This window comes from Ochotona princeps, chromosome 26 (genome assembly GCF_030435755.1).
Source record: "Ochotona princeps isolate mOchPri1 chromosome 26, mOchPri1.hap1, whole genome shotgun sequence".
NCBI classification, from domain to species: domain Eukaryota; kingdom Metazoa; phylum Chordata; class Mammalia; order Lagomorpha; family Ochotonidae; genus Ochotona; species Ochotona princeps.
Genome location: NC_080857.1, coordinates 16,270,887 through 16,413,002, shown reverse-complemented (window position 1 = coordinate 16,413,002; position 142,116 = coordinate 16,270,887). Strand labels below are relative to the sequence as shown.

Sequence of the window (142,116 nt, the reverse complement as noted above, 5' to 3'; positions counted from 1 at the left end):
CAGCTCTGTTTCCAGCTGTTTGTTTGTTTTCCTCTGGTGACATGAAATATCTATTTTGAAGATTTTTCACTGTGCTTTTAATTTGCTCCACTGTATTCTTAATTTCTGATATATCATCTTTCATTTGATTCATTTCCTGTGTGACATATTCCTTAAATTCCTTTAATTCTTGTATTATGTGCTTCTTGTTGTTGATAAGAAGCTTTATAACAAGTGTTTTGAATTCTGTATCCCCCATTTTCTCGATGTATTCCTCAGTTAACTTGGAGCTTGGCAAAGGCTTTTGCTGCTTTGCAGGGGAGTCTTCAGTAATATTCATTGTGCCTCTGTTTCTTCTTTTGTTCTTGGTCATTGTCCTTCTAGTTATCAGAGTATTGTCTTTGGGGCAGGTTTCTAAGCTGCATCACCCACAGGTCTACAGTTCGATTTTGCTTATCGTGGTTGGTACACAGCTCTTTATTTGCAGTCGCTTATGCCACTCCCTGCAGCGAGTTCCAGGTCTGGGTTCTTACGTTAGGCTTCCAACATGGTCTCCGTGGCCCCAGCTCCTGGCTCACCACTCTCTACCTCCTGTGATACCGTGCTGAGGCCGCACTGTTGTCTGTACAACCTTTCTTCTGCTTCCAGTTGGAGCAGTTCTCAGGATTAGAGAGACACCAGGAGTCCTATATAACTAGGTTGTTGGTGGTGGTAATCTTGCCAGAATCTGTTGGCTGTTAGGTTTGGGGGCCACACAGACCTATTTTGACCCATACAATGCCAAAGTCGGTATTATTTTCTACGTGGGACCAGTGCAATGCACTGAGCTCAGTGAGTTTGCTCCCAGCTGAGGGCATGCACAGCTCACTGTTGTATCTGCAGGTTTAAAGATTTTGCCACACTGTACAAAATGGCACCTGATGTGTGACTACTAGAGTTCTTGATCTGCTGGCTGTCAGGTCTGAGGGCTATCTGGATCTATCTTAGGTGGAACCTGTAGGATGCCACGTTGTTGCAGTTCACTGAGCCAGAAATAAGTTCCCTCCCAGCTCAGTGCATGTGCAGTCATGTTCCATAGCCTTTCTCTCCCTATACAAAACGGTGTCTGATTCAGTTTTAGGGTCAGACTGGGTTGTGAAAACCACCCTGTTCCTGCACCATCCGTCTGGGACCTGCCACTTTGTGTCTGCTCCTGGTCAAATCAAACAGACCAGCAGGATAAGAAGTTCTTTGTCTGGGTTCATCTCCTGAGCCCCTGGTGAACGTCCCTTCTCACCTTGTTGCTGATGGAGTTCTGGCTGCCGCTGCAATTCAGATCACCACTGGCTGAATGCCGCTGGGCTATCGATCAACATTGCAACACCACACCGTTGTGTCCGCTACTTTCTTGAGTCTGTCAGTCTCCAAGTGCCCCTCTGCTGTTGTTCTGTCCTCTCCTATTCCCTGGAATGTGCCCTCTCTGCTTTACACTGGCTCATGTTTCTCCATCCCTATAAACGTGTCCTTACCTTATTCTGACATCTTGATTTTCTTCGGAAAGTATTATTTCTAAACAGCGAATAAAAAAGATTAGAGAAGGTCCCGAGATCCAAGATCAAGGAACTTAAATTCAACCTAGCAGGTGATTTGAAACTGAACAAGAACTTAAGTCAATGAAAGAAGAAAGATAGTTCTTAAGCAGGAATGTGTTTCTTTGTTTTCTTTCTTTTTTTTTTGTGAGGAATGTCTGTTTTATTATGTACAAGCTACAAGTTTTAAAGGTTAGGAAGGGGAGGGCAGGAGAGTGTCTTCTGTCATTCCCCCATCCCATCAGACACTGTAATTGACCATAAGGCACATCTACTTCCCTTGACCTTTTGGTTGTGTCAGCAAAGAGGAATGGGTTTCTATGGTGATGGGAGGCAAAGGGAGTCACTGAGGGCAAGGTTAAAATAATTCACGTGAGGGCCCAATGTGGTAGCCTAGCGGCTAAAGTCCTCACCTTGCATGCCATTTGGATGCCAGTTCATGTCTGAGCTGCTCCACTTCCCTTTTAGCTCCTTGCTTGTGGCCTGGAAAAGCAGTCAAGGATGGTCCAAAGCTTTGGGACCCTGCACCCACATGAGAGATCTGGAAGAGGCTCCTGGCTCCTGGCTTTGGATTGGTTCAGCTCTGGCCTTTGTGACCACTTGGGGAGTGAACCAGCAGATGGAAGATCTTTGTCTCTGTCTCCCCTCCTTTCTGTAAATCCGACTTTCCAAGAAAAATAAACAAATCCTTTTAAAAAAGTAATTAATTTAGAAATTAGTGATACATGAACAAGACTTGAGGGTGCAGGATTATAAGAGTGCAATAGAGAAGACCTTTCACAATCCGCACTGGTTTTCTCTCTCTCTCTTTTTTTTAAGATTTATTTATTTTTATTGCAGAGTCATACACACACACACACACTCATATATATGCAGAGAGGAGGAGAGACAGAGAGAAATATCTTCCTTCTGATGATTCACTCCCCAAGTGGCAACAGTGGTCAGTGCTGCGCCGATCTGAAGCCAGGAGTCGGGAGCTCTTCCAGGTTTGCCACGTGGATGCAGGATCCCAAAGCTTTGGGCCATCCTCGATTACTTTTCCAGGCCACAAGCAAGGAGCTGGATGGGAAGTAGGGCTGCTGGGATTAGAACTGGTGCCAGTATGGGATCCCAGCGCGTTTAAGGTGAGGATTTTAGCCAATAGACCATGGCTTAGGGCCCCACACTGGTTTTCAACAGAGGCATAATATGCAAGGCATTTCCATCCATTGTGGTCCCTCGCTGAGCTTGGGTGTACAGGGAAATGCAACTGACTTTAATTTGATCTTAGCAAACTATAATTAAGAAAGCAAATCTGCAGTGAGAGTGATATGATATTGTACCCTGGGGCTAAGAGCTTTTTTTGCTGAATGAGAGGAGGGGCTTTTGTGTTTGGGCATGCTGGATCTTTCTTGCCCATCCAGCCTTCATTATCACAAGCATTTTCACTTGCCTATTCAAAACTGAGAGCTGGGTACAGTGCGAGATTGCAAGAAACAATCAATTGTCTTTGCTCTTGGAAATCTGTGGAGAGGGTGGAGGCCTTGGTAGATTACTGCCTAACTTGATGTGTAATCTGCAGTGACTCTGTAGCCATGGGCAACATAACATGTGAGGTGGTAGGATGGAGCAGCTCAGCAGATCCTGGGTTGTCTTCCTGGCTCCCTGATTTGCCCATTGTGAATCCTGTGTAAGTCAAATAATCTATCTCTATTTTCTTAATGGCGAGAAACCCCAAATATGTGAGACTGAGGGCTGAAGGGGGTGTTGGACCTAGCAGTTAAGGTATTGCTGGGTGTTCCGGCACTGCAAGTAAAGCCACCACTTGGGACACCTGTCTGGTTCAAGTGCTGGCTGCTCTATGCTTCTGAATCAGCTCCCAGTGAATACGCTTGGGAGGCAACAAGTTGTGACCCAAGTGCTTGGGCTCCTGCCACCCACTGGGAGGCTCAGGTGGACTGCCTGCTTCCTGACCTCAGCGTGGCCCAGCTGAGGTATTTGGGTAATGAACTAGCAGATGAAGAGTTTTCTGTCACTTTCTCTGTCTCTCAAATAAGTAAAATAAATTAAAAAGATGTTTTTCTGTAAGAAGATTGTTTAACCTATTCTCATAAATTGTTGGATTAATTGAATTAATCATGTAAAGTGCTTAGAACAACATCCAAGATAGAATAAGCACTCAAAAAAAAATTATGATTTTTCTGGCCTTAATTTAGTTGGCTTGAACACAATTTATTCAGCTTCTTGAGCTTCAGCTTTTGCATCTCTAAGTGAAGCGATTGAAGTCAATTTTATTTCTGGGGTATGATCCAAATAGCATTCAGTTGCATATGGTGCATAGAAGAAATTGATCAAAGCGTGATTTCACAAATCACACAGTTCGTTGAACTTTTCTTAGGTCCACAATGCTTAAAGAAGGGGAGAATAATGTGAACAAACCTCACGGGGAATGCACTCTGTAGACGGGGTACATTAACCACACACGGAATGAGTTCCAAAATTATTCAAGTCCAATTGCTCAATTAGCGTGGAAGCAGGCCTGTGTGGAAAGCACAGTGTAATTCAAGTTTGGACTGTACCTTTTTTGTGAGCAATCTGAGGCCGATCTGGCTTGACCCCTGTGGTGGACACACAAGGTGCCTCCTTGCTGGAGGTGGTACTGGTGTTGGCCTTGTAGCCAGTGCTTTCCTGTGTGGAGAATGTGCTGACAGAGCAGGCCGTTGTCATGCCTAAGCTCTCCAAGTGTTAGTCAGACTCTTGAATTTGAATGTGTTTCAAGGTTTGGTAACTGAGGTCAGTAACTCCAAGAAAGTTTGACTTACCATTCCTGAGGAGCAGGGAATATACTCAGATTCTGGAAGGAAAAGGAGATTTCCAAATTCTCACAAGTAAGCTATTTACAGTTTGGGCCATGCATTAAGTCTTGGTTTGTAAAGTCTTGCATTAATGGCTCACGGATTAATGTTACAGATTAATGGATTAACCAGTGGGATCTTCTTGATAACCATGAACTCAAATGGATCTCCTTCCTTCATAAGTAGCTTGTCTTGGATATTAAGTGTTAGTAATTGATGGCTGACTACTGCGTGAAGATGCTTCAAACAGTCTGTAAGGAAATGGGATCAAAGGGTGTTATTTTAGGGACTGGAGTTGTGGCTCAGGGATTGAACCACAGATGGTGACACCAGCGTTCTGTTTCCTCTTCTTTTTTTTTTAATAGTAAATTTATTTTATTTTTGATAATGTTTGCATAGTTAAAAAAGATGTATGCCCATGTGGACCACCTCTTAGAGTAGGGAGGGTTGAGGAGAGGGGAAAAGTAGATGAGATAACTGTTTCCAATCTCCTTTTTTCTTCTGGTGTCTGAGGGAAAGTGGGGAGAGAAGAGGAAAGGGCCACTCCCAGCAGCCCAGCTGCTTCAGTAGCTAGGAATGGGGGACAGCCACCCGATGTCATTCCAGGATCCCTGATGTGGAACATGTTCTGAGGGTACTGCTTAAGTGGTTTTGATAGTTCTGAGATTCTGTTGATTTCATTGCTCCAAGGATGAGATCCTTCCAAGGTCCACTGGCTGACACAGTCCACTCTATAGTTTCCACTCGCACAGATATTCTCTGTCAAAGCTTGGCCAGCAGAACTGTCCAATTTATTCTACCCTTCATGGTAATAGATATCCTCTGCAGGCCTTAATGAACTGGTTGTCGTGCACCCATGTGTGTCTGGGCATGCCATCTGCTGCACAGGCTTCAACAATGGAGGAGGTCCAGTTCTGACACATGCATTCCATGGCCAGACCACAGATCCTGTGATTTTCTGCATGGTTGGAGTTTCAAGTCCAGTGGTCCAGTTGTGGGGGTCCCAAAGAAACCTCATGAGAGGTGACCCCAGAACTGGCTCCTGTGTGGGCCAACCAGTGTAGGGTCCAGCTCAGTCCATTACCCATATCAGCTTACACACACTGGTGGTTGCAATTGCCTGGTCATTTCTATTCCCAGCCCCATCTCATATGCAAAAAGGATGCTGTAGCCCAGCCCAATCCTGTCCACCACACACTTTGCCTTCATGCACACCAGTGGGAACTGCAGCATAATTGGAGTGACCCCTTATAACCCACACCAGGCCCGCCCCCAGACGTGGTTTGACAACATGTTGTTATATGCACCAGACTAGTCCTGTCCATCCTGAATCCCATTCAGCTCTTGTACACATCAATGGGTGTTAGAGCCTAGCTCAGCCTGACCAAACTAATTATTCAGCCCACACTCAAGCTGGCAGGTGCCACTGCCTGTCCATCCAGGCCCACCCCCAGCCCTGGTTCTCATGTCACCAGTGGGAGCTGCAGCCCATCAGAAAGGTGCCCACAATTTCCCTGCTAGGCCCACTCCCAGACCTGGATCTTGCACTTTCCACGTGGTTTTGCAGTCCAGCCTGAGAAGATTTTCCCCCAGTCCCAGCACCTGCTAGCTGATGCTATAGCAAGGCCTGACCAGGGTGTACTTACTCTGGCTCATGCATGCAGGCTCACTTAGCCCAGCCTGGCTCTCACGCTCAGTTCACATGTAGGCAAGTGGATTTTGTAGCCTTGCCCCGCATGTTTTGCCTCACACTCACCAGCAGGAGCAGGGGCCCAGCATGGGCGTCCTCATAGCCCCCCTACCAGACTTATCCGTCTCTGCTTGCCCCATCACTTTGGTTTTATGTGTGCTGGTGGATGTTGTGGCCCAATCTGGAATGACTCACCTTACCTTGGCATTCACCAGTGGGTGCTGTGGCCTGGACCAGCCCGGCCTGTTCCCAACCCCTGTACCCATGAGTGTTGGTGAGTTCCAAGATCATGCCTAGCTCAGCCCATCCCCATTTCCAGCCCTTGAACAAACCAGCTGGTATGACAATCCCACAAATACCCCGTAGAATCTGCCCCCCGGATTTAGCTCTGTTGCATGCTGATGTGGTCCACCCCCTACCCTGACACTCAATGGTGAGTACTGTGGTTGAGTCCTGCCAGGCAAATTCCCTAGTCATGGCTTTTGTGTTCGCTTGTAGACGGGTGGTTGATACCAACAAGCCTAGTTCATGTCTCCCACATGAGCTGGTGTATTGATGTGGCTCTGAAAGGTCCTCCAGTTTCCCTCCTCAAAACTACTTAATTTCAGCCCCCTCATTTAGCTGCAAGTGCAGTAACCTGGTTGGTGGAAGTCCCCCAGAAGTCACTCCTCACCTGTCACATTCTCCTTCTGCAGTCCTCCCTCCCACATATCTCCAGGCTCACTTCTCTGAACAATCCACAGCCCCCATGCCAGCGAGCATGCAAATCCCTGAGCTGGGTCCTCTGGCAGTGTGTCATGCCGCCTTGGGGCCTTGCCTGTCCGCCCAGGTCCCCAGACCCTGTCTGCCGGCATGCCCCTCATGTATCTTCAAATAATAATAATAATAATAATAATAATAATAATAATAATAATAATAAAAGCATAAGCAACTATACTGCCACACTGGTATAGTTAACACAAATTTAGCATTAATCAGGCCCTGAATGCCTGCCAGCTATTAGCTGCTTTTCTCCCAGCAATGTAACACTTGCCTAGATACAATGCAACCTAGGCAGTTTCCTCCAGCTAGAGCAGCATTCCATTTCAACATCCCACATAGGAGCACCAATTTGAGTTCCAGCTGTTCTACCTTTATTTTCTTTTAAAATTATTTTTCATTAGTATAATATCTTTCATTAACATGAAGGGAATAGCTTCATGTAGTTCATAGAAACAATTCTATGGGTATAATGATCCTTCCTTTTCTGCCTCCCAATTCCACTTTTTAAAAAAGTTTTATTTGTTTATTTCAAAGGCAGAGGGGAGAGACAGAAGGAGATCTTCTATCTGCTGGTTCACTATGCAAATGGTCTTGGTGGCTGGAGCTGAGCTTCCATGTGGGTGCAGGGACCCAAACACTTAGGCCATCCTCTGCTGCTTTCCCAGGCACACTAGCAGGCCCTGGATTACAAGTGCAGCAGCCGGGACTCCAGCTAGCACCCACACGGGATGCCGGCTTTAACTGCTAGGAGCCTCTTCTGAGTCTCCCACATGGGTGCAGGGTCCCAAGGTTTTGGGCCGTCCTCAACTGCTTTCCCAGGCCACAAGCAGGGAGCTGGATGGGAAGCAGGGTTGCCAGGATTAGAACCAGCACCCATACGGGATGCTGATGCCACAGGGCAGAGGATAACAGTGTTCTAAGCCACCACACCAGCTCTGGCTGCTCTGCTTCTGATACAGCTTCCTGCTAATGTGCCTGGGAAGGTATTGGAAGATGGCCCAAGGATGAATTTAAACAAAAAAGAGGAAATAATTTTTTAAGGCCTGAATATAATGCATTTTAAAAAATAAGGCAAGGCAGGCCCGGCAGCGTAGCCTAGCGGCTAAAGTCCTTGCCTCGAACGCCCCGGGATCCCATATGGGTGCTGGTTCTAATCCCGGCAGCTCCACTTCCCATCCAGCTCCCTGCCTGTGGCCTGGGAAAAGCAGTTGAGGATGGCCCAAAGCATTGGGACACTGCACCCGCGTGGGAGACCTGGAAGAGGTTCCTGGTTCCTGGCATCGGATCGGCGCCATCGGCCCGTTGCGGTTCACTTGGGGAGTGAATCATCGGACGGAAGATATTCCTGTCTCTCCTCCTCTCTCTGTATATCTGACTTTGTAATAAAAATAAATCTTAAAAAAAAAAATAAGGCAAGGGGTGGGTTGTGGCTTGGTGCCAACGTGATAGCTCAACTGTCCAATCTTCTACTTTGCAGCACCGGCATCCTATTTGTGTCCCAACTGCTCTGCTTCTTATTCAGATCACTGCTTGTGGCCTGCAAAGGCAGTTGAGAATGGCCCAAAGTGCCTGTGACCCTATACCCAATGTGGGAGACTGGGAAGAGTCTCCTTGCTTCAGATTGGTTCAGCTTCAGCCATTGGGCCAGTTTGAAGCCTGGAATCAGGAACTTCTTTAGGTCTTGCATATGGGTAGGTACAGGGACCCAAGTGTATAAGTTACTCTCTGCTGTTTTTCCAGGAGCATTAACAGGAAGCTGAATCAAAAGCAGAGCAGTGTAGGTCTGGCACGATAGCCTAGCGGCTGAAGTTCTCTCTCTTGCACACTCTGGGATCCCACACGGGCATTGGTTCATGTCCCAGCAGTCCTACTTCCCACCCAGCTTCCTGCCTTTGGCCTGGGAAGGCAGTCAAGGATGCCCAAGGCCTTGGGACCCTGCCCCACGTGAGAGACCCAGGGGAAGCTCCTGGCTCCTGGCTTTGGATCACCTCAGCTCTGGTCATTGTGCTACTTTGGGAGTGAATCAGCTGGTGGAAGATCTTCCTGTCTCTCCTCCTCTCTGTATATCTGAATTTCCAATGAAAATAAATATATCTAAAAAAAAAAAAAAAAGAAAGAAAGAAAGTAGAGCAGTAGGGATGGAATACTGCTGCAACAGGTGTCAGCTTTACCCACTATGGCACAGTGCTGCTCCCAGAATCTGTGTTTTGACTGAGGATGACTTAAAACTAGGGTTAACTTGTGTTTAGTGAGAAGTGCTACTCTATATCTTCTAGGGCTAGAGCAATTCTTTGGGTTGGTGAGCAGGAAAGCAGCTTTGCTTACAGCTATTTCCCCCCTGCAAGCTCTGAACCTTCCTGTTTAAAAGCACTGTGAAACCTGTTTGACCCCAGGTCTTTCCAGATTTAATTATTCTTTTTTGAAAGTTGGCTGTAACCTGCAGGGGATGTGAAACACAAGGATCCGGTGAGGATGAAGCTTTAGAGCCAAAATAACTCTTCCTTTTTCTACGGAACAGGCTGGCAGGGGAACAATTTGCTCCTTGCTCTTAGCCGTGCCATTTCTTTCGATCATTTTCATTCTATCAAGTGTGCCCTTGGCTCAGAAAGCCGGCATCTGATATCCGAAGTGACTGCTTAGATTACTTCTTTCTTATTTCTCCAGTAACAAGATATTTCACCAGAATATGCCTTTCTGTGGGCTAAAGCAGGAGCTACAGGAGAAAGGGAGAAAATTGCTGTGAGTTAACCCCAGAAAGAAAAACACTCCTAGCAGTTAAGTCGTCCGTGTCCCCTACGGAAATAGCTGGTCTGATCCCTGGCCGTGGCTTCTGATTAGAGTTTCTTGCTAGTGTGGACCCTGGAAGGTAAGAGGGATGGCCCAAGCAGATGAGTCCCTGTCACTCATGGGAAAGACCTATACTGAGTCCCTGGATCCCAGCTCTGGCCCAGCCCAGCTCCAGATGTTGAGGTTATTTATTGGAGTGAACTAGTGCGTGGGAGCGCTGGCTCTCTTTGCCTCTGAAAAAAAAAATACATTTTAAAAATCTGTTGGAATTATGCTTCTGGTTATTGTTTGTTGATGAGCTCCCCTCTGCTGCCTTGTCCAATTAATTTCCACAAGCCTAGGAGTTAATTCTTACTAGTCCCACATTTAGAATGTATATATTTATTTTATTTTTATTGGAAAGGCAGAGCAAATTTATGGAGCGAAGGAGAGACAGAAAGAAAGATTTCCATCTGCCAGTTCACTCTCCACATGTCCACAATGGCTGGAGCTGAGGTGATCGGAAATCAAGGGTCAGGAGCTTCTTCTGGGTTTCCGATGCAGGTGCAGGGTCCCAAGGCTTTGGGCCATCCTCCACTGCTTTTCCAGGTATGTTCTTAGCTGCTATTCCATACTATCTTTCATAGAAATCATGAGTTAGGTCCCAATGCAATAGCCTAGCAGCTAAAGTCCTTGCCTTGAACACGCCAAGATCCCATACGGGTGTCAGTTCTAATCCCGGCGGCCCTGCTTCCCATCCAGTTCCCTGTCTGTGGCCTAGGAAAGCAGTTGAGGACAGCCCAAAGCCTTAGGACCCTGCACCCACGTGGGAGACTCAGAAGAGGCTCCTGGTTCCTGGCTTCGGATTGACTCAGCTTTGACCGTTGCGGCCACTTTGGGAGTGAATTATCAGACAGCAGATCTTCCTCTCTGTCTCTCCTCCTCTCTATATATCTGACTTTGCAATAAAAATACTTAAATATTTTAAAAATTTTGTAATCAGCATGTAAGGATGTCATGAATTTTCATGTGCATTAACCTGGTAACTGATGGAGAGGAATAGCTTCGATTTCCTTTTTGTGAAGTTGCTATTTAGGCCTCTTGTCCATTACTACATTTATTGTCTTATTGCTTTGTAAGAATTCTTCATGTGATTTCGATACTAGTTCTTTATCTATTGCAGACAACTTTTTTAAAGCTTTTTTAAAGCTTTATTTATTTTTTATTGGAAAGGTAGATTTACAGAGAGGAGAGACAAAGATCTTCCATCTGCTGGTTCACCCCTCAAGTGGCTGCAATGGCTGGAGCTGAGCCAATCTGAAGCCTGGAGCCAGGAGCTTCTTCCAGATCTCCCCTGTAGGTGTAGCAGTCCAAGGACCTGAGCCATGCTCTGCTGCTTTCCCAGGCCACAAACAAGGGACTGGAAGGGAAGTGGGGCAGCTGGGATATGAACCAGTGTCCATATGGGATCCTGGCATATGCTAGGTCAGGACTTCAGCCACTAGGTTACTGTGCGGGCCATGCAGGCATCTTCTACAATTCTGCTTGACTCTCTGCTGTAACGATGTTACCTACTGATGGGCAGCAAATATGAATTCTGAAGTAAATAAATGAATCTTTTCTAGTCTGGATTGTTCCCCTCGTGTCTTGCTTAAGAAGCCCTTTCTTGTCCTGTGGTCTTATCTTGACAAAGCCTTATATTCTTCCCTTTTATACTTGGGTTAGTTCCAGCTGGAATTGAATATTGTACATGATGTGAGATAGGGGACCAAATGCAATTTCAAGTTTTATCAGCACCATTTATTTTCAAGTCTGTTCTCTCCTCACTGATTCACAGATCCCCTCTGTCATGTAGCAAGTGGTCCTGCATGTAGATCTTGGGGTGTTTCAAAAAATTTCCTTCTTGTTACAGCCAAGCCTTTCACCTACTGCCTTCATTCAGGAGTATTTCTTCATGGCCTTTCCCTTTAGAATCAGCTAATTAAAAACAAGTGAATAACAAGCAACCACCTAAATAAAGCAAAAGTATGTAGACCTCAAGTTCAATGGCTCCTAGTTCGAAGAGTCTCTCTTCATTCACCACCTGGGACTGAGTAGAGAAGTGGGTAGATTTAGTTGCTGTTAACAGCTTTCTTTTTTTAGCGACATCAGGTTAGGGTTAGAAATAACACAGAGGGGCTCGGCAGCGTGGCCTAGTGGCTAAGGTCCTCACCTTGATCCCATAGTGCCGCTGGTTCTAATCCCGGCAGCTCCACTTCCTCTCTATCTCTCCACCTCTCAGTATATCTGACTTTGTAATAAAAATAAAATAAATCTTAAAAAAAAAGAAAGAAAGAAATAACACAGAGGCCCCCGGCGTGGTAGCCTAGTGGCTAAAGTCCTTGCCTTGCATGTGCCAGGATCCTATATGGGCGCCAGTTCGTATCCCGGCTGCTCCACTTCCCTTCTAGCTCCCTGCTTGTGGCCTGGAAAAGCAATCGAGGACAGCCCAAAGCCTTGAGATCCTGTACCCGCTTGGGAGACCCAGAAGAAGCTCCTGGCTTTGGATCGGATCAGCTCTCATGTGGGAAACCTAGAAGCTCCTGGCTTCAGTCTGGCCCCTCTCCAGCCATTGCAGCCATCTGTGGAGTGAACCAGCACAGGGAAGATGTGAGGAATGGCTTGAATAGCCTTCCGGACCCGGTGTCACTTCCTTCTTCTTCTCAAAGCTCCCAAAAGTCACGCCCACCAATGGGCTGTAACCTCATGGCGTCTTACCTGGAACCCCACTCATCAATCTCTCAGTTCCTCTCTCTAATCCTCGCCCACCTACCAATCACCTGCTGCTCCAACAAGCTCAGTCACCAATCCCTTGGGGCCCACCCACAGCCCCTCCCAAACAATTTCCCACGCCCCCTATACCTCCAGGCTCTCCTGAATTGTAAAACGTGAGCCTCCACGTGTGCCTTTCCCCTTTTTTGCGTTTTCACCCCTCACCCCCCACCCCTTGCCGTTCCTACCTTGTTGGAATAAAGATCCTCCTAGGTACCTCGCTGCATCCGGTATTTTGGCTTTGTGACAAACTTATTGTGAAAAGAGGACTTCGTTGTGGGAATTAGCTGCGTGTAAGAACTTAGTGTGCATAAAAGCTAACAGAAGATCTCTCTCTCTCCTATCTGTAAATCTGCCTTTCAAATAAAAATAAATAAATCTTCCAAAAAATCTAATGCATAAAGAGATCTTAAATGCAGACATGAATGCAGAAACTAGCACCAAAACCTCTCCATGGGAAGGAAAATAGTTCTCACGACACTGCGAGTTCTGTTCCTCCAGCAGTCACGGTGTGATCATGGTGGCGATAATGATGATTAGCTAAAGCTAGGGTTTACCAAGCTGAACACTGTGATGGGAAATTTAAAGATAATGTATCATTATACTTATGGTAGGATTCAGTGGCACCACTTCTTGATGTTAATTTTTCTTCCACTCTAAAGGTGAGGAAGCTAGTCCACAGATGTTAACCTCGACCCTGCTTCAGATTCAAGCCAGAGGGGCGTGTGGGGGGAATGTCCAAAGCCAGGTGTCTTCCTGCTATGGAGGTGTCAACCTACCCACCTGCAGCCTTCACTCAGCATGTCTGCAGTCCTCCGGGGGAGGTGATAGGATCCTTTCCTCTGTCAGCCTTGAACTTGTCTGTGCGTGAGTCATACTCTCAGTCGCCTTTCTTTCATGCTGAGAAGCTCCTGGTTGCCCTGCTGCCCCTCTTTCTGGGCAACAAAAGGCTGCTGTGAGATTTGGTCTCACCAATTTGTGTGAGCCAGGATCTCTCCCTGGGCAGGGGTCAGTGCAGACAAAGCAGCTCTGATCACTGGCATAGTTTCTAATTATAGAAAGTAGCTAGCTATTGTTCCCTAATTGCTTGCTGCAGTTAGGTTTGGGCATTGTTTTGTATTAAAAAAAAAATTTTTTTTTTGACAAAAGCCTGGTTTCTGATGAGTTATTCTTTTGTTTGTTTTGTTTTCCTGCTGTGGTTCGATGCCAAACCAGTGCCTGGCTGTTCCATTGAAGAACTGTAGGAGGTGGTATAATATTTCTGGAGCCGCTGCATTATTTCCATTGATTTTCTCAGGGATTTCTACTTTTCTAATGGAGAGGAAGGGAATTTATGTTTACTGAGCATCTATTTAGTATGTGCTGGGCCTTGGGCAGAAGTTGTCTGAGTCAATTTTGCAGCAAGCCTTGGAGATGTTATTTTTCTTTTAAAGGCTTATTTTATTAATTTCAAAGGCAGAGTTACATTGAGAGTGAGAACAAGAGAGAGAAAACGAGAAACTATCTTCCATCCACTGTTTTTAAAGATTTATTTATTTTTATTGGAAAGTCAGATATACAGGGAGGAGGAGAGACAGTGAGAAAGATCTTCCGTCCTATGATTCACTCCCCAAGTGACCGCAACGGCCGATGCTATGCCGATCCGAAGCCAGGATCCAGGAACTTCTTCCAGGTCTCCCACACATGTGTTCAGAGTCCCAAGGCAGTCCTTGACTGCTTTCCCAGGCCACAAGCAGGGAGCTGGATGGGAAGTGGAGCTACTGGGATTAGAACTGGCGCCCATATGGGATCCCGGGGCTTTCAAGGCAAGGACTTGAGCTGCTAGGCTACGCTGCTGGGCCCAAGGATATCTTATATGCATAGATTGAAATATACTTATCCAGAGTAAGCTTATCTTTTAATTTTTTTTTACAAACTTATGGAATGGTGTTTATTTTGCAGTATATCTCTTTTCATGTAATTGGTTTAGATGTCTGATCATGAGCTTGAGTACCTTTTACCCTCACTGAGATATTCCAGCTTTTTTCATGAGGAATTTTTCCTGTCCTGTGTGACAGACAAGAACATAGAAGGGCCTGGGTGAGGTGCTTTTACAGGGTCCCTCAAACAGTTAAGAATTCCTTATTTTCCATGTTCCTCCAACCTACAGGTTGAGCATTAATTCCAGATTAGTCACCTTGACTCACTTCCTACTAGGTATTTTTTTTAGCACTTTTTGGGGGGTTAATGTTGACTTTTTTTGAAGATTTTATTATTATTATTTAAAGATAGATTTATTTTTACTGCAAAGTCAGATATATATATATAGAGAGAGAGAGAAAGGAGGAGAGACAGAGAGGGAGATCTGTCCGATTAATCACTCTCCAAGTGACCACAACGGCTGTGCTGAGCTGATCCAAAGCCAGGAGCTCTTCCGGATCTTCCACACGGGTGCAGGGTCCCAAGGCTTTGGACCGTCCTCGACTCTTTTCCCAGGCCACAAGCAGGGATGGGAAGTGGGGCTGCTGTGATTAGAACTGGTGACCATATGGGATCCCAGTGCATTCAAGGCAAGTACTTTAGTCGCTGGGCCATGGCGCCAGGCCCTAATGTTGATTTTTTTTTTACTTGAAACGAGGAATAAGAGTTATAGAAGAGAACTATTCTGTCTGCTGGTTCACTTCCCCGGAATCCCCACAACAGATATGACTGGGCTAGTACAAAGCCAGCAGCCTGGAGCTTGTGGCTGGCACTGTGGCATCGTGGTTGGAACCACTGTCTGCAAGTAGACCGCCTGTACCCATGTGGGAACCCTGGATGAAGCTTCTGGCTCCTGGCTTTGGGAGCTTTGGGGAGTGAACCAGTAAATGCAAGATCTCTCTGTGTCTCTTCCTTTCTTTAACTCTGCCTTTCAAATAATTAAAATCCATCTTAGAGAAAAAAAGAAAAGATAATGCACATGGTGTGGATTTGCCTGTGGATGCCCTGGGAAATGCTGCACCATCTTCTGGTGTAGCCTGACCTTGACCATGTGGCCCGCGGTTTAGGGTGTCTGCCTTTGTCCTCCTGCGCCCTCCTCTGTGGTTGGGGTGCAGGGGCGGAGGGCTAACATAGGAACATTGGTTCCAGCTCATCTCTGCTCTCCTGCTAGTGTCTCCATGCAACCTCTACATGGGTGTGCTCACCTATAGGATGCTGCTGGCCACCTCACTGGGACTATATTGTATAGATCTTTTTGGATCTACAGACTTTGGTCATGGGAGCTCCGTGATATTAAACAGACAGGAGCCAAGGCCAAAAGTTGATTACAAACTTTCCTTCTATCCATTCTGCCCGGGTCTCTTAACAACTTTCAAGAACAGACAACACTGGGAATATTTTGGCTACAAGGACATTTGACCTTCTAGTTAGACATAGTTTGTACCACATGATAGTTATAAACATGCAAGGCAACACCTCCTGAAGCACTTCTAGTTCTCAGGAACTTGCATTCTTTCTCTAGGGCATGGGGTACAGTTGCTTTCCAAGGACTATAGCAAGCGCAGAGGAGAGTGGGCCAGAGAGCACTGTGGCAGAGAGTCTGTCACCTAGGCAACGTTCCAAGGGGGCTTTTTGTCTGCCCACCTTGGACCTTGACTCCAGGCCTTCCTGAAGATTGAAAAGCACTCCTAGGGTTCGTGACTCAGTTGTGAGGCCTCAGCATGCATCCTCCATGCTGCTCATGGCTACCGAAAGGGACTTTACTTGGCTTTATTTGTCAGGTATCCTCAAGGCTTAGCTTCTACTGTGTGTCAGGCACTGTGGCTCCAAATCCCAGCTCTCATGGAGTTTGTATTCTGGTAGGAAAAATAGACAAAAACTCTCTAAAGAAAGGAATGATACAATTTCAGTATTGATGGGTGCACTAATTAATTCAACACATTAAGGAGACAGAGTTTTGTGGCTAGAGCTAATCAAGCATGGTTTCTCCTGACACGTGACATTAACACAGAAAATAGACTGCTGGGATGCAGCAGCCCTTTGAAGACAGGGGAGGACACCAAGTGTAATGGCCTTCAGACAGCAGCCATCTTGGCAAGTTAAGGAACAGACTGGAAGTTGGTGTGGAAGGAGCAGAATGAGCCAGGGAGAGAAGGATGGGGAACGAGGCTACAGGAATGAAAGGGGTCCAGTCCTTGGGGAATCAGGTGGCCAGATGAAGACTTCAGATTTTCTCAACAGCAACATTCTGTTTCCAAAGCATTCATTTCATTTCACTTGATCCTCACACGAACCTTTGTGTTGGGTACAATGGATAATAGTATTAGCTCCATTTTATGCACAAAGAAAGTAAAAGTCTGCATTTGGAAACTTGATGGAAGGCACACAGTTCAAACAAGAGTGCTTAAATTGGTGGTTTGTAAGAATGATTGTATTGAAATTTCCCAGGGTGCTCTACCTAACACCTATGTCTGGGTCCCACCCACAGAAATTGGATTTAGGAGGTCTGAGGCATGGATGGGAGGAATTTTATAGCTCTCCAGACAATTCTAACATAGCTGAGAACCACCACTCTCAGTGCAATTGATTTTCGCTCTGCTAAACTGCCTCCCCATCGAAGCCTCTCCACTAAACCGCCTATTCGAGTCACCGGGAGAACTTTTCAAAATTACGGGGGTCCAAGCTCCACCCCAGCCTCTCAAAGCAGAATCTCTGGGGCGGAGGCTCAAGGGATTGGTTTGTTTGAAGAACCTCATTAGCCTGCCTGCTTTGGAACCTTCCACATTTTGTGTCTGGTTTCCTGTTTGCTCTTTTTCACTTATCCCCCTTGGGCTCTAAGCCTTGTCCTAACCTTTTTAAATTCCTTCCTGGCACTGCTTCATATTCTAGCTGTTCCACTTCCCTTCCACTTCCTGGCTCCCAGTTCCTGGCTTTGGGTTAGTTGAGCTCTGGCCAAAGGGAGAGAAAAAGAGAGCGAGCGAGCGAATCTTTCATCTGCTGTTTCACTCCCTGGATGGTCACTATAAGCTAGGGTTGGGCCAGACCAGAGACAGGAAACAGAAACTACCTCTAGGTTTCCCATGTGGGTACAGGACTCAAGCACTTGGGCCATCTGCTACTTTTCCAAGGTGTACTATTAGGGGGCCAGATCCAAAGTGGAGCATCCAGGAATTGAACCAGCGCCCATATGGGAAGCTGGTGTTGCAAATGTGGTGGCTTAACCTGCTGTCTCACAATGTCAGTCTCATTTTTATTTTGTCTTATTTTTTTAAAGAAAAGAATTTTTTTGAAGGCCAAGACAGATAGGCAGAGATTGTCCATCCATGTTTTATTCCCCAAATTCTTACAACAGTTGGGGCCAGCACATCTGCTTAACTGGCTAATCTTCCACCTCCAAGCATAGGCATCCCATACGGGCATTGCTTCATGTCCCGGCTGCTCTACTGTCCATTCAACTTCCTGCTTGTGGCCTGGGAGAGCAGTAGAGAATGGCCCAAAGCCTTGGGACCCTGCAACCCGTGGGAGACCCGGAAGAAGATCCTGGCTTCAGATTGGCTCAATTCTGGCTGTTGTGGTTATTTAGGGAGTGAACCAGTGGATGGAAAAGCCTTCTGTCTCTCTTTCTCTGTAAATCTGCCTTTCCAATGAAAATAAATACATCTTCAACCACCCCCCCAAATTAAAAATAAAAATGAAGTGGAGCCAGGACTTGAACCCATGCACTTGGATATGTGATGGAGATGTCCTCAGTGACATCTTACTGGCTATAGCAAACAGCTGACCCAAGGACTGCATCTCAAAGGGTTTATTCCATCTACCATACTGAATTGGAAGCCTAAATGAAAGAGCTTTATGTGCTTTTTAATACAAAAGTTTGCATACTCATTGTATACAATTCAGATAGTACAAAGAGGCAAAGAATGTGAAAGCACTCTCACCTTTCCCCAAGGGCTAACTGCTGGCCTCCTAGGAACAATTTCACAGTTAAACCCAATGTTTAATTATAATATCTATAGTAAACTTTTAGATGTGGTTTTCAGACTTACACATCTAATTTAGCTATCTTTTTTTCTTTATTGTATTCTGTGGCAGCTGTATGCTTTTTTTACATAACTTTGCCAGCTCCCCCAAAACCCTTCTCCTGGGGAGCTCCTGTTCAGTGTTCGATTCCCGGCCTATGAATCGATTCTTGGTTTACAGAGTATTTCAGAATCAATGCTTCCCTTGTGCCCTTGTATTCCTGTACTAATTTGCTCATAGCTGTAGTTATACTCTCACCCCAGCAGGAAGTTATTAATTTTTTTGCTCTATTGCCTGCAAGTTGTGTACTTGAATGGTATAGTGGCAGTTCTGGCGTCATCATTGTGGTGCAGCTGGTACAGCAGCTGGCTGCTGCACTGGCATCCATATTGGCACTGGTGGAGTTATGGCTGCTCTCTGCTACTGGCTTGGGAAAAACAGTGCAAGACAGCCCAAGTGTTTGGGCCCTGCCACCCTCATGAGAGAACTTGAGGAAGCTCCTGACTCCTGGCCTGACCCACCTCTGGCCATTGGAGCCATCTCAGGAACAAAGCAGCAGCAGATGGAGGACTTCTTTCTTTGTCATTTCCTTCCTCTACAACTCTGAGTTTTAAATAAATCTAAATACATATGTATATGTATGTGCATATATAAGCATATGTAGTATAAAAATGTGTGTGTGTGTATATATATATGTATATATACACATTTATAAATGTGTATATATACATATATAGTGGCAGCCCTGTTAGACACAAAATTCAATAGATGCCCGGGTCTGCTTCTTGGCCCTCTAGTATTGAGGATACTTCTTCTTTGTCAGTATCCCCAATATTACCTGGCCTCAATTGTCATAGCTTGATAGTTCATGTTGATTGTGAAAGAGCTGGTCCTTGAAGTATATTATTCTTTTTAAAAAGATTTATTTATTTTTATTGAAAAGTCAGATATACAGAGAGGAATAGCTTCCGTCCGATGATTCACTCCCCAAGTGACTGCCACAGCCAGTGCTGCACCGACCGAAGCCAGTAGCCCAGATCCTCTTCCGGATCTCCCACATGGGTTCAGGGTCCCAAGGCTTTGGGCCATCCCCGACTGCTTTCTCAGGCCACAAGCAGGGAGCTGGATGGGAAGTAGAGCTGCCAGGATTAGAACCGGCTCCCATATGGGATCCCGGGGTGTGTGTTCAAGGTGAGGACTTGAGCCGCTAGGCTACCGTGCCGGGCCCTTAAGTATATTATTCTTTAGGAATATTTTGGCTTAAGTTTACCCTTTGATTGTCATTACTAATTATATGTAAATACATATTAAAAAAGATGTATTTTGACAGGCAGAGTGCTAGAGAGGGAGAGACAGCGCGAGATGGATGTTCCCTCTTCTAGTTTACTCCTCCAATGGTCGCATCAGCTAGGGTCAAGCCAGGGCCCTAGAACATCCTCTGTGTATGTCCATTTGGGTAGCAGCGACCTAATCACGTGGGTCACATGTTACTATCTTCCCAGGCAGAATCAGTGGGATGGTGGATGGGAAGCAGGGTATCCAGGACTCCAACGAGTGGCATTCAGATGTGGGATATGGGATTTGCAGACTGAGGCGTAGCTGCTGTGCCATAGGCCTGTTCTTGTCCTAAATTTTAGATGAGTTTGTGAAGGTACAGGGCCCAAAAAGGGGAACATTCCATTGGAATGACCTTGAATCAATAGACAGATCGCTTATTTCCTCTTTGTTCCTCCAGAAAGGGAGTACCTCAAGGGATAGCTACAGACTCAGCGGGTGATTGATGAACGTGTTAGTACACCTGTAACTGCAGAAACGCAGGCCAATGAACGAAGGCTGAGCACCACTCTGCTCACCCACCAGATTCTTACCGCTCAGCCACCGTGAGTAATTTTTTTCTTTGCCTGCTCCTCCTAATACTTCGTTGCAAATCTACACATCCCGGGCTGGCCACTGATGAAGTGGTTAAGCGGCTAGTTGGAGCGCTGGCATTCCCCATTAGAGCCGCCGCTCTGCGTGCTAGCCCAGCTTCCCTCCGAGGTGCACCCTGAGGATGCAGCGCATCCCGGACACCCTCGTGGGAAACCCAGCTGGAGTTTCTGGCTACCTGGCTTATGGTAGGCATTCGAGAATGAAGTGGCAAGAACTGTCATTAAAAAAGAAAAATCTACAAGAGCCCAATTTTTCCTTCACCAATATGACTCTTCTAAAAAGGGTCGCGGGAAGATTCCTGGGTCGAAACCCCGGCAAAGAAATGAGGGAAACCGCAAGCCTCCGAGAGCGCACGGGCTCTCCAAGGGCCTGGCCTGCGGGACCAACGAAAACTACAAGTCCCGGCAGGCGACGCGGCGCCGGCTGCCCAGAGCGCGATCCGCGGGCCGGGGAGCACTGCTCCAGGAGAGCCGCCTGCTACCGGGCTGTGGTGACAGGCCGCACGCCACGGTTGTGCCTCCCTGCAGGTGAGTAGGGGCGCGGGCCTCGGCTCCGGCTCTTTGCCGGTGCGGGAGAGGCAGCCTGGACGCACCGGAGGCGCTCGGGCTCGCCAGCCGGCTGGGGACTCGGGAGGGAACCCCGGCCCGTGACCTTGTCACCGGAGCCCCGCGCGCACGCGGTCGGGCGGCTCGCAGGCCGCGCCCCTCCGCAGTGACCGTCCAGCTTGACCCTGGAGCTGGCGGCCTGGCGCCTGGTGCCCCAGCCTTGTGGGCACTCGAGTGGGCGGAACGGGAGGAGGAGCGCAGGGGGCGGCGCAGGCGCCGTCACCCAGGGATCCAATGGGCTCCAGGGCGAGCCGGCTGGGCTTGCAGCCGACGTTTGGGCGGCCCTAGGGGACGGTGCAGCTATCCTCTACCTGGGCTTGCCAGGTGCTCTAGGCTATTGCTTCCTTCTCTAGGGTGGCATGCAAGCGTGCCGAGGACAGCTGGCGAATGGAGCGCAGCTCTCACGATGGAGAGGCGTTTGTTTTGGGAAGTCACTCAACAAGTATTTATTGATCATTTCCATGGTGCATGGCCCTTAATGGGTGCTCAGGAAATATTTGTGGAATTGAAGTTAAACTTTATCTGTGCCTTCCTTTTCTGTCGCAGTAATTCTCAGAAATCGCCGCAAGGGTTTGACTGAGCGCAGAAGGCTGGCTCCCACCGGATGTTTCAGCAGAGAATTTGCACTTTTGACATTACGCCCAGCCGCTGCAGAGAACCCCCTGGTCTGGGAATTCTATTTTGAGAATTGCAGGAAAAAAAAACCCGCAAAAACCAAAAACTGAAAAACTCCAACAAAAGCCTGTGCGAACTGGTCACAGCTGCCTGTCGGCCGTTTGGTCCCGGTTTGCCAGTTTTGCTTTGGTCTTTCTAGTAAACTTGTGCGTGTGTGCACACACAATCCCCGTTGCTTTCTGTGTAGGTTTTCATCAATTTACACGTGTTATTTTTTTTTCTGGGTTTTTATAGATACATGTATATAATTTATTTATTTGAAAGGCAAGTGACAGAAAAACAGAAAGAGATCCTCCATTAACTGGTTTCAGTTCACTGGAATTCCATTTTAGTCTCCCCTTGGGTGTCAGGGGCCTATGGACTTGGGCCATCTTCTCTTGCTCTCCGATTGTATTAGCAGGAAGTTGGATCAGAAGAGGAGTAGCTGGGACATGAACCCTGGTAATGCTAAAGTTGTGGTTAGCAGCTTAACGCACTAAGCCACAGTGTCGGCCCCCATGTTTCATCTTACCGTGTCATTATGTGTTGCCCATTTAACAACAGGCATCATGGATGTGAAATCCATTCTCTGCTAGGAGAATTTACCTCTTATTCCTCTCTGGTGTATTTACAAGTTCTTGTCAGTCAGGGGACTTAGAGGTTGTGCTTGGTTCAGCCACTCATCCCCTCCCATGCTGATGCAGGGTCCCAGTGCTCTGGGCTGTCCTCGACTGCCTTCCCAGGCCACAAGCAGGGAGCTGGATGGGAAGTGGAGCTGCCGGGATTAGAACCGGCACCCATATGGGATCCTGGCGTGTTCAAGGCGAGGACTTTAGCCGCTAGGCCATGGCGCCAGGCCCTGAATGCAGAATTTCTTTCCTTTGCCTGGGTGAGATTTGTTTTCCTCATCTACTTGGAACCCTCGCCTTGGTCAGAGACTCTTTTGTTTAATCAATATCGGTTGAACCCCTGTTGGCTGTCACAGTAGACAGAGCATGGTTGAGCCTTGTGTCTGGCCTTGGGCTGCACTGTTCTCTGCAGGGTGGGGCAGACTGCATGGTCCCTGGGCGTTGATTTAGTGTGATGGCATCATCCACCTTGTTTGTTTTTTCTGTTCATCAGTGATCAGGTGACCTGCTCACTCCATGGTTACTCTTGGGTCTCTTTAGGCTTGGGGATAGTCCAGAGAGGGGAAAAAATGACGCTTCTTTGGGTAACTGTCTAGGAAATGAGAAGGGGCTTGTGCTTGGAGTAATGTAGCTAAATGCCCAAGTGCCTTATCTTTGTAGCAATTCTCCCTAAGTGTGGAGTGTGGAGTGAGGAGTGATTTCAGGCTGGAGTAGGGGGAGCTGTGTTTGGGTGAGCCCTGAGAAGGCCTAGCCACACATGGACCACTGTAAACGTTAAGTGCTTGATTTTCCATTTGATTCTGTAGAAGTGGATGTAACTGTGTCCATCAACTTGCAGCTTGCAGGAGGCCCAGACTCCTCTGTGGCCTGGTTCCATGCCTCCCCGGCAGGAGGTGTTTCCTTTAACAACCAGCCATGTCACCTTTGCAGTCTGTCCTGGATTGTCGCCCGTGGGACACGTGGGTGGATCTTATGACAGCTCCAGGACTCCAGAGAGCACCATCCATGTGCCTGGTGCTGTTTGGGTGTGTCTGCGGGTCAGAAATCAGTCCTTGCCCTCAGCTGGCTGTCGCAAATGCATTCCTGAAGGAGAGCAAGACTCTTAGTATATGGGGTCCAAGTGTCTCCACCACAGAGGTCACGTGCTATAAATTGAGAGTAGGGTTGAACAAACTCTGATTTGGTCCTCTCTTGAACTGAGCCAAGGAGAGCAAATCCTTTCCTTTTCCTGCCCCTTTGGTGTCCTGTTTGAATCTGGGGATGGTGACATTTGTCTCACCTGACTGGTTTTTGTGGGCTGTCCGGTGCCATGAGCTTGTTGCTGCAGCAGTGTGATCTGATGGTTAGGAGGCTCTGTAAAGCCATGTGCTGGTGGCTGGGGTGACCCAGGTGAAAGTCAAAAAGACAAGTAAACAGACCAGGGCAGGTGATTCATTAGCAAAGGGCTTCCTAAGGAAAGGTGTTTTTCATCGACAGCAGACAAACCGTATTTCACGCCTGACAGGGTCTTTAAAATACCCGGAGGGGAGCAGCTCATTTGCATGTTAAAGACTCACTGACACCTTATGGAAAACTCCAGGACCAGTCTTCTGAGACACTGGTTGGCTTCTAATATCTTCTATTTTATGTATTTCAATTTTTCCTTCTTCTGTGACACAGGGCATTTGCGTGAAAACTGGGTCATGGGCATGTCAGCTTTGCTGCCACCGCTGTCGTCAGAGGCTGTCTCCAGACTAGAGGTGGTCTTGTTGCTTACAGGGGACACGCCTGGGAGCATAGCATTGAGGGGGACCTAAGCTGGGAGGTGTTGTTGGGTGATGTTCATGGGGATGGCAATTTTTTTTTGAAGATTTATTTATTTTTCTTGGAAAGGGAGATTTACAGAGAAAGAGAGAAAGAAAGAAAGATCTTCCATGCGCTGGTTTCACTCCCCAAGTGGTCACAATGGCCGGAGCTGAGCTGATCCAAAGCCAGGAGCCAGGACCCTCTTCCAGGTCTTCCACGCAGGTACAGGGTCCCAAGGCTTTGGGCCATTCTAGACTGCTTTCCCAGGCCACAAGCAGGGCGCTGGATGGGAAGTGGAGCTGCTGGGACACAAACCGGCACTCATATGGGATCCCAGTGCATGCAAGGCAAGGACTCGGCTAAGGCAGGGCTCCCTCCCTTTTTCCTAAGATTTACTTATTTTTATTGGAAATATAGATTTACAGAGAGAAAGAGAGACAGAGGAAAAAAGTTCTTGCATCCATTGGTTTACCCCACAAATGGCTGCAATGGCCAGAGCTGAGCTGATCTGAAGCCAGGAGCCTGGAGCTTCTTCCAGGTCTCCCATGTGGGTGTAGGGGTCCAAGGACCTGAGCCATTCTTTGCTGCTTTCCCAGGCTACAAGCAGGGAGCTGGATAGGAAGTGGAGCAACTGGAGCATAAGCAGGCACCCATATGGGAAGTTGGCGTTTGAGATGGAAGGTTAGCTGGTTAAGCCATTGCATCAGCCTGGAGGACAGCTGTTGAATCAGTAGCCCAGAAGAGGTGATTTACACCTGGGGACCTGTGTTACTGGCTCTGCACAGGCCTTGTGGGCTGTAGTTTATCCATGGGCTGGGGACTCCTTCTGAGTCTCCCCTGTGGATGACACGGGTCAAAGTACTTGTTCCACCTCTTTACTGCTTTCCTGGTTGTGGTGGCTGGAAACTGGGTTTGAAGCAGGGCAGCCAGGACTCTTACTAGGGCTCTGACAAGGGTGGAGGCCATTGCAGCCTGCAGCTTGGTCCACTGTGCCACAGCACCGGCCACCTCTGTATCTTTCTTATGGTGTTCCTGTCTTGCCCTTGCTTAAAATGAGCAGCTGAACCAGGGATCTCCCTGCTGCAGAGGCTGGATCCTATACAACCCTGAATGTGAGCTACCCTGGATGCCACGCAGGAAGGTCCCTGGAGCGCTCCTCCTGGCGCTGAGGGTTCTGAGGAAGGGAGGTGTGTAAGGAGTTTCTCGGGGCACTGCCAATTCTGCGTGAAGCAAAGCAGAGGGTGATCTGAACCTGTTGCCCGTTTCAACACCAGGAAGTACTGTAGGCCCAGGCTGCTGCCAGCGGTGAAGGTGGGGCCAGGTGAGGGGCTGCTAGCAGGCTGCAGGTGTGGCCTGCAGGATTCCTCTGGGCTTGGAGAGGCAGGGAGCCATTTGCCAATGCCCAGTGTTGGGTGAGGGCACGATGGTGGTTACTGTGGAGGGCGATGGTGAGAGCCAGCATTGAGTCCTGACTGTATAAGCAGGTGGCCCTTTGCTAAACGTGTTCTGTGGTTTGTCCTTGTCACTCCATCAGGAAGGGACTGCTGGTCACAGTGCCCCTTTTGTAGACAGGGGCAAAGAATGATGGAGCTGCTTTCCTGCCATCAGCCAGAGTGTACATGGCTGTGCCAAGGCTCACACTGCTGTCCAAGGGCTTCAGAGTGTATGCTTTCAACTGCTAAATGCTCTGTCCAGAATGACCCTTGGCCCGTTCAGTAATGGCACAATGAGGCTGGGTAGGAAGATTTCCTTCCTTTTTTAAAAATTTCAATTCATGAATTTTTTTTTTTTTAATGGCAAGACAGGGAGCTGGGTAGAAACAGAGGTAATCTGCCATCCGCTGGCTCACTTCCCAAATGCCCACAGCAACTGGGATGGGACCAGGCTAAAGCCAGGAATTCTTTTCAGCTTTCCCACACGGGTAGCAGGGACCTAGCTGCTTGAGCCATCACACTGCCTCCCAGGGTGTACATAACAGGAAACGGAGTTGGGTGCGGAGCTGGGTCCCCAGTTAATCTTTTGATCACTCTGATGGGAAGTGCTACAGTTCCCATTTCACAAATGAAGGAAAGAAAGCAGCAAGAGTGTATTGGCGTCTTCACAATTACCTGGTTGTTGTGAGAGTCAGCTTTATGCCACATACACATCCACTTTAATTTATTTTTAGATCAGGAACAAGATGCAGAGTTGACTGTCTCCTAGCAGTGCTCCAGAGCAGATTTGGCCATTTATTTCCTTTTAAGGATTTATTTTATTTTTATTGGAAAGACAAATTTTATAGAAAAGAGAAACAGAGAAAGATCTTCCATCTGTTGGTTCATTGCACAAGTGGCTGCAATGGCTGGAGTGGAGCTGATCCGAAGCCAGGAGCCAGGAGCTTCTTCTGGGTCTCACACGTGGGTGCAGCATCTCAGGCGCTTGTACTATCTTCTACTGATTTTCCAGGCCATGGCAGGGAAATTGGATGGGAAGTGGAGAAGCTGGGGCACGAACTGGTACCCATATGGGATGCTGTGCTTGGAGATGGAGGATTAACTAGTTGAGCCAATGCACTGGCCCAAATTTGGCCTCTGCTGTAGGGAAAAGGCATGTTACTACCTATAAAAAAGCCCATTTCCCTCCCCGCCCCCACTGGCTCACTCCCCAAATGCTTGCAACAGCTTGGACAGGTTTGAATTTGGGAGAAAGGACTTCCATGCAGTTCTTTCATACAGGTGGTGAGGGCCCAAGTATTTGGGCCAGCCTCTTGCTGCCTTTCCTGTCTCACATTAGTGAGAGACTGGATCAGAATAGAAGAGCCGTAATTGGAGCCGATTCTTCTGCATGGGTTGCAAGTATTCCAAGTGATGCCTTAATCCGTTGTGCCACATTTACCTCTCAGAATTTCTTGATGGAAGATCCTTAAGTTGTTTCTTCATCTTAGCTAATAAAAATAATTCTACCCAATCTAAAAATGGGCAGTGTTACAGTTGCCTTTTTGAGGACATAGAAGCTAATCCCAGGAGTTTCTTAATTTATTTCTTAAATTATTTCTTTCAAGTAATTGTTGGCATGAGTGTTTGGTGCAGAGGTTGAGACCTTCTTGGAACACCCGCATGCAGTCTGAGTTTGAGTCTCTGCTCCACTCACAGTTCCAGCTTCCTGTTAGGTAAGCCCTGGGGAGCAGCAGGGGATGGCTCAAGTTCTCAAGTCTCTGCTGCCCACTTGGAAGGTCTAGGTGACATCCCTGGCTCCTCACTTCACCCTGTATGGCCTAGGCTGTTGCAGGCATTTATGGAATGAATCAGTGGATGGAAGAGCTCTGTCTGACTTTGTCTCTCTCTCTCTCTCCCTTTCAAATAAAAAAGAATTGGAAAAACATTATTGCAGTTGTACTTGTGGAATAGCTACAGTCCGATTAGGGTGGGCTGAGCAGGCCTGTGAGGGAAGATGGTTTCTCTGAGGATGTTGAACACAGGGATCCACCCCCCTTTCTCTTTAAAGACATTATTTATCTATTTGAAAGAGGGAGAGAGAGAAAGCAAGAGAGGACAGTGTTGGGAGCACTGCACATGTGGCCTGCCCTAAGATGGTGCTGAGACCGTTCCTCCTCTCGGAGCTTGGCGGTAAACAGGTTTCGGGAAGTGCATTCTGATTGGCCTGTAGCATCATGCCTGGTGCGTGTGCTGCGTGTGATCAGAGTTATGATTGGCGTGCCTGCTGCGTGCATTGGTGACCTTTAAGCTGATTGGATTAGGATTGTATATAAGCGGTGGGAGTTTCAGGAATAAGGACAGGAAGAAGAAAAGAGACGGAGAGACGGACTGACAGGGACGGAGGACAGGGCACGACTGGGACGGACAGACAGAAGAAGACTGGGGGGCGACGAGGAGACTGGGGAATGAAGCAGAGAGAAGGAAGAGAAACGGAAGAAGAAGGAAGAAGTAGAGTCGACCGGCTGGGAAACGGACCGGTTGGAAGAATGAAGTGCCTCATGAAACAGAGCCTGGAATGTCGGGTGATTTCTTCCGCGGGACAGGAGACCCTGATAGGAGAGATCTTCCAACCTCTGGTTCATTTCCCAGCTGGCTGCAACAGCTGGGGCTGGGCCAGGGCCAAGCGAAAGTCAGGGGCTGGGAGCTTCCTCCAGGTCTCCCCTGTGGGTGCCAGGATGTAAGCACTTGGGCCATCTGCCGCTGTTTTCTCAGAAACATTAACAGGTAGCTGGGTTGGAAGTGGAGCAGCCAGGACTTCAGCTGGCACCCATTTGGGGTACTGGCATTGCAGGCAGTGCCCTAAGTTATTATGCCTTAATGCTGGCCCTGAAGCATAATTAAAGAGAAAATCTAGGTTGGGTGTCCATTATCTGAAATTTGCAGGGCCCACAAGTGTTTTGGGTTTTGGTATGTTTGCATGGAGATATCTTGGGGATGGAACTCAAATCTAAACATGAAATTCATATATGCTTCATATACACTTTATACACAAAGCCTGAAAGTCATTTTATACAGTATTTTTTATAATGCTGTGCCTGAAACAAGGTTTCATGATATGGAATTTTCCACTGTGGCATGCTGTTGGTGTTTCAGATTTTACACTTTCAGATTAGTATACTTAACCCATGTTTCTTTCAACTTATGTAAAAATTGTCTATTATTAAAAATTGCAGATTACTGGGTGCAGCCTCAGAGTTCAGTGGGCCATGTGGTAATCTCTGGGCATTCTGAAATGGACCCAAGCAGGTATTTTTTTCAGATGTTTCTCAAGCCATGCTTTAGAAATGCTGAATTAAGAAAGGAAGCCTGTAAAGGGAATAATAACAAATCATAGGGCCCCGCACAGTGGCCTAGTGACTAAAGTGCGCATGCCGGGATCCCATATAGGCGCCAGTTCTAATCCTGGCCGCTCCGCTTCCCATCCAACTCCCTGCTTGAGGCCTGGGAAAGCAGTTGAGGACGGCCCAAAGCCCCTGGGACCCTGCACGCATGTGGGAGACCCAGAGGAGGCTGCTTGCTTTGGATTGTGCAGCTCCAGCCATTGCGGCCACTTGGGGAGTGAATCAGCGAATGGAAGATCTTCCTCTCTGTCTTTCCTCTTGTATATCTGATTTTCCAAGAAAACTAAATAAATCTTAAAAAAAAAAATCACAGAAAATGCCGAGTTCCCGGGGCTAGTGCTGTGGTGTAGCAGGTTAAGCCATCTCCTACAGTGGTGACATCTCATATGGACATCATTTCAAGTTCCTGCTTCTCCACTTGTGATCCAGTCCCTGCTCATGTCCTGAGAAAGCAGTGGAAGGTGAGCGGAGTGCTTGGTTCCCTACATCCACATGGGAGACTTTGAAGATGCTCTTGGTTTGGCCTGGCCTGGCCCTGCGCATTGCTGCTTTTTGGGCAACGAACCAGTGGATAGAAGCTCTCTCTCTGTCTTTCATTTTCTTTCTCGTTAACTCTGCCTTTCAAATAAGTAAATACATCTTCCCCCCCCCCCTTATAAAAGAAGATATGAGTTCAGAGAGAGTAATGAAAGGAAAGAAATAGGAGCAGAACAGGTAGGGTAAGAACTTGGGTTGTTTCCTCTGTCCCCATGTGTAGCGCAGCGCCTGGCCCAGTGTGTTGGCTGTGTGTGCCTAGTGCTGTGCTGACCACTGCACGTGTCCAGTCTCATCAAGTCCTAACAGTTTTGAGGTTGTTCTCTTCTTTTACTCACGAGACTCTCAGGGCTAACGATCTGTGAGTGATGGAGCTGGAATTTGAATCTCAGTTGGATTAGGAGACCATAACCACCAGCCTTTCTCCACTTTGCTTTCTGCTACAGGGTCTGGGAACATGGCCAGAAAGGTCCTCAAGCTTGCTTCATGGACCGGCATGGCTCTTGCTGCCTCTGGCATCTACCTCTATAGTAACAAGTACTTGGACCCTAATGATTTCGGTGCCATCCGGGTGGGCAGAGCCGTGGCTACGGTAAGTGGTCTCATTTGGGGAACAGCTTGAGCATGACTTTGGCAGCCTGTGTGGGCAAGGCTGGGGTGGAGGAGTTGTACTGGGTATCCAGGTGGTAAGCTCTGTGCTCTCTGGTCCACAGACGGCTGCCATCAGTTACGACTATCTCACGTCCCTTAGGAGTGTCCCATATGGCTCAGAGGAATATTTGCAGCTTCGATCCAAGGTACGGGAACAATGGGACCCACTTTGGCTGGGTGGCTGCCTAGCCAATAGGATTTTGGTAGGCACCTGGCGATAGGCTAAGGGCAGAATCCTGGTTAAGCCTGAGGCCCTTGGACCCTTGGCTGACTGGGGCCTTGGAAGGAAGGAGGGAAGGACCACCTATCCCTTCATGCTGAGGTAGTTCAGTGCCAATGAGAAGGGCCACTAGATTGACATCAAGGTGGATTCCAGGGCACTGAGGCTGTTCATCTGCAAGGTGCTGCTGGGGAGGCCGGTGTGTGTGTTTCTGGGCAGTGCAGATGACTGGGATGACTCAGGCGGGATGAAGGCTTTGTCCCCGAGGTACCTTAGCTGGCTTCCAGTCAGCTTAGTCAGCAAAACCCAGCTGAAAGAGGTTAATTGCTGTCCTACCTGAAGGCCACCTTGGGGCTTTTTGTAGGCCTCTGAGTGGAGCTGTGGCTTCTGTTCTTTCTCCTCCCTGGCAACAGGGAGGTTGGTGTGGTTGTGATGTCTGCATACCCCCAAGAGTTGGGGGATCGACAAGAGGCGTTTTTGGGGTGTTAGTTGAGTTTTAAGTGAAGACTGTTTTGGCTCTTCCAGAGAGTTCTGTTGGTAGACTGGTCTGCCTAGGCATTTCTCCCAGCCTGGGATGCCCTGTGCTTCTTAGAATATTCTTACTCATGCTTTTAGATCACTTAAATATCCCCTCTCTCCCCCTCTCCACTATGCTTTCCTTCTCAGGCAACCTTTGAGGATGGAATAATTACTTTTTATGTTTTTATATAGACTCTTCCTTATGGAAATTCCAGTCATCCACAATGATAGAATAGTTAAATGAGCCCAGGGAACTGTCTTCCAGCTTCAGAAATTACCAGCACATTGCCCATGTATTGGCCCTACTCATGGTGTCATTTATTTATTATTATTATTATTTTCCTGAAATAATTAAATGCATTGTTTCATCTGTAAGCACATGAGGCTAGATCTATCAATAGGTAAGAAGCTTAAAAAAAAAAACTTAAAAAAAAACTTAACTGTAGTCACATCTAACAAAATTAGCCCATGTTTAAATTTCTTTTATTGGGCCCGGCGTCGTGGCCTAGTGGCTAAAGTCCTCGCCTTGAACGCGCCGGGATCCCATATGGGCTGCCGGTTCTAATCCCGGCAGCTCCATTTCCCATCCAACTCCCTGCTTGTGGCCTGGGAAAGCAGTCGAGGACGGCCCAAAGCTTTGGGACCCTGCACCCGCGTGGGAGACCCGGAAGAGGTTCCAGGTTCCCGGCTTTGGATCGGCACAGGACTGGCCATTGCGGCTCACTTGGGGAGCGAATCATCGGACGGAAAATCTTCCTCTCTGTCTCTCCTCCTCTCTGTATATCTGACTTTGTAATAAAAATAAATAAATCTTTAAAAAAATTTCCTTTATTGGCCTGAAATGTCTCTAGTTTGTCCAAATCTGTATCCAAATCAGGTAGTGTGTGTGTGTGTGTGTAGAATTTAGTTAACATTTCCTATACATTTAAAACCTTTAAAATTTACCCTTCTCTTTTTTGGGGTTAGCTGTTTTCTTATTAAAGAAAGTAGACAATTTATCCTGTAGGTTTTTTTCCCTTTGCAAAAAGACTTATTTATTCTGAAAGTCAGACTTACAGAGAGCAAGAGGGAGGGAGGGAAGAAGCGAAGGAGGGAGGAAGGGAGGGAGGGAGAGAGAAAGAAATTTTCCATTTTTTTTTTCACTTTCCGCATGGCCTTGGTAGCCACTGCTGGGCCAGCAAAAGCAGCAGCCTCAGCCTGATCTCCTGTGTGGGTGATCAGAGGTCAAGCACTTGGCTATCCTTTGCTGCTTTTGCTTGGTCATCAGCAGGGAGCTGATTTGGAAGTAGAGCTGGCATATGAACCAGTGGATAGGTGGGGTACTGGCATCTTAGAGGGTGGCTGTACCTGCTACAGTGCTGTGGAATTTTTTATACTCTGGATTTGCCCTGATTGCCTCTTTCAAGTTATTTAATGAGAAATACATTCATAGATATAAAAAAATATATTCTTTTGTACTTTAAATAGATAAATGTGAAGATAAATTTGGGACAGGTGTTGTGGCATGGTAGATTAAGCTGCTGCTTGCAATGCCTGCATCCCATTTGACTGCAGGTTCTGGTCCTGGTGGTTCTGCTCCTGATCCAGCTTCTTGTGAATGTGCTTGGGAAAGCAGAAGAAGATGGCTCGAGTGCTTGGGACCTTGTACCAACGTGGAAGATGCACGTGGAATTCTGGTCTTCTGGCTTTGGTTTATACCAGTCATGGCCATTTAGGGAGTGAACCAGTGGACCAGAGGGTCTGTCCTCCCTTTGTTTCTGCTTCCTGTCCTCCCTGATTCTTTCTGTATTCCATCTTTCAAGTGGAAGTAAATGGACTTTACAAAAGATAAATCTGTTTTGGCTCAAGAAATTTTGAAATTCATGCATTATTTTTTCATACATGAATTTTTCATGGACTGTATGAAGATCCCTCACATGTGTGGATTTCAAAAGAAGTTTTTGTACCAAAAAAAAGTACCCTTAAATACCATTTCCTTGGCATTTCTTGAGGTGACCTGATGAAAATATTTGAAACTCATGCAATGACCCTAGTGTCTATGTTTTTTTTTAAAGCACTATATATGTAATGTTTAACTTTTTAAAAAAAGGCTTTTAATTTATTTTTATTGGAAAGTTGGATATACAGAGAGGAGGAAGATCTTCCATGCGCTGGTTCACTGCTCAAGAGGCTGCAACAGCCGGAACTGAGCCAATCCTAAGCCAGGAGCCAGGAGCTTCTTCCAGGTTTCCTACACAGGTACAGGGTTCCAAGGCTTTGGGTTGTCCATGACTGCTTTCCCAGGCCACAGGCAGGGAGCTGGATGGGAAGTGGGACAGCCAGGACATGAACTGGCGCCCCTATGGGATCCTGGCATGTGCAAGGTAAGGACTTTAGCTGCTAGTCTACCATGCTGGGCCCAATATCTGTGTTTTTTTATTCCCTGATTTTTCTGTCTGGAGTCAGTTATTATTTCTGGTGTATTCTTTTAGAAATATCTCACTATTTGAATATGATCAATTTTTAAAAAGATTTATTAATTTTTGTTCGGAAGGCAGAATTATAAAGAGAGAAGGAGAGACAGATCTTCCATCTGCTGCTTCACTCCCCAAATGACTGCAATAGCAGGGACTGGATTGGTCTAAAGCCAGGAGCTAGGAGCTTCTTCTAGGCCTCCTATATGGGTACAGGGGCCAAGGACTTGGATCATCTTCCACTGCTTTTCTAGGAACATTGTCAGGGAGCTGGATCAAAGTGGAGCAACTGGGACTTGAACCAGCACCCATAGGGATGCCAGTGCCACAGGCGGAGGCTAACCTACTATACCAAGGCGCTGCCCTGTGATCACTATTCCTGCTATATGATGGTAGGTTACATGTCTTTCTTTGCAGACTGTGCTTTCTTTTGGGTTAGGGGTTGGGGTTTTCCATTTGTGTGTTTTACCTCTAGAGATGGTGCCTAGGAGTCTGTTCATTGTGTGGTTCAGGCCAGGTGGTACCCTGTTGCCTCCTTGTCTTTGCAGAGGTCGTGGAGAAAGTGCAGACTGGTGGTCAGTTGGCTTGAGTTTGTGCATTGGCTTTGAGAAGGTTGTTTTCCTCGTCTGTTATGCCGCTTCCTGAGGATTCTATAGAAACTGTCAGAGCCGCTGCCTTGTGTAGTGTGAAGCTGACCTGTGAGGGCAAGAACTTGGTCCTGGCTGTGGCATCTCCACGTCTGTCACCCTCCTACCAGTACCCACTCAAGACACAGTAGATTCTGAATAGACTCTCTGAGTAGACAGGTGAATGATTATAGATTTTGTTGGAGCATCTCAAAGCATCTGCCTCTGAGACAGCACTGTTTGCCTTTGCCCTGGCCCTCTTGGTCCTCCTAACCCTTGTAATGGACCTTGGAAACCGCTGCAGAAGGTCAGGGCAAGGCCTCTTCTTTGGGGAAGTCTGCATAGCAGGAGGGTAGTGGGTGCTCCGCAGGTGGTTGCCCGCTCACGGGTATGTCATCTGAAAGGCGGAAGCAGACAGCTCTGAGGGTGTGGCAGGGAGAGTGCACCCTGTCATTTGACAGGAGGGCAGCACGTGGTGGCTGTCACCTGATACCAGGCTGCGTCCAGAGCACGTGGCAGCACAGCGGGAGTGTTTTCTTTTCTTTTTTTTTTATACTATGTCTTTTATTTATTTATTTATTATTTTTAATTCATTAATTACATTGTATTATGTGACACAGTTTCATAGGTACTTGGATTCTTCCCACCCCTCCCCAAACCCTCCCACCATGGTGGATTCCTTGACCTTGTTGCATAACCACAGTTCAAGTTCAGTTGAGATTCCCCCATGTTTTCTCATACCAGAGTGCTGTTTGGGCTTGTCGGTGTGGCTGATAAAAGAGTGAGTGAAGGGTAAAACATCATTATCTCCCCTGTCAAGCCAGCATCTGCAGGGCCAGGAGACTGGCACGGCAGGCGGGGACTTGGAGAAGCACTTCCAAGGTTAGCGCCGGCCAGCTGGCTGGAATCTCAGTGACTCAGCCCTGGGAGACAGGGTGAGGAGTTGGGGGGCTCTAAGGATGGAGTGGTGCTTTTCCGGGTGACCCTGGCATTTTTGGAGCACCAGACTTCTGATGTGCAGGTTGTTTAGTAGCTGACACGTATGTGCACAGGCCCAATCAGAAAGCAGGCACTGTTGGTACAGGTGTCTACAGTAGACCAGAAGAAGCAAGGTGCAGTTGATTCTGACCAAGGGGTTGGCAGGTACTAGATGTTTGTTAATTTTTGTAGCCTTGGGACCAGGCTCCTTGTGGGGAATAACTTCTTGCACTTGGGGGGCCCCTTCTCTACCTTGCGTTCACTCAGCAACTTTTCGGTAAGACTCACGGCACTCTTATTACCCTGGCTGATCCTATTGTTTATTGAGTTACTTGTTTTTAACATTCAAAAGATGTATATTTTTATATATTTGAAAGGTAGACATCTTCTACCTGTCAGTTTACTCGCCAAATGCCTGCAACCACCGGGGCTGGACGAGGCTGAAGCTGAGAGTGTGGAACTTGAGCTGGGTCTCTGTGTGCTGAGCCGGGGCCCGTTGACTCGGGCCATCACCTGCTGCCTGTCAAGGTGCATGCTCGCCGGAAGCCAGCATCGGAAGCAGAGCCAGAACTCACATCAAGGCTTCCTGCTGGGGGGTTTAGGCATGCCAAGCAGCATTAAACTCCTGTGCTAGACATCCACCTGTGTCTATGTTTTAAAGATTTACTTACTTGAAAGGCAGAATGAGAGAGGAGAGAGAGACAGAATGAACCTGCCATCTGGTGTTCATTCCCCAAATGGTCTTAATGGCTGAAGCTGGGCCAGGACAAAGCCAGGAGCCAGGAGGTTCTTCTGGGTCTCCCACGTGGGTGGTGGGGGCCCAAGCACTTGGCTGTGTTTTGTTGCTTTCCCAGGTGCATTAGCAGGGCGTTAGACTGAAAGTGGAGCAGCTGGATGTTCAGAGGGGTTGCTGGTATCCGTTTTTTGAGCACTGGCACACTTTCATTTCAGGCTCGTCTTGTGTTTTGCCTGCCCCAGTCTTGGGATGGATGACTTCTCTAAGGAGCCCTGGTTCCTTTGGAGAATGATTGTGATCGACCCAGATGTGGAGGCTGGGCATGCGAGTGTAGCTGAGATGCCCTTTGGATTCAGTATACAAATAGACACAAAGTCATGCACACACACACACACATACACGTCTGTCTCTGTAAATCTATAGTGCTTGTATCTCCAATTCTAGTCCATTGTAGTGTTCTCTTTGCATTACATGCCACTTCTTTATTTGATTGTTCCTGTGCCAAGCACTGTGTGAGGCTCCAAGGAGACAAAGAGGAATTAGCCTGGGTCTGTGCCCTGCAGTTACCCACAGTTACCAGGCATGAGAGAAGGAAGGGTACACATTGATTAGTCCTCTGACCTCAGCCCTGCAATTGCCATTCCCGGCACTTCAGACTAGTTGGCTCGCAGGCAGGAGGAGCAGGTGCAGGGTCCGGGAAGGCTGACCCTGGAGTAGTGGGCTCTAAGTGTGCTGTAGTTTCTTTGCACCTACAGGGTGTCTGACCTGGCATGGCAGCTTCGCAGGTAGTCTTCATGCACTGAGTCCTTCTCACCCGCTTTTGCCACTTCCCTTGACTATCAGGGAGCTGGGCCTGGGAGTGCTCTGCATAGAGGCGGAGGGAAATTGAATCCCTGCTGTCTTGGCTACTGGCTTTGTTGGAGTTTGTGATTATTTCTGCAGCAGCATGAACTGCATTTCATTTGCTCTGCTTGGGTCATCTGAGGATGAGGCCTTGGGAATAGAGAAATGACTGAGTCCGGCACCTCCTTCTTAGCTTTCTGTGTACCCATGCATTTCTCAGCTGGCTAGCTGGGAAGTCTGCCAAGAAACTTTGCCTACGGTGGTCTCAGACTTGACTCTTGTGTGCACTGGCCAGTGCGGGGTCAAGTTTGGTCTGTCACCTGCACCAACCAATGCACATATTGATAGAAGCAGCTGCCTGGTCAGTCCACCCAAGTGTCTGTCATATCTCATGTGAACCGGACCAACTGATGTTGTAGCCTAGCCTATCTCCATGGTGGAACGTGGGCCTCCCCTTGCCAGTGTATCCTGTTGCCGGCCTGGACAGAGAGTGGATGTGATGCAAGCTAGAGGCAGAGGATGGTAAAGCCAGGACGCCAGGGGATGTGGAGTCAAGAACCCATCTAGAGGAAGTGGGACTGTATGCACAGAATCCCTCAGCTCTTGCTCCATTGTCCTACAAGATTTCACTCACAGATCCTCAGAAGCAAATTAAGCATTTCGAGACAGCTGCTGAGCTGATTCCTATGGCTGCGTAACGGGTTACTAGAGACTTACTTAGTGGTTCCAGAGAACGCACACCTATTGTGTTGACAGTTTTGGGGGTTGCTGGGGAGAAACTGAGGTGTCAGCAAGGCTGCCTTCCTTCTGGGGGCTGCAGGGAAGGAGCCACTGCCTTTCCCAACTTCTTGAGGCTGCCCGCATCCCTCGGCTCATGGCCTGTTTTGTCCATTTTCAAACCGGCTGCATCTGGCCGAGTTGCCTGGTTTTCATCTCTCAGGTTCTTATCTGCCTCTTTCCTCTGCTTCCTCTGAGCTCACCTTGGTTAACTTGGTAATCTCCCTCTCTCAGGGTCATCTGTTTGGCAACCTTGTTTCTCCCAAGGATGTGGACATCTGCAGGGACACAGTTATTTATTTATTTAAATTTTTATCGGAAAGTCAGATATACAGAGGAGGAGAGGTAGAGAGGATGCTCTCCTCTTTGATGATTCCATCCCCAAGTGGCGACAAAGGCCGGAGCTGAGCTGATCCAAAGCCCGGAGCTTCTTCCTAGTCTCCCATGCGGGTGCAAGGTCCCAAGGCTTTGGGCCGTCTTGAACTGTTTTCCCAGGCCACAAGCAGGGAGCTGGATGGGAAGCAGGGCTGTCCGGATTAGAACCAGCATCCGTATGAGATCCTGGTGTGTGAAAGGCGAGGACTTTAGCTGCTAGGCTACTGCATCTGGTCCTCGGGTCACAGTTTTGACTCCTGCAGGGACTGGAGAGCAAGAAAGCATGGATTGGGACCCTTCCGAGTGTAGGGCTGGGTCACAGGCCCACGCAACTGGCCCTAGCAAGCTGAAAGTGCCCTCCTAAAAACCCTGAGGTGACAGTTAGCTGGGTTGTTCAGGCCCTGAGAGAGTCAGTGTGTTGGTTGAACAGAGTGTATCACAGACAACGTGATGCAAAGTAAGACAGGAGGGCTTAGGACAGGCTTCAGAACCTAAGAGGACCTCCTGGGCTGCAACCAAGGGTTGGCAATAACAGGCTGGGATCTCCTGTAACATGTAAAAAAATATGTATCTATTTTCATTTGATTTTATTGAGAGCGAGTGAGAGCAAGTGAGCAAGAGAGAGAGAGAGACTTCTGTCTTCTGGTACACTCCCCAAATGGCTGCAGCAGCTGGGCCTGGAGCAGACTGAAGCCCAGAACTTGGAATTCAGTCCAGGCCTCCTGTGTGGGTGGCGGGGGCCCAAGCACTTGAACCATTACCTTTGCCTTCCAGGATGTACAGTACCAGGAAGCTAGAATCCACTCCGGCGCTGAGACTTGAAGCCAGACAGTATGATATGGGCTGTGGACTCCTCGGATAGCATCTTCACTGCTGTGCCAAATGTTGGTCTCTGCTATAGGATCTTAAAAAAATTCTCTATATGAAAAGAATTTCAAATACTATTAAAAAAATAGAATAACGTGATGGAACCACTGGTATATTGGGTAGCTAAGCTGAAATATTCTTTAAATTTAAACTAAAAATTTTTATTAGCACATAATCATACATATTTATGGGGTGCTATGTGAAGCATTTTATGCATTATGCAATGATCAAATGATTAACATAGTGGCTGGTACTATGGATAGCATGTAAGGCTACCACTCTGGTGCTGGCAGCTCATGGGCACTGCTTCGAGTCCCAGCTGCTCCATTTCCAATCCAACTTTTTGCTGATATGTGAAAGCAATGGAAGATGGCCTAAGAGTGTAGGTCCTGACACCTTTGTGTGAGGTCTGCATCTGCTAATTTCAGGCTGGCCTAGCTTTAGCCGTATTGAACATTTGAACCAGCACGTGGAAGCTCTCTTTCTCTCTCTAAATCTGTTTTAAATCGATCTTTAAAAATGATTAATGTATCCATCATCTTGAACATATATCATTTTTTTTTGGTAATTAAAAACCTTTTCCTAGCTCTTTTTAAAAAATTTATTTGTTTTTGAAAGAAGAAGAGCAGAGAGAGGCAGATGAAGGTGGATGGAGAGAGAGAGGAGAGAGGGAGAGTGAGGGAGGAAGAGATCTTCCATTCTGTGGCTCGCTCCTTGGACGCCAGAACAGAAACTGGGATCTCCTGTGGGGGGGGTGTGGACCCAGCTACTTGACCCATTTGCTACTGCCTCCAAAGGTGCACAGTGAGTGAACATTAGAACAGGATCTGAGCTTGGACTCTAAGATGGGATTGTAATGTGAGAGCTGAATGCCTGCCTCCATCTCAAGCCCCCCGATACTTAGATATCTGTGCTCCATTGTTAACCTGTCACCCTGCCCTGATGGAGCACCAGGTCTTGTTCTTCCTTTCTCACCATAGCAAGCTTTTCACTCACTCATGTGTTGCTGCAGACTATTAAATCCTAGATCCTGCAGCATTCTGCTGGTCATTTCACTATGCATGGCTGAACACTGACAACATTCTAAGTAGTGATCACAACTAGGGGAATTAGCCATCCTTTGCTTCACGTGCTTTCTACGAGTGTCCAGTTCCCACCCGAGCCGGACCTGTGATCTTCGTGCCTAAGTGTTGGACCCATTCCGGCTCGCATTCTGAGCTCAGCGTGAGGCTGTGAGGCCTCCTTTCATGTCCCTGTTAGAGTTTTACTTTTTGTTCCCTCCTACCAGCCCCTAAGAGCTCAAGGCTGTGGTGAAACAAACAAGACTCGCATCTCACATCCAGGCCCGCAGCCCGGATATGCGTGATGGGGCAGAGCAGGCCAGCCGGCTGCTGGGTCTGTTACTCTGTTCTTGCAGCCGCACTTGTTTTTCTTGTCTGTAATTGCTATTCCAGAAATGCCCTTACTCCTCCAGCCACAGAGCAACTGTTGAGAACAAATTAATTATGCATCGTCTCAGCGTGTGTGATTAAGGGGTGGGTGGAGGGAGGATTCACTTCTGCTTTGCTGGCAACTGGATTCCCAAGTGGATGTCTTCCAGACCCCGGAGTGCATGTCCTGGGCTCCTGTGGACGTTTGAATTTGTCTGTGTGGTGCAGACTTGCTCACTGGCAGGTGGAGTCACAATCGCCATTTGCAATATTAATTCTTCACTCTGAGCTGTGTGTTGAAGGCTTGCGCAGTCACACTGGCTCATATTTGGGGCAGGATGCTGGAGCAACTTTATTTGTGTGACACTTTTTTTTTGGAAGATTTATTTATTTTGATTGGAAAGGCAGATATACAGAGAGAAGGAGAGAAAGAGAGGAAGATCTTTCATCCTCTGGTTCACTCCCCAAGTGGCTGCAACAGCCGGAGATGAGCTGATCTGAAGCCAGGAGCCAGGAGCTTCTTCTAGGTCTCCCATGTGGGTGCAGAGTCTCAAGTCCTTGGGCTGTCTTTGTCTGCTTTCCCAGGCCACAAGCAGGGAACTGGATGGGGAGTAGAGTGGCTCGCATTAGAACCAGCGCTCATATGGGATCCCGGTGCATGCAAGGTGAGGACTTTAGCTGCTAGGCTATTGTGCCATGCCTGTTTAACACCTCTTGAAATCCTTGTCGATGTGCATGATTCCAACATTGGAAAGTAATTCCTTTGGCCTAAACTTTTATTAAAATGCAAGTGTCTTTAGCAGCTGTATAGCATGTTGTATTTATTAAATTTTCTCAGCCACTCATAATTGCCTTTCCTAAATACCTACTCTTGGAACTTTCCTGATAGGGACTTACTTCAGAGCAACATCTGCATTTGAATCCTATCCAGTTCCATAGACCTCTGCCCTGGGTCAGTTGTCAGGGCTGGAGAAAGGCAGTGACTCATCCTGGTGCCCTGTGCATCACCTCTAGTTGCTGGGGCCTTCTGGAAATAGTGTCTCCATCTGAAGGAGCCAGTGCCCATGACTTCATCATGTCAGTGCCTTAATCCTCAGATCTTCCGTCTGCTGCTCTCCCCCAGAGGCACTGGGCATGAGGACGCTCAGAGGGCCAAGCTGAGAGCAGATCCAGTCTAAATAACTCAGATTGGGTACTGGGCGGCGTGGGCTTCATCGGGGGTAAGAGGAAGTGGGGCCTGCCTGTGGAGTGTGAGGTTATAGCATGACGTCTGTGGTGCAGAGGGAGGCCTGGGCTGGAGATACTATGGGACACTTGGTGTTGGGCTACAGTTATGATGTTATTCTTAGAGGCAGAAGACAGCTCAGAAACAGGTGAGTTCTGGGGAGGCCAAGCCATTTCATTCACTGACTGTATAGTTGATTGGCCAAGAGCAGGATGGAAGCCAAGCAGGTGTTCCATGAGCTCAGTGGGCACGAGTTGTGGTTGATTAGAGATGTCTGATGTGTGCCGTGGGTATAGTGATGCAGGAGAGGTATGTGTGCCACACACTTGCTCTTTCTGCTGCTGCTTTGTTTTTCTTTTTACAAACGAGCTGGGTGAGTGCCAGGAGGCTGAAGTAATTTGTTGGGGGCTGCCTAAATGGGGGCTCTAATAGGCAGACTTGGTCTGGAAGTAACAGTCCCTCCATATCCACGGGGGTGTGTCCCAGGCCTTTAGTGGATGTCTGAAACTGAGGCTAGCACCCAACCTTGTCGTTTTTCTGCACAAACGTACTTATGATGCAGTTTTACTTACACATCAGGCACACTGAGAGATTATCATCAACTGATATAAAATCATATAATAGAGTGTATTAAAAGCCATATAAATGTTCTCTCAAAATCATGTACTGTAGCTCTTAGCAATTGGGTATATAGGTTTTTTTTTTTTTTCTTCTTTCCTTATAGAGTTGAGAACTTTGACCTTTCCATTTATATGAAGGCCTTGACAACCTATCTTTGGTTTCCCTGGATAGCCAGCATTACGACTCCTGCATTTGGGACTGTTACTGAGTAGGATAAGGGCTCCTGGGTACACCTACCGGAACACTGAGACAGCTGCCGAGTGACTGACACCTGGGTAATGTGTACAGCTGGATGGAGACCCTGGCCAGAGAAGATTCCTGCTGGGTGGAAGGGAGCAGGACAAATGGAGACTTCATCATTGCACCCCAGTTTAAAACACAGAAATTGTGTCTTCACGCTGGTAGACTGAAGGGAGCCAAAGCACAGAAAGCAAAGTTGGAGATGGAGAATCACTGTGCTTAATCTAGTAGCTCAGTTAACACCTGTCGGCTTGTGACATCGTCCCCCTGGCACGTTATCCTCCTGTGCTCATCCCATCTGCAGAATTCCCCGGAGCTCCCTCCCAGAGACACCTGCTCCTCCTTCCCTGTGGTACGCTCCACAGTCTGCTGGGTTTAAAGTGTTTCTGGAGTCTTAATTGCTGATGGAAGGTGTCTCAGTGCCAGATGTTCCTGGTGCTGGCTCAGCAAGTGCCTGTGTGTTGGGGGAACCTTTTGCTGTCCTGCCTCACACTTGAGACGTTGGTTTTGGTTTGGGATGTGTGATGACTGTGGTTCCCCACAGGCCAGCTGTCAGATGACCCCTCTGCTGGCCATCCTCTCTGGTCACTCCTGTGAGCAGAGCATCATCACAGTCTCTCATCCCAGACCATCCCTGTTTCCCTAAGCCATTGTTCTTTCTGCCCTCCCTAAACCTGGTTTGCACATTGGGCATCAGTGCCCAGATGGTGTTGCTCCTCTCTGCTCACACCAGCCCCTGCTGTGGACCTGAAAACAAGATATATATATATATATATCATATATATAAGATATATATATGATATATATAAGATACATATATGTACGATATATATATATATAATCATTTTGTCATTTTGATTTAGGTTAAACAACGTTTTTTCTTTATTTTTTCAAAAATTTGTGTTCTATTGAAAGGCAGAATTAGAGACACAGAGAGATTTTTCCACCTGCTGGTTCACTCCCCCAATGGCTGTAACTGATTTCCCAGGCCATAAACAGGGAGCTGGATTGGAAGTAGGGCAGCCAGGACTCAAACCAGTGCCCACATGGAGTGCCAGCATGGAAATTGGGGTCTTTAACCTACTGTGCCATGGCGCCAGCCTCCATAAAATACATTTTTAAATTATATGGTTTATTGCATATATGTCAAAATAGTTCAAAAAAGCTGTTTAAGCAATAGACAGTGTGTAGTTTACCATCCATTGAAAAAAAAAAGTAGAAATCCGTGAGTCCAAACTGGTATAAATGAATACAAGAATGAATTAAAAATTTGATGAAGGGTTGTTTGTAATATTTGCAAATATCTATCCATGAAATGTTTCATTATGAAGGGTGAACAAGTAGCTTTAAGTAAAGTAGCTGGAAAAATAACTATCTTAACGAAGTTATCAAAGTGAATATCACCATTAGGGAGATAAATAAAAATTGCTTACCACTTTGTTAGGCTATAACGAGAATAGTCTTAACATGCATTTGCCCCCAAAAGCACTGATATTCCAAGGCTAGACTGAGGCCAGAACCAGGCATGGGGTACTCATTCCTGGTCTCTCGTGTGGGTGACAGGGGCCCACCTGTGTGAGTCGGCGCTTGCCACCGTGCAGAGTCTAGCTGGTGAGAGTGTGGAGTTGAATCCTAGAAGCAGGGACCAGACCTTGGCGCTCTGTGTGGGATGTGAATGCCTTAGCCGCTAGGCCTCCTGCCACCCTGGCACTTGTAGGTTTATGGAGACTGGCTTCATGTCCCAGAGTGTGGTCCCTTGGTAAACGTTCCTTCTGTATTTGCATTCTGCTATGATTGAACAAGTATCCTGTAGACACTTGTTAGATCAGTTTGTTTGATAGTATTGTTCAGATCTTATTTTCTAAAGAGATGTTTTTGAAGGGTAGAGAGATAATTTGAAAGATAGGGTTAACAGAGGGAGACACACACGCATACACACAGGGAGGGAGGGAGGGAGGGAGGGAGGGGGAGAGAGAGAGAGAGAGAGAGAATATGAGAGATCGAGATCATCCATCGTCTGGTTCACTCCGAGATGCTGTAACAGCTGGGCCTGGCCTGGGCCATGCTGAAACCAGGAGCCTGGAACTCCATCCGAGTCTCCCACGTGGGTGCAAGGGTCCAAGAACTTAGGCCATTTTCTGTTGCTTTCCCAGGTGTATTACAGGGGCTGGATCAGAAGTAGAGCAACTGGGACTTGAACCTGTGCCCAATGCCGACTTTACACGTGTGCCTCAGTGCTGGCTCTTGTTCGAGTCCTTTATATCCTTACTCCTCTTCTGCCTATTGATTCTATCACTGAGAGACAGGTATTGAAATCTGTGACTGTAATTATGGATGTTTCTCTTTCTTTTGCAGGTCCATTCATTTTTGCTTAGTGTGTTTTGAAACTCTGTTGTTTGGTACAAGAATGATGAGGGTTTATATGTCTTCTGAAGGACTGACCTGTTTATCATTATGAAGTGACCTTGTTAATATCCTTTCCTCTGAAATCAATTTAGTCTGGTAGCAGAATGGCCATTCCTGCTTTGTTTTGATTAGTGTTGGCATGATGTATGTTTTCCCGTCTTTTTAAGGCATTTCTGGTAGCAGTGTATTCTCGGATCTTTATTTTTTTATACACTTGATAAACCCTGACTTAAAGCAGTTTTTATTCCTTTTTCATTTTATTTGAAAGGCAGGCGCGCGCGCGCGCACACACACACACACACACACACACACACACACAGTTCTTCCATCCACTGATTTATTCTCCAATGCTTGCAGCAGCTGGAGCTGGGACGTACTTAATCTAGGTCTCCAAGTAGGTGGCAGGGAACCAATTATGTCATGATCACTGCCTGCCAGGAACTGCCTTAACAGGAAGCTGGAACTGGGGTAATGGAGTTGTGTTTGGCACCCAAGTACTACAATATAAAGCATAGGTGTCCCACCCAGTGTCTCAAGTGCTGTACCAAATACCCTCCCCAAACTTTAATTTTTTTTATTGAGGGAGTTTATATGATTTGCATTTGGTGGGATTATTGGAATTGTTAGGTTTATGTCTTTTATCTAGCTGCATGTTTTTGTCTGCCCTATTTATTTCTTGCTTCTTGTCTGTTTTTTTGTTTTTTATTTTAGGTTGAGTATTTCCTCCTTTCTTCCTTACCCCCTCCCTCCTTCCCTCGCTTCCTTTTATTTAAAGATTTATGTACTTGAAAAAAAAAAGATTTATGTATTTGATGATAGAGTTACAAAGAGACACATAGAGAAATAGATCTTCCAGCTGCTGGTGCACTCCCCTGATGGCCCCAACAGCCAGACTGAGCCAGGCCCAAGCCGGTAGCCTGGAGTTCTCTCTGGCTTGCCCATGTGAGTTGCAGCGATCCAAGCATTTTGGCCATCTTAAGCTTTTCCCAGGTGCATTAGCAATGAGCTGTGTCATAGTGAAGTAGTCATTCCTTGAACTGGCACCCGTATGGAATGCCAGCTTTGGCCATGCTGGCTTAACCAGTTGCCCCGTAACACTGGCCTCAGGGTTGAGTATTTTTCATGGTCCTGTTTATTTCTGTGGTTGGTTAATGAGTTATAATTCTTCATATTATTTCAATGATTGATTTAGCTTATACTGCACACCTTTTTTTTTTTTTAAAAAGATTTATTTATTTGTAATAGAAAGTCAGATTTACAGAGAGAAGGAGAAATAGAAAGATCTTTTCTCCACTGGTTCACTCCCCAAGTGGTCACGATGGCTGGATCTGAGCTGATCCGAAGCCAGGAGCCTTTTCCGGGTCTCCTGTGTGAGTGCAAGGTACCAAGTCCCATGGCTAGGGCCATCCTTGATTGTTTTGTTAGACCACAAGCAGGGAGCTGGATGGGAAGCAGGCCCATGAACCAGCGCCCATATGGAATCCCAGGCATGCAAGGTGAGGACTTTAGCCACTAGGCTACCATGCTGGGCCCCCCCAAAAACATTTTTGTGCAAACAGTTTTGGAATTGTTTATATGAGGAGTCTTCATAAAATTTATGGAAAATGTGTAAAATAAAAAAAAACTATGCATGGATTTCAAACTTTTCTTTTAATTGTGTTTTCTACAGATTTCTTTGAGTCCCCTGATATGGGTGTGTCAGCCTGTCTGTCAGCCTCCCTGAATCCCTATATCATAGTGATGAGCTCTGATCAGAGATACTGTGAAGTTCTGCAAAGTTTAGGCTCAGGTCCCTCGCTTCCAGAGCATTAAGTCCCAGGTGACAATTGGTTCCTTGCGCCTTCACTGCATCCAGCCAAATCGATAACTAATCAGCACTGAGTTGGTCTGATTAGCTACTGCCCCTGTGCTCTGTCCATAAGCCAAACTGGCTAACGTTGGTGCTTTTAATTAATATGAGACCAGTTAAAACTCATCACAGCAAAGTTATTGGTAATGAGATCACCATGAGGCAAGTTACTGTGCTGGCAGGGGAACGAGGTTATGGCGTGGGGCAGGGAGACTGCGTCAGATGTTGCCGTTCTGTTTTGGTTGAGAGTGGAAACGGGGAGCTCATCACCACTGCTAGCCCTGTACCTCGTGTAGCCAGTGGCTTGGTAAAGGCCAGCCAGGGTCCCTGTGGGCACATGGCATCTGGCATCGGGAGCCCCGTGGGGAAGACGGCTTAGAACCAGTGTGCTAAGACTACTAACGCTGTGGCGTTTTGCCTTTCTCCTGCACTGGGGCTTTGCAATTTAGATGACAGAGCATGACATTAGCTGTTGTTTCTGTCTGTTAGGCTATGGTCCAGACTGTTGAACTAAATCAAGTAGAGACAGTGGCTGGGCCTGGAGGGTGGTCGCTGTTGAGGTGAATTTCATTGTCTAGGAAGATGGATTGTTTTATCTGTCTCGTTCATTTATTGAATGCTGACTGTATGCTGGACCCTGCTAGGCTCGCTCTTTTTTTTTTTTTTAAATTCTGTTTATTTTAAAGGTAAAGAGAGAAAGAGAGACAGAGAGAGAAATTGAGATTCATTGCAGAAATCCTCAGGCAGGAGCTAGGAATTCAATTCCGGTCTCCCATTTGGGTGATGAGGACCCCAGGGCTTGGGCCGTTACCTGCTACCTCCCAGGGTGCTCGTTAGCATGACGGCTAAGTGGAGCAGGGACTGGAGCAAAGGTCCTTAGATACAGGATGCTGGTGTCCCACGCCTCCTCCCCTGTTCATTTTTATGTTATTTAATCATCACAATTTTACCTATAATTATTATCCCTCTTTTATTGATGAAGACATTGAGGTTCCAAAAGTAACTTGTCCAAGATTTTATGAAAAGTCAACAGCAAAACAGGATTTGAACATAGATCTTTCTAATTCTAAAGCTGATGTCATTAACCTTTACGTTATAGGACTTTCTGGGTCTTCCACATGGGCGTAGCAGTTCAAGGCTTTGGACCATCTTCCACTGCTTTCCCCAGTCATAAGCAGGGAAGGTGAATTGCCAGTGGAGCAGCTGGAACTGGCTCCCATATTGGATGTCAGTGCTGCAGGCAGAGGATTAGCTTGCTTTGCCCCTGAACCAGACTGCCTGCTGCACTTCTGATCCATCTCCTGCTGATGGTCTGGGAAGGAGATGGAAGACGACCCCAAGATCTTGGGTTCCTGCACCCATGTGGAAGAACAGAGGGAGTTGCTGGCTCCTGGCTTCGGACTGGCCAGCTCTGTCCATCTGGGGAGTGAACTAGTGGATGGAATTAGGATAAAGTGACAGGGTCCAACTCCTTGTCCTAAAGCAGGAAGGGAGGATCTGGAGCCTTGAGACGATGCATTCATCCCTGCCCGGGAGCCAAGTCTGCCCTGCATGTGGTACTGCCCAGCTGCCTAGGCCCCTGCCTGCAGCCGTGGCACTCTCTCTCTCTGCTGGGTGGATGGCTCTCTGGGGTCTCCCCAGAAGTTGAGGGCACAACACTGGATCCTAGTACATCCCCCAGTGACAATGCAGTGGCCGGTGTCACAGAGTAAGGGGAGTGTCTTCCCTACCTCTTCCAATCTCTGCTTCCATTGGGTGAACCCTGGCCTGGCTGTGTCGGGGGGCTCTGTGTGCCTCTGTGGGCAAGTGGGTCACTGGGTATAAGGAGCGTCCTCACTAGGGAGTACCCTGTGGGGTTGGGGTTCTGATTGCCCAGGGCCTTGAGACTAATTCCTGGAGGGGGCGCTTCTCCTGCCATCGATGGTGTATTTTCTCCTGTGTTGGTTCAGCACTGGAGCCGTTGATTTGAGTTGCCGCATGTGGTTCGCCTAGTGTCCCCTGTGCCCTTGTCATGGACTGGGGAGATACCTGGCCCCTCAGCTGACCAGGTTTTCATCTCTGCCACTTTCTCAGCACCTGCCCCTCCCCAGCGCCACATGACCTTCACCGTCTGCTGTTGGTCCATTTGCTCCCCAGTTTCTGCTGCTTGTGGGAATCTTCTCCCCCAAACCGCTGGACTCATCCGGGGCTTTCCATCTCTTCATTAGAATTAGTTTTCTTCTCATCATACCCTCCTGCCAGGGGAAAGAGACCCTCAGTGGCCTAGCTTGGATGAGGTAGCCATGGCAGAGCTGGAGGACTCTGCCCGGAGGGATGGGGAATTTTGTGTGCAGGGGGTTCCCCAAGAAGGCCTGGCGTGTAAGCCAGAAGTGGATGGGTCCCTGAGGACCCCAGAACTCCTGCTAGTGCTGGGATCTGGGGCCTCTGCTCTGCTGCGGTGGGAAGTGGGCTGCTGGGACAGGGTGAATGAGGAGTGCAGCGCCCACTTGATTTCTTTTTTTTTAAATGTATTTGTTTTTTTTTGTAAAGTCAGCTATACAGAGACAAGGAGAGACAGAGAGGAAGATCTTTTGTCCACAACAGCCGAAACTGAGCCAACCCGAAGCCAGGAGCCAGGAACTTCTTCCAGGTCTCCCACGTGGGTGCAGGGTCCCAAGGTTTTGGGCTGTCCTCTATTGCCTTCCCAGGCCACAAGCAGGGAGCTGGATGGGAAGTGGGGCCTCCGGGATTAGAACCAGTGCCCATATGGGATCCTGGCATGTTTAAGGCGAGGACTTGAGCTGCTAGGCTACGGTGCCAGGCCCTCTTAATTTCTTAAGTGACAATTTCCTGTATGGTTCGCTTGGTAGCTAATGATGTAGGATATCTGAGTGCTTCTTCCTTCTCTGTTGTCAATTGTTACTTAACTCCTCACATGGATTTATTGCCCCAATATGCACGGATTGCATCCACATCCTTCTTAGCACTGAGGAGAGTGTGGGTTCAGTGTGGATGCTCATATTCCTGGTTGAGCGCAGGACTGGGGCTGGGATCCCTGGTCCGCTGTGTGTGCTCCTAGTGGCAGTACCTGCACATGGCTGGGGCAGGCACTGGCAGTGCACAGCCTGGGGACAGGATGGGGAGCCTCAGAAGGGAAATTGGGCCCCACCAGCCACCAGACCAATTTTCAGTTGTCTACTCCGTGGGTTCCATAAAAGTACTCCTGTGGTGTGGAGGACACCTCTCTTGGTGGCAGAGCAGGTAAAGCTGCAGTGTGCCATGCTGGCAACCACTGTCTGTGGGTGCTGGTTTGTGTCCTGGCTGCCCCACTTCCCATCCAGCTCCCTGCTAATGGCCTGGGAAAAGCAGCAAGAGATGGCTCAAATGTTTGGACTCCTGCTGTTCATGTGAAAGACCTGGAAGAAGTTCCTGGCTCCTGACGTTGGCCTGGCTCTGTCCTGGTTGTTGCTGCCATTTGAGGAGTGAACCAAAGAATACATTATCTCTGTCTTTCCCTCTCTGTAACTCTGACTTTCAAATAATAATAGTAATAATAATAATAATAAAAAAGTCTCTCACAATAAAACTAAGTTGAACTAAACAGGAGACTCAGGCTATGTTCAGAGCCGTAGATTTGGAGTCTTTTCTTTTTTTTTTTTTTTTTTTTAAAGATTTATTCATTTTATTACAGCCAGATATACACAGAGGAGGAGAGACAGAGAGGAGGATCTTCCATCCGATGTTTCACTCCCCAAGTGAGCCGCAACGGGCCGATGCGCGCCGATCCGATGCCGGGAACCAGGAACCTCTTCCGGGTCTCCAACGTGGGTGCATTGTCCCAATGCATTGGGCCGTCCTCAACTGCTTTCCCAGGCCACAAGCAGGGAGCTGGATGGGAAGTGGAGCTGCCGGGATTAGAACCGGCGCCCATATGGGATCCCAGGGCTTTCAAGGCGAGGACTTTAGCCGCTAGACCACGCCGCCGGGCCCGATTTGGAGTCTTTTCTAGAACTTGCTTTGGCATTTATTAACTGCTTTTTTTGTTTTAAGATTTTTTTATTGTTGGAAAGGCAGTTTTACAGAGAAGGAGAGACAGAAAGATCTTGCATCCACTGGTTCACTCTCCAAATAGCCAGAATAGCTGAGCTGATCTGAAACCAGGAACCAGGAGCTTCTTCTGGGTCTCCCATGTGGGTACACGGTTCCAAGGCTTTGGGCCCTTTTCTACTGCTCTCCCAGGCCACTAGCAGGGATCTGGATGGGAAGTGGAGCAGCTGGGACATGAGCCAATACTCATATGAGATGCTGGTGCTTGAAGGTAGAGGATTAGTCAGTTGAGCTTTCTGGGCCGGCTCCTAGCTGTTGCTTTATGAGCAGAACAACTGAGTCTCCCGTGTTTGAATGTACCAACTCTGGCCTTCCTGAGCAGCAGCGAGGGTTAAAAGGTATCCTGTGCATGTTGTATAAATTATAGTGATCCAGATAAAGTGTTGTTCATGTGGTGGCAATACATTAGCTTAGCATATCCTTCAACAAGTCAGCAGTAGATTGGCTTTGGTTAAGAGCTTTGCACACTCATTTAAGTGGAGCGGGACTTAGCTAAGGTTGTGTGGATGGAGAGGAGATTGGAAGCAGGGGCTGGCCTGTCTGTGTTGCAGGAGGCTGAAGGGATAGCACTGGGGAAGGTGGAGGGAGGTGGTGTGTGTGTGTGTGGGCGCGCGTGTGTATATGCGTGTGCGTACCTGTACATACCTGGACAGTAGGGAAGAAAAGAAAACAAGGTGCAGGGAACATTCTCTACTCACACTTCTCTCCTCTCCCCTCCCCCCATCTCCTTGCAGGTGCACCTGCGCTCTGCCAGGCGTCTCTGTGAGCTCTGCTGCGCCAACCGGGGCACCTTTATCAAGGTGGGCCAGCACCTGGGGGCTCTGGACTACTTGCTGCCAGAAGAGTACACCAGCACGCTGAAGGTGCTGCACAGCCAGGCCCCGCAGAGCAGCATGCAAGAGGTCCGCCAGGTCATCCGTGAGGACCTGGGCAAGGAGGTACCTGCCTTGGCTGGAGGGAAGGCCAGAGGGGAACTGTGCCAGCTGGGTTCAGGACACTGGGCATCTACAACCTACACGGACCCAATCTCACAGCCACTCTCAGGGTTGTAAGTTCCCAGAGGTTTGGAAGGAAAACTGATGATCTTGAGTAGCAGTTGAGTCGTGTGAAATCCCATATCTATTAAGATTTATTTGATTTTTATTTGAACAGCAGAGTAACAGAGAGAGAAGGAGAGACAAAGACTGAGCTCTTCCATCTGCTGGCTCACTCCCCAAGTGGCTGCAGAAGCCAGAGCTGAGCCGACCGAAGCTGAGAGCTAGGAGCTTCCTCTGGGTCACTCATGTGGGTGGGAGGGCCCCAGGATTTGGGCCATCCTCCACTGCTTTCCCAGGCCGTAAGCAGGAAGCTGGATTGGAAGTGATACAGCTGGGTCTTGAATCGGTTCCCATATTGAATGTCGGTAGCACAGGTGAAAACTTAGCCTACTATGCCACCACACCGACCCCTATGTTTAGCTGTTTTTGAACCATAGTGCTGATAATTGCTATCAGTTTTTGAAGGTTTATTGCCTGTTGACAGCTGTACTGGGTCTCATGTGCTATCTTATTTAATTCTTAATCATTTGTGTGGTTAACCCCCGTTTTGTAGATGAAGGGTGGATGGAGACTGAGGGCATTAGGGTCAAGTGTCCATGTGCAGTGTGGGACTGTTGGTCACCTTCCCGATGCATTGGCTTCTGGACATTCCTGGTGGGCAGTCACCTAGCCTTCCCTAGTAGGATGGTGCCCGTCTTACCTGCTTGTGGCCTGTTCCACTGTCAGTCACCTCTAAGTGTTCCTCTGCAGGTCTTTGAGGATGGAGACCCAATGGTCTTCTTACCCGCCACAGTGAGGTATACAGCAGGTGCTCAGGGTTTGTGTAACGAACCATTGAGTGCATACTTGAAGGCGTCCTTAGGCTACTCCAGGCAGGGGTGTGGGCTTGGGAAAGACCAATGGTTCCATCCTTCCTGATTTGTAGGAAGCTGGCCCTGAGTCTGGATCCTTTCACGTTGACCTGGTTCAGGTGCCCAGCCTCCTGCCCAGTGGGGATACCCACTGCCCAGCGACAGCCTGGCTTGGGGGAGGCCCCCATAGACCGACTTTCTTGGGGTCAAGATCACACAGGAGGTGGCAGGGGGACCTCTGGGACTCCCTTGCCCCTGAGAAACATTTTCTCTGATGGAAGTGAGAATGCATGAAGGGTAAGCTGGTTTTGGGCTGGCGCCAGGGGGCAGGCCACAGGCTGGGAGCCCAGCGAGGCTGATGTGCAGGGACCCCAGGCAGGGAGGTTTGGACTGGCTTTGAGAATGGCTTTGCTTCTCGCCAGGGTTGTTGGCCTCTTGCTGCCAACAGCATGAGATTCACCCCTAAATTTAAAGCTAAATAAACCACGATAATAACAGTGCCATGTGGCAGCACCGTGGAGGTGGGTGCCGGGAAAGGAGGGGTGCAGGGGCTTCACATCGGGAGGCCTCTGGGGAGGGAGGCAGGGTAAGAGCAGGTGGGCAGCTCCCACCCATGCCTGAGCCTTTAGTTGCCTTCCTGGATGTAGTTCTCAGCATGCTGGCCCTTCCTTGATCCTCCCATCCCAAGGTCACGGTGCTGGGGGGGACATCTCTCATAGCCCGGAAACTCAGAAAGCCCCCCCCAGCCTCTCTCCCCACCACGCCCTCCCCCTCTCCCCGCCTCCTCCCTCCTGGGAGGAGCATTTGTTCCCTGGTGACATACTTTGTGGTGCGTGGGTGGAGGGAGGGGAGAGGGCTGTGTGGGAAGTGGATAGGTGAGTGCGGGGGTGTGAGGGCGGAGGGAAGTCACTCACTTGGCCCATCCCTACTGCGTCAGCCCCTCCCATGGCTCTCCTGGGGTGTAGCTGTCACCCCCAGGATGATGATTGAGCTGGGCTGTGTACTATTGGGTTCCCCGCCACGCACGGCCCCGTTCCTTCGCTGGTGTAGGCCACGGAGTCTGTTGCAAACATGCCCCTTCTCCGGGTGCGGGTCCTGGGGCGGGATCTGAGGTTACTGAGGAGGGTGCCTGAGGGCTCTGCAGCCTCCCACCGCACAGAGGGCTCCCTCTGACCCCAGCTGGTTGTTTCTGGATCCCTGTTAGGGCCCCTTTCCCTACATAGCAGTCGTGGACAATCGCTGCCATCCTCAGTCTAGGCAGGCCCTGAACCATGTCCCTTGCCCTGGGGTGGGGATGAGACGGAAGCTGCAACTCTCCTGGACCTCACCACCGGCCTTTGGTTCTGCATCAGTGCCAACCCCTGGGCGACAGCTGGCCCTGTCTGCGTGGAGGCGAGAGCTGGGAGGGGCACCGGCATTACCGAGGGAGTGGGCTGGAGTCCCCCAGTGAAGGGAGGGGCGGCGGAGGCAGCAGCACGAGCCCCACCGCAGACCTTCTGTTTCCAGACCAGCCGCTGTTCCCTATGCAGCAGGGCTTCTGTTTGGCTGAAGTCCATGTGCAAAGCAGGGGTGTGTGTGTGTGTGCGCGTGTGTGTGCCTGCACATGCAACTCAGATACTTCTCAACCCAGCATGATCAGGAAGACATGTACTTTTTATTTTGAATGCTAGGCTATGTCGTGAAGGTCCAGCTCTGAGGAGCAGACAGGAGCCCATGTTCCAAAAGAGAGGGTCATTTCTGTGGCCTCAGGAGTGCCCTCGGGGTCCACACTGTGTAGACTGCCTCGGGGATGGTCATGGGGTGGTGCCAGAGGGGTGGTCGGTTCAGGTGCACTGCTGACCTTAGCCAGTAGGTGGCGCCCGAGCTCGCAAGTCTGGGAGGGGCATTGGAGCCCCAGTCCTTCCCTATGGAGGGAAGATAAGACCAAGTGGATGAGATTGAGATACTGGCTATTCTTGGGCATGGTTAATGTCATGCAAGGTTCCCGTTGACCACTGGTTGTTCATGACAACTCCCTACAGTTCCAATGCCTTCCTCATCCAGGTCGTGTGTCCTTGAGGTACCTACCCTGCAGGCTCTGACAGCTGCGACTCTGTGGCTCAACACCTTTCCTTTCATTCTTTTTTCCTTCTCGCTCATACAGCTGGCATCCAGTGAAAAAGAATACTGGGCCCCTAGGGCCAAGAAGGATGGCTACAACCTCATTTTGGGCTCCAAGGTCTGGGGTCATCATCAGGGCTATTCCTAGCAATGTGGCCCAGGGGTTTCCAGGAGAGAAAGGCATTCTATCTGGGCAGGGGGAGGTGATCTGAAGCCGGTGGCATCCGCACCGGCGCTCAGAGGTGGAGGTGGGGGGAGGGACTGACCGCTGTAGGAGACTGGTTCCGCCAAGGTGCAGGACTGGTCGAGCTAGAAGTCAGGACAGCACGCAATGAAGTTTGTTCCCTGCAAAGTGGCTTTTAGGGTGGCGCGTGATGGGGCTGAGATTGTACAGCTGGGGCCGGGGCCACTTCTGGAAGGACCTGCCATGTTCTTCCCAGGAAGTGAGCCTGAGGGAAGAGAGGACTCAGAGAGGGTTCCAGGCACAGGATGGATGAGTAGGTGGGCAGGCAGGGCACTGTGCCCTCGCCCAGCAGCCTTAGTTTCCCTGTAACATAGGAGATGCAGGTGAGGATGGTTGAGGAAAGTGGGAAGCTTGGGGATGGCTTAATGGTGGGACTTAGGGTGTGACAGGATTGTCACCAGTCCTAGGACAGTTTCCTGTGGTGATGCCTGGGGCGGTGGCGATGCCCAAGTAGGCAATGCCTGAGGTGGTGGCGATGCCCAAGTAGGTGATGCTTGTTTTTGTATAAATTTTTCAATTGATGCATTCTATGTAACTCTTTTGAGGACCTCCCTCCCCATGTATGTGTTTGAGTGGATTGTGTGTGTGTGTGCATGCACACCTCTCTCTCCCTCCCCGCCGAGACCACGCGTTGGTACCTCATTCTGCTCTCGCAGGGTGCTCCAGCTTCATGCTGAGCCTTGGAGATGCGTGGGAGCCAAGCTGCCTGTTGGTTGGTTTACTTTGTGACCTTGGGCTACTGACTTTTCTTTCGCCTCTTGGTTTCCTCACCTGTAAAGTGGGGCAGTGACGGACCCTGTGCCGCATAGACTTGCTGTGGGAGGTAATGAGTCTGGAGCAGGGCTGAGTCTTTGCACTTCAGTAATTAGTTCTGTGCATTAAGCTGGATGCTTTGGATATACAAGGAACTTGGGTTTTGAGAGTCTAGGGAATGGCAACAGTGGGTCTGTCACCTGGTTTCCTGGTACCTGACCCCTCCTTTCTCTTCCCCTTGCCCAGCAGTGCCCAGCCTGCTCTTCCTTTCCACTACTGACCACAGTGCATCCAGCACCTGGACCCTGCCTTGGGGGCTGCTGGTGACCTTGGGCTGCCTGCTGCGATTTCCTGAGGTCTTTGGCAGCACCTGCTGTGGGCCAGTGACTCTGACTTTTGTTGTCATGCCTCGCCTTGGGTCTCCCTGGCCCCCCAGACTGCAGAGATGGAGGTTGAGCTCCGGCTACTACTGAGGAGGGACCATGGCTACCCAAGATCACGCAGATGGTGCTGTCCTATACTGGGGGACCCTGGTACTATGCTCAGCTCGTTTGCTGGAGTCTTCATGGAATCAGGTGGGGTGCATGGGGGTGAACATGCACTGGGGAGGGGGCTATGGTCAGGGAGGTGGATGGGGCCAACAAGGCACCCTTCTGTCTGAGGGTGTTTGCACCTGCCGGCCTGCAGCTGGCAGAAGGCTTCCTGCCTGCACTGGCCACGGCCTCCTGTGTTCCTGGTCTTGCTGCCTTCTTCAGGTGCTGATCCAACTTCTCCGCCCCTTCATCTCACGTGCACCTGCTCCGTGCCGGGTCCGGTGCCCATCCCTGTTGCTCCTATTTTCCTCTTCTGGCAGAGCCAGACCAAGGTCAGCAAGCCCTCTGCCACCCTGAGGCCACTTGAATTTGCTGCAGTCACCTTGAGGGTGCGACCTGGCTGTGCATTTGCTCCTGCCCTGGGCATGACCTTCCTGTGTTCTGGCTGCTTTCTTTGTCTCCCTAGATTGTGCCGGAGATGGCCACTGAGTGGGTGTGCTGGGAAAGAAACAGAAAGATCTGGTGGCCACAAAGCTGTGTCATGGAGAGGTCTGCTGAGGTGGGTGTTGGTGCTGGGAGAGAGATTACCCCCCAACCCCCCTTCTCCGTTTGGCCTTCCCAGCAGCTTGCAATAAAAAAATGCATTTATATGGAAAAACATAATGAAAAATAAGAAAACATTTTTCCCCCAATAACACCAAACATCAAAAGGAGATTTTTATCAATTATGAGAGAGAGATTTTGGCCATAAAATGGTAATTTAACGAGTGGGAGATGGATGGTTTGAAGCATTAGCGTCAGCCGGGACGGATGGCCTCCCATTAGTCACTGCTGGGAGAGGCAAGGCAGTGGCTGGGTGGCTGACTGGGCTAGCCCTTCCTCTCGGCATTCACCTGGCCTGGACTTGTCCTGCACTAGCTGCCTGGAGGGGCTGCTGTTTCCAACTCAGTGAGGCCACCTGTATGTTATTGCAGAACTACTGGATGAGTCATACACAGAAGAGTCCCCACTTCTCAGCAGCCTTGGGGTTCCCCTGTGCTTCCCATGGCTGCTCTGTGCTTCCCAAGGCTCTGCCCCAGCCCCTCGGTCCCCTCTGCCAGTTTCAGGTGCACCACCAGCTTCCCACTCTTCCCTCATTTCCCTTTGCATGCTGGTCCACTAAATTCCAGGGCTTGCCACCTCCCTCTCCACCTGTGTGCTTGCTGCCTGGCAGGTGCAGGCCTGTTGGAAGGCTTCCTACAGGTCCTCACCCAGTGAATTCTGTTAAGTTCTTGTCATCTTGCTTACTTATTTTTAATTTAAAAACATAGCTAGTTTTTAATCAGTTCAATATAGTTTCTTAAATACAAGTGTAAGAATATGAACTTCTGGGGCCTATGCTGTGGCATCATAGGCTAAGCTTTCCCCTGTGGTGCCAGCATCTCATGGGCATCGGTTTGAGTCCCGGATGCGCCACTTCCCATCTAGCTTCTTGTTTGTGGCCTCAGAAAGCATTAGAGGATGTCACCTTGCACCCATGTGAGTGATCCGGAAGAAAATTCTGTCTTCAGAGCAGTTCAGCTCTGGCTATTGTGGCCATTTGGGGAGTGAATCAGTCAATGAAAGACCTCTCTCTCTCTCTCTCTCTCTCTCTCTCTCTCTCTCTCTCCTTTCTGTGATTCTACCTTTCACCCCTTCTTTTTCCCTCCCTTCCCTCCCTTTCTCTGACCCCCTTCTCTCTTTTTAAAAAAGATTTATTTTTATTGGAAAGTCAGATTTTTACAGAGAGAAGGAGAGACAGAGAGAAAGAGCTTCTATCTGCTGCTTCACTCCCCACGTGAGCGCAATGATTGGAGCTGAACTCATATGAAGCCAGGAGCCAGGAGCTTCTTTCAAGTTTCCCACACTGGTTCAGGGTCCCAAGGCTTTGAGCCATTCTCTACTGCTTTCCCAGGTTATAAGCAGGGAGCAGGATGGGAAGTGGAACATTTTGGATATGAAGTGGTGCCCATATGGGATCCTGGCACATGCAAGGTGCGGATTTAACACTAGGCTACTGCTCTGGGCCGTCCCTTCCCTTTTCTTTCCTTATTTATTTAGTGGGCTCTGGGATTCACAGTAGTGCCGTGGCTTGGCCATGACCCCTTGGTGGTCCTCTCATTCATTATGGTGCTTGGCTCATCTTCTCAGGGTGTAGGTCTCCTTCTGCTTCTCCTGGCATTCACGCGGGGCACCACCGAGGGCATGCACACAGACACTGCTGAAGTGATGGTTGTTATGTGAATGGAGGCCCATGTGGTGCTGGACTTCACAGCTGAGCCCCAGTGCTGTTGTGGAGTCTGGACTCTACATGGTGGCTGGTTCAGCTTTCGTTCTTGCTTCTGTGTTTCTTGGGGTATTGCTATGGGAGGTTCCTGACCAGGATTTTTTAAGCGATGCGACAAGAGCAAGGGCAGGGCCTGCTTCTCAAAGGAGCAAAAGGGTTGTTCCTGGGACGATGTGTGGTGGGGCTGGTGAAGGAGCCTTGGGGGCGCAAGCCTTGCTTGAGTCCCAAATGCCACTGGATTCTGTTATCCTGCGTGCATTGGATGAGCGCTGGTTTCCTTGTCTGTGTATAGGGATGAATACATCTTCACATGTATAGGGCTGGGATGAGAACTGCTAAGTAGAAGCCACCTAAAAACACTTTAGCACACTGGGCAAGACTTTCTATTTTTTGGGTAAGACTTTAAAAGCACAGGGAACCAAACAAATAGGGTTGGATGAAATAAGAGAACTTCTTATATGGCAAAGGAAACAGTCAACAAAGAGACAATCTACAAAATAAGAGAAACTACTTGTGAACTATCTGTGTGATAAGAAATTAATATCCAGAATATTTAAGGGACTCAATAGACCAGTTAACCCAATTAAAAATAAATGGATGATTCAAGTAGGCATTTATCAAAAGAAGACATCCAAATGGCCAGCCACGGGTATATGAAAACATGCTTTACATCCCTAATTCCCCAGGAAATGGAAATGAAAAGTGCAATGAGACATGGCTTTGTCCCAGTTGGAGTAGTCAGTTACCAAAAAGAGAGAAACAGCAAGGGTTGGTGAGGCTGTGGAGAAAAGGGACCCTGTTGGTGGGAATGCAGCTTAGCACAGTCATTGTGGCAAACAGTGTTGAGGTTTCTAACACTAGGAATAGATCTGCCATACAGGCCAGCCCTCCACGTCTGGGTATACATCCAAAGGAAAGAAAGTGGGAACACTGCCCGGGTTGTGTGCACCCCTATGTTTATTGCAGTAGCATTCACCCTAGCCAGGATAAGGACCCAACCCAGGGTCTGTCTGGGGTCTGTCCACGGGGTGGCTGGCTGAGGAAAGCGTACTGAGTCTGCATAGTGCAGTGGGCAGCAGGTGCAAAGGGAAATGAGGTCCTGTCTGCTGCAGCCATGTGAAGGAGTCTGGAGGCAATTAGGCCAACAGAAGAATAGGCTGGGCCCAGAAAGGTGAGTTGCACGTGTTTTCTGCTGATGTGTTGGCTTAAAAGTCAATCTCTTAGAAGTTGAGAGTAGAATAGTGGTGCCCAGAGACTGGGACAGGGCAACAGGTGGCGAGAACAGGGCAGGGTTGATTACAGGGTGAAAACTAATGATGATCCTAATTTGTTGTACTTTTGTATTTCAAAATAGCTGGAAGAGAGGGTTTTGAATTTTCTCGCTGCAGAGAATTGACTGTTGGAGCCACTGGATGCTCTAGTTAACCCTGATTTGACCATTCCACAATGCACACCTTCGTCTGAATATCACCCTGTGTCCCCTAGGCATGCATGTGTGTATGTGTGTACATCCCTGTCCCCAAGTACCTTACCTAAAGGGCAGCTGCTAGCTGAGCTGCTTCTCTGTAGAGTTCTTACGTGGATGGACTTTGGCAATGAGCCTGCATCCCTCACACACCGGTCCTGGTGCATGGATCTTCGTCTGTCCGTTCATCCTGTGTTGTCTGTGGCAGGTGGTCCAGGAGAATCCTGAGCTTACTGGTTCTCACGGGTTTAGGAGTTCCCTGGTTCACCCCTGCCTTTCATGGGTGAGGAAGACGAAGGCTCAGAGAGGAGAAAACTTGCCAAGACGGCCCAGCTGGTTGGTGGTTGACACAGGACCAGAACCCATAGCTCTGGACTCCCAGCTTGGTGCTCTTCTTCCTGGACTGTCAGCCTGGTGCCTGGAATGAGAGGGCTAGGAGACCCTTGAAGAACATCGGCAGCTTTCTCCCTTGTTGGGGCCTTGTGATTTCCTATAGACCTTGACGAAGCTGTGTGTAACCCTGCAGGTAGCAGGGTTCTGTGATGTTCCTTGCAACTTCCCAACGGCTTGGATAAGAGGCTTGGGTCAATGATACCAATGTGCTCAGAGTACAAACCATGCCTGTATGTTTTGTCCTCTTAGGGATCCAGTGCACAGGGCGGGGCCCAAACCCCCTGAGCAGCTGGTGTGTCTGGGCCCCAGTTCAGGGTGGCCTCATCCACTGACCCACCCGCCACTTGCTGGTTTGCTCACTCAGAAAACACAGATTTGTCAAGCCCACTGATAGGTGCCTACGTCTGTGTCAACGCTCCGGGGGATGCAGAACGTGTCAGAGCTGCGTCCCTCTCTCCCAGAGCCTGCAGACAGAACAGTGCACAGAGGGAGTAATTAGAGAACAATTAAGCACTCAGCTGTGGGGCTGACGGATGAGCAGTTTGGAGAAGTTCAGAGAGCGTTCTTGGAGGAGGTGGGCTTTGAGCTGGGCCTGAAGGAGGACAGAGGAGGGGCACTGGAGATGGGCAGTGTGGCAGACAGAGGAGGGCATGGCTCATTCCTTGTCCGACAGGCTGATGGTGGTCCTGCAGGGGCCAGGAACTTGGTCTGGAGAGTGTATTTGTTTGCTTAGGGCCCCAGATTGGTGATGCAGATGATAGTGCTGTGTTGTCCCGGGATTCTGAAGGCCAGAGCCTGAGGTCAGGGGCTGGCCAGGGTCACTCATTGTGAGGGGGTATGGGGTCCTACTCTATATCTCCCTGCTAGCTTCTGGCCATGTTTGGTGCCCCTGGGAGACATCTCACCCTGTTGGCCGTGTCTTCCTCTTCACAAAGTGCCCTCTGTGCGCGTGGGCTGAGTCTGCGCCCTGATTGTCCCTTTTTGGTAACAGCATAGTCCTCCTGGATCAGGGGCCCATCCTTCTCCAGGATGGCCTCATTGCAAGCCATTGCATCTGCAGTGTCCTTATTTCCAAATAAGGTCATATTCTGAGGGGCTGGAAGTTGTAGTTTTTAATGTTTATATAGCTAGGAGGAATGTGCGTCCATATGGAACTCTAATTAGGGTGGGGAAGGTCAAGGTATGGAGGAAGGTGGGTGGGACAAGTGTTTCAGTTCTTTATGTGTGTGTGTGTATGCCCACGCAGTGAGATCAGGGGAGGGGATCCCTCCTTGCTGTCAAGCTACATCAGCACCCGGGGATGGGAGATAGTCCTTTGATGACGCCTGAGAGACCTCAGTGAGGAGGAAGAATGTTCCAAGGGTGTTAGTTGAGTGGTTTTGATAGTTCTGAGATATTGTCAGCTTCGTTGTGCCAGGGTGAAGAAAATCTTTCTAAGGTCTGTTGGTTGACTGTGTCCATGTTAATGCATCCATAGACAGAGGAACATGCTGCAAAGCTAGGCCAGGAGGATTGTCCAACCTGTTCTGCTTTCCATTATCCCGATATGTGCTCTCCGGGGTTGGGCCACATATTTTGTGATTTTTCCCTGTGGCTGATGTCTGAGTCCAGGAGGCTAGGTGGGGAGTCCCCTAAGAAACCTCATCTAAACTATGTAAAGATTGTCAACAACTATACAATAAAATAAATTAAAAAAAAAAAAAAAAGAAAACTCACCTAGGGTGACCTCAGACTTGACTCTTGTGTACACCAGCCAGCAGAGGGTCCAGTGTGAACTGTCACTTGTACCAGCCAATGGACATACTGGTGAATGTAGCTGCCTGGTCAGTTCTGTCCCATTTCTCATACGAACTCATAGATGCTAGAACTGTAAGCCTGACCCTTATGCATACCTGGGATGGTGCAGCCTAGTTGGGGCAACTCTCAATAACCTCCACCAGGCCTGCCACCAGTCCTGGTTTTTGCATGTGCCAGCATCTGCTGTGCTTCAGCCCGGCCTGGCCCACATCCCATTTGGCTCTATGCACACCCATTAGTGCTGCGGCTTAATTCAGCCTTACCTACCCCACGGCCTGCATGTATGCTGATGGAGCTCCCACCCTGTCCAGCCTGGCTTGCCCCCAGCCCTGGCTGTCATGCTCACCAGTGGGAACTGCAGCCTAGCTGGAGAGTGCTTGCAATTCCCCTACTAAGCCCATTTAGGGCTGGGATTTCAATATGTCAGCATTTGAGTGCAGGTTGGGTGTTGGGGACTCAGTACCATAAGTGAGAAACTGTGACCCTGTTGCTTGAGACTGGGACACGGCCAGTTTCTCTCCCTCACCTTCTCCCTGCTACAGGGTAGGAGTGGTCTCAGGTTGGGTGGCCACAGCTGGAGGACAAATTTCATTGTCACTGTTCTATTCTACTTAAAAAAAAAAAAGGTTGAAAGAGAGTGAAAGAGGCAGAGACAGACAGATCTTTCACCTGCTGCTGCTTTTTCCCAGTACCTGCAACAGCTGGGCCTGGGAACTCAGCCAAGTTTCTCATCTAAGTGGCTGGGACCCAAGTACTTGAGCCTCCACCTGCTGTCTTCTGAGGAGGGTATTGGCCGGAAACTGAAATTAAGAGCGCAGCTGGAACTGAAACCTAGACAGCCTGATAGGAGATGCGGCATGCCAACAACTTCTGCCCCTGGTCACTACTCTTGAAAGAGCCTCCTGGCAGCAGTCCCAAGCCTTCTGAGCCTGCTCGAGGGGTGCAGGACCCCCACCTCCTCCTGCAGTGGACCCTGTGGCCTACCTCTCTCCAGGGAGCAGGGCAGTGGGCCTCTCTTGGCGGCCGCTCAGAGCTGGGGCTGGCAGCATGGACAGGCGAGTGGGATCACAGGGGCTTCTGCTGCCTTCTCTTTCAGTCTTCATGAGCCGGAGAATTGTCGTCACTGTCAGGGATGAGATGATTTGGAGGCAGGGGCTCAGACCTTCCCAGTCTGAGGATGGACATGATTGCCAACCTTGTGCTTACCGTACTGTGATGGCTGCCTGTGGCAGCAGGGCCTTTCTCAGAAGCAGACTCCAAGGGCAGTACCCCAGAACAGGTGGGTCTGTAGGAAGCTCAGGAGCTGCCAGCAGGCAAGAGGAGGCAGCTGGTGACTACTCTTTAGGCAGCAGCCACCGTGGGAGGAGGGATCCTCTCCAGTGGGCAAACCAGGACAGGGGCCAAATATGGCCTTAGAAACCTCGCAGCCAAGGGCAGAGGTGGCAGTTTTTATGTACCAGCCTCCAGACTTCATGCTTGGTGGCTGCTTTTGGGGACTCCAGAGAAAGAGTCCTCAGATCCAGACGCTGACATTGGGGGTTTCCTCTTGCAAGTGCAACAGGGGCCAGAGAAGAGGGCTGGAGGGCTGTGGGTTGTGGTGGCTCCCTCTTGGATAAGCCTGCTTACAGCTGCCCTTAACAGGAAGCAATCCCCTCCACAGTCCCGTTTTTCTGAGGGGCAAATCCATGCCCTCGAGGTTAAGTCGTGTGCTGTGGGTCACACAGAGAATGTGAAGCCAAGCCAGGAGACCCCAGAACCCCAGGCTCCTTGTCCCGCAGGGTGTCCTCCCTTTGCTTCCTGTAAGGAGCCTGGGGTTTTCACGAAGCAGCCAATCCTTGCAGGTCCCTAGCTTCTTCCAGGAGCTCTTCTCATGTCTTCTGCCCCAAGTGTGCCTTAGGGTTTTGCAAGCACATGCTGTTCCCACAATCACTCAAGAAGGTGGCTGTCGCTGGTCTGCTTATTTTCAGATGTAGAAATGAGCCAGAAACACAGCTTGAGTGTCAGCAACTCCAGGGACACACAGGCTTCAAGTGGAAAGAGTTCAGGAGGTAGGTATCCTAGGGGAAGAGAGGTCAAGTTCAAGGCCACGCTATTTCTGGTGACTTCATGGCAGTTTGCTGTCTTTCCTTCAGGTGTCTCATGCATGGCACAGGTGTGGGCTGGTTGACGGTGGGGTGAGAGGAGGGGTCTTCCTTCCCAGCCACTCTCCCATGTATCATCTTAGTGCAGGGAGTAGTTCTCTTCTGTTGCCTCCATCAGCTCTCTCTCCACTGGCACCTTCTACCTGATGCTCCCACTTGGCACCAGAGGGAGGAGCGCCCTCACCTCCAGCTGATTTATGTTCCCCATTGAAATAATAATGTTTAATCTGAAAAGGGCTAATCCATTTGTTATGCTGATTATGGATCAGCCAGCTGTGCCTGCTGCTTTATTCACATAACTTCAGAAGCAAGCCCATTTCCCAGGCCTGGCTTCCTTACTGATTTATGCCATGGGCAGTCTACCTGCTGGCCTGTCTGTCTTCTGCCCTTCTCTCTCCCCTCCTCCCTCTCTTCCTTCCTGGATGCTTATTTATTGAATGATTTTGAAAGGAAGGGTGAAAGAGCAATAGGGATATACTGAGAGAGAGGTCTTTCATCCACTGGTTCACTCCTCAAATGCCTGCAACAGCTTGGGGTGGGCCAGGTTGCAGCCAGGAACTCTGAGTCTTCCATATGGGTGTCAGGGACTCAAGTCCTGGAGTCACATCTGCTGCCTTCCAGGGGCATTAGCAGGAAACTGGTTTGGAAGTGGAGTCGGGGCTCAATCCCCGGCACCCTGGTGTGGGATGTGGGTGTCCCAAGTGGTGGCATGGCTGCTGTGCCCCTACCCCTCCTGCTTTAAGGAGAGCCCTGTTGTGGCCTTGCCTGTGCTGCTTGGGAAGGAGCACTGAGGTGGCTCCCAGCATGTGTGTGTGCAGAGGTTGGCTCTAGGGAGGGTTGCCTGACTCCACATGTAGGGCTGGACTTGCATATGTATTTGTGTGTTTGTTGTATGTGCATGTGTGTATGCACACAGGTTGACTGCTGTGGACCTGGGGCACAGGAAGGAGCTAGTGGGATGGAGGGAAAGAGTGATGAGATTGTAGAATTAGAAAGTCAAGCAAGGAATGAGTCCTCTGGTTCTCTCGTTTTGCAGGTGAGAAATTAAGAACCAGCCACAGTGGCGTGAAATCCCTAAGGCTACACTGCTAGTTGGTGACTGTACAGGATTCCTCAGGTCAGAGGCAGGGGCTTGGGGTACTGTTGTGGGTACATGATCTTACTGGCTCACCTTAGCTTAGGTATGTCTGAAATGCTGGCCTTCCAGGTGCAGAATGAGCTGCAGATGTAACTTAGAGGGCAGGCCATGGTGGGAGAATATCACCCTTGGGCTGGACTACAGAGTCAGGCATTCTTAGAACCCACGAAGGGCAGGACTGGGGAGGAGCAGCCTTGAGCAAGGTGTCAGTGTGGTGGAGGGGAGAGAGTAGGCAGGCCCAGGAGGCCTGAGGCAGGTGCATGGCCTGCTGATGAGGGAGTCAGGACTCAGGGCATCTTTAGAGGTTGTCAACTTGGGGAGGTGTCAGAAGCTGGAGGGAGACTAGGAGGAACTGTGTCTCCCAGGCCTCTGCAGATGTTCACTGAATTATGTTGTGTTGCTCTGGCGGTCCCATGGTGAATGTGAATGAGCTGCCAGCAGGGTGCTTATGGTCTAAGCGGTTGAGGATGACAACTGTCAAAGCAGTGACCAGGAAACTAAAGTTTTGACAGTGCTTGTGGTGTGTGCCTGTGAGGAAGTGACTGGGTGGTGGGGCTCTGTGTGAGTCTGTGAGGGTCAGGTGGTCTTCCTGTGGACCCCAAGGGACAAGAAGGGAATGGTGGCTGTAGGGCAGAAGGAGACTCTAAAATTGGGAGAGCAGAGGTGACTGGGCACGGTCAGGAGTCTCGAGGTTGGCAGCTCTGTGCAGAGAATCATAGGCCCTGAAAGCAAGAGCAGAAGCCACTGCACAGCGAAGAGATCCTGACATTGCCATGCGTGACTGCAGCTCACGTTCAAGGTAGAAGTGGCAAGACCTCACACGGGTGGGCTTGCACTGGGTCCTGGTATCCTGCTATTGGCCTTGCGTGGCTAGGGGTGGCAAGAGGGGTAAGCCCTCAGCCTCCTGGGCACTTCATGGCCCTGTCCTCGGATCACCTGGGAGATGCCCCTCTGGCCTGGCCTTGAGCTCAGGAGTCCTTGGCTCCCTCCTCTACTCTGTCCTGCCTCTCTGATCTCTATCCCAGAGATCTCCAGGATAGGCAGGAGCAGAGACCTGTCACCCTGTGGGGCTGGAGGAATTATTAAGATGGGAAACGTTGAAAGATTAGATTTATGACAGCCGACGGCGGATTATGAAGAATAATTTATCAAATGTCAGTGCCCGCAGCCCACAATTCACAGAAGGTTTGCTTAAGCTAGGGGATCTGATTGGCCTGCCCCCTCCCCCACTGCTAATGAATGACAGTTCTAATGGATGGCTTTGCGGTCTGGCTGGCCACACGGGGTGTTTATCTGCTTTTTATTAATCATTATTATCACAACATTTCCATAGGGTGCCACAGGGTCCCTCCACCCACAACTCTTGCGATCCCCAGCCCCGGGGAGCCCTGCCAGCCACCGTGGTGTCACTGAGGTAGGCCTGGGAGGGTGTCAGCCACTGTGGACCAGGAGGAGGAGGAGGAGGAAGAGGAAGATGTACCTCCTTTCCCTTCCTTCAGCCAAGGGCCTGTAGTGTAGGCCAAAAGAGGGCCACCAAGCAAATGCAAGGGGGACTTACCCTGCAGCTGGGACATTGTCTGCAGGAGGGTACAGAGTGGGCCCAGCAGGGACTCCTTGAAGCAGGGACACTCGACCTGCGACTTGAAGGATGAGTAGGGAAAAGGGAGCTGGGAGTGTGCTGGTGGCTCAAAGAGGCCGTGTGTCTAGGCAGAGCCCAGGGAATGGGCAGGAGGGGCAGCAGCAGATGCTGGGGTTGTGCTAAGGTGTTTCATCCTGGGAGGCTGGTTGCAGGTGTTCAAGCAGGAAGAAGAGGCATGCTCAGTTTCTGTTTAGAAAATTCAGGTGAGCTTGTGGAGGATGGGTTAGAGAGATGGGAAGCTGTTCCACCTCTGGATAAGTGAGGGCTGCAGTTCAGACTCACTGCCTCCGGCCAGTGCCGTCTTCATTGTGCCTTCCAGGCCCTCTGCCCTGGAGGCCTTGAGTGAGGCCCCTGCTGCTCTTGCTGCAGTTATAGAGAGCCTGCAAAAAGTTCTGCTTTAGACCCTCTGTGGGTATTTCATACACAGCTCTAAGATTTATTTTGATTTGAATGGCATATTTATAGATAGCAGAGACAGAGAGAGAAAAAAAATCTTCCTTCTACTAGTTCACTCCCCAAAAGGTTGCAACAGTCTAAGCTATGCCAATCCAAAAGCAAGGGCCAGGAGCTCTTATGGGTCTCCCATGTGAGTGTAGGAGCCTAAGACTTGGGCCATTCTCTGCTGTGTTCCCAGGCAGGGAGTTCGACCTAAAGATCCAGAACCGTTGGGTTGCTGGTGCTTGCACATGGATGGTTGGCCTGTTGAACCACCATGTCAGCCACACTCCCCCACAAAGTGGTATTAAAAAAAAAATTCGAAAGTCAGAGTTCTAGAGAGTTGGAGGGAGGGAGGGAGGAGGGAGGGAGGGAGGAGGGAGGGAGATCCTGATTCACTACCCAGATGCCCATATGACTAGCCTCGGGCCAGGCTGAAGCCAGGGGCTGCTTCTGGGTCTTTGTGTGGGTGGCCAGGGCCCAAACACTTGGGCCATTCTCTGCGCCTTTTCTGGGTCCTTAGCAGGGAGCTGGGCTGAAACTGGAGCAGCTGCTGGACTGGTGCCCATATGAGATGCCGGCATTGTAGGCAGTGGTCTTATTGGCTATACCCCAATGCTGTCCCTAGATTAGTATTTTTAAAGATTTTTTTTTTTTTTTACGTTTTATTTGAAAGCAGAATGAAAGAGACAGAGGTCTTCCATCCACTGGCTCATTCCCCAAATGACCACAGCATCCACAGGCTGGGCTGGGCTGTTTAGGTTCAGGGGCCCAAGTACTTGAACAATCTTTGGCTGCTTTTCCCGGCACATGGCACCCATCTGAGATGCCTGCATTGCAGGTGGCAGTTTTACCTAGTGTGTCACAGTGCTGGTCCCATAGGAGTTTCTATAAAAATAACCATTTGACAGATGAGGAAAGGGTCTCATGTCATTGCCCATGTTGCTGCATCAAGGAGCCAGGATTTGAACCTGGGCCGCCTGATCCAGAGCTTGCTGTAGGATTGCTGTGCTTTTCTTGCATATCAGGTCTGACTGTCCCAACCAGCCGCTGTGCACATTCTGGGAGCGTGCTCACAGCATCCTGGAGTGTGATTGCCCACCTGTTGGCTGCTCATTGGCATCCTGGGGGAGGGGAGCAGCTTGGTCTGACCTCTGGTTACCTGGTGCCTGGAGGCTGTTCAGCTGCTGGTCACAGCTGAGTGCCATGCAGAAACTTAGATGCGAACGTGGTTCTGTGGTCTCCTGGGCTGACCTTGGGGTCTGCCGCTGGCCCCTTGTTCTCTGCCCCGCTTGGCCGCAGCAGGAGCAAATGACTCTGCAGAATGGACAGTCTGATCCTCCTGAACCCTGGGAAGAACACAGAGTCTGCATCCTGGAGCTGTTAGTGCCGCTATTATTTTTATTATAACAAATTGCTCTGAGTAGGAGGCACAGGGTGGGGGCACTCCCACCTGGAGGCAGGGCATTTGCTGAGGAGGGCTGAGGCCTTGGCTTCTGCTGTGGTCCCTGGGGATCTATGAGGCTGCGCTGGAGGCCACCCTGTCGCTGTTGGATGGGGTGTGGCAGGTATGTGTGCACCTGACGTCCTGCAATGCGAGGACCCCCTTCTGGTCCGCTCCCCGGGCATGGCTTGCAGTATGGAAGGGTCTGTAGTGAATATTTGTTGACTGATGGGCTGAGCTGAGAAATGGCAAATTAGTTTTATCTCCTGCATTCATTTAGGTCAGTCAGTAGCTGCCTGAAGCCCCAAGCGGGATGAGCGATTCTAGGGCCTCATCCGAGCTCAGCAGGAATGAGTGGTATGATTGATTAGCAATGCCTGGTATGGCTTGGGGTACATGACTGGGCTATTGCTGAATAATAAATTCCCTCCAACTGTAATAGCTTAAAGCAACACGTGTTGTTGTCCTACGTGTCTCTGAGTTAGGAATCTGGGAGCAGCTTCTGGATGTGGTAATGGCTCACTCAGTGTGTTAGTTGGTGTTCTGTAGAGAGGTGGAACCTACAGGAGGTGTGTATGAGGTCAAGGGATTTGGGTCAAGGGATTTGTTAGTGCTGGTGGCAGGTGAGAAGTCCCACAAGAGCTCATCAGCAAGGAGCGTGGAACCAGGGTAGCTGAGAGATGTGGGTCTAAGTTCCGGAGTCCAAATGATGAAGAGCCTGGACTTTTATTTATTTAGTTACTCATATATTTTCATTTGTTTGAAAGAGTGAGAATGACAGTGAGAGGGGAAGATGGGAAGAAAGACACACAAAGAGCTTACTCAAATGCCTGTGATTGCCAGGGCTGGACCACGCCCAAGTCAGGAGCCCAGAATCCAAATCTCCCACGAGGAAGGCAAGAGTCAAATGCTTGAGCAACACCTGCTACCTCCCAACATGTGCTTTAGGAGGAAGCTGCAATCGCAGGTGGATCCACAACTCAAGCCCAGGTGCCCTGATCGGGGATGCGCTGCCATGAGTGGCGTCCTCATTGTTGCATGAGATGCCGATTCTAAGCCTGGAGTTGCAGGGTCCCAGGGCCTGGGCCAGAGAGTGTCCCAGCTCCAGGAGGTGTATTCTGTTTGTGTCCCCACTGAAGGGGTGATGTTCCTGGCTCCTGGACTCCTCCCTGTACCACCGTCATGTTGAGGATAGCTCTTCCCGACTTAGTCCACTGGCTCCTGTGAGCCTCTTCTGGAAGCTTCCTCACAGACACGCTCAGAAGGGATGCTGTTGCAGCTCTCGCTTTGGCTGGTCACAGGTCCATATCTTTCCACTCAGCATCTCTCAGGTGCTTGTAGGTGAGCTGGCCAGGGCTGCAGCAACAGGAGTGTCTATCGCGGGCTGGAGGCTCTCTGCCAGCCTGTGACCTTGACTCTACACCACATGGCCTTCTGCACAGGCTCTGTAGATGCATCCTCATGACATGACAGGGACAGGAAGGGGAGGACACCATGGGGCTTTGTATGATTTGATCTTGGACGTCATGCACTGTTACTTCCTCCCCATGCTGTCTCTTAGGAATGGATCATTGGTTCCATTTTGCATACCAGCGGAAAGTGATGGGCTCCACCTCTCAAAGGGAAGAAGATTTAAAAACCTGTGAGCATATTTTAACATTGCCAACGGCAGGGATGGGGCAGGCGATGTGATATCAGTTTGTGATGCCAGCCTTCTATATTGGAGGACCGGTTTCAATCCCAGCTGCTGCATTTCTGCTCTAGCTCCCTGCTAATGTTTCTGGGAAAGCAGCAGTAGATGACCCAAGTGCTTGGTTTTTTGCCACCACTTGGGGAGACTGGGATGGAGTTCTTGGTTCCTGGCGTTTAGCCTGGCCCATCCTGGCCTTTGCAACCATTTGGGGAATGAAGCAGCAAATGAAAGATTGATCTCTTTCTTTTCTTCTCTTTCTCTCTCTCTCTCTCTCTCTCTCTCTCTCTCTCTCTCTCTCTCTCTCTCTCTTTCTCTCTCCCGCTCTCTGTAAGGCTCTGTGTTTCAAAGAAATCTCTAAAAAAATTGGCATGGGGGAATGAGAGTGTGTATCTCAGCTGTTTGCTCGCATCTTCAAGTATTAGCAGAATGAGACACTTTCGTCAGAGAATATTCTGGCCCTGCCAAGGCAACCACAGGTGGGTCTTGGAAGTCCAATCAATGTATAGAAAGCTAATTTTTAAGTTGATCATTTTGGATGGCCTGTGAATGATGGTAGAAACATTCACATGGTCTTAGACAGAAAAAAAGATTTTCTACCCCTTCTAGAAGACCCAGAAATGACCCTGAAGAGGTAGGGGTATGAACCAGAAATCTTTAAGCAAGTGGAGCAGGAATTTCAGGTAAATGGGATATGAGTTGGTCAGGTGACTCAGGAATAGTAGCAGGTGTCTCAGGCAGGTCTGTGGGCAATGGTGCCTAGAGGAGGATTCTGAGCAGAGGGTCTGAGGGTGGTGGGTGCTCTGTGCTGGCAGACAACAGACATGTTGTGTGGGTCTGGTTGGCTGGAGCTATTTGTGTGTCTGAGGCTGGGCATGTGAGTGGTGATAGGTATGGTTCACTGTTGCTGTGTGATTAGCACAGACAGACTTGGGTGTGACTTTGGGTTCCAGTGCATGACCCCTGGCACCCAGCCAGGTGTGGCATGGGCCAGGGTGAGACCTTGAGAACCAGATGCTGTTGGCAGCTGATGTCACGGTAGCCTGCTCTTGTCTCAGGTGTCCAGGACAGTCGCCCCAGCTCCCCGGTGGGAGCTGCCTGACCTTGGGGCTGCAATCAGGTAGGCCACAGGAGCCACACAGTTTGGGCTCCATGAGATGTATTATCAAAATGGTGAGGACATTTCTGGAACCAAAAGTGGTCTGCTGTGAATGGATGGGGACAGCGGGATGGAACATTTGAGACTGGGTCTTACTGGAAGAAGTCCCTGGAGTTTACAGCCCACCCGCAGGCTGCACATGCCCATGGAGTTGGTCAGGACCCTGACAAAGGAAACTCCCCAGGAGTTTCCTTGGCATTTCCAGGAGGGTCATCCACCTGCCTTGGAACTGAAGAAGCAATCAGGCCTGTCTGGGCTGCTCCATGTAGCCTTGAGGAAGCACGGATGCTACATTGGCCCCGGGAACCTGCACGGCCTTCTTGGGGGAATTCTGGCTGTGCTCAGACTGCCCTGGGATTTCTGTCTGATGTCACTTGGTATCCTAATCCCCAGAGTCCTGCTGAAGCCAGACTGTGGGAGTCTCCCTGTCTGCCGAACCCCAGGGGGATGGCGCACCTCCTTACTCTGTGAGGTTTTCATGCTTATAGGACAAATACCTCCTCCCCCTTCTCTCTTTCTCTCTCTCTCTCACACACACACACCCTAAATTAGGCAAACTTACAAAAACCATTTTTCTAGATTATTTTTCCTTTTCCAGACAGGGGCATCGAAGCTGTTGAATCACAGGCCACCGGGGCAATCGTAATTAAAAAGCACAGAACTAGTCATTTTAAAAAGCAGTTGTTTCACTTAATTGATTTTGCTGCCAGGCCTGGAGAGAGAAAAAAGAAAAAAAGAGGGCAAAGAAAGCAAAGCTTCGTCAAGGAGATGGCTTTCTCCTGGTGGCGGGGGTGGGGAAGACCCTTGGAACGCAATTCTGCCAAGGCTGCCGCTTGTGTCCACCCGTGGTTTCCTGTCAGAGGAGCTGGGGCAGCCGGGCCTGAGTGCAGGGGCTGGTGTGGGTCCCAGCTGCATAGTGGGAGGTGTAACTGCTGTAGAGATAGGGCTGTTCTTACTATCTAGCAACAGAAAGTACTTCTACTGAACACTTTGAATCAAGATTCCATTTTCAGATCCTTTATTCATATTTAATTATAGGTTGCAACACCAATCTTTAATTACCTTTTTTATAAGCCAGCTAGTAGCAACCACTAGCCATCAATTAGTTTGTGTGTGTGTGTGCGCGCACGCACATGTGTGTTGGGCTCAGGTAAGCCCAGGAGAGCGTGGCCATGTGACTTGTTTCCAGAGAGGAAGGCAAGGATGAACTCAGTGGTGTCTCTTTGTTTCCCATGCTTGGCTTGGCAGTGGGAGATATGGGTGAGCCCTCCCTGCTGGGCCTGGTGGTGAGCTGGCAGCTGAGCTTAGTGGTGTCTAGGGGTCCCCTGGTTGGGGCAGGGAGTTATGGGAGACCTCCTTCCTGTCCCCTTGGGGGTGTGGCAAGCCAGGGTTTCTCACCATGGAGATTAGAATCGCTGCTTGCCTGGCCTTCACCTTCCTTCCACCTGCTGTGTGCTGCTCTTGGCAGCTGTTTTAGCCACACAGTCCTGGTAATGCCTTGTCATTCTTCAGTTGCAGTGACTCTGCAATGTCCCCGCAGTGACCACGTTTTGAAAGCCGTTTGTCCTGCTCAGAAAGCGAGCAGGTATTGCTGGGAAGCGGGCAGAGGCTTTTGGAGGGGAGTGAGGGCAGGTAACCCCAGGTTTGCAGCAAGAATATTGGGCTGTTGCAGTAACCCGGGGGTGAGGGCCTTTAGTCACAGCTCTGCCCCAGAAACGTTGTCCTTGGCCCTCTTTTTAGGACTAGTGTTGATATCACTGTCAAGACCAGGGATTGTGCTGAAGGGCTTCCCTTCGGTTCCTGGATCCCCGTCCCAGAAAGAGGGTGGGGAGGAAATGAATTCTCACTTCCTGAGCCTCTTGGCTGGCCTGGGCTTCATACCCCTGTCTCTTCCATTTATCTTGACTAGGCCTGGGGATGTGTTGTGTCAATCAGAGCCCCTTGAACTGTATGTGATGTCAAGCTGAAACTGGGAGGGGTTACAGGGCAGGTGCTCAGGTATGGCTAGATCAAGGGGCTAGGTCAAGGGTCACTAACAGGACTTAGTCCCTTGGTTTCCTGGCTCCACTTTCTTCCTTGTTGTGATGTGACTCTTGGCAGTTCCAGCTCATTTAGGTTTCTTTGCTCAAGTTCAACAAAAAGAACCTCTTCTACAGTTCAAATGAAAGCAAAATTGTTGAATCTGATCGGGCCAATTGGGCTGCTGTGGATGACTCAATGTGGACTGAGCGGGGTTCTGATTGGCTGAGACAGTCTCCCACCCACCAGGGAGTTACAGGACCCCACCTAGGTAAACCCCACAGCTGATGTGTACTTCAGTATTGTGAAAGGTTGCATATTTGGGAGCAAGAGGCTCTAGCATTTCAAGGGGAAGGAAAGATGCATTCCATTGTCCAGTGGAGAGAACAGTGGGTTCAGCTAAGCACCTGTCTGATGTTGACTTGATCTAGTCTCATGCCAACAGAAGCTACAGGGAACAGGACAAATCCCCTGCACTTGTGAAGTTCTTGTCCTCAGGGGTTCTTAGGGTGATGATGGTGCTGGTCTTCTCCCATCCCATACTCAGGTTCTTGTGCTGAGAGATGCCAGGGACCTGGGGGAGGAACCTTGTCCCGCAGGAGCCTAGAATCACCAAAGATGGGAAAAGTCAGGTGCATTGTTGGGGTGCAGGGGAAACTAGAGTTTCGATAGGAGAGGAGAAAGACCCAATGACGAAGTAGGGAGTAGGAAAGCCCCTCCCACCCTTGTCTCTGGTGTTGGAGGTCCATTGGTCCCTCCCCAGTGGCTTGGGCCACTAGCCTTTATGGAACCTTAGTAGATGGAATGGAGTTTAGTGAAAGTCACACGGAAGGTGTCAGGGATGTGGGGAGTGACTCACGAGGTGAAATCAACAGGGATGCATGGAGCCACTCATGAAGCGAAAGCAACAGGGTTGCAGTGCTGCCTTGTCAACGGGGGACAGTGCGATTCCTGAGGACTGAGGAAAGAAGAGGGGCTGAGGGGCAAGACAGAGTGGCTACAGGATGGGGGTCGGAGGGAGGAAGGGACACGGAACAAGGATTCTTCAAAGCAGGAGAACCTGCGAGGTTGGGGCAGGCAGGCAGGGGTGTGGCTGCACAGCTATCTTGGAGTCCCAAGACCTCTGAGTTTTCTGAGCTCTAGGGACACACAAGTCCCTTGTATTACTATGGAGTGATATTGACGTGCAGCCTGTGTAATCTTCCTACAGACTTAAAAACATCTCTAGGTAACGTTAGTACCCAGTATGGTGTGCATGCTGTGTGAATATTGATTATATGGCATTGTTTAGAGAATATGAACAAGAGAAGAAGTCTGTACATGTCCAGTGCCCGTGCAGTTAAATCTGAGTATAGAATCTGCACATGTATGTGTCTGTGCATCTCTATATGTGTTGTGTGTGTGAGAACCACTGGACTCTGGGAATTGTGTAAGCTAGACAGAAGCTTACAGAAATAGAGAGCATTCCAACTGCAGCCTTAGCCAACCTTGGGAAAGGCATTGGGGACTCAACCTTCCATCTGGTAGAATATCTGGACCACATTAGCCATGATCATCTAGAATCAGAAGGACAATGTTTTCCAGGGACATGGGATGGCATTTCCAAGAGGGAAGGAGGGAGGAAGGAGAAGATGCAAGGGAAAGAAACATATTTTCCACTTCACAGGGAAAGTGAGGCCACACAGGGCAGGGGAGGCTGGCACTTTGGCAAGTCTTGCTGCTGAGCTGTGGCTGGAAACCCTGGGGTCTCTGCCAGGCTGGCCCAGCTGGGGAAGGGCTTGGGATCATCACTGGGGCTGCTGTCTGGGTGGGACTTGGGTAGTTGCTAGACTCGGAGCCAGGTGTGGGTGCTTGGAGCTCCTTGGCGATGGTAGAATCGGACCAGCTTGCATTGGATTCTAATCCTGGGCGCATGTTCTAATGACTTTTCATCATCTCTCCAGGAGGTACAACAGGGAGTAAATGGGCATATGATGCACTTTTGAATGTTCTGGACAGCATGGCACAGCTTTGGCCTGTGTGAGGGAGGTGGCCAGGGCCCCAGAGCCTGATGCTGGATACTGGGCAGCCCTGCCTCCAGCCCATCTTCCCAGCCCCTCTCACCTCATTGGGCCGTCTTCTGAAGTGTCCTGTCCTCTTTCTTCCCCTGACAGATCCATGACTTGTTTGTGAGCTTTGATGACACTCCTCTGGGGGCAGCTTCCCTGGCCCAGGTCCACAAGGCAGTGCTGCATGATGGGCGGACTGTGGCCGTGAAGGTTCAGCACCCAAAGGTGCAGGCCCAGAGCTCCAAGGACCTTCTCCTGATGGAGGTGAGTATGTCCCTTCCTCCTTCTTTCATCCTCAGCCTGTGTTGCCCTGGGATGGGGGTCTTTGCAGAACTGGCTCAAAGTGGCAGGTGCAATGAGGTCAGAGATAAGAGCTATGACTGCAGCAAGGGGGTACCAGGGCAATTCTGAAGCCCCAGAGTCCCGGCGGTGGGAAGACTGGCTAGATCCGGTTTGTCCCTGGGGACTCTTGTGGTGGTCTTTGAACAGGCCAAGCAGCTGTTGGGGCCAAGGGGATCCAGGAATCATGGGTAGAAATGAGGAAAACCACAGGGGCTTTCCTGGGGTAGAAAAAGTTATACTGTAGTTTGTTGAATACATACAAATGGGAGTGTGTAGTTACCCACATGTGGACACATGGAAGCAGCTGTGCAGGTGGCAGGTTTTCTTGCCTGAATGTGACCCTGGGAGAACCATGGCCCCAGGTGGGAGTGTGAGCCCCCACCGCTTGGATCAGGAGTAGCGCCCTCCATAGGGAGGTGGGCAGCCCACTCAGCTGGCCAGCATGTCTTTTCCTGCCTTTTCTGTTTGCTATCCCCCTTTCCTCTTCCTTCCTCTGAGTTCTTACTTTGTTCTGCTAATTTACTTCCCAAATGGCTGCCATGCTAGTGCTGGGTCAAGCTGAAGCCAGGAACTAGGAACACTTCCAAATGGCAGGGACCCAACTTCTTGGCTGTCGGCTGCTGCCTCCCAGGATGTGCCTCAGCAGGAAGCTGGAGCTGGGAGCAGAGTCAGGACCTGAATGCAAGCATGACATGGGGTGTGGGCATCCTGGGAGGGGAGATTTGAGTGAACCCCTGAGGAGGCTGTGAGCATGGTGTAGGAGAAGGGCAGCTTGGCATAGAGATGGCCACGAGCTCAAGCTCAGGGTGTGCTGGGGGAGCTCATCTAGGGGATGCAAGCTGGAAGCAGCTGGAGTGAGGCCAGCAGGTGGGCTGGCCAGTTCACCCAGACTCCAGGCTCAGTGTACCAGAGCATGCCCTGTCAGCACTCAGGACACAACAGGCTATGTCGACAAAAGTCATAAGAAATGGAGTTAAAAGATAAGTTTATTTTGTCGTTTTATAAAAAAGTTGAAATGCATACACACAAGGGGTCTTCAAAAAATTCCTGGAAAGTACAAACAATTTTGCAAACAACTGATGGTCTTTACCACAAACTTTTTGTTTGTGGGGCTGAACAGATCTGATTTCCTCCTGCAGTCAGTGGGAAACTGTGGAAGAATTTTAATCAGGGGCTCTTGTGATCAGATGTGCATAGCAAATAGAAGTCTGCTGGCAGTCTGAAGGCTGCATCAGAAGGCAGAGGGACTATCTCCAGGAGACCAGCTGGAGGGCTGCTGTGCTGATTTGAGAAAGACATGGTGGCGTGGAGCAAGGGAGTGTCATGGGGGTGGAGGAGAGGAGTGGACTCAAGGTGGGGGACTTACCAGGACCTGGGACCCAGCTTCATCTGGGGTGGTAGGAATGAGGAGGAGGTGATGGAAATATCCCTGAGGATTTGGGTTTCCAGGGATTCCCTGTGAATGCCTTTGCATCGATGCGTCCGTCACTGCCAAGGTAGGGCATATTCCAAACAGAATGGGCCTACCAGCAAATGGGATTGCTGAGTAGCAGTGAGTGGCAGGAAGCCACTCCCCAGCCCTCTCGCCTCCTTGAGGGTGGAGGGACATAGAAGAGGTGGCTCTCAGGAGCTGGGAGTCCCTTGGCGGAAGCTTGCCCAGTGGGACCTGTATTCCAGAAATGTATGGCTTGGGAGTTAGAACCACACAGATGTTGATTGAGGCAGTTTTTTTTTTTTTTTCCACCTTCTCTTAGTTGCTGAAATTCCTGTCACGTTGCTCATTGGCCAAATCTAGGAGGAAGCAAATGGGCAGTGGACCCAGGGAAATGGAATATCTTCTCAGAGTAAAGATGTGGTCTTGGAGCAGAGTGGTGAGGGAGCAAGCAGCTGTGCAGGGCAAGATATTTGCTGTCAGTTATTTCAAATAGAAATGTCTGTATCTATCTGGAGTTTGGGTTGTAATACAGATTCTGGATTTATGAGGAAGGAGACTCGTGGTGGTGGGATTGGATGAATGATCAAGATCCTTGGATTGTCTGTAGAAATCTAGGAGGGAAGGGTAGACTGAGAGGAACATCACCATCAGAGGAATGAACTCCAGTGGGTGAAGAAGCCATGACCAGAGAGGTGGGAGGAGAACCAGGTGGCAGCCAGCACAGTGTCACTTACCTGGTGATGGGTGATGAGCCATCCAAGAACTCAGTGTCTTCCTGCAACAGTCACGTGCTTCGCTCGTGAATCTGCGCGTTGGCCCCCATTGGGTGGAGAAGCCCATGTGTTTCATGTGGCCCTCAGCTACTGTGGCTTGGCTGGAGGTTGGGAGGTCCATGCTCAAGGTTGGCTCACTTGTAAGGCTTGAAACTTGAGAAATTGGTGCTGGCCATTGTCTGGCAGCTCAGGGCCTTGGTTTCCTCCACCCAGGCCTTTGCACAGCTCTGTGGGCTTCCTTGTTGTGTGGTGCCTGGATCCCTAAGAGAGGGTGTTTCCAGAAAGTCAGACTGGAGCCTCATCCTTGTTTAGCTCCCAGCCATGGAAGCCAGATGGTGTTTCCTTTTCCTTCCTGTTGATGTGATCACAAAAGTCTCTGTGGTTGGGGAGTGAAGAAACAGACATGTTAGACACATGCACTCCTTTCTCCCCCTTAATGGTGTGGCAGGGTCTGGAAGTGTTTTAAAATGGGAGAGATTGTTGCATTTGTTTTGGCCAATTATGTCAGAATTCCTCAGTGTGATCAAGAGGGACATCAGATTAGTCCAGCCCTGAACAAAAGTGTGTTTGAGGTTGGGCATAATGTTGCCGTAACCATGGGAACGCAGGGAGAGAGAACTGAGACCCAAGGAAGTAGAGACACTTAACGACAAATGGTTGGTTGCAGAAGGTTGGGGCGAGTTAGGGTGGTGGCTAGAGCAGGGCTTGGGGTTAAGTTCCTGGGTCGCTGTAATAGGTTTGCAGCTGATGGATTGGAACATAGCGGAGAGAGTACTTTCTACATCAAGGTCAAGAGTAGATTGAAGTGGTGGGCACCAGGAACGTAGTGGACGCATGAACCTCTCAAGAGCCCTGGTGGTGGGACCAGAGGAAGGCAGAGAGGCTGGGTACAAGTGAGCATGTGGGACCCAGTGGGAGAGAGAGGGAGGTGGGCAGCTCTATGCATGCCAGCCTACTGGCCTCTGTTTTTGGTCTGGAGTGAGAGGCAGGACCATCTGCCGAGCATGACGGGTGGGAAGCTGGCTGTGAGGCTCTGGGGAGGTAAAAGTTAGGGAGAGCTGCCGAATGGCCCGGGTCTTCCGTCTGCTTTGTGTTTGTACAGCACCTGTCTGTAACCACACAAGAGCCATGGTCATGAGTGAGCTGGAGGATCCCTGGGCTTCCTGGTCACTTTGATACAGACAGGAGTCAGCTTCTTTCCCCACAGCACCTTCAGGGTCCCCTTGGCCCAGAGTGACAGCTGTCTCTTCTTTCTGCTCAGAGTTTCGCTGGCTGCTTTAATAACGGCGGCCGCGAGGTCAATAACGATAATAACAGTAATAAAGAGCTGGCATCTTCTACTGCGAGAGAAGCGTGAGCTGCGTTTCTTGGACAGCGTGGCCTGGCAGGCCATGTGCAGAGTACACAGCAGCTCTTCAGCAGCGGCTGGCTCAGGCCCTGCCCGGACCCTGGCCACACTCACAGCCTCCGGAGAGCAGCGGGCAGTGGACATGAAGCTGCTACCCTCACAGTGTTGGCAGCAGCCTGGGGGCTCCACGTTCTCTCTGGGTCTTTGGTGGCACAGTCCTATCTTGGGACTGTTCCCTGCCACAAAACCAGGAAGAACCCAGCGGGAGAGCTCATTGTGTTTGGTGCTTGTGAGGCCCATGAGTCTAGACCAGACCTTACTGGGGTCTTGTTTTTAGGAGTGACAGTGCCGCAAAGATGACGCACGAGCTCGCTTGCTGTGACAGCAGTTTCCAGGGGACAGCAGGACTTACCTCCGGGAAGGTTAGAGCAAAGCCGTCTTTCTGCGTAGCCTTCTCTGTCCCTTTTAGGCCAGATTCAGCCTTGTGTGCCTTTAAATTTCTCTCCCACTATCCCCCTCGCCCTCTCCCCATTCCTGTGACTGATCCTAGCCTGGTCTTGAGAGGAAGCCAGTCTGATTCAAATAATTCACAACAAAGAGGGAATGACTAGCTCGACCCTAGGCATTTGCATTTTAGGAAGTGAGCTTGTAAATCCATACCTGTGTGTGGGATCTTCAGAAAGTCTGTGGAACATGCCTATTGCAAGAGAACTGCCTATTGCAAGAGAACTGTTTATTCCATTTTCCATGAGTTTTTTTTTAAAGATTTATTTATTTTTATTGGAAAATCAGTTATACAAAGAGACAGAGAGGATGATCTTCCTCTGATGTTTCACTTCCCAAATGGCTGTAATGGCTGGAACTCAGCCAGTCTGAAGCCAGGAGCCAGGAACCTCCTCCGGATCTCCCATGCAGATGCAGGGTCCCAAGGCTTTGGGCTGTCCTTGGCTGCTTTCCCAGGCCACAAGCAGGGAGCTGGATGGGAAGCAGGGTTGCTGGGATTAGAACTGGTTCCCTATGGGATCCTGGTGTGTGCAACGCAAGGATTTTAGCCATTAGGCTACTGTGCCGGGCCTCCATGAATTTTTTGAAGCACCTTTGTATTTGCTATGAGGACAGAGGCAGATGGATGTCTTCGGGAGGACATTTTTGAGAGCAGCTGACTGGGGGACAGTTTTGGCTGAAGAAAGCAGAACATGTAACTGAGGTGATATAGATGACAACTGCCCCTGTTGTGTTGCGTGCCAAGGCATCTGGAAACAGTGTCTGCTGTTACAGAGTTCCTCTTTGCAGTGTGGAGGAGTCCAGGGTCTTTCCATCTTTTACTCTGCAAGCTTCATACCCATTTTGTCCTCCTAAGTTAGTGTTGCTCTCAGGACCCAAACATTTGTACAGTTCCCAGTGTCCTATGGAGGTGGTACTCAGATGCCGCTATCTTTGTGTTCACGTTCCTTGTTGGAAAGGAGTTCCCTAATAGAATTCCCTGCATTTCTTATTGACCTGAAGCAATGCCCATGCCGCAGTCATGGCAAGAGAAGTGAGACTGCCTTGATTGGCTTAGCTTAGACAGGTCATGATATACTGCCTTGGGTGAATAAGGCCTGCCTTCCTTGTAAGGTATGTGGGCTGCACACAGTTGGGGTTCTCTTAGCCGGGAAGGTAAGGGAAATAGCTGTTGGGCTGACACCAAATAACAAGTAGCACCTAGTATTTGGAATCTGTGGGATAGGCTGTTGCATAATGGCATCGAAGTGAAGGTTGACTCTGTTGATATCTACGACTCCAGTGGTGCTGATGAGTTTGCACAAAAGAGGCAGGCTCAGCCAAGACTGCTTTTCAGCTTTGTCATCATCACCTGATATTGTCCCTTTCATCGCTGGGGCAACTCTCCTTCTAGATGCACTGCCAGTGACTTTTATTGATTCGAGTGGCTGTCCAGAGCCAGACTAATTGAGCTCAGAGCTTGGAACCATGAATCAGCAGGCAGAGGTGAGCTGGTGAGGCACAGTCTGTCCATTGGCTGGCAGACTGGCTTTGCAGCACTTCTGTCTGCCCATGGTCCTGGGGGCCTGGTGGGTTGCGTCTCACTGTCATTCTCACTACTTATGACCAGGGCAGGACTTGGATGGTCTGTGAGCCAGAGGTGAGGCCATCAGCCTGAGTTGTTCCTAGTCATCTCTCAGGCCTTACTCATGATGAACAGCTTCTTGTCCCATCACCCCCAAGGCATCAAACTCATGGCCAAGTACCATGCCGTCCATGTGCCACTGTCCCCAAGGCATGGAGCTGTGTTGGGGCAGAAGGGACTCTGGGCCCATGTGCCAGGACCTAGTCCACTGCTTGCTGTCATCTGGCCCATCCCCAGGGTCTCTGACAAGGGCCTGGGATGTTCATAGTTCTGACTTTTTTTTTTTTTTGAGCATCACTTCAGTGCATGCTGTCATCTTATTTCTCTTCTGTGTTGCTGAAACAGTGGGTGGCTAGGTAATGTGTGTGTCAGCATGGGATCCAACAGCTGATTTTATTTGAAAAATTTGTATATAAAATAGAGACAAAGGCTATCTCCTGGAAATTTCTCTTCACTCAATAATTCTGTGTTCTAAAAGGTGTACACTTTGATAACTTAGCAAGGCAAAGATCAACCCTGTGAATGACAAGCTATTTACATCCCTCCAAACTGATTTCTTGATTCTTGTCTCACATCCCTTTTTACCAGTTTGAATCAGTGCAGGCATGCTATTTAAATGTGCTGTTTTTCCATGGAACGTTATTTCTTTTGTATTATTTAATAACTTGATAAGAGTAACTTGCGTTCAGTTGCATTTTACAGCTAGCAATGCTCTTTCTCTGGCTTATCACAAACTTCCTATGAGAGTGTCCTATATTGTGTCACGCAAGGCGAGGCTCCATAAAGAAAGAACCAGAAAAAACTGGGTCCAGACCCTTTTTTGACAATTACAAACTGCCTGACTTTAAAAAGCACTTTAATCTCCTAAAACCTATCTCCTTCCTACAGGAAAAAAAATGTGAGTATGTATAGCAAGTGCGTTGTAGTACAATGCCTGGTATGTAGGAGGTACTAAATAACGATAATTTCCATTTTTTGCTACCATAAGAAAAACCTACTAGTTTTTGCAATTTTTGTGCAACTCTTTGTTTTTTTTCCATTGTATTTTTGTGTGGCCCACAATTGTTTGATCCACTGGTGAGCTAATGACTACATAGGAAAAACAGTTGATTTTTTTTAAGCTTGAAGGAAGTATTAATTATTGAACGCAGTGTGATTGATTTTAGAAACTTCCAGATTAAATCAAGATTTATCAGGCGGCTGGCATTATGGCACAGTGAGCTAAGCTGCCACCTGTAATGCTGGTATCCCATGTTGGAGTGCCAATTTGAGTCCTGCCTGCTCTTCTTCCGATCCAACTACCTGCTAATGTGCCTGGGGAAGCAACAGAAGATGGCCCAAGGGCTTGGGCCCCTGTTACCCACATGGGAGATCTGGATAAGTCCTGGGCTTCTCTGAGGCCAGTGGGAACTGACCCAGTTAGTAGAATATTCTCTCTTTCCCCCTCCCTTCCTCCTTCGTTCTTCCCTTACTACCTCATTCCCTCCTGCTCGATTGTCTTTCAGATAAATAAATCATTGTCTTTCAGATAAATAAATCTTTAAGGAAAAACAGTTGAATCCTCAGGCATTCTGAAACTACTTCGCCAAAATTCTGAGTTAATTCGTTTTTTCCACTGAAATCTCAGAAACCGGAAAGTCAGTCGATCTCACTAACAGAGCAGAGCAAACCTTCTAAGAACCCATTTGCTTATTCATCTGTGTATCCACTTGTTCATTCATGGGCATATTCAGCAAACACCTACTGAGTGTGGAGTGTGCGCAGCTGGGATGACAACAGTGGCAAGGAATTTTTAGAGAAGTTACATTTCGGGAGAAATATCCTAAAGGCCACTTGCTCACACCACCTGTTTTTATTTTAGTTGATTGCATCTGTTGCCAAAAGGGAAACAGTGAACCTGCTTAGAAGAGACTCCCAAGGGGATTGATCAGAGGACGAAGTGAGAGGAAGGTGTTTTATTTTACACTTGTTGGCCCCCTGGGTTTAAGGTGCGTGAGTTCCCTTCCTGTCTGTGGTTTTGCAGTCCACAATTGAGCTTGCCTATGGTCAGTGCAGTGTGACATTCTGACACAGAGAGACCCCATTTACATACCTTTTGTCACAGTCTGGTGCTCTTGTTTATTTAGTTATTGCTATCACTCTTTGGTTGGGTCCAATTTATGCACTGAACTTCACCAGGGTGGTGGTGGGTCTTGGAAGAAGCGCAGTATATACAGGATCGAGCTGGTTCCTGTGTGTGGTCGCAGGCATTGCTTCCTGACCTTGAGCTGTATCTTCTGGGGATGAGAGGGACCAGGGCAGTGACATGCCACTCTCACAGTGCTGTGGCAGCCAGTTTTATGAGTCAAGTTTTTTCAGTTATTAATGAGGTTGCTCGAATTAGTCATTAGCATGGTATATTAATAAAATCTGTGACTTTATGATTAATGGCATTTGATATTAATACTAATCGATAGCATTAGTAGTGACTAATTATAGCATTGATTGGGAACAGAAAAATCTTTAATGGACCTTTCAGCGCTATTGGGATATTAATGATAATTACCAGTCTCACAAATAACCATGACGTGTGGTGATGGCGAAGAAGTGTTGTTGGAGTGGACCTTACTGGGCTACAGGTGGGGCCCTGTGTATGCCTGTGACTGACCCAGGTTCTCTGCCTAGAGTGTGGTCAGTAACTGCTGGCTGAGATAACAAGGGTGCCTGGGCTGCCCTGGAATTCAAACTGAGGCAAAATGCCATGCAGCTTGTCTGTGCCCCTTTGGAGCACAGAGGGTGGGGTTCAGGTGTCTGGTGCTGTGTGTGTCCTTGGCCCCAGCCTGAGTGCATTGTGCCTGTTTCCTGTGCACCTGCCCCATCCCCTGTTAGGTGTCCACAGGGCTGTCTTAGGTGCACCTGGCAGGATGCCAGGGTGTCTGGGTGTCTGGGTCTGAGACATGTGGCCCAGGCCTCTCAGGCAGCACATCTCTGCTGGTTTTGTGTGACATAAACAGAAACAAAAATTGAATCGATTGTTGTAAGGTCACAGGTCTAGCCCAGGAGAGACTCGGCAAGCCTGCAAAGAAATTTAGACTGCCACCTAACATAATTATAAGAGATTTTGGTAGAGACTAGGTGTACCAATGCTGTGTGCTGAGCTGTTTAGAGTGATGCCTGGCTCCTCCCCTAGAGCGTGGGCTTTGAAAGCAAAGCCATGCATGCCTGTGGTTGATGGCCTTGGTTGAGGCTGATTTCTTTTGTATTCTATTTGCCTAACACATTGTTGGGCTCAGCAACATAAGAGTCTAAAACAAACAAACAAAAAAGATTCTAAGACAGGGCTTTTAGCTGATGCTCATCCTGCGAAGATTGGAAGGTACCCATAGGCCAGTGTTTTTTGGAAGACTTGTTATAATTTATAGGAAAGGCAGAGTGTTTAGAGAACAGACAGGGCAAGATCATCCTTCTGCTGGGTCAGTCTCCAACTGGCCGCAATGGCAGAGGCTAGGTCAGTCAGAACACAGGAACCAGGACTCCATCTGGGTCTCCCAATTGTGTGGCTGGGCCTGAGGCATTGGGCGCTACCTTCAGCTGCTTTCCCAGGTGTATTAGCAGAGAGCTTGGTGGGAAGTGGAGCAGCCAGCACTTGAACCACTGCCTGTGTGTGATGCTGGCATCGCAGGCAGCAGTTCAACTTGCTGCTCCACAGAGCCTGCCCTCATTTCTTTGCCACCTTGTTTATATAGTCAGGAGTTGAGGTCAATGTTTTTGGAGAACTCACTGAAGCATAGGACAAATTCCTGAACTGACCAGTCCACAGATTTGAATGCCACAGGGGAGGTGCTGTCTTTGTCTTGCTCTTGGTACTCTGGGACGCCTTCCATGTCCTTGCCATCACCCTTGCTCACCTGCCACCAAGCCATCATCCATGAACTTGTGAAACTGTCTTCCATTCAAAGCCTAGGCGGCAGGTAACCTCAGATCTGAGTCTCTGCCCTCAGATGGGGTTCTGGAAATTTCTGCACACACTACTGGGCTCTTGTTCTCTGCCCATGGTATTCATGTCATGACATTCAACTGACCTCTGCTTGCCATATTAAGTCATCTGAAACCCCCTTTGTCATCATTTTGTGGCCTGGGAAAGCAGTCGAGAATGGCTCAAAGTAAGACTGCAGTAGGACCCAAATGCCAAAAATTTGAGCAGCTTTTCATCTGAGTTGTTAAGCTGCTTGCTTCTTGCTCCTCTTGTCTGGCCTTGTTCCCTTATTCAGTTTAGTTTGTGTGTGTGCGTGTGTGTGTGTGTGTGTATGTGTGTGTATGTGTGTGTTTTAAGATTTGTTTATTTATTGGAAAGTCAGATTTACAGAAAGAGAAACAGAGAGAAAGATCTTCTATCCTCTGGTTCACTCCCGAAGTGACCGAATTGGCTGGAGCTGAGCTGATCAGAAGCCAGGAGCCAGGAGCTTCTTCCGGGTCTCCCCACGCGGGTGCAGGGTCCCAAGGCTTTGAGACATTCTCAACTGCTTTCCCAGGCCACAAGTAGGGAGCTGGATGGGAAGTGGAGCAGCTGGGACAGGAACTGGTGCCCACATGGGATCCCGGCACATGCCAGGCAAGGACTTTAGTCACTAGGCTATTGTGCCAGGTTCATCCAGTTTTTTATTATGAAATATTTCAGATGTATGCAAGGTTTAGAAAACAATGCAGGTTAAGTACTGCTTATCTGAATTGCTTGGGACTATAGATTTTTCAGACTTTTTTGTTCAGATTTTTTGATATTTGTGAACAGATCTTGAGATATTTTAGGGAGGGGACTCAAGTATAAACAGAAAATTCATTTCTATTTCTTTTTTTTTTTTTAAAGATTTATTCATTTTATTACAGCCAGATATACACAGAGGAGGAGAGACAGAGAGGAAGATCTTCCGTCCGATGATTCACTCCCCAAGTGACCGCAACGGGCCGATGCACGCCGATTCGATGCCGGGAACCTGGAACCTCTTCCGGGTCTCCCACGCGGGTGCAGTGTCCCAATGCATCGGGCCGTCCTCAACTGCTTTCCCAGGCCACAAGCAGGGAGCTGGATGGGAAGTGGAGCTGCCGGGATTAGAACCGGCGCCCATATGGGATCCCGGGGCTTTCAAGGCGAGGACTTAAGCCGCTAGGCCACGCCGCTGGGCCCCATTTCTATTTCTTATATGCTCATTATACACATCGCCTGTATAGAAATCTTTTTTGTTTTTTTATTTTTTTATGGTTTACATAGTTTATTAGGATAAAAAGGTTCAAGGGCTGTAGGAAAGTGGGTAAGTCTATTATTTCCATATTGTTTCCTTCAGGTATCTGAGGTAGAGTTTTAAGGGAGAAGCTCCACCCAGTTTTCCCACCCACTCCAGGTCCCAGATGTGGGGCCTGCTCCGAGATTCTTGCTCAAGTGGTTGTGATAGTTCACCAGTTATGAATCGCTGCCAATCTCGCCACTCCAAGCACGATGAGGTCGTTGAAGAAGTCTTTTTAGATTTTATTTATTTTTATTGCAAAGTCAGGTATACAGAGAGGAGGAGAGACAGGGAGGAAGATCTTCTGTCCAATGCCTCACTCCCCAAGTGACCGCAATGGCTGGAGCTGTGCTGATCCGAAGCCGGGAGCCAGGAGTTCTTCCAGGTCTCCCATGCAGGAGCAGGGTCCCAAAGCTTTGGGCCATCCTCCACTGCTTTCCCAGGCCACAAGCAGGGAGCTGGATGGGAAGTGGGACTGCCAGGATTAGAACCGGCGCCCATATGAGGTCCTGGTGTGTTCAAGACGAGGACTTTAGCCACTAGGCCACGCCGCCAGGCCCTGAAGGTGACATTTAAGCGTTTTAAAATTAATTTGAGAGGGAGTGGGGGGGTGGATGAAAGAAAGGAGAGGAAAAAGAAAGAGGGAGAGAAAAGAGATAACAAATGCCAGCCCTGCCTCTTTTCCTAGTTTGCTCCTCAAATGCCCATAGTGATCATGGTGGGGCCAGGCTGAAGCAGGGTGCTGAGAACTCAATCTAGGTCCCCTGCATGGGTAGGAGGGACCTAGTTATATGAGATAATATCTGCCGACTCCCAGGGTCTCATTAGCAGGAAGTTAGAGTCAGGAGTATAACCAGGTGTGGAACCCAGGTGTTGTGCTGTAGGCTGCAGACAGCCTAACTGGCATGTTAACTACTAGGCTGAAAACCTGCCCCCAGAAGGTAATTTTACACAATATTTTCAGTGTATCTACTTTTTAACTGCAGCTTATCACACAAAGTCAGGTGTGACATTTACCACTATTCGTACTCAGACAGTTTTGTATTTGGGAATACGTCTGGTTTCAGATTTTTGGATGATAGGTATCCAATCTCTGTTGTAAAGGCAAAGAAAAGAAGGAAGAAAAGAAGGAAGGAATGAATGAAGGACAGTCACGGTGGATGTGGCCTACTGTGTGTCAGTGGGACCATGAGGAACCATCCTGGAGCCAGTAGCCCCAGTTTGGTAAAGTTCTTCAGAGCTGGGACTTTGGAGTTGTGTAGTCAAACAGAATTCCAGCTTTGCATTTCCTCACTGGGTAGCTACAGGAGAAATCATGTAATGTCTTGGAACCTCAATGACCTTATCTATACAAGGGGGATGATAAGATGTGTGTCTCCCTGCTGCCCTGGCGTGGTGGTGAGGAATAAGTAGAGTTGAAAGAGCTTAGGCTACTGCTGGGTAATTGGGAAGGGCTCCTCGCTGGTTGGTGGTGGCTCTTGGGCCACCATCATCTCTGATTTGGTGCAGACAACCCAGGTGTGCCTGACCCTTGCTCTGGGGGTCACTGAGGCAGCAGAAGAGGAAATGTGCTTGTCTTCCTGGAGGGCTGGAAACCAACTGACGGGGCGTTTGGCGAACTGCAGGTGCTCGTGCTGGCTGTGAAGCAGTTATTCCCGGAGTTCGAGTTCATGTGGCTGGTTGAAGAAGCCAAGAAGAACCTGCCGTTGGAGTTGGACTTCCTCAACGAGGGGAGGAATGCTGAGAAAGTAGCCCAGATGTTGCAGCACTTCGAGTTCTTGAAGGTATGAGGGATGGAATGACAGGGAGTGGGGGTGGGAACAGGGCTTGGTGGTCTAGGGAGAGTGAGGTGGCTGGACACGAGTGGGGCATATCCTTGCTGAGTCTGCTGTCTGAGGACAAGTGGTTTATCACTGGACTATATGCGTGTATGTGAAAGTCCTAGGAGGTGATTTATAAAGATATACTAAATGTGATGCTGACCTGTCAGGCAATGAAACTGACATTGAATAACATAATTCCGAGACCATGAGCACAAGGGCCTTTGCAAGTGTGTGTCCAAAAGTTGATGGAAAATGGAATTAAAAGTTTATTTTATGCAAAAGCATTTTCAAATCTAGGCATAGGTTCTTCATGATGTTCATTTTCTGCAAACTTTTGGAAAGCTCCTCAAATGCCATGGTCTCTGCCTCTGTGAAGCATGGAATGGTGATGATGATGATGATGATGATGATGATGATGGTAGCTAACAAGAATATGCTCCAGCATGGTTCCAAACACATGTTTATTACATTAACTCATCTAATGTACAGTTAGTCCTGCTGTAGCACAACATCTGTTCCTTGAAATCACCATAGTATGCTAAACCTCGTAACAGAAACCACAGGGCCTATGGAAAAAGGATTAGGGGCCCCGCACTCACAGACTTTATCACTGATGCAGAAAAAGGCAGAGGACAGAAAGGGCACTGTTTGTGCACATGTTCAGTGGCTGAGACCTACATAAATCCACAGTCCCCGTGCTGTACCTCGCACTTGGCTGGGGAGGTAGGCATGATAAGAGCAGCTGTTTTGGAGTTGCAGTGAGTTATTGGAAGGTGGGTCAGCTATAATGGGCCAGGCATTGATGGCACCCGGTGAGGATGGTGGTCAAGGGGTGTCAGCATGTGTTCTATGCTCTCCCTTGTGGCCCAGTTCAGCTGGATGCCGTTCTGTGATCATAGGTCTTTCCCATGGCTGAGTGGGTACAGAGACAAATTTAAAATCTGCATGATGCTCAAACTGTTCCCCATCGTGGCAGTGGCATTACTACATATATGTATGTATGTATGTATATATATGTATGTGTGTATATAAAATGTACATAAAGTGTGTGTGTGCATGTGTGTGTATTTTTTCTTTTTCCCTAAACAAGTGTCCTAGCAGAAATGCCCTAGGTTACAGATGGCACTTAATATGGGGAACAGTGTCACATGGTGCCAAGTTACTGCTGCAGGTGCCTGAGGAGAGGGAGCGCTCTGAGGCCTTGGAAGGCACTCTATGGTCTGCCAGGTCAAGATGGCCCTGCTGGTGCTGGCCCTGGAGCTGGTCTCTGGAAGCTGATGTTCCCTATGTGGTTCCAGGGAAGGGAATGAAGGAGAAGTATGCCTACCAGGCCAGTTCTCCAACATGGTTTATTGTAAGTGAGTTTTACAACTGTTGCCCCAAGAATACCCTGAGTTGCTAAAGGGCCACTCTGGTGGTCTGAAGAGGGTTTAGCGGCAGAAGGCATCATCCCTTCCCACTTCCCTCAGGAGGCCCGGGGCATGATCACCGAGCATGTGGGAGCCGAATCAGGGAGCTTTCTTCTTGGAAGCTCTGGATGGGAAGGGTTCCATTTTCCTGGACTGAAGGGGAGCTGACTTTTGCAGTCATCATGAAAAGTGGAGTTGGGTGGCAGGTGGTTATACTTCTGCTAGCCAAGTCATTGGGCTACAATGGATGAAGACCCATGTCTTTTAGCCACTTGAGGACCCAGATGCTTGACTGACAGGAAGCAGACCCTCAGCTTGGTGATGAGCGCCATGCCACACCACACAGCTTTGGTGGAGAATGAAGTTATGGGAGCAGTTTGGTGTGTTGAGTGCATCCAAGGTCTGCTCTGACTTACCACATCCAGTGTGCCTGGTTGGCCTTGCCTCAGCCATTCTCATGGTCGGGGACAGACACATCTTCTTGGGCAAGCAAATCCAGAAGTGCAGCCTCGTCCTGGTAGGGATGCCTCCGCCTTGAGGCTCAGAGCCCCAGCTCTGCCTGCACTGGGCTCTCTCGGGTGAGTGCAGAGGATCAGCTAATTATGCAGGGGCATCAGTCATTAAGATCTGCTGCCACGCGTGTCTCCTTTTTCTTTAGAAGGTTCCTTTATTCTATGATGAGCACTTCCTGAGCTGAAGGTTATGGCCTTGCTCTGGAAGCCTTTCCACCAAGTGAGGGAAGCAACACACAAGTGTGATGTTGTAGTCTAGGTGGAATCGCACCCAGTCCGATGCTTAGTTTTGGTGGATTCCCAAAAGACTGGACTTAAAGGCACCTGAGATGAAGAACTCAGAGGGCTGCAAGAAGAGTTGATGGTACACGGGAACCTGTACATACGGTCCACTCTTCTGCATTGGGCCTTGTGGAGGTGCTGTGACACCAAATCCTTGCCACTGCCACCGTCCCATTTCACGGATGATAGCTGATGACTAGAGGAACCAAGGTTGTCAGGTGTCTTTCCTGACTCCCAGCCTGGATGGGGGCTCTTGGGATTTTCTGCTGCCTTTTACCCAGCAGGGGTGCCCCTCAGAGCCAGAACAATGAGCCAGCCAAACTGAACCATCTCCGGCACCGTTCCCATGGAAACGGCAAAGTCGTCCCCTGGCTGAGGCCAGCTAACAACTGCCAGACCAAGACATGTCATCATAATAATAACACACATTTTTGAAACAAGGATGCCAAATGGGTAAATAATTGATGCACTGATTTGACCCACTGCTTCCAGAACTCACACATCATTCCTAAGACAGGGGAGGAACCAAGGCCCTGGAGTAATTAATTTTGCCTAAACACGTAGCAAGCGGGAAGCAAGTCTTGTGCTGCAAACCCAGCTCAGCTCTTAAAACTGAGGACAGGCAGCTTGTGCTCACAGGCACGTATCGCGACATCTGCGTGTGGTGAAGCCTTAGCCAAGAGCTTGAGCTTCGCCAATGTGCACCTTCACTACTCTGTGGAGTTTAAAACCTTCACCACTGTGGGGTTTAACGGCCTCCGCTCTGTGCTGTGCACCTCTGGGCCACAGACAAGCCCTGAATACAAATGCAGCTTCCAGCAGTCCAGGAGGAGAGAGGGGGCAGCCAGGCCGAACGGTCAAGACCAGCCCTTGGCAAGCAGAGCTGTGTGTGCAGGGGAGAGGGTGCAGGATGGGCACAGGAGAGAGGCTTGTGGCCAACCTGGGGGTAAACCAGAGTCCAGGCAGAAAGGAGAAGACTTGCCTCCTGCCCATGAGGTTCTGGGCTGAAAGGAGACATGTATGGAGAGGAGGGCTGGACGTCGGTGCTCTCGGGAGCAGGGCCACACCAGGCGAAGTCAGGAGCCTGAAACTCTCCAAAAACTGGATCTGGAACTGCAGCACAGTTTGCTAAGACTCTCAGAACCTCTGGTGTGTGCAGAGGTTACTCATGAATAACTGCGGCATTGCTCTCTGTGTCCTTTCTTGCTCAGTACAGTCCCATAGGGAAGGGCCATTGTCAGCCCCGTGTCTTCAGTGGGGAGATTGAAGGCCCAGAGACACCCATGATGACACAGCTTAGCAGGAAGGGAGGAGGCAGCTGGACTCTGAGTTGCACACGAAGCTCCCACCTTCCTCGCTGTTCATGACAAAGGTCTGGATTTTGGCAAGCTGTCTGTTGCCCTGCTGTTTGGTCCTGCTGTGTCCGGAAGCCACCAAGTCTACATGGCCATCCAGGGGCAGCACACAGTTTAGCCCAGTGTTGACCAAGTATCTGGGGCTAGGAGATTGTAGGGAATGGGAAGTGTTGCTTCTGCTGGAGCTGTCATTTGCTTAAGTGGCAGGGAAACCGGCACTTAGAAAAGCTCAGCGACTTAACCCCAGCCACACAGCTTGTGGGGTGCAGCCTGGGGCTTTGGCTTGGCAGTCCAATTCCTGGCTATGGGAGGGCTGCAGCCCTGTGCCATGCCTGCTGGTCCCAAGGAGTCAGGGCTGTTTCATGTATAGGGTGACCACAGCTCAGGACAAAGTAGATAGCCAAGGTCAAGGCCGGGCTGGGAGGCCACAATCCGTGCCTTCCTTGGGGTCATGTGTGGCCTCGAGAGAGGGAATGGGTTGAGTCCACAGATGGGGCCTCTGCTCTGTGCCAAAGGGGCAACCGCTAGGACCTGCCATTGGGTTAGTGGGTAACTCCATCAGAAAAGGCACAGTTCTTCCTGCCTTGGTCCCATTTTCCTTGCTTGATAGAAGAAACAGAGGCCGTTGGGGTCAAGTTTAATCTCTCCCCATACCTAAGGCCTCCTGCCCATGTGGTGATCTAGGAGTAAGTTCCTCCTAATTGAGCTTGTTGTCCAAAGTCCACCCATTGAGGGACCTCCACAGCCCTCCCTGAGCCCCCCAGAACATCCATCTTCACCCCCTTTCCCCTGGCCTGGCCCCTTAGCCCCATCTCCCAGGTCTATCTTAGTCTTGTCATATTGAAGCAGTGGAAGCAAGGGGCCCAGTGTGCTGTTAGGCTGGGCTGGGGGTAATTGGAAGGAGACCCTGGCCCAGGGGAGGAAGGGGCGAGTCCAGCACACCCCAGGTCCCCCATGAGCAGGTCCAGAGCCTCTCTGTCCAGTTCTCTTTCTTAAGTTGCCCCAGGCAGGCCCAGCTCAGGATGAGGATGGAGGATGGTAGGGGTATCTGACCTCCTATCCCAGCTTGGGCCCTGGGTGCCCACTGACAAGTTTAGGTTTTTCTAGACAAAGGGGCATACCCAAGCCCAACACACATCTCTCTTATTGGGAGACACAAACAAACCACAATTTTTTTTAATCTGCTTTTTGAAAAATGCCAGAGTCAAACGTTTAAGTACAAAGTGACAGAAGCCCAGACTTCTCTCTGGGCTCACATTTTCAAATGGCAAAAACCACAGGGTAGTAGTGAACTGTAATAACATTTTAAAGGTTTATTTTATTTATTTGAAAGGTGGATTGATAGAGAGAAAGAGAGCTTCCATCTGTTGGTTTACTCCCAGAGAGCTGCAGTGGCCAGGGGTGCATCAGGCCAGGTCAGGTGCCAAGAGCTCTGTTTGCATCTCCCACATGGATTTCAGGAACTTGGGCCTGCCCCCAAGGGCTGCCCTCTGCTGTTTCTTTAGGTGCATTTATAAGGAGGTGGATCAGAAGTGGAGCAGAGGGGACCAGCAGTGGTGCTCTGATGGAGGTCAGCATCGCTGGTAGTGGCTTGACTCATTCTATCCCAGCACTGGGCTCAGTCATAACATCTGAGTTTTTTCTGGGTATTTCTGTTCCAATTCAAGCATGTGACTCTCTGGATGGCCCTGCTGCTCCCAGAGCTCCTTCTGCAGATGGGCCAGAACAGCTCCATCCAGCCAGGAAGTCTGAGACCTGGAGTTCAGTGACTGGTTCAAGACTAAGCTGCTTTTGGCACAGTAAGCATCAGAAAGTCGGGCTGTTAACCTGCGGGCCACCAGCCACCTCCCTGCTGGTTGAATTTATGATCCAGGAGACTGGATCCTCTAAAGCATTTGAGTTGGATGCCCTGTTGGTGTGTCTAACAGAGGAAGTCAACTTATCAGCCTTTGGGGGAGATGTGACTGCTGGCTGGGTGGTCCTCACGGTGTCACTCACCCATGTGATGGCCTGGTAGCCCTCGAAACATGCCAATCTTTTGCCTACACCTGGAAAAAGATGCTCGCTTTTGGACTTGGGGGTATCTTCAGGGTCAGAGGAAGTTGGAGGGAATATCTGTTGCTTATACGTCTGTGTGCAGGTAAAGCCTGACTTACCTCACAGAAAAAGAATGTATTTTCCTTGTGTAGCAGAAAGCCTCTCAGCAGGTGGTTGCTGCTCCTGTTGTAGTGGCGTTGTAATGTCAAGGCCGGCACCTCTGTGGAGGCCTTGGAGTTTTCCTTCTGACTACAAGGTGGCTGCCACTGCTCTGGGGATCATATCCACTCTCAGGGCTGGAAGAACAGCACCATACACCACCCCTTTTCACCAAGAGAATAGATGGCTTCCCAGAATACCCTAACAGTCCACATAAATCTCATGAGCTGGAACTGTGTAGAATAAGGGTAGTTATTTAGTTTGACTGTCTCTGGAGAAGGGGAGGTTTGGGAATCGGTTTTAGGTTAAGATCTGACTTGTGGTCATTGGCACAAGAGACAAAATGCATCCTCTGTGAGAACATAATTCATTCGCTCAACACACACATAGACTGTGTCTGTTACCCAGGAGAGAAATCTGAGGCCAGGCCTTGGGATTCTTGTGACTGGGATGGGGGGCAGGTGGGTGTGGGAGGGAAACAGCATTTAACACTAGTGTTGGGCTATTTTGGCTTTCCACTGCAGCAGGCACTGGGGAGTTGTAGGGGAACTGTTCTTTGGCTCCCAGACAGGAGAGCGGGCTCTCTAAAGGAGAGTGCTGGGGAGCCTGCCTGGCAGGCCCCATGTTATCCACGGCTTCTGCCCAGGGCCTTCTTGGGCCTTGGGGGCCCCATGCCCATCACTAAGCTCACAACACCTAGTGAAGCTCCTCAACCCCTGCTGCCTCCCCAACCATCCTGATGGTCATCTCTTGCCTAGGTGCCCCGGATCTACTGGGAGCTGTCCACCAAGCGTGTCCTCCTGATGGAGTTTGTGGATGGTGGCCAGGTCAATGACCGAGACTATATGGAGAAGAACAAGATTGACGTCAACGAGGTGAGGGTAGAGCTCAGGACCGTTGTCTGAGGGGCCTCTTCTCATCCCTGGCTGGGGCTGCCCGCTGAGGACCAGTGTGCCCCGGTGAGGCCTTGGGGCCTGGCCTCATGGTCTTTAAGTGGGGCTTGGTGTCTGGGGAACTGTGGAGTTCTGAGCAGGTAGACCCTCCTCGGCCACCTCATGCAACCCTGCGCACACAGTGGCTGCAGGGCCGAGCAAGGAGGCTGTGTCAGCTTCACAGGGCAACAGAAAGGTGGGGAGTGGGGGATGTGCATCCCCTCCTCCCACCCCCTTGGTCTCTGGGACAAGTGGGCGGGATCTATACCTCATTTCCTGCTTGTTGATCACCAGAGGGTCTGCCAGGCAAGGTTGAAGTTGTACTCGTCCACCAGCATTCATTGTGCTCGTATCTCCACCCTTGGGGTGGAGTCAGGCACCAAGGAGATCCCTCCAGCTGTTGCCTGGGCAGCAAGCAGGGTGTGATTGACCCGTGCCCAGGGAGTGGGGAAGGGGAGAGGGAAGTGTGGCAGGGCATCCCTGTGAATATGTACTGGTGACCCCATTTGCAGGTGAGAAAGCCCAGGTATCTTTAGCAGTTACTCCTGTGTCATGCAGCTCCGCAGGGCCAGAACTGGGATTTGAACATGAGTCTGCATGACTGCATGCTTTTCCCTCATTCTTCCCCATCCACCTCCCAGGATCCTGGCAGCAGCACCTGAATCCCTGTGACTGGTGCCATGTGTGTAACTACTCACAAAACTACCCAGCAGCCATGGCACCATCTGGATGTAACCCTGCCCCCTGGCTTACACCAAAGGTCATCTGATGCATTGCATGGAAATGTTCTTCCATGTTATGCACCGAACTCTTAAGAAATGCTGTAGGGGGCCTGGAGTGGTGGCCTAGTGGATGAAGTCCTCGCCTTGCGTGTGCCAGGATCCCATATGTGTGCCGGTTTGTGTCCTGATGGCCCTGCTTCCCATCCAGCTCCCTGCTTGTGGCCTGGGAAAGCAGTGGAGGACGGCCCAAAGCCTTGGGACCCTACCCTTGCCTGGGAGACCCAGAAGAAGCTCCTGGCTCCTGGTTTCCAATCAGCTTAGCTCTGGCCATTGCGGCCGCTTGGGGAGTGAATCAGCAGACAGAAGATCTTCCTCTCTGTCTCTCTTCCTCTCTGTATATCTGCCTTTTCAATTAAATTTTTTTTTTTTTTTTTTTGGAAAGCCGGATATACAGAGAGGAGGAGAGACAGAGAGGAAGATCTTCCATCCGATGATTCACTCCCCAAGTGAGCTGCAACGGGCCGGTACGCGCCGATCCGAAGCCGGGAACCAGGAACCTCTTCCTCCAGGTCTCCCACGTGGGTGCAGGGTCCCAATGCTTTGGGCCGTCCTCAACTGCTTTCCCAGGCCACAAGCAGGGAGCTGGATGGGAAGTGGAGCTGCCGGGATTAGAACTGGCGCCCATATGGGATCCCGGGGCTTTCAAGGCGAGGACTTTAGCCGCTAGGCCACGCCGCCGGGCCCCAATTAAAAATTTTTAAAAATCGTTTTTTTTGAAGGAAGAAATGCTAGAGGACTTCAAAACAGGAACAGGGCTGGGCCTGGTGTGTGTGTGCGCCCCCAGCAGTGGTTGGATGCTGGATGTTCTTACTATTACTGTGGGTACTTGGTCTTTGCTCCTTTACCACCTTATGCTGTGGATGCTGCCTGACTGCAGGGCCCAGGCCCTGCTCCATCTATGAAAGGGACCTTAGAGGCTCAGAGAGAGAAGACACCATGTAAGCTCACCAAGTTTTCTCCCCGTCTGCTGGTTCACTCTCCAGGTTCCTGCAGGGTTTGGGGTGGAGCCAGGCAGTGGGACTGCAATCCAGGTGTCCACATGAGCGGCCTATTACTTGGGCCATGACTGCTGCCTCCCGGGATCTGCATTGTTGGGAAGCTGGAGTCAGGAGCTGGAGCCAGGAATTGGCATGTTGGTTGGTTTGGGGCAATGGGTGTCTTAACTGTTAAATGTTTCTTCTGGCCACAGAACTGAACCATCATCCAGGGAAAGACACAAACCCTGTCTGGCCCTCTGATGAACTTCCTGGGCCGCACTCAGTCAATTCCGTCATCCGCGGCAGGGTGGCTGCTGTTCCCACTTCTATCGCCAGAGAATGTTGTCGCTGATTACTGAGCTGAGTCACTATTTGGGATCTGGTATTGTTGTCATCAACTGTGGGTTCTTTCTTCTTCTTCTTTTTTTTTTTCTGGAATCTTTGTTCCACTTCAGATGTCCACCATGCAATCCCATTGTGTCTTGATTTCTCAACCCCTAGCCCTTACTGTAGCCCTTGCTTGTAGGGCTTGAGGGGCTGGGGCAGCGCTTTGGTTTCCTGATTTGGGAGCACCAGATCCTTACTCCCAGAGAAGCCTCAGGGCTGGGCTGTGGGCCTTGTGCTGTGCAGTGCTTGTTGCTGCACGTCAGACATGTGGGAAGCAGAAGAGGGCAGGCCTGACTGCAGAAACGACCCTGTTAGATAGGAGATGCATGCATGTTTGTGTGCATACGTGTGTATGTGTGTCCTTGTGGTGAAAGACTCCACAGTCCTGGGGGTTGTAGGCAGAGTTCTGAGGCTGCCCCATCTCCCTGCATCATGGACCTCAGCATGTCTGGGCTATTGGCCTGTCCCTCCTGAGGACAGCCTGGCCACAAACATCCCCTAGGGAGGGAAATCACAGGCACAGACAAATGACAAGGGGCAGGGACCTTGTTCCAAATCCCCAGGGATAAAATAGCGAGTGACATCCTGGTTAAATGCAAGAAGGTGACCCAGGGGCCGGTACTGTGGCACAGCAGGTGAGGCTGAGATCTATGACACTGGCATCCCATAGGAGCCCTGGTTTGAGTCCCAGCTGCTCTGTTTCTGGTCTAGCTGTCTGCCAATGCATCTGGGAAAACAGGGATGAGACCCAGATGGAGTTCTGGGCTCCTGGTTTAAAGCCTTGGCCAGCCCTGGCCATGTGGTCATTTGGGGAGTGAACTGGAAGATGGACAGTCTCTGTTTTGTCTGTGCCTCTCTTTCTCTGTTACGGTGGTTTTCAAATAAATAAATATTTTTAAAATTTTTATCTCTTTTTAAAATTATTATTATTATCATTTTATGATACAGTTCCATAGACCCTGGGGTTTCCCTTACCTCCCCAAGTCACCTTCCCCTCCGAGTTCGCCTTTATTATTACTATAGTAATAATAAGCAGTCACATGTCCATCATTGCAGGATGGACAATGGCAGAGTCCAGCATCCTATTGTTAAGATATAGTTAACATTGGATACAGGTTGTTAGAGATTGCACTAATATTACAATATACAGGTACTATCTTCCAAGTTGTCATCTTTTCATCTCAGATTAAGGCAAACATGTGGTATTTAACCTTTTGGGATTGGTTCATTTCTCTTAGTATGATGGATTCCAATGCAATAAGATAATGCGATATAATCTATAAACCAACAATTAATGTCAGAATACTTAAGATCTACATCAAAAAACTGTAAAACCTGCTATACCCTCAATATGCTATGTTAATCCGTAATGGGGAGGGAGTGCAGGGAAGTTTTTCAGGACCATAACAAGAGTGAGGAAAAAGTACAATATAGCCTGTCAAGATCAAATCTGGTAATTCATAGACAACAGACTCAAAGCGGCACTAAACAATAGTAAAACTACTATACCAATGCATGAGGGGGGAATTGGGTGCAATCCTGACAACCTCTTAACAGGAGGTCATGTGCGTGGAGCAGGGGGGCACTCCAGAGTGGAGCAGGTGGTAAGGAGGAAGCTTGGATCCCAACCATGAAGACTCCCAGACCTTCACCACAAACTATTAATACGAGCAACAAGGACTATATCCCAACTGCTAAGGAGGCCACAGGGAATTGGATGCCCTCGGAGGCCAAGTACTCTGAGGTCACCCACCCCCAACCGGAGCTATCGCAGTGGATGGAAGAAGTCCAAACACTACCGTGCAGAAACCAACGTCATCGGAAAGACAACCAGAAGCCCTGAGTGGTCCGCAGAAACAGAAGAACATTAAACGTCCTTCGGGACCAGGGAGGAGAGCTTTCTCTGGTCCGAGCCTGGCTCCACCTGTGGACCCCCACCCTCCCTCGCAATGACCATCGAGATCACTCCGAAAACCCCTCATAGCAAACAAACAATCATACAAACTGAAAAAACCTAAAATAAATAGACAAACAACAAAAAGTAGAGCTTGGAATCTGACAGGAAAGAGCTGGCGTGGATTGGCTCATGCCTCGCTGGGTGGGACACAAAGATTAGTTACTCCTCACCATGGTGTTGAGGATTTTCCTGCACACACCCCCCCCAAAAAAAATGTTTTGCACCTTAATTGTCGACAAATGTCTTGTTAGAGTTACAAGCCAGTCTAGATTATCCTAAAATCTGCCAAGATCGGCAAAATTATACTTCAACACAACAAATGCTAAATACTAAAATGAAATAGACACGAGACAGCTGAATGATACCTTATAGCCATTTTAAGGTATATAGCAGCCAATCCTGTATATAAACTAAAATTGAAATGTCAATGAGCTAATCATAGGATGTGGTTAAGAACTTGCTTTTTTTTTTTTTTTTTTTTAACATACTGGTTACTCAAAACCATGTCAATTCCATAATGTTGCAAATTGCTGTTGATGTTGTATTGGGACTCTTAATTGACTGTGATGATATTCTACCAGCTCTAACTTCGGACCAGAAATGGTCTCCCCAAGGAACTGTTCAACCCATCTGGACAATAAGTAGCTGGACTCTATGCTTGGTATACGTTTGCAAGGAAAGAATCTTGATTAAATTTGAACTGTAATACTGCATCAAGGTGGAGGAATCCACCGGGGGGAGGGGCGTGGGGAGGGGTGGGGGAATTCCCATAGCCTATGAAACTGTCACATAATGCAAAATAATTAATAAAAAAAATACCTGCAAAAAAAAAAAAGATATAGTTAACAGTTTCATTGGGAGTCCATCTTTGATCTGGAAGTAGAAATGCATACTCTATTGTATCCTCACGTCTGGATGTGACAGTCTCCATTACACAGTTACTATACATGCCCTTAAATGAAAAGCCACAATACAACAACAGGAAGAGAAATAGAAATTTACAATGCCATGAAGTTAAATAACATGCTACTACTGAATTACTAATGTGTCACTGAAGAAATGAAAATCAAGAACCTTCTTGAAGAAAATGATGCTACTGTATGATCTATGAGTCAGTGAACATTTTAATGAGAGTGTTTTGAAGAGATGAAACTAAAAAAATTTCAAAATCCATGACATATAGTTTCCGCCGATCTTTGTTGGTGAGATATGTCTCCTGTAGGCAACAAATAGATGGGTTTTGTGTTTTTAATCCAGTCTACTAATGTTTGATTGATGAGGAGTGACATTCTTATTTTTAATTATTTAACAATTTTTTTTCTCTTTATATTCCAGATTCTAAAAGCAAAAAATTGTTGGCCTGGGATAACATACCCAGCAAAGCTTTTCTTTTTCTTTGAAAATGAAATAAAATTCTTCCACAGTACAGAAAAGTTAAAAGAATATGCCTCTCCCAAATCTGCCCTACAAATGACAGAGAAGAAAAATAGCACCCACCAAAACCAAAGGCAAATGTGAAGAACATCCCAGTAAAATAACAACAGAAGACTAAATCAATGAACAATTCATTGCTAAATGGCAGGACCAAATTACCACCCATTCGTATTAGCCCTGAATGTAAATGGCAAATAAATAAATCTTTAAAAAAAGATGCCCTTGCTGGCAGGTGGCTTTGCCCAAGGCGGATGGGGATGGCTGCAGACCTCTGTGACTGCTTACTAAGTCACCAAACTGCCTGGGCGAAGCCTCCTCACCTACAGCATCCCAGGTGCCCTGGGCTCAGCTTGTGAGCACCTGACAACCAGTCTAAGTAGCTAATTCCGGATCCGCTCAGATGGGGAAGCACCAGGGTAGGAAGCAAGGGATGTAGAGAGTGGAGAGCCATCCCTGCCAGTGGCTTGCTGTGTGATCTTAGGCAGGTCACACCACCTCTCAATGTTCTTATGGGTGGGGTTGGAGGAGCTAGATCCTGACTCAGGGTCCTTTCTTCTTGACGCCTTTGCATACCCTTGTTCTCCAACTTTGCGGGAGCTCAGGTTTGTTTGTTCATCTCATTTCAGACACCCTTGGGGGCTGGTGGGGGAGGGGAGGAGCCTATTTATGCCAATTCCCAGACCCCTTGCCACACTTAGTCATCTGGAGTGGGATGGATTGCACAGGGTAGCATACACTGGCATTTTCATCAGCTCTGCTTCAGGTGGTTGCTGGAGTTTAGGACTGCTCCCAGCCAGCCAGAGCTCAGCCTACTGCTTGCTCTAGGCAGCCCTGGCCTGCTCATCTGCCTGCGGGCGAGCAGCCAGTAGGAGGCCTTGTCTGTGTCTGTAAGCCCAGAAGCAGGTATTACCGAGGGTCTGACCAGGGGATCATATTTGCCAGTCACTTTTAGAGCTGGCAACAGTTGACTGTCATTGATCTCATTAAAAGGAAAGGTCGCACCGGAGCCGGCTTTCCCCGGCCAGCCGGAGCCTGCTAAGCCACAGAACCAACTATTGATTGCTGGGCCTTTATCGAAGGTTAATTGGATTTCAGGGCGTGAGTGTAAGACCCTACCTGGGCTGAGGAGCAATTTAATTTGCGTGAAATTAACCTAGAGAAAAGTGGCAGAGCTTGCAGTGGGGGACAGGCGACTGGAGGAGGCCAGGTGGGCTGACACGGACCGTCTGTGATTGGGGGGAGCCTTGGAGAAGACGCCCTGTCCCTGGGTGTGGGAGTGAAGGGCAGGTGCTGTGTGTGCTCTGCTCTGGTCCCCAGTTCCCCGGGTGGCCTCCAGAGCCTGCCTGGTCTGCTTTGCAGAGAGCAACCTTGTCTTCACGCACGGTTGAGAGGCATCTGCGGGCTTAGTTGATCCATGTAGAGTCTTTCTGCTAATCCTGCTTTTCCAGGAACCTCAAATTCCAACTTGGGAGGTGCTAGGGGCCCTCAGGACTGCCCCTCTGCCCGTCTGCCATTGCTGGCTTAGGGCTTTCCATGCTTTTAGCCCGTCTCTCCCCTACCCTCCCTGGTCATTTTGTAGTACCTGTCTGATTGCCCCCACCACTGCAAACATGGTTTCGTGCTTCTCGTTTTGTTTGTCCTTGTTGGCCCTTGCATTCCTTTCCTTGTGGTGGGACCGTTGCCTTCTCTTTCTCCTTTGGAGTCATTTCTTTTTAAGATTCACTCATTCACTCATTTTTGTTGGAAAAGCAGATTTACAGAGAGAAGGAGAGACAAAACGATCTTCTGTCCTCTGGTTCACTCCGAAAGTGGCCACAATGGCCAGAACTGAGCCAATCTGAAGCCAAGAACTTCTTCTGGGTCTCCACATGGGAGACCCTGCTTTCCCAGGCCACAAGTAGGGAGCTAGATGGGAAGTGGAGCAGCCAGTGTAAAAACCGGCGCCCACATGGGATCCCGGCGTGCTTGCAAAGATAGGTTTAGCCAGTTAAGCCACTGTCCTGGGCCCTCCTTTAGAGTCATTTTAATGAGGCTCAACAGAGTATGGAGTTCATGGTGTAGGTTCAGTCTGCCAGAAGCCCTCAAGCTATTTGTCTTCAGTTAAATCCCTTTCTGTGACCTTGTGGGAGCACTGCAGGTGTCTCGAACTCACCTTTTAGGAAATGCTTAGTGATCACCTGCCATGCTTGGGCGCTGCATGTCAGTATAGACAGAGGTTGGGGCCTGACGCTGGGGTGGGAAGAGTCGAGGCTTTCCCAGTGAGGGCACCTGGGCTGTGTCTGGCTCCGCGGGTCACTAACCAGGTGTCCTCATCAGGGACTTCCGCTCTGAGTTTTTCCAGCTGCGCAGTTGGAGTGGCAGCAGTACTTGCTGCCTAGGGTGCAGACTGGGGTTCTGTGAGAAAGGTTATTTTGTTGTTGTTTTTGAAAGGTAAATTGAGAGGGAGTTAGGGAGAGAATCTTTCATCTGTTGGGTTACTCCCCAAATTACTGCGACAACCAGGATGGGCCAGGCTGAAAACAGAAGCCTGAAGCTTTTCTGGGTGTCCCCCATGAGTGCAGGGGTCCAGCCACATGAGCCATTCTTAATTGCTTTCCCAGGCCACAGGTAGAGAACTATATCAGAAATGGAGCAGCCGGGATTCGAACAGCACCCATATAGGATTCCAAATATCACAGGTGGTGGCTTTATACAGACCTAGAGAAAGGGTATTTATAGTTTGTGAAGTTGCTTTTCAAAGAGGTATGCCCTCCTCCATAGAATGTTGGAGAAAATGCTTTGCCCTTCTTCCTGTTCACACAGTTTGATTATCCTATAGTACATGTATTTGGTGAGTGAGAGTTACTGATTTGCCATATGGTGACACCTCCTGTCCCACTAAAAGCCTTCCAGTGGGACAGGCATTATAGCCACAGAGGACCCCCAGCGTCCTATATGAGAGTCACTGGTTCAAGTCCCAGCTGTTCTGCTTCTGATCTGACTGCCTGGTAATATGCACCCTGGGAGGCAGCAAGTGGTACCTTAAGATCTTGGGTCCCTCTGCCCACCTTGGGAGGCCTGGCTTCAGCTCCTGGTCCCTGGGTTTGGTCCAGCCCAGCCCCCACTGAGGAGTGAAGCAGCAGATGGAAAATCTCTTTTCTCTCTGTTGCTCTTTCATGTCACTGTCCACCTGCTGCCTGGCTCTGGGAACAAAGCCCTCAGCTGACCCAGGTGGAGTCCTGCACACACAGGAAGACCCTCGTTTCTGGGTCACCAGGAAGAAAACGTCTCCCCCCTAATTCCTCAGACCAACTTGTGAAATGAGAGGGTACAGATTTCCCCCAGCGGGTCCTTGGGGTGCTGCTTTGGAGCTGGTCCTCATTGGCTTCGGCTGCTGGCTGTATTCTTCACGCACTATGCCGCCTTGGAGGGGCTCTTCACCCCCTGGCAGCCCCACCCTCCTTCTGTAGATAGGATTCCAGAGAGAAACCCACAGGATTGTTGGGCGATTGAAGTCAAGAGCTCTCCGCACGCTGCCAAACTCAGCACATCTGCTTCGTGCATGCCAACCCATGCCAGGATTCCAGTCCCTGGCCTACCTCATGGTGCCTGCAGTGTGGTATTTTGCCAAAAGAGGGGTGGAGACGTGGAGGGAGGAATCCCTGTCCCTTTCCCCATATTTCATATTGTTGCAGGGAGCCAGAAGGATGTGAGGCTGTTCCCCCAGAGTGAGTTTTCTGAGGCAGCAGATGTCAGGTGTTCATAGCTTTCTCCCATCTCCAGCCCCTTGGGGAGCCCCTGGGACCTGCTTCTTCCCCTCTGGTGTCTAGGATAACTCTGGTGAACATCTCCAGCCTGAGATCCTGGGGACCTTACGCCCCCCTGCCCTGGCTCCCAGGTGATATTCTGCTTCCAACCGTGTGGAAAGCTTTCGCTGTTGTCCAGGAGCTCCCATTCCCAGGGCCTCTTCTTTCTTCATCCCACCTCTCCTAATCCTTCGTTCAGGGACTCCATCAGCTGCGTGTGTGTGTTCGAGGTTGCTCCAGATCATGGAAGAAGTGTGGGCAGTAGTAAGTGCCTTGTGGGCTATAGCTCCCAGTGTGGCTCCTGGTGCTGGCATAATACTCCAGGCAGAAGTGAGCTGTGGTCTCTCAAGCTGTGCTGTAACCGGGACAGAGCAAAGCGAGTGATTAACCTCTTTAGACCTGACTCCGGGCTGCTTGTGTGCTTACTAATATTGTGCAACACCAACCGCCCTGGTGTTTTTTTTTTTTTGTTTGTTTGTTTGTTTTATTTTTTTCCGGAAATCGTGGCCATGCTCCCAAGACACCCCCCTCAGGAACATGAATAGACTTTCCTTTAAGGGGTGGGAATACATTCATCCGTTCACTTATGGAATAATTAATGTACTTTCGGTCAGTTCCAGTTTTGAGAAAAATCCACAAATAACTCCGAGATTTAAATATTATTTACTAAATTAAATCTTTGCTCTGCCTTTTTATAGGTTCCTTCCCCCCCCTTCCTGTTAGAGCACAGTGTCCCGTAGTGACTGAAATTCCTGTGTGAGTGGCACCTTCTCTTTATGTGGAACATCCAGGAGACTTGGCAGGGACTGTTTGCTGCGGCGTGCTGTGCCGTGGCATAGTGAAAGTGTGGTGTCAGTTTGCTCCCAGTTCTTGGTTTCCTGTGGGAGAGACTTTCCTCCAGAGGGAACCCCCTGGTGGCTGTTGGGAGTCCTTCACCCCAGAGAGCAGGTGCAGTCCCTCCCTCCAGGCGTGGAGAGGCAGGATGGCGTGGAGAGGCACCTGTTCTTTGGAGCCAGGCCGCTGGGATTGCCAAGCAGGTGGACAAACTTCTCCCCTCCACACCCTGTTCTGAGTCTCACCTCCTTCTGGTATTGCTCTGATTGCTACCCCAGCCTATGTCAGGTGCCTGGAACCTCGCACAGCACGTGTGCCCTGTTAGTGGGTTTTTTTTTTTTTTTTTTTTTTTTTGCACATGCCCCAGTCACAGCATTAGGAAGGCACTGTCTATCCTTCTTCTTCTTTTAAAATATTGATTTAAAGGCAGAGTGAAGGCTTGCAGTGGACAGTTCTGGGCCAGGCCAATGCCAGGTACTCTGTGTGGGTCTCCCATATGGCTGGTGGGGGCCCCAAGTAGTTGGACCATCCCTTGCTGCCTTTCCAGTTGCATTAATAGAGAGCTGGGTTGGAAGCCAGGCAGCTGGACTTTACTAGGCTCTCTGCTATGGGATACAATGTCACAGGTAGCCGTTTAATCTGATTCGCTGCAGCACTGCCCCCTCCATCATCTACTCTTGAGCAGGAGATGCTGTTGGGCTTTCTGTCAGAGGGAAAGTTTGAGGGTTGTGTGCCCAGTGATGGCCTCGGGCTTCTCCAGGGAGCTTCAGTGCCTCTGTGGAGTAAGAGGCCGATCTCTGGGCAGATCCATTTGTGGAAAGATGATGGAACACAGCTCTTAAGTGATGCTGAGAAGAAAACTGGGGGCCGGCAATATGGCTCAACTAGCTAATCTTCTGCCTGTGAGCGCCAGCATCCTATATGGGCACCGTTTTGTGTCCTGGCTGCTCCACTGCCGATCTGACTGCCTGCTAATGGTCTAGGAGAGCAGTAGAGGATAGCCCAAGGCCTTGGGCTCCTGCACTCACATGCAAGACCGGAAGAAGCTCCTGGCTTTGGACCAGCTCAGCTCTGGCTGTTGCAACCATCTGGCTAGTGAAACCATGGATGGAAGATTCTCTCTCTGTTTGTCTCTCTATCTTTCTGTAATTCTGATTTTCGAGTAAAATAAATCTTTGGGAAAAAGATGGTCCAAAATTTAGAAATAAGGCTGACAGAGTATGCTGTGCCCTTGCTACGTCTTTCCTGGGTGTTGTTCAGCCCCGAGAGGCAGATTTGATGCCTAGAGAAGTGAACTCTTTTTTTGGCCTTGCTAATGACAGTTCACAAAATTCTCACACTGAAGTCATGTGTCAACCTGGAGATTTTATCTGACAGAAATGCAAGTAATTTCTGTCCAGCAGAAAAGATAAGTTCCAAAGTTAGGAATTATTTTTTATGCCCCAGAGGATAGCCGTCAATTTAGTATCTCTTGTGAAGATCTGAGTACCCTTAAGTACCCATTTCCTCAAACCCACTTTCAATCCACGCACCATCTCACTTGCTCTCTTGTTAATACCTTAAAAGATTTTTGATCCAGTCTACTCTTTGCATAATCTTTTTTAGAGAAACCAGGTTTTAAGCTTTTATGTATTTGATAGAGTGACATGGAGTGAGGAATAGGGCAAGAATGAGAGCGAGAGAAGAGAGAATGAGAGAATGAACATTCTGCTTACTGGTTTACTCCCCAAATAGCCACAACAGCCAGGAGCCAGGATCTCCATCTGGGTCTCTCCATGGGGTCACCTGCTGCTGCTTTCCCAGGAGCATTAGCAGAGAGCTGGATCACAAGTGGTTCCCCTGAGATTCGAACTGATGCGCAGATATGGGATGCCGGCTTTGCCGGGCTGGCTTACGTCGCTGCACCGTAGTGCTAGCCCATTTGTGGTTGTTTTAAACTTCTTGAAAATGACACATGGACAGTGATAGTGGGCATATGGTTTTTATTTCCTTCAAAATTTAATAAGTCGCCAAATTCAAAATAATGCTTACAGTAGGCAAAAGGGTCACTCCTATGTGGTCGGGGTTTGAGCTTGCGTCTTGAAATTGTTGTGTGAGGAAGGAGAGCAGGTGGGGTGGATCCCACTTCACTGCTCAGAGAACACAGATGCAGACCAAGGAGGGAGGTGGCCTGTCCTGCAGGTCGCCCCCTTCTAAGTGACAGAACTAAGATGGCTCTAGAGCAGAGTGATTGTGGTGGCTGCCCTCCCCTGCCCTGTCTGCCTCTGCCTTCTGCACCTGCCTCTCCCAGTGCCCCCACTGAATGTCAAGAACAGCCCCCAGATGGGCAGATACCAGGTGGAGGCAGCTGGATGGGGGTGTTGAAGTGGGCCTGGCCTCCTGGTGCTCTGCTTGGCCGTCTACGAGCCGTGGTTGGTGGCGCCACCCCGCCTCCTGGCAGCCGTGGTTTGCTCCTTGGGAGCCCCATCTCCCCTGCCTGAGTCCCCATGGCCCCCAGAGACCATCTTTCAATGCAGTAATAAGGGGCTCAGAGCGATTAGCAATATTTCAGAAAGCTCAAGGGAGATCATACATCTCCCCATGACAGGTCTGCCCAGACTAAATGAAATGTCATTTCTCTGCTTTTTGGCTGGAATTCCGTCAGCCCAGTCTGGCTGCATGGCTTATCTTGGGCTGATCAGGAACCCTGATTGGGCCTTCTATGTGTCCTTGACTAATAAAAATGAGTGATTATTTAATAAATGCAATAGGTTTGGCAGATACAGCTTTTCAAAGCATGGCTCTGTGAGGCTCCCAAGAACCTAGCAAAAGAGATTTCTGGGTAGCTCATGGGTGGTGACCTGCTGGTTTGCCTGGGACTAGCTCTGGCTGGGGCTCCCCCTCTCCCAGGGTACAAACAGTGGAGGTCGTGGGACCCATGGCCTCTCAGCCTGAGCCCGAGAATGTACCCTTGGCTGAAGCCCTGCTTCTAACATGAGCAGACATGCAGACCCTAGCAGCAGTTGGAGTGCTGACATGGCGGTGTGAAATGTGATAACCAAATGTCTTCATGTTTCAGCAGCTCAGGGTGAGACCCAGTGGGCTGCCCTTCTGGGAGTGTCAGGAGGAATCTGTAGCCCTGGGGTTCTCAGCTTGCTTGGGCCCCTCCTCTGCAGGAACCCCTGAGTGTGTGGTCACTGTCTCCATTCTACTGGAACCCAGAGTCTGAGGGATTTGCTTCTGGTCACACGACTCGGCTGAGAAGTACAGAACTGGGTGTGAGCCAGGGCAGGTCACTGGGGGGGAGGAGGGTTGTCATACCTGGTTTAGATCTGGATTCTCTGTCCAACTTTTTTTCCCTTAAAAATGTTTTAACGTATTTAAAGATGAAGAGACTGAGGTTTGTCTTCTGTCTGCTGTTTCACTCCCTGAATGCCTGCAATAGCTGGGGCTGGGCCAGGCCGAAGGCACCAGGCTGGAACTCAACCAGGTCTTTTGTGCAGGTGGCAAGATCCAAATACCTGAGCCACTGCCCGCTTCCTCCCAGGATGTACCTTAACAGGCAACTGGTGTCAGTTACAGAGGCAGAAATCCAACCCTCCAACTCAGTACGGGTTGTGGGCGTCCTAGCTGACATCTTACCGTCCCAGGTCAGGTGCCCACCCCTCTGTCTCTTTCTAGTCACTGGTTACTTAAGTCTCAGTGAAGGGGCACCATTGTTTTGTATCAGGTTAAGCTGTAATCTGTAGTGCAAGTATCCCCGATGGGCTTTGGTTTGAGTCCCCACTGCTCCACTTCCCACTCTATCCCCTTCCTGATAGCCTGGGAAAGCAGCAGAAGATGGCCCAAATCCTTGGGTCCCTGTACACACGTCCCAGGCTCCTGGTTTTGGCCTGTCTTAGCCCCAGGTTCTTGAGGTCATTTGGGGAGTGAACCAGTCAATGGAAGACCCCCATGCTCCCACCCCCATCCCCTGTCTGTAACTTTGTCTTTCAAGTAAATAAAGTAAATCTAAAAGCAAAAGCAAAACCTCGGGGAGTCTTGGTTTCTCATTGGTGCAATGGGGTTGTAATTGGACGCGGTGTTGGGCTGACAAGGAAAGTGTCCACTATTGTTTGGAGAGGAGGGTTATTCTTGACGAGTCACCCTGGGTCCAGTTATAACTGCCTGAGACTCCTAGGAGCTTCATGGGATTGGGATGAGAGACAGGAACCATGGCCTCTGAGAACCAAGACAAGGGTCTCATTCACTTTGAAGGCAGAGTCTTTGGTTCTCATACTTGGCCCTGTTAAAAGCAAGTGCACATTAGAGCCGGTCTATGGTCTGTAAATTGCACGTCAATAAAACTTTAACCTGACAGAGTTGCCTCTGCTTTCTTGGGCACTTGTGACTGTGGGCTAGATGGTCATCCTACAAATACACAAATAATTGCTACTGCCACAGGACAAAAGCCAGGTGTCTTCTGGGGATGCTTGATAGGAGGGCACTGCTCAGCCTGGGAGGTCAGGTGGGCTTCCTAAGGAGGAAAGAGAGGGTCTTAGCGTGGTAGCCTCGTGGCTAAAGTCCTTGCCTTGCATGAGCTGGGATCCCATATGGGCGCTGGTTCTAATCCTGGTGGCCCTGCTTCCTATCCAGCTCCCTGCTTCCTATCCAGCTCCCTGCTTGTGGCCTGGGAAGGCAGTGGAGGATGGCCCAAAGCCTTGGGACCCTCCCCCTGCCTGGGAAACCCCAGAAGAAGCTCCTGGCTTTGGATCCTCTCAGCTCTGGCCGTTGTGGCCACTTGGAGAGTGAAGCTTTAGATGGAAGATCTTCCTCTCTATCTCTCCTTCTCTTTGTATACCTGACTTTCCAATAAAAACAAATACATATTAAAAAAAAGAGGAGGAAAGAGAGGAGCTGAACCAGGTGAAGAAAAGGTAGGAGGAATGCTGTGGCAGAAGAGACAGCATGTGCAAAGGCCCTGTGGTATTGATGCACAGGAATGATTGGAGAAGAGGAAGCATGGATGTGGCTGCAGTGTCAGTGTGGTATAAGATGACAGCAAGAATAGAGGCAGGCTGGGCCATGCAGGGTTTTGCAGGCACAAGAGAGGAAAAGAAAATTCTTCATTTTAATATCCTACTCCTGTGTTCCCCACCCAGCAGATCCCAGCTCCTCTCCTCCAGCTGGGATACATGCATTGATGACCGTGGAATCCAGCCGAGGCTGGAATGCCAAGGGCAGCAGGTACTGGGGACTTCAGGTTCTGGTCTGAGCGTGTTTGTGCCCTGGCAGCCCACTGACAGAACCTCCTCAGTGCTGGGACTGGCTCTGTTCAGCAGCTTTTCCCTGACTGGGAAGAGGCTTTTAGCTTTAATAAAACAGGGAGTCGAGATAAGAAGACTGGCTCAGCAGGGAGAGCGGCAGTGACAGGATGATTTAAATGGCCTCTCCAGTGTCATTTCTTCTGTGCAGACATCATAAATCAGATTACCATCGGACTCTGGCAGGGAGGAGTGGAGGGGGAGGGGAGAAAGTCCTGGACTTTGGGTCTACCTGGAGCTGGTGGAGCAGCCCCAACGGGTCCTGGTGGGGTTGCCTGTCCCTGCACCTCAGCCCCAGTCCTGTTCTCAGCAGGAAGCCCAGCTGGAAAAGTGCCTCCACCCAGCCTGTCAGTCCATTCTCAGGGACTGGAAAAAGGGCAGGGGAGAGAGCCGTGGAGGAAGGAGGGAGGGATGGGTGTGGAGTGGAGACGGAGCTATAGCCACACCATTCTTCTGCCTTAGACTTCAACATAAAATGTTCTTGGGGGCCGATATTGTGGTTCTGCAGGTTAAACCTCTGTGATGCCGTATCAGAGCACTGTCCTGAGTCCCCCTTGCTGCACTTCCAATCCAGCTCCCTGCTAATGCACCTGAGAAAGCAACAGAAGATGACCCATGTACTTGGGCCCCTGCTACCCATGTGGGAGACCCGGATGGTGACTCCTGGCTTGGTTTGGTTCAGTTTCAGCCATGGTGGCCATTTGCGGATTAATCCAGCAAATAGAAGATCTCGCTCTCTGTTTCCCTCTCTTTCTTGTAATTACCTTCAAATAAGTAAATGAATGTTTCAAACACTGGTACTATCTACAGTATTTCTGGACTCCTGATGGCTCTACTGTGTGGCTGAGATTGGAAAGGAACAGACGAGAGCATTGCTTGCTCCTTAGGTTCAAGAACACATCTCAAGCCATCACTTCTAGCACCCCAGCTCAGGAATACCTGCCTGACCCATGTGGCCTCCTGTTAGAGCTCTAGCAGGAGTTCCTGAGGCAGGTGTGGATGCGTCTCTTTCAGATCTCACGCCATCTGGGCAAGATGTACAGTGAGATGATCTTTGTCAATGGCTTCGTGCACTGTGACCCACATCCTGGCAACGTGCTGGTGCGGAAGCATCCGGACACAGGGAGGGCGGAGATTATCCTGTTGGACCATGGACTGTACCAGGTAGGGAATCCTTTCGTCCTCAGCCCCAGGGTCTGGTTCGTCCTGGAGTCAGAGTGCACCAAAATCCCCATAGTTACAGAAATGGCAGGTGGAAAGCTGAGGTAGCAGGAGGAGGCCCTTCCCCCATGCTAGGAGCTGTCATTTTGCATTTATCCTTGTCATAATTATTTTCCTCCTTGATGTGTAGATGGCATCAATTGTCTAGCTGATTGCACCTTTCCAGGGAACCTCAAGCCGGCCCAGATGCTGCCAGGGATCTGCTCTTGGTGTACATGCATTCATGTGAGCGTGTACTAGCTGGCGGAGTAGGGAGCTGCCGGAGCTGGGGTTCACAGAACTCAGGGAGCAGAGCTGCTTCGGTGGGCTGTGAACTCTTGTCTGCAGGTTCACTGCCAATGTGGACCCAAAGGTTCACTTGATTCCACAAGACAGGGGGTCCTGGGGAGGGTCCCCCAGTGCTCTCCTGATGCTCTTCCTTGGGTTCCACAATTTGACCTCCTCTGCAAGGCCCAAGAGAATAGAACACATTCCACGGAGGTGGGCCACCTGTTGTCACATGGGGTCCCCAGAATCATGGCCCAGGTGCCACAAGGAGTTTGGTTGCTTGTCCTCTTGCCAGTCTGAGGTGGGTGGCAGAGTCTATGGGGCTGTGCTCTCCAGGGCTCCCCAGAGATGGTGGGGCTGTCAGTGGCAGGAGCAAGCCTGGGAGAGCTCTTGTGGCCAGTATGTGGGAATGGAGCTTCTGGCACGTTCCCTCACCCAGAGCTCAGGTAGCAGCCCTGTCTAACTTTGAGGGACCTTGGGGATGTGACCCCCTAGCCAGCAGGGAGGAGGCTATAGCTTGGGAGGGCAGTTGGTTATCTCTGCTGATCAGGATCCAGGCTTGCCACATATAGGTTGAGCTCCCTGATTGGACGTGTTCCCCATTTGACACTTTCTAAGTACTGACATGATGTTACATGTGGAAAATCCCACATCACCGAACTTTTCTTCACACACAAAATTGTGGAAAATACTATGTAAAATGCCCTTCAACCTTTGTAACATCTATATGAAACATGAATTTCATCTTCAGACTTGTGGCCCCTTCCTAAGATAGCTCGTTATTTCTATATCCCATTATAGATATTATTATCATATAACTATTTATATGCAAATTATACACAAGCAAATTAATATGTTACTCTTCATATTATTTCAATATCATAAAATTATAAATATGCTAATTGTGTGCACATTCTCTGCAATGTAAAATTCAAACACCTTTGGTCTTAGCACTTTGGAGAAGGGGTATTCAACTTATAATAGCCTTGCACTTGGACCTTCAGGGTGGCTGGACCTTGGAGAGATAGATGTGCTTGGGAGCTTAGCTGAGCCTCCTTGGACGAGAGGCTCAGACCCTGGCCTTGCTGCCCATGCTGCAGGTGCTCACGGACGAGTTCCGCCTGGACTACTGCCACCTCTGGCAGTCTCTGATCTGGACAGACATGAAGAAGGTGAAGACATACAGCCAGCGCCTGGGTGCCGGGGACCTGTACCCCTTGTTTGCCTGCATGCTGACTGCCCGGTCCTGGGACTCAGTCAACAAGGGCATCAGCCAGGCTCCCGTCACTGCCTCGGAGGTAGGTGGGTGCCCCTTCCCATCCCAAATGTCACAGGCAGAGCTGGGGATGGCATTGTGGCTCCCTTCCAGCCCTGGAGCTGAGATGATAGATGGGGAATGGTGGGGAATGATGGGTGCATGGCAGAACTGGAGTAAGACTGGCGGAGGAAGAGGAGGGAGGCAAGAAGAAAACAGTCTCCTTGGAAGGAAGGAGGGAGGGGAGCAGATACTCCTCTGCGGCCCCCTCACATCTGAAATACCAACAAGATCCCATCATCTGTAATAACCTGGGCTTGTACGGCATTGGCTGTAACCGCACAGATGTCAGCTCCTCCACGTTCTCCCCCGTGACTCCTCTGTCTCCTGCCCAGGACCACGCAGCATGGGGCTCTCTTGGCCCTGGACCTGTGCTTACCTGTGCCTTGCTTCAGCTGAGCAACCCATCCCTAAGTCTCGCAGGCTTCTCAGACAAACGGCCTTCTCTGTCTCTCCTGGTAGCTCCTTTCTCCATTGAGTTTAGACAGTGGACTGATGGGGTCTGGCTGGGAGACAGGTCCTGGGAACACCGCTATTCATACACCTCCCTCTGCTCCCGTCCATGTCTGAGGTCTGCTGGGTGAGCTCATTGCCCAGTGGAGCAGGGTGGGCTCCCTTTCAAGACACTTGTCTGTCAGACCTCATGGTTTGACTTCTGCCCATCCACTTTATTGATGTGCCAGACCATGCAGACTTGCTTGCATCGTTGTGGCGGACAACCTAGGGGACACTTCTTCCTGGCGACATGACCTTGAGCAGTTCTCACCTCCCCTTTGAGGGTCAAGGTTATGTGCCTGTAGGCTACCTCATGGTGGGGTTTAGGAACACTTGGGTCAAGAAACTGGTATCACAGGAGAGCCTGTCTTGTCATTCCACTTGCCTCCAAATGGCTGTCATTCTCCAGTGAACTTGAAGGCACAGGTGCACCTGCTGCTCCAGGTTCCCAAGGTCTCAAAGAGAGGAAATTGCTTTACATGAGTAAAATAGGGATGGCAGGAGTGATGACTTCTGTTTTATTGATAATTCCCATCAGTTGTTTGTCCATAGTTCCTATAGTTCATTCCTTCAACAAACATTTGTTTTTACTGGACCTAGGGCCTGGGGCTGAGGATCTGGGAAGAGCAGACAGACAGGCCTGTTATGTAATTTACACTTTGGTTGAAGGAGACAGACAGTAAACAAGTGAACAAACAGGTAAATGGAATAATTGCAGGGTATAGATACCATGGAAGAAGCAAGTAGAGTGCTGTGAATGAGGGGTTAGGGGGTTAGGGGTGGGTTTGCCGAGGAGCTGACATTTCAGCTGAGGTCCAAAGGACAAAAAGGCACCTGCCACAGGAAGCTCTTGAAGGAGGCACTGGTGGCGTGCTAAGGCCCTGGGGGAAGGGAAGGGTTGGATGTGGCTGAATGTGGTGAGAAGGATGGAGGGGTGAGAGGAATTGGGAGTTGTGGGCTGGGAAGCCTCATCAGCCCTGGAAGCAAGTTTAGATTCAGTTCAAGGCATAGCCTTCCACAGGCCTTCAGCAGGGGAGGAGCTGCTCCAGCCGGTACTGAATGAGATGAGCAGTGGCTGGGCCAGGATGGTGGGCTGGGACGTGATGGCGCTCAGACCATGCTGGTGGCAGCGGGAGGAAGGGAAGCAGGTGAGGCTAATGCACATATGAGGGGCTTTTTGTAGGATTGGGGGGCTGGTGCCAGGGAGGCTGTGTGAATCACAGCTCTGTGAGATGGGAAAGACTTCAACACCATAAGACATACTTAGTGTGAGGATCATCACGGGTTCTTTTGAGCAGACAGAGATGTTCTGGGCAGTGCAGACTGGTGTGTGGGGCAGTGGCTTAAACTGCAACTCAGGACAGCTACATCCCTTGCCAGAGGGCTTGGGATTGAGCCTCCTTCTGCTTCCAGTCCAGTTTCCTGCTGATGGACACCTTTTTTTTTTTTTTTTTTTTAAGATTTATTATTATTGGAAAGGTGGATATACAGAGAGGAGGAGAGACAGAGAGGAAGATCTTCCATCCGATGTTTCACTCCCCAAGTGGCCGCAACGGGCCGGTGCGCACCAATCTGATGCCGGGAACCAGGAACCTCTTCCGGGTCTCCCACGCGGGTGCAGGGTCCCAAAGCTTTGGGCCGTCCTCGACTGCTTTCCCAGGCCACAAGCAGGGAGCTGGATGGGAAGTGGAGCTGCCGGGATTAGAACCGGCGCCCATATGGGATCCTGGGGCTTTCAAGGCGAGGACTTTAGCTGCTAGGCCACGCCGCCGGGCCTCAGTTTCCTGCTGATGGACACCTTGGAACGAAGTAGATGATGACCAAAGTACTTAGTTCCTTCCAAGCCACATGGGAGAACCAGGTAGTGTTCTTGGTTCTAGGCTCCAGCCTGGCCTAACCCTGGCTCTTTTGGGTGTTTGGGGAATGAACCAGCATATAGATTGTCTCTTTCTTTTTCTGTTCCTCTGCCTTTCAGATAAATAAAAATAAGCGAATGAATTTAAAGAAAAAGACAAACTCAAGGAAGAGGTGCAGGCTCAATATGGATTTGGGGGTTTTTCACATATAGATGATATTTAAAGCCACAGGATGGGACTGGCATTGTGGCACAGTGGGTGAGGCCACAGACACTGGCATCCAATTTAGTCTTCAGTCCAAGTCCTGCCTGCTCCACTTCCACTTCAACTCCCTGCTAATATCCTGGGAGGAGCAGCAGGTTCTCGGGAAATAAGCTCTGTTTTGGTAACTGATATGGTATTCAAGTTTTGTACTCATCAGTCTAGAAAGCGTTAGTCATTTTGAAAATCAAATTTTTAAAATTTGAAAGGCAGAGAAAGTCTGCGCCAGGTTGAGACAAGCCAAAGCTGGGAGTCTATAACTCGATTCAGGTGTTCCATGTGGTGGCAGAGACCCACATATTCGAACCATTACCTGCCGTCTCCCAGGATGCATATTTGCAGGGTGATGGGATCACCGTACAGGAGCTGGGATGTGGGATGTGGGCATCCCAGGTGGCATCTTAACAATTATGCCAAACCACCTGCTCTTAGAATGAATTCTTATTGGCTTATTCATTTACATGCCAGTGCTTTGATGATGTCTTCTTTCATTCAGGAATCTTTTCTTCATAATCTTTGTCAAAAGTCGTTTCAAAGACTTGTGTCATTCAGGGGCTGATGCAACCTTGTCACTCACAGGGTAGTTACTTGCGGGGTCATCCTGACCCCCCTACTATGTGCTGAGTGCTTGGAGCACTGTCCTGCACCTCTCCCCTGAGCTCTGGCAGTCCAAGGACTGGGTCTGCTGGAGCATCAACAGAGGCTCTGGGGGCACAGAATCCATCTGCTCATTTGAGAACCCAGAGGAGAGGTAGGCAGAGCTTCTCCAGACCCACCTGGCCCCTGAGCTTCTGTTTTCTTTTCTCAGATTCATGTATTTATTTGAAAGGCAGAGTGATAGAGAGGTATCTTTCGTTGGCTCATTCATTCTCTAGATGCCTGAAACAGCTAGGGCTGGGCCGTGCTAAAGCCAGGAGCCAGGAACTATGCCTGGGTCTGTCATGTGGGTGGCAAAGGCCCAAGAACGTAGAGCATCTGCCTCTAGCTTCCTGGGTGCATTATCAGACAGCTGGATCAGAAGCAGAGCAGCCATCTTGCAAGCAAGCACCCAGATCTGGGATGCCAGCATTGCATGCTTTGGCCTAACATGCTGCACTGCCACACCTGTTTGTAATGGTTCTGTTTCTCTTAGTCCTGCTCCTGTTGTAGCAGGGAACATGATTTTTTTTTTCTCCAACTCTTGTTTCTATAAACAAAGAAGAATTTGTCCTCCAAAACAAGTGACTTGGAGGTATGGGATTCCTGGTTAGTTAGCTAAAGTGGATCAACTAACTCTTACTATGATTCCAAGGATGCTATAGGAGTGCCAAGCTTTACATCTTCAACCAGCAAGGACCGTTTGGCAAGAATTAGGGGCTGTTTCTTCTCAGGTGTCATTTGATAGGAAACCCTTAGCTAGAAGTCCTCCTTCGGACTTGTTATCCTGTCTCAATGTCATATATCCCTGCCTAAACCAGTCAGTTGGCAGAGGGAGGAGAGCTCCAAGGCAGCAGTGGCTGAAAGCCACCAAGTCTCACCCCTCAGGGATGGATGGGGTTCAGATACCACTTGTTCCATCTTGGAGTGCTTAGGTTTAAGTCTTGTCCTTAATTCTGATTCCAACTTCCTGCCAGTGTGTACCTTGGAAAGCGATGTGGATGGCTCAAGTCCTTGGGTCCCTGACATCTGTGGGGGAGACCCAGTTTAGGTTGCTAGCTCCTGGCTTCAACCTGGCCCAACCCTCACTGCTGTAGGCATTTGGGAAATGAACCAGTGGATGGAAGATCTTGGTTTTCAGATAGATATATAGATGGATAGATAGATGGATCCTTAGATCTTGGTCTTTCAGCTATCTAGATAGGTAAATAGATTGGATCCACCCATCCCTGGGGCAAGGGAGGACTCTGCCTCCACACAGAACATGAGCCCAAAGGGTCAAGTGAAAAAAGTTGGGAGTTCTTTTAACCACGGGAAGTAGGGGGATGGCTGTATGGTTGGCCCTCTAATGGCCATAGAAACTTGCATCAGGGTCTGTTTAAGCTAGAAGGCCTGGCTGCTCCAGGGATTCCCTGGGGAGGCATCCTGGGGAGACAGAGGTGCTTTCTGATTGGGCTGAGTGCAGGGACTCCAGCCATTCTTCCATGTGGGTGGCAGGGCCCAAAAACTGGGCTCACGCTTTGCTGCGTGACTAGGTGCATTAGCAGGAAACTGGATGACAAGCAGTGAGTCAGGACTCAAACCAGTGCTCCAATAGGGGCTGTCAGCATTACGAACAGGAGTCTGTCCTGCATGCGATGATGCTATAGTGCTGGCCCCTGCCTTAGTTTAAATCCTGACCCACCACTTACTAGCCATGGACGTTGGGCAGGCTACCCAACTTCGGTGCCTCAGTTTCCTTACCTAAACGAGGATCGCAAATTCATCTGATGGAGTTATTGTGAAGAAAAAACTTAATACCGTAAGCACCTCAGTGTGCCTGGCTTATCTAGCTCATGCTCCAATACGTGTGGATCATCATTATCATTTTTCTAGAGTCTTTTGCTGTGAATCACAGCAAAGCAGAGAGGGGTTCTCCCAAGGAAAATGACAGGGGTGTGGGAACAACAGACCAGTGCAATGGTAACAAGGACTCCTGGTCACATCTTAAAGAGGCAGAGGTACAGCTCTGAAGGCAGAGGAGAGATCAGACTTGTGGTTCAGAGGGGTTAGACTGCCGCCTGTGGCGCTGCATTCCCATTCCGAGTGCCAGCTGCTCTGCTTTGCATCTCTGCTAATGTACCCAGAGAAGCGGCAGAAGATGGCCCCAAGTACTTGTGTCCCTGCCGCCCATGTGGGAGAAGCAGGTAGAGTTCCTGACTCATGCCTTTAAGTCTTAAAAAAATGAATAAAGCAAAAGGAAGAGGGTGTTTCCATCAGATATTTTGAAACAATAATCTTTGGCCGCAGTGGTTGATAACCAGGATGACAGTCCCAGGTGAACAGACAGTTGCTGCTGGGCACATGTCCTTTGTGTAGGGCTGTGCTGGCCTCAGGGCAAGCTTGTGGTTCTGGCAGAGTTTTGTTGTTGTTGTTGTTTGTTTGTTTTTGTCATAGTTACTGTTAGGCAACCTCTCGTCCAAACTCTTTCATAACTTCCCAGCTTTACTTTTGTGTGTGTGTGTGTGTGTGAGTTGGCGTGAGTGACTCCATTTTTTTTAAAGATTTATTTATTTTTATTGCAAAGTCAGATTTATATAAAGAGGAGGAGGAGAGACAGAGACTGATCTTCCATCCCCAGTGATTCACTCCCTAAGTGACCACAATGGCCGATGCTGTGCCAATCTGAAACCAGGAACCAGGAGCTCTTCCAGGTCTCCCACGCAGGTGCAGGGTCCCAAGACTTTGGGCTGTTCTCAGCTGCTTTCTCAGGGCACAAGCAGGGAACTGGATGGGAAGCAGGGCTGCCTGGATTAGAACTGGTGCCCATTTGGGATCCCGGTGCATTCAAGGCAAGGACTTTAGCTGTTAGCCCACCGTGCCAGGCCCAAGTGATTTCATTTTGATTTGGACAATTTTCACGTTCCTTTCATATGGTCAAGTCCAGGATTCTGGCTTGGGGTGGTTATCTCAATAGAGATATGTAGACCTCAGTAGACAGGACAAGGAGATGAGGGCTCCAGGGACCAGTCAAGGGGCATCAGGATCTTGGGCAGTGGCTGGGATGAGACTGGCTCTAGCTCAGTAGATAGTGTTAAGCCAGGGTGGTGTGGGATGGGTCAACCTGGTGGAATGCTGGGCAAAAGCAGGACTTCCACGTTGGGGTCAGTACTGTATCAGCTGGGCATGGCTGGAGGTGAGGGCAGATATGGCTCAGTTGGTTCCAGCTTCCCAGGGCTTCTTGTAGACCAGCCTGCAACTGGAAGCTGTAAAGAAACCTTAGCAGCCAGGCCCCATTGATGTCTTTACCCACTGCCTCCAGTGCTTGTTGAGAAGAGGGGCTGCGAACTTGCATCAGGTGTGTCAGGCCCTAGTTTTGACTGCTCCAGGGCTGCGCTCAAAGCTGCCTCCCCAGGGGTATAGCTCCGTAGTGGAGCATTGGTCCACAAAGCTTCTTCCTGGAGCTTTCTTGCAGCCCCCGTGGGTCACAAGGTGCCCAGACCCCTGCCATCCTGGGCCCCCGTCCCATACTCACCTGTCCTTTCTGTGTCCCTCTGGCTGCCTCAGGACTCTGAGATCCGCAACAACGCAGCCAACTACTTGCCCCAGATCAGCCAGCTCCTCAACCATGTGCCGCGGCAGATGCTGCTCATCTTCAAGACCAATGACCTGCTACGTGGCATTGAGGCCGCCCTGGGCACCCGCGCCAGTGCCAGCTCCTTCCTCAGCATGTCGAGGTGCTGTGTCAGGGCACTGGCCCGGTGAGTGCAGCTTCCTGCCTCCACATTCCTCCCAGCTCGCTGCACCCCTCTCAGCTTGCTGCACCCCTCCCAGCTCGCTGCACCCCTCCCAGCTTGCTGCACCCCTCCCAGCTCGCTGCACCCTTCCCAGCTCCCTGCACCCATCCCAGCTCCCTGCACCCCTCCCAGCTCCCTGCACCCCTCCCAGCTCGCTGCACCCCCTCCCAGCTCCCTGCACCCCTCCCAGCTCCCTGCACCCCTCCCAGCTCCCTGCACCCCTCCCAGCTTGCTGCACCCCTCCCAGCTTGCTGCACCCCTCCCAGCTTGCTGCACCCTTCCCAGCTCCCTGCACCCATCCCAGCTCCCTGCACCCCTCCCAGCTTGCTGCACCCCCTCCCAGCTTGCTGCACCCCTCCCAGCTTGCTGCACCCCTCCCAGCTCCCTGCACCCCTCCCAGCTCGCTGCACTCCCCCAGCTCCCTGCACTCCCCCAGCTCCCTGCACTCCTCCCAGCTCGCTGCACCCCTCCCAGCTTGCTGCACCCTTCCCAGCTCCCTGCACCCCTCCCAGCTTGCTGCTGGCCTCTGCTGTCTCTCAGGGAACAGCGATCTGGTCCAGGGGACCCCCTGCCTGATCCTCACTGTAGGGAAAGTGAGGGTGGCGAACAATTCCAGAAAAGTGGCTGACACCTTGGACATTGTTTTTGAGTGGCCTGGAGACTCATCCCTACTGGTTAAATGGTAGATTCTAAGACTTGCACTCTCCAGCCCAGCTTTCCAGGGGATTCCTCCTCTGTGTCAAAGCCTGGAATGTGTGCTGAGAGCTTCAGTCTGAGGCAAATGACCTCTTGGCTTAGGTCAGGAAGCCACTCTGGGACTTGGCTCCCAAGGTCCGGCCAGGTCGGTAGGACTGTGTTTGTCTTTCTTGCAAGTGAAGCTGTGATTTCAGAAAGTGTGAGACTGGCAGTCTTTTTTTATTTCTAGATGTCTCAGCAGCCTTGGAGTACTGTGAGGACGAGAAGGTGTTTCCTTAAGGGAGATAGTTCCGAAGAGAGAGTGAGTGTTCTGGGTCCTCCTAGGATGATGCTGAGTTGGTGTTCTTACCTTCTCATCTCTTTTTCTCCTCTCTTCTCCAGGCATGAGAGGAAGAATACCCGCTCCTTCTTGAGAAGGACCCGGATCTCTTGCGGCGAGGCTTTCAACTTAGGGCAGATCAGCCTGCACGAACTCATTCTGCACGTGAAGGGGTCCCGGCTGGCCTGCTGGATCATTGCCCTGCTTGGCTGGTTGTTCCCTGCTCTGCACTGAGTGGACTAGCTCTCCCTGACCACGTTCTGGTTTCTTCCCAGTCCTCAGCCTTGTCCTTACCTAGTGGTCCCACATGTGCCAGCCACATGGTGTCTGCAGCCCCAGGGTTCCTGGAGTGGCCACCCCATCTTGGAACTCCTCTGGCCACACTGTTGGTCTTGTCTTGGGGCTCACGAGTGGTCCGTGGAAGTCTCAGGAGGAGACACAGCAGCCACCTTCCCACTCCTGGTGTGTGTCCTCCTCCATTCCCCAGGCCTTTTCCACAATGGGGATGGACAGCAGGCACCACGGGGGCACACATCTCACTTGTAGGAAGTTGGATTTGCTTGGAGGCGAGCCTGTCTGTGAACTTGCTGCAGATCAGCTTGCCTCTCCATGCCATCTCCCTCCTCAGAGGCATCACCCCTCAGTGAGACAGGTTGGCATCTGAGGGCAGCCCACAGCAGTCACAGTGACCCCTTTGGTGTTTCATATGCTATGTTTCAATAAAACCCCTTTCTCAGCAGCACAGTTAAACCAGCCTAACTCACTGGCCACCCCTCACCTGACCCCCAACCCTCAGCTTATGCAGAGGGTACCAGGTGCCCTTGCCAAGGACTTGCTGTTCCTTCTGGTTGCTGTGTCCTCAGGCCTTCCCAGGGAACAGAATCAGGGCTCCCTTGAGGTTGAGCGTGAGCCTACACCGGGTGTCAGATGAGAGCGGACCTGAGCACTGGGAGGCTGTGTGATGTCCTGTGTGACCGCTCACCCCTCCAGAGCCACTGCCACTGTGGGGCCACCTCCTGCATCCCAGAGGGCTCCCTCACCTTGCAGGAGCCCAAGACCTGGGTTGGAGGAGTTAGAAAGCCCAAGCCATGAGCTCACTGGCTCAGCTGAAGCTTGGGACTTTGCTATGTACTGCATTTCCTGTGGCCTCGACACCTGCCTTGTTCTACTGGTTCTTCCTGCATTTATTCTTCTGGTACTTGCTTGCTGACTCTAGTTTTGGGCGTGGAGTTCTGCCTGGTCCCTCCAGTTCTGCTGTAGATGTTAGTCCTGCGATTGGCACTGGAGTTACAGGGGCTTGGTTTGCATGCTGCTACCTCAGTGTCACCTGTTTGAGCACTTTGTTCCTGCCCTGTGGCTTGCTACCTGTGTGGCCCCTCCTGAAGCATGGTCAGCTTCTTGGTCTGAGACTGCTGCGGAATCCTGCTGTCACCACTGTGTCTGTGTGATCTCCAGGGCCCCAGATTTGGTGTAACCTGGCCTATTGAGCACCCACACTCATAGAAGGAAACAGTATTTGAGTCTCTCTCTCTCTCTCTCTCTCTTTTAGATTTATTTTGTTTATTTGAAAGGCAGAATTACAAAGAGAGAAAGGGAGAGATCTTCCGTTTGCTGGTTTACTCCCTAAGTGGTTGCAATGGTCACGGCTCAGCCAGGTCAAAGGCAGGAACCTGGGGCTTTTTCTGGGTTGTCCATGTGAACGTAGGGGCCCACGGAGTTGGGATCTTCTCCACTGCTTTCTCAGGCACATTATCTGGGAGCTAGGTAAGAAGAGAAACAATCAAAAGTTAAACCAATACGCATATGGGATGCTGGCATTACAGGCGGCAGCTTAATCCATTACACCACAATACTGGCCCCCGTCAGATCTTATTTCCCCCCACTTTTAGGGTCAGAAAAGCTCTGAATTTGAGCCTCATTTTCTGTTCTCTTTTATTCTTAAAACCACAAGTAGATTTTCTAATGACCAGAAATGATTTGCAATCCTTTTGTTTCCTGAAAGAATTCATTGTTCTTATTGACCAGTGGAATGCATCCAGAGACCAAAGAGAATAATTTGCAAGATCTTTTATGAATCCCAAGGATGCAAGCTGCATGTTAGTGTTTATGGTTGTCTTTTACGGCCACTGAAGTAAATGTAAATGTCCTTTCTCTTCAGCATAACGGCTCCTTATTTTACAAGTTTGCTGGAATGCTTGGCTTCCTCTGCCCCAGACCTAAAATATCAATACTCGGGACGTTATCCAAGGAGAACCAAAGGGTAAGGGGAGTTGGGGTGCAGGACAGTTTGCCCAGGTGGTTTTGGTAGTTCTGAAATGTCAGTCTCGTCGATCCCAGGATGAGGGAACCCTTTTAGTGTGCATTGGCTGACGTAGTCAACCTCAGTCTCCATTCACCCAGATATTTGCTGTTATCATTGGCTGGGGTAGTTGTTCAATTTGTTCTTTCCTCTTTCCTCTGGGATGGTACAGATGTTCCCTATGGGGCTCAATGGGCTGCCATACCCTCCATGTGGATCTGGGCCAACTGTCCACTACTCTATCTTTTCCACTGAGGAGGACTAGTTCTTACAAGTGGGCCAAGGACCCTAACCAGGTGACCAAGGTCCTGCCCCCGAGACTCATGGACCTTGCACCCACCATGCAGGACCCAGGTCAGGCGACAAGGACCCTGCTATGCCCTCACCCCTGGGGCTAATGGACCCGGCACCCACCATGCAGGTGGACCAAGGACCAAGTCAGACAACCTGGGCCCAGCCAGCACTTGGTCCATTTTATGCTGCTGCAGCTGAATTCCACAGACTGGGTGATTTATAAGGAAATCAATTTCATTTCTCACTGTTCTGTAGCCTGCTAAGTCCAATGGTCAGTAGCTGGCATATGCTGAGGGTTTCTCACTGCATGGTAACATGGCGGGAGGCATCATATGGCAGAAATGAGGGAGTCTGACAGCTCACATCTTTTTTTTCTCCTAGAACTCAAATTCCTTCATAGGAACCCCAGCCTCGTGACCTCAACCTAACTCATTACTTTGTAAGGACCATCAACATATGAATTTGTTGGCTCAGTTTGCACCCCGTGAAATCTGTGGGATACACCACAGCCTAGTATAGCCGAAGCTGGCCAAATACCGTGTCTCTTACCCCGTTCCCTTTGCCCATCAGTCTGAAACCCCTGTCTGATGTGGTGTCGTGGCTCTCCCATAGAACCCTTCTACTCCCCCTTTTGGTTCTCCTCCAAGGTGCCGCCTCTGCCCAGGCAGGTCAGCACACAGTTTTCTTCTTGAGGCCAGCAGAGATGGAGGGGTGTGGTCCTCCCTAACCCCAGTGCTCTGACGTGATAAAGCCAGGCCCACCTAGTGGGCTCTCAAAGGGCTAAGATTAGAGAAAATGTGTAGGGTAAGCATGACTGTGAACTTGGGGGCCCTCTTGTAATCCAGTCTATCACAACATACATATTCCATGCATCTGTCTCAGGACCCCAGATTTTTTTTTTTTTTTTTTTTTTTACAAACAGGTACTGCAATGTGTTTCTGTACCCAGGTTGTTACCAATTCAAAGAAGGTAAGGGTTGCATTGACCTGCAATTCCTGATTGTAGTGCCATAAGTCAATAACAGTAATGGTTTCTCTCTGCCATTTGCTGTTAAGTACTTTAAAAAAGTACTTTAAGTACTTTAAAAAAGGCAGCCAATTCTCACAGCTGCCTTGTTGTCCTACCTCAGAGAAGGAAACCGAGGCTGCCGGAGTTGAGTGAGTTGTAGAGCTGCCTGGCCCCACTCTGGGGCTGCTCTCTTTAACTTCTGTGTCTTAGAGTTTAGAAGAACTCTGCACACTGGACAAACAAGTGCATGATAAATGACTTCGAGTGACAATTGTGATGGCCAGTTCTATGCTTGTGCCCTATTTCTCTATCTCCCTCTTCCCTCCTCCTGCTGTCATATTAAACACTGGTTACTCAAGGCCAGAGTTATAGGATGCTCAGTAAACCCGTGCCTTTTATTTCCAGATGAGAAAATGGAACACAATCAGAGAAGGAGGCTCAATGTGCCTGGGCAGTCAGGGTTCCCTAGCTGCTCTGAGAGCAGCTCCATGTTTGCCCCTGACTGTGCTGACTGTACCCTGAGGGTCCCATCCTGACTCCCCCTCTGAAAGGGCTCCAAGGCTGGGAGGATGGTGATCTCAGCTAGATGAAGCTCGTCACTTCCTTCCTCCTTTTGCACATCACTCCTTCAAACCAAGCTCCCACCCCATCTGGAGGGCCTCCCTGCCTTGTGTGGTTGCAGTGCCATCTCTGAGTTTAGCAGCCTGCAAATTTACTCTCTCTTTCTTTCCCTTCCTCCCTCCTTCCCTCCTTCCCCCCTTTGCCTTCCCTTTACTCTTCCCCTCTCTCTCCTTCCCACTCTCTTTGCATACTAAGCCTCTGTAATTTTTTGTTTTTGCTTTGATAAAGACATACACATTCCCTTTTTGCCCCGCAGACGGATGTAGCCTGTTTTTTTCCCCTCTGAGTAAACAGAATAAAATGAAGAGTATTTTTACACTAAGACACACATTCCGTGTGAGCTGGGTGGCGCTCTGCTGTCAGAACACCTGGGAACTCAACAGCAGATTTCCTCACTAGTCTAGCCACTGTGATTGGGTAAAGGATAATTGCACGGGCTGACTTGGACCAATCAAAATGAGACTTTGTTTTCCCACCTCCTAGGAAGAGGAGCTCCATCAGGGGCCAAGCTGGCGCCTGCTGCTGGCAAGACTTCTTAGCCCCCCCAAAATGTGTAAGAGTAATGTCAACATAGATAGAGCTCCCTGATATCACTTGAGCTCTTGGATTCTACTATGCCTGAAATCCATGTATTGCTTCACTGTGGGATTAGATAAACTCTTCTTCTTTAGCTTAAGTTGAAATCAGCTGGAAGTTTATATTTGAAAATTGCTCATCCAGGAGCCAAAATTTTGAGCAATTTTGCTATGTGCCAAATACCATGCTATGCACTTTAAGTGCACTATTTGTTTTAATCTTGTTTCAGACTGTTACAGGTGCAGTAAGATTTGACATGCCCAAATTCATTCAGATGTTTGAACTGTAACATTTAAACAAAAGCAGTTGATGGATTGAGGGTGGAGACTTGAGCTGATTGTGGTGGCTAGAGGACCGGAGGCAGGTGCTTGGATCACTGGAGGTGTGCCCTCAGAGTGGTTCTGGCAAGAGTGTTAGTTATTTGAGTTAAAGCTTGGTGTAGGTTCTCTCTCTGGTTTCTTGGCCCACCATGTGATTGTCCTTCCACAGCAGACATGACAAGCTGCCACAGACCCCAGCCCATGGGGCTGCCTGATCCTAAGATGTAGCCTACAGACTGTCAGCTGAAAGGAGCTCTCTCCAGCACAAGCAGCTCCTCTCAGCTCTTTGCATGACAACAGCAGAAGCAACTAAACAACCTGGAAATGGAGGCTCCGATAGGGAAGTCCATTTCTCCGAGCACACAGCAAGCAGCAGAGCAGGTGCTTTTTGCCTTGAGTCTCTCCACACTCTGTCTTTGCTGTTCATCTGCATTTGAGTTCATGGCCCCTGACAGTGTCATGAAACCATCTATACTGTAAGATCCTTGGTGACAGGGACCATGCTCCCAACTCTGTTTGCCATCACCACTACTCAGGCCTACAGGACCCAGCACTGGGTAAGGTACAGGCTCTGAACAGACCTTTGTTGGATCAGGACACTTCAGTGGCACTTCAAAAGAAGCCTCTCTAATACCCCACTCTTGGAACAGGAGACAGGAAGTGAATGTGCAGCTGTATCTGCTGAACTGGACCTGCTCTCCACCACCACTGCAACTGGATTCTTCCTAGCAGCTGCAGGCAATGTCTCCGCCATTCAGTCCCCAAAGGTATCCTTTCCACAATGTTAGTGTGTGGCTGTTAGAATTGTAGATTACTCCTGTGGATGACCCATTATGGGGGTTCAAGCATTGTCCAGGAGAGGACCACCAGTCCCCATGTTGGCCTTTCTCAGTCATCTGGGCCCCTGTTTCCACCGAGAGGATCTGTCACAATGCACAACTCCAGCGAGCATTGTTCCCACAAACTAACGGCATTTTTAGAAGTGGCACAGTGCACAATCTTGGCAGCTATACAAGGGGCCCTGGAACCAAGGAGGATTCATTATTGCTACTTTCTCCCATTCACAGTCACAGCTGTGGAGTAGGGTACAGGTTACAAGAAATATCACCTCCATTTTTTGTTCCCTGTTGAATGGAGATATTCTATTTTGGGTCCTGGAATGCAATCTCCCTCCACTGTCCTTCACCTTGTGGGAGCCCCCGGTCAGATGGTTACAGCCCAACTACTTGGGCGACAATTACCATGCACCAAGTCTCATCGCCAGCCCCAGGCTCTCTCCTCACAGCATTCACCTGGTGTTAGCAGCGGTCACAGCTCAGCAGAGGAGACTGTGCTGGTGCCTGGGAACACGCTCCTTGTTTGTCTTTGCAGCCCAGAAACCCTGTCAGTGAGGAGAAGCGATAATAACATGCTATTAAGCTCTTTCTGGGTAATGTAATTCAGGAGTCAGGAGGAGGCAGCTCGGTCATTTATGTCTCCGAAAAGCGTAGAATAATTTTCAGTGCCATTTTCCCTCATTTTAAAGAGCCAGGCTTCATATATAAATATGTACCTGGCTGCTCCTGGGCGTGTACATATATAGATACATACACGTGCATTCTCAGGTGCACATGTGTGAACATGTGCACAGCTGTGGACATGCATGCACACGAGTGTGGGCAGGTGTACATGAAATCAACACAAGCCTCAATTTATAGATCACACTATGACTTCTATAATCTACATGTTCAGCAATTATGCTGCATTTCTGGCATCCCTCTCTCCATTTTTCTCATCATAATAATTCATACACTGAAGGATAGTAACCTGGTGACAAACACCTCCAAGGTGTTCAGGGTGACACAGAGTTTGTGTTCTGGTCCCCCCACTCCTCTCTGTGACTCCCCTCTTCCAAGTCCTTAGTTTCTAGTAAACTTCTTGGAGCTTCTGATTGTTTTTAAGATTCAATTTTACTTATTTATTTGAAAGGCAAATGTCTCCTATCTGGTGCTTTACTCCCCACTGGCTGTTGGGCCAGGTTGAAGTCAGGAGCCACTGGGTCTCCCATGTGAGTGCAGAGGCCCAAGTACTTAGCACATCTTCTCATCTTCCATTGATTCCTCAGGTGCCTTAACAGGAAGCTGGATCAGAAGTGGAACAGCCAGTACTCAAACTGACACTCATAAGGAATGCTGGCATTGCAGGTAGAGCTTTAACTTGCTGAGCCACAAAGCTAGCCACATAGATGTCCTGATTCTGTCAGAGAGAGCCTGTCACTCAGGCACCAGTGATTTCATTGTTTTCCTCCTAACACCCGGTACCTGACGACTCAGCACTTTTAGTTGGGAGAGGTGTGTGCACACAAGCAATTTGCTCTCGGTGAATGCAGTGGTGGCCTGTGACATTTCTACGCTGGAAGAAGCCTGAAAGTCCAGGTGAGTGGCTACCTTTTTGCACAGCAAAGAAAGGGACGGTTGGTGTCAGGAGGATCTGCATCCAGGTTGAGAGTTAGGAGCAAAACCATGATGAGAACCCAGCCTGCTGTTCCGCTAGCCAGGACTCAAACATTTCAGTGAGGTCATGGTACCTCACCCCAGCTGTATTCTTCCCGAGTTGCCTTGTTTGCAAAATTAGTTGTTTTCAGTTTATTTGTAAAGCAGACAGGCAGACAGATCTTCTGTTCACTGTTTTATTTCCAAATACAGTTTATAGTCAGAGCTAGGCCAGGCTGAAGCCAGGAGCCCAGAACTCAATCCTAGTTTCTTATATGGGAGGCAGGGACCCAAATACTTGAGCTATCTACTATCTCCCAGGATGAAGGGGACTCAAATTCAGGCCTCAAAACACTGTATTATGGGAGTCAGGCATCCCAGTGACACCAAATGCCTATCTCTTCCTGTCTTTATTTTCTTTTATTTTTAAGATGTATTTATTTACTTGAAAGGCAGAGTTATAGTGAGAGAGAAGGAGAGACGCAGAGGTCTTCTATCTGCTGGTTCACTTCCCAGAGGACTGCTGTGGCCAGAGCAGAGTCGGTCCAAAGCCAGGACTGCCTCTGAGCCTCCCACATGGGTGCAAGGACCAAGCACTTGAGCCATCTTCCACTGCCCTCCCAGGTACATGAGCAGGGAGCTGGATCAGATGTGGGGCAACAGGGACTTGAAACAGCACCCAGATGGGATGCCTGCATCCTAGGCAGTGACTTCACTGGCTACTGTATTTCTTTACAAGACAGAGATGGGGACAGAGTCGATCCAGCATAACACAGGTGCAGCCTTAATGACGCTCTCTGCTGCAGGTCTACTTGTGGTGCAGTGGTAAGATTACAAAGATGAAACCCTGCCTTCCTATTCCAGCTGTGCCACATAGCCCTGAGCAAACCCTTAAAACATGCTGGCTCCTTTCATCATCCGCCAGTGGGAACAGTAGTACTGTTCAGTGCACACAGCTATTGTGAGGAGTAAGGAAGGGCCCTGATGCAGTCCACATGTTGGTTGTTACCAAGAACCCTCACCTGCTCTAGCATTTTCATCTTGTTCTTACTGGCCTCTGCTGCAGTTTAGACAGAAACTTTGAACACTGCTAGTGAGTTAGTGTATCCCATCTATACGTTACCTCTTCCTTGTTGCATCTTAACTATGTGCCACATGCCCCTGTAGAAGACTCTGAAGGATGCAGGTGGAGATTTAGAGCAAGAGACGTGTTGGAGCAAATCCTTCACCTGTGCTCTCTGCAGGCTCCCAGCAGACTGGGTGATGCCCATCCAGGGCTGAGCAATCTATCTTACGAGTTCAACTGCTGACCTCTTTTGGAAACACCCTTATGAACACACCCAGAAAGAGTGTTAAATGTGGGAGCCTTTTCATGTAGCTAAGTTGCCACATCAATGTAACCATCACAAGGTACGAGGAGGCAACCCAAAGACTCCTCTGGATTCAAGACATGCTCCTCTCAGGTCTGCACTGAATGACATCGGTGATATTATTTTCCCTTGACCATGCGTATCATTCGGGACTGAGTTCTGCCAACAACTTTAATGAGGTTGGACAAGGACTGAGAGCTGCCCATGAGAATGGGGCTGCCAACACCTTGATTTAACCTTGTGGTACTCCAAGGAGGGATCTAGCATTTCCAGGCCTGGACTTGTGACTTACAAAATAATGAGGTAAGAGATAGCTGTTGTTATAAGTCACCAAATTTTAAGTCATCATTGCATAACAATAGAAAATGAATACACATTCAGAGATCAGAAAGTTACAAGAACCCAATGTTCAAAATTAGCATCAGTAATAGGACAGCTAGATATTACATGTCTGCTGCTGCGATCTGAAGTTCAATAAAAAGTTCATAGACTTCATTGATTGTGTCAAGTCTGAATTAATACCAACTTTTGGACTGCATGACTGTATATTTATGAAGATGCATAGGACTGTAAAATGAGGATGACTTTTACAGTATGTAAATTGTGTTTCAATAAGTCTATCTTTTGTAAATAAAAACCTGTAGAGCCAGCATTGTGGTATGGCAGCAAAACCACTGCTTACAGTGTCAACATCCCATATAGGAGTGCTGGTTCATGTCCTGGCTGCTCCACTTCTGAGCCAGCTTGCTGCTAATAGCCTGGGAAAGCAGTGGAGGATTGTTTAAATGTCTGGGGTCCTGCACCCATGTGGGAGACTATGATGATGCACTTGTTTCCTGGCTTTGGCCTGGCCCACTTGGGGCAGCCATTTCGGGGAGTGAACCAGTGGATGGAAGATCTTTATCTTTCTCTCTCTTTTTGTAATCAGCTTTTAATCTACTTCAGTTTGCAGGAAGTTCCACATAAATGACATAAGTGGCATTTTCATAAGTGACAGCATGTCATTTATGTATATTTGTGACATTCTACAAGACAGCTATTTGATCTCTTCAAAGATCAACGTTATGAAAATATGATGAGAGGTGATTCTTCTAAATGAGACAAGATTTGAAAAAAAAAATAACAAATCTATCGCTTGAGCCTTATTGAGTCCCTGCTTTGAAGAAAACAGCTTATAGAAGCTATAGAAGTTCCTATAAACAAATAACTACATATAAATATCTATATCTATAGATAGATCTATATACAATTTATAGATAGCTTTTATAACTACATATTTGTCAGGTGCAGAAATTTGAATATGGAATGAATTTTAGATTATATCAGAGGATTATTTTTTGTTAGGTGCAATGCTAGTATTGTTGTTAATTGGAGAAATTTCTCAACTTGTTAGAGAAACATCTTGAGGTATTTTAGGTTGAAAAGTCGTATTGCTAATTTACTGTGAAATGATTTAGTTATGAGAGGAAAATGGCTAAATACTCAGCATTACATACAACGTGGTTGGCATGAGCATAATTGTTGGATATTCCATTTTTTCTGGTATGTTTTGAATTAACATTTGAATTAATATTGAAATTCTATTGAAACAAAGAAGCAAACAAACCAGGAGAGCATGGGTGCCGGAGCTACACCGTTAACCAGCAGCAGCAGCTGCTCACAGCCCCTGCGTGGATGAGGAGCTGGGCAACATGGAGCCCAATGGCCACTGCAGAAACCCACATCAACTGAGACCAGCCTCGGTTGTAGCACTGGCTGAGCAGAAAGGCTCCAGCCTGCCTGTGCCTTCCCAACCATGGAGTGTGGGATTTATGGGGCTGCCCAGAAACCTGCTGGCCAGAGGCATTCACCATGGGGGGAATGGGGCTTAAGTTGCAGAGCCTCTCACTGGCCTCTTGAGACCTGGTTCAAGCTCCTGGGAGGGTCCTAGCAAGCTGTTCACAAATTCATGAGCTTTTGTGACCAGTTTTACAGAATTCAGGTATTTCAACTGCAAATGTTGACTTGTGCTGTCTACTTCTGTTCTGATTTTCTCTGTGTCACATTTCCCCCTATGTTGGATGGTATGGGAATGGCCCTGGGGAATTTTTGCAATCCAGCTAAGAGGTAGATGCAGTTAGTGAAACAGTTGCTGTAATTTTCAGTCATTTGCTATTTGCCTTGCTATAGGAATGGCTTCTGAGAACAGCACTATTGAGCACGATGCCAACTAACACGGACTTACGACACCAGAGGTTATGCCTCACAGGACTGTGTCCTGCCTCCAGTATTTATGCCATCAGCGGAGGTGCAGAGAAAGGTGAGAACGTACAAGCTAAGGGCTGGTGTTGTGCAGTGTGGATCTACTTCTGTTGTAGTTTCCTGATAATGCACCTGGGAAAGCAGTGCAATATGGCCCACGTGCTCAGGCACCTGGCACCTGCGTGGAGACCAGGAGGAGTTTCAGGCTCTTGGCTTTGGCCTGGCCCAGCTCTGGCTGTTGGCAATGACTTTAAGTAAAGAGCCAGAGAATGGAAGATTCCCCCCCCCCTCCATCTTTCAAATTAATAAAAAATAAATTTGAGAAGTATAAGCTAGAGCCAGTCTGTGTAGCAGTCTTCCCCTTAACGGTGGTATAAAATCACGACTAAGGAATTTGGCACTCACTTGCGTCAGGTCAAAGGAAAGCTTTTCCCTATCAGTATGTTCAATTATTTAGCTTATATACATAAATACTGACTTGTAAAATTTTCATCATGAGTCACAGAGTTTATTAGAATTCCTGTACTTTTAGGCTGCAAATCTGTAGTAATATGAGCCATAGTGTGCACATCCCACATGTCACATGTACAGCAATTGTCAATAATAAAAATAAAACATACTGAACTATGGTAAACAATCCAACTGCTCTTTTATTTATTTTTCAGCAGATAATATTACAAAATCTTGAGCTATGAAAAAGAGACCAAAGACCATGTAAACCAAGAGAAGAAGAAAGAGAAAGAATAATTTTTTTTTAAAGCCTTCTATAAAGATTTGTAGAGACACAAAGTAATTACGGAATTATTATCCTGGATTTTATTATGCTTGTATTACTGGATTTTTTAAAAAGAGGTTTATTTATAGGGCTGGAATGTGGCATAGTGGGGCTAAGCTGGCACCTGTAACACTGGCTCCCTGCTATTGTGCCTGGGAAATCAATGGAAGATGGTCAAAGTCCTTGGACCACTGTAGTCACGTGGGAGACCTGGATTGAGTCCCAGGTTCCTGGCTTTGACCTGGCTCAGTCCCGGCCACCACAGCCATTTGGGGAGTGAATCATTGAATGGAAGATCTCTTTGTCTCTCTCTTCCTCTTCTACTTCTCTCCCTCTTCAGTTCCTATCTTTTTATAACTCTGCCTTTCAAAGGAATCAATAAATATAAAATAAAAATATTTTATGTGTAAATTTTTATTTTTATTCATATGTATTTATTGCATCAATAAATATAAAATAAAACTATATTGTCCATTTACATGTTTGAAAGGTAGAGTAAATGAGAGGATGAGATATGCAGAGATATTGTCTGTGTTAATTCACTCCCTGAATGTCTGCAGTAACCAAGGCTGGAGCCGGCCCAAGCCATGACCTGGGAACTCTGCCTCAGTTTCCCACGTGTTTGGCGTGGCCGTCACTACCTGCCTTCTCAAACACTTTCACAGAAAGCCAGGTCAGAAATACTGCATAGCCTGGACTAAACAAAACAAAAAAAAGATCTCTAAAATGGTTGCTTAAGCAACCAAAATGTTGCTTAATCTGTCTTTATAAAATGGGGGATATATTGTGGGACCAGTGCATTGGTTCAACTGGCTAATCCTCTTCCTCCTCCAAGCACCACATCCTATATGGGTGCCTGTTTGTGTCCCAGCTGTTCTACTTGCCATCCAGCTCCCTGCTTATGGCCTGGGGAAGCCGCAGAGGGACTCAGCACCCTGCACTCATGCAAGAGACCTGAATGAAGCTCCTGGTTCCTGGTTTTGGGTCGACTCAGCTCTGGCTGTTGCAGTCATTTGGGAGTGAACCAGTGGATGAAAGGTCTTTCTCTTCGTTTCTCTTTCTCTGTATAATCTGCCTTTCCAATAAAACAAATATATATTTTTGAAAAATATGGGCTCTTTGTAATATTTCTCATTCCAAATAATTATTCATATTTTGTGTTATTTTATTGAAAGAGGGCCCTCACCATTGTATGGAGAATGGCAGAGCAAATAATAGACTTCCAGTCCCTTGTGTGTCAGTCATCATATTGCACTTCCAGACTGTTTTTTATTTGAGGATGAAATAAATCTCTATCTTGTTTAAGTGACTGCTATTTTGGCTTTTCTGTATGAGCAACCAAACAGAATCCTAACTGATATATGCATTTGCCCTTTGACTCAGCAATTCCACTTGCAAGGATTTGTCCTCCAGCTATCCTGGTGCATAGGCAAAATGCCGTGCAGTCAAGGTCACTCACTGCAGCAAAAGATGGGGAGCAATCTGTGCTCATCAACAAGGCCGGCCTAATAAATGATGCGCATCCATAGTAAAATAGCATGCAGTGCATGATCGGAGGAAGCTGCTTGTAGAGATAGGGAACTATCTCCAGAATATTTTGTTAGGAAAAATAAGTAAATATAGGGCAATGGGACTTGTGTGTTATCCCTTGTGTAAATATATACATAGGCTTATGTATGCACAATGCATCTCTTGTGAGGTGGATGTTACAGTGTTTGGGAAGATGCTCATGTCCCGTATTAATGTCTGTGTTTCATCCTTGGCTCAGATTCCTGAATCCTGCTCCTTCTAGTGTAGAGTCTGGGAGGCAGCAGGTGATGGTTCAAGTCGGTGGGGCTCTGCTACAGAAGTGGGACGGGGGCCTGTGTTAAATTCCCAGCTCCTGGGTTTGGTTGGTCTAGCTCCAACTGCTGTGGGTATTTGGAGAGTGAATCAGCAGTTGACAGTTTCCTGTCTGTTTGTCTGTTTGACTCTTAAGTAAATCAATAAAAGACGGGCCCGGTGGCGTGGCCTAGCGGCTAAAGTCCTCACCTTGAAAGCCCCGGGATCCCATATGGGCGCCGGTTCTAATCCCGGCAGCTCCACTTCCCATCCAGCTCCCTGCTTGTGGCCTGGGAAAGCAGTTGAGGACGGCCCAATGCATTGGGACCCTGCACCCACGTGGGAGACCCGGAAGAGGTTCCAGGTTCCCGGCTTCGGATCGGCGCACATCGGCCCGTTGCAGCTCACTTGGGGAGTGAAACATCGGACGGAAGATCTTCCTCTCTGTCTCTCCTCCTCTGTGTATATCTGGCTGTAATAAAATGAATAAATCTTTAAAAAAAATAAATAAAAGACATCTCTGGAAAGACCCAAGGAATTGAACAGTATTGGTCACCTCTCGTGGCTGAGGACAGGATCTGAAGGGGGACTTTCCTTCCTATTCCTTTTGAACAATCATGTAAATCATGTAAATAATCATGTAAATCATGCCAGTTAGAGGAGCAATGTTCACGTGAAGAGAGGCACATGAGAACTGGAACACACTCAAGTTGTACAGGTCTCACTTTTGCCATCTCACAACACTAGGGCATTACTTGCTGGAAGCAATGGTGGATGAGTCTCTGTGTTAAGTGCTTCTCTCTCATGCTGTATAATCCGTGCACAAATATCACCCGCACATACATTGCGACCTAACTCTGTAGAGCCCAACATGTTTCTGCCTCTGCCCGCTAACTATGAGCTCTTCCCTGATGTCTTGTAGTATCCCGGCACATAGTCACACTCACTAAATGTATATGGAATGAATAAATGACCATAGTGGTGATGTAAGATGACATGCAGTGTGCTGTTCTGCAAGGAATCTAGTATTCATGGGTTTTGCCTTCTTTGAAACATCTTTCTGAAGGCAGGGGCTCCTTGAACTTGAGTCAGCACTGTAGGCCTAAGGCAAAGAACAATGCAAGTATAGAGTAAGTGCTAACAAATACTAGTTGGATGAATGAATGGATGTTTTGGCATCAGCCACCTAAGGACCAGTCTGCTCTGTTGGTTCTTTTCATTGCTAATCCACCTGGCCCTGGCTTAACAAGACAATTTTCCCACACCGGTGGAAGAAGGGTGTTTGCGGACCTTACTGAGTAGACAGGGGCCGTCTTACACACTGTCAGGGCTTCCCATGATCTGACTCCTCTGTGGCTGAAGCTTTGTGACAGCCTCTCTTCCCACCTGCTGTGTTCCTGATGGATGCTGTTCCCTGGTCAGGGAATACATCCCTTGTGGGGATATTTATGTTTCAATAAAGTTCATGAGAACCTTGGAGGAAAGGCAAATGCTGTTATATGCCCAAGGGCCATAGTATGAATAATACAAGAAGTAGAATGATTTCCTTGAGTTGTGCTATGGCTTGTGCAGGTGCCAGTAGGACATCACTCTATCCTCTTTCCCAGTCAGGAATATAAATCAAGATCAAGTGACTGGTGCCATTGTAGAGGAATCTCTAGTTTCCCTAAAATAGCCAACCCATCAGTTCTAGTATTTTCACTGCTAATATTTGTAGTAACACATGATGCTAAGACGCTCTGAGGTGGAGAACCAAGTACTCTGTGTGTCATGGTGGTGTGTCAGGCAGCCATGAGCCGCACCTGTGACAGAGAACATGTACCACAGTGGTCCTGTGCGGTGATGTTGCCCAGTGACATCATTGATTCCTAAGCTGTAAGCATACACTGTGATGTTCACATAACGACACAGCTGCTTAATGACACATTTTTCAGAACTCACTGCATCAAGCAATGAGTCACTGTGTTCCTCTGGTTTAGCGTTTTTAGTATGGTCACCGTCTATGCCTGCTTTAAAACTATATATGCTCTTAAAGGAATAGCACATCTTCAATTCTTTTTTTTTTTTTTTGGTAAAGATTTATTTTTATTGGAAAGTCAGATATACAGAGAGGAGGAGGAGAGAGAGAGGAAGACCTTTCGTCCGATGATTCACCCCCAAGTGACCGCAACAGCTGGTGCTGTGCTGATCCGAAGCCAGGAGCCAGGAACTTCTTTCAGGTCTCCCACTTGGGTCCAGGGTCCCAAGGCTTTGGGCTGTCCTCGATGCTTTCCCAGGCCACAAGCAGGGAGCTGGATGGGAAGTGGGGCTGCCGGGATTAGAACCATCACCCATATGGGATCCCTGCGCATTCAAGGTAAGGACTTTAGCTGCTAGGCCACGCCGCCAGGCCCACTCTCCAGTTCCTTATTTAAGGATACAATGAGATCAGGTGTGGTGTGGAATTGCGTTTTTCCGTGTGAATTAGAGAGAGAGAAGAGGGGAAAAGAGAGAGGAAGAGGCTGGGGAAAGGAGAAAGAGACTAAGTCAACGAAGGGTGGATTGGTGAAGGGGTGACCACTGTGTGCCACTGGGCCTCATCCCTCCTTGTCTACAGGCCTCTGGGTCATCACGCGGGGGTGGGGGAGGGGCTGCCTGTTGCCTGACCTTCAACTCGGAACACCTGTGGAAGGCCTCAAGTGCTGGTGGGCGTGGCCAGCTTTTCCTATAACCCTCCGCGAAGCTGCCGGCGAGCTCGGGAGACTCCCTAGGTGGTTGGGGTTGGGTGTCAAGAGCAGCGGCGCCACAGGGCACACAGAGGCCCAACTGGGAGAGCCAGCAGACGGATTTGAGGTACTGTGTGGGTGTGTGGGGTGACCTACAGCATCAGAGCCCTTTCTTTTTCTGTCCCCTCACGCGTTCCCCCTGCCACCCCCACCCCCCTCTTTCACAGGAAATATTTACTGGTGCGGTTGGGGTTTCTGGGAGGCGACAGAGGCTGAGCTGACTGTGCAGGCTCTCTGGAGAAAGCCGTGGGCTGGATACCTGTGGGAAGGAGGAGACAGGTACAGGAGTGGGCTAAGGAGGACTGGGCCCAGATGCTGGGTCCCTGTGTGGCTGAGGAGGAGGGCCTGCCTAGGTAGGGCGAGGCCGCTGCTCTCAGTAAGGCTACAAGGATACTTGGGGTTGCAGGGAGCAAGGCAGGTGGTGGGTGAGAAACTCGGCAGGAAAATCAACAGGAGACTGAAGGAGAGTGGGGTGGCTGGCAATGTGACCTTGCTTTTAGGGGCTGGGCAGCCTCTGCTGGAGCGAGGGGCTCCCTAGGAGCGGCCCCATGTAGGAGTCCCACTCTTAGCTACATTTCCTTGCCTCCTAACACGAGTCCTAAGGGCAGCCCCTTTCTCCAGTGAGAAATTTTCCCTGCGGACCCTCTGCCTCTGTGTTCACCTGCAGCTTGAGGTTTCAGGAGTTAAAAAAAAAAAATACAGAGCTGGAGGTTGGTGAGCCTTCCCGCTGGCGCAGGCGCCTTCCACGCCAAGCAGCTGGCATTGCTTGGGGCCTCATCGTTAATCCCGGGAGGGAGCGGATTGGCAGAGTAGGCGCTGGGCCCCAGCCCCAATGAGTGTGTGTCGGCGCGCACCATTCCTCTCGCGCCCCTTCTCACCTGGCACCTGCAGGTCTCCGCAGGTGGCCGATCGCGCCGCCCTCCCCCACCCCAGGCCCTTGTGTGTGCAAACGAAGGTCGAGTGTCCTCGCCGCCAGGCGAGACCAGCCGCCGGCTGTCTGCGCGGTCACGGATCATTAGGGTCTGGGAGGGCGGGTGCAGCCTCGGCTGGGTGCACACGCGGCCCGCGCGGGACCCGGAGTCAACCCTGACTTCTTGCCGGGCCGCTGTGCTTCGAGCCTCGGGAGAGCACGGTGCAAGGGGACACCGAGCCCGGGCTGGCGGCGGGAGGAGCTGTGCTCTGGGTTGCGCCGCTTTCAGCATCCAGAAAACCTTTAAACAACCTCCGCACTGCATCCCTAGAAGCCCCAGCACGCACAAAAACCTCTAAATGCAATGGCCGCGGCTTGGTTTCCCCTTCGAGAGGAGGCGGCTACAGGGCTAGAAGGAAGGCCTTTCGCAGAGCCAACACGCATGGCGGGGCTGGCTTGTAAAACAAGTGTCAGGAAGCCCACCAAAATGCGACTTGAGGGGTCTGGCGGTGCTATGACACCGACCCCCTTGTCTCCGCCCAGTAGTACCTCCCCCCACAGTCCAGCTTCGTGTTCATGCACATCTGAATGCAGCCCATGATGGCCCAAGTATGTGGGTCCCTGCCACCTGTGTGGGAGGTGTGGCTTGAGTTCTTGGCTGCGGCTTAGTGCCGGTCCAGCTAGGTCAGTGCAGGCATTTGGGAGAGAGCTGTTACAGAGTTGGCTGGAGAGGGAGGGTGGATGGGAGGGCTGCTTTGCCTGTCCTAAGCCAGAATTGTCAAGCAGCCCTGGCGGAGGGGTTCCGCCTCATTTCCTTTACCTAGGCTTTCTGGTTGCCGAGCTGGCAGAGGCCCCTGGGTCTTTTGGGAGTTGCTAGACTTCTAGCAAAATCAGAAAAATAGCTTTTTTTTTCTTCAGTATAAGAATATCCATACATTATTTGAGACATGCTAACATAATTTATGGTTTATTGGAAATTCCATAAAAGTTTTTAAGTAAAAATATACCCCAAATATTGTATGGGATATACTTACCAGGGGAAAAAAACGGACAATTTATTGGAAAATCACAAGTCATTGGACATCCCAGATTTTGTCTGACTTGAAGTCACCGCTGCTTTGGCCCCTAATCTTGGAGCCACCATGAGTGGCTCAGCCTTTCTCATTTCTCCCCAATCCCAGCATGGTGAGTGCTCTGAGGGGCTTCCAAGGCAGGCCCTAGTCCACAGATGCATGGAGCATCTCGAATTAGGAACCAGAGGCTGGACTCGAAGGCCTTGCCCTTACAGCGCTGAGTCAGGCACTGTTGGCCGCCCAGAGACCAGCTTCTTCCCTCATCTTTCATTGGCTGGAGAAGGTGTGGAAGCCTGCCTGACACAGGTGTGACCGGCACATCATCTAAGGCAGCACGTTTTAAGGGGCAGAGAGAAGGTGTCTCCAACGCTGTTGCCTCTGAGTGCTGGTGGGTAGGCTGGGGGAAGCGAGAAGCACTCAGAGGTGGTATGAACAGTGGAGTGGGAGGGGCAGCTGTGGTCTGGCCGCAATCAGTGAGTGCCAGCTGGTAGCACAAGGTCAGATCTTACGACTTCACAAATATCACAGAATCTGAATTTTCATACTTTATGTATATGATGGACAAATATTGGCAACTACAGCATCTTTTCTTTGCAAATGCTGAATAGTCCTAAGCAACAAAGAAAAGGTGGTACTTGCACAGGGCTCAACATGCAGCAGGTATTATTGTAAGCGCTTCAGGAATATTCATCCGGCCACCCTAGGGGTAGATATTGTTACGAATGCGGGCCTGGAGACCCGAACAGGCCACACAGGGTTTGTGGGCAGTTTGTGATATCTGAGGACTGAACTTGTCTGGGCTTGCCTGGCACTGAGCTTTAGTGAGGGCAACACAATGGCTCAAAGCACAGACTCAAAAGCGAAATGCTTGAAAGTTCAAGGCCCAGGAGCTTCCCTCTCCTGATAGCCAGGCAGTGGCGTGCTGTTTAAGATGTATCAGTCAGCTTCCCAGGGAGCTGGCTCCTGGCTCTGGTGTAAATGCTTCCAGCATGATTTCTTTAAAGCAGTTGAGTGTGGAGATGGGATGAGATCTGCATGGTTGGCCCCGTGAGCCTGGTTAAACCAGCTCTCTCATGTCCCTATGGTTGTGTGACCTTAGAAAATCCAGTCCTCAGTACAGCCTCCTTGCCTATAAAGTAGAAATAGGAACACCTACCTCTTATGGTGACAATGAGAAAGGTTACATGAGGCAAGCCGTTGCACTAAGCCCATCTCTCCATAAGCACCTACTTTTGTTGTTGTGAGCACCTCCCAGAGAGCATCTTCTGACTTGCTACCAGGCTCTGGCCTCACAGAAGAGGCTTAGCAAATGTGGAAGGAATCATTTTCTTTCTGTCCTCCACAATCAAACTCTTCTTTTTTTAAAATGCAAACCAGTTCTGGTTTTCCCGCGATGCCTGCCTAGGTTTTATTACCAACAGGGCTTCTCCCTTGCCTCAAAGTTTGTCAGTTAAAATGGTAGGCAGGGTCTCTAAGGACATGGGGGCTATGGACGTGGGTGTCTTTTGACAGCAAGAAGTGTCAGCAACCTCCAAATGATAGCCAAAAACACTTCAGTTTAAAGAAGTGAAAGAACTTCAGGAGGTTTGGGGAGGGGTTCTGGTGAATGGGTTTTGCTGGTGTTTCCCTCTCACTATGAAGCAACGATTGACTGGCATTTGTTGCCGAAGGTAGGGACCGTTTTGGTAGTGGGGACCTTGGCAATGAGATTTTGCAAAAGGGCAGAAAAATTGGGCTCAACTTAGCACAAGCAGGTAGGGATTTATAGCCAAAAGGCAGTGTGTGTGTGTGTGTGTGTGTGTGTGTGTGTGTGTATTGGGAAGATGGTGGTATCTGTGAATGAAAATTACTAAGATGCAATATCAGGGGGCTCTGGCCGAAGACAAGACAGTGTGAACTCAGTGGCAAGGGAGGGACCTGATTGCGTATCTAGAGTGGGAGGTTGTTACAAAACTGACTCCCCAAGAGTTTTTGCTGTAACTGCGTTTTACCTGAAAGGGCAGATGGACCCAGAAGTTTGAGGAGCCTGATTGCTGCTCCAACCCAAAGCGTGAATTTGATTCTC

General features: G+C 49.3%; 1 protein-coding gene across 3 annotated transcripts; it reads left to right on the top strand.

Moving 5' to 3' along the window:
* The first annotated feature begins 20,672 nt into the window (after positions 1-20,672).
* ADCK1 (aarF domain containing kinase 1) lies at positions 20,673-121,864 on the top strand. 3 transcript variants are annotated; one of them, XM_058655376.1, is made up of 11 exons: positions 20,673-20,845; positions 29,788-29,933; positions 30,055-30,195; positions 50,978-51,181; positions 75,540-75,698; positions 88,344-88,502; positions 95,054-95,170; positions 111,680-111,829; positions 113,254-113,451; positions 120,263-120,456; positions 121,570-121,864. In XM_058655376.1, exons 2-11 carry the CDS (start codon positions 29,799-29,801, stop codon positions 121,739-121,741), a joined length of 1,629 nt encoding a protein of 542 aa, XP_058511359.1. In that variant the 5' UTR covers positions 20,673-20,845; positions 29,788-29,798; the 3' UTR covers positions 121,742-121,864. The 3 variants fall into 3 exon arrangements, with proteins under 3 accessions (XP_058511359.1, XP_004584631.2, XP_058511360.1); XM_004584574.2 differs by having other exon boundaries at positions 20,676-20,845; positions 30,055-30,138; XM_058655377.1 differs by lacking the exon at positions 50,978-51,181 and having other exon boundaries at positions 20,676-20,845; positions 30,055-30,138.
* Positions 121,865-142,116: the final 20,252 nt, after the last annotated feature.

What these genes read in the sequence shown, in the direction of transcription:
- ADCK1 (XM_058655376.1), top strand. Translation starts at nt 29,799, where the DNA reads ATGGCCAGAAAGGTCCTCAAGCTTGCTTCATGGACCGGCATGGCTCTT. An exon ending in AGGACCTTCTCCTGATGGAG is followed by an intron (nt 75,699 to 88,343) that starts GTGAGTATGTCC and finishes GGCGAACTGCAG; the next exon opens with GTGCTCGTGCTGGCTGTGAA. An exon ending in CTCCCGTCACTGCCTCGGAG is followed by an intron (nt 113,452 to 120,262) that starts GTAGGTGGGTGC and finishes TGGCTGCCTCAG; the next exon opens with GACTCTGAGATCCGCAACAA.